Source organism: Hemiscyllium ocellatum, chromosome 13 (assembly GCF_020745735.1).
Source record: "Hemiscyllium ocellatum isolate sHemOce1 chromosome 13, sHemOce1.pat.X.cur, whole genome shotgun sequence".
NCBI lineage: Eukaryota > Metazoa > Chordata > Chondrichthyes > Orectolobiformes > Hemiscylliidae > Hemiscyllium > Hemiscyllium ocellatum.
This window is the reverse complement of record NC_083413.1, coordinates 80,526,612-80,632,879: the sequence shown is the minus strand read 5'-3', so window position 1 is coordinate 80,632,879 and position 106,268 is coordinate 80,526,612. Positions and strand designations below refer to the sequence as shown.

Here is a 106,268-nt window from a genome sequence, read left to right as displayed (position 1 = left end):
AAGAAAAATCTCTACCCTGTGGATGGAGACATCTCCATACATCTACCAATCCTAATTCTTTATTCAGGTCCGCCAGTTGTCTAGATCTGGGAGATACTCCAGCGGCACTCTTGGGAATCCTGTCTATTTCCGGATCCATAATACAATTAAAGTCTCCCCCTATAATTGTATGACGGGCACCAAAGGCCATCAGTTTTGAAAAAGCTTCCGTTATGAATTTAAAGGGGTGTGCCGGGGGGCAGTATACATTTAAGATCCCATATTCCTCTCCATTTATGAGGGCTTTAATCAAAATATATCGTCCAGATTCGTCTTTTATCTGATTTAGAATTTTCAAAGGGAAGTTCTTCCGGACAAGGATAATGACTCCCCTGCTTTTTGAATTAAAAGAGGAAAAAAAGGCCTGATCAAATCCGCCCTGTCGTAATTTTAAGTGTTCTTTATCCGACAGGTGTGTCTCCTGTAGGAGAGCTATATCAACTCTCTCCTTCTTAAGATTTGATAATATTTTCTTCCTTTTAACTGGCGAATTACTCCCCCTGACATTCCAGGTGCACCACTTAACCGACTGTTCAGCCATAATCATCTGGACAGATCCGAGACCCCTCGGGAGGGGAAACCCTATCTAGAACATCCCGAGCATGGAGCATACAAGATTTACAAAAGTAAAGACTCTCTGATACACTCAAAACAATATAACAAAAAACTCTTTCTAAGTATAAAAAATATAAAACATTCCGAATTGGAGATTTTCTCCCTTGTTCCCAGGGAACGTCACTTCCTCTCCCACAGTCCATCTTACCCTCTTCCAACCAGTGCCCCACCCTTGACCCAGGTGTTCCTCAATAAAATGAGGAGAATTCAAATATAATATAAAGCTAGAGTTAACAGTGAACACCCCACCCCCACCCACACCCACATCTAAATATATTTGGGAATATTAATACCATATATAACTATAAGATTACAATCTCAACATGTAATACTTAAATATAATACCACAAAATAACAGGGGAAAGAAAAACAACCCCGCTCCTAAAAACAGAAGTAAAATTGAATAAGGTAACCACCTCTCCCCATCAACATTAACCAAACGCCCCAACATATATATATACATACACACATAGGGGGAAAGATAAGAAAAGATGAAGGGATGTAAACCAAAATAATGGGAAAGGCAGACCAGCGTCCACAATCTCTTACAGTTTATTTAAGAGAGTCCAAGAATTCCTTAGCCTTCTCCGGTGATCCGAAGTTATATATGGATCCTTCGTGGCTAAGGCGTAGCGTCGCTGGATATCGTAAGGAGTACTGGATATTTAAGTCCCTTAAACGCTTCTTCGCCTCATCGAATGCCTTCCTCTTTCGGACCAAAGCTGGGGAGAAGTCCTGGAACAGCATGATCCTGGATCCTTTGTGGGTCATAGCTTGGGGATCTTTTCCCAGATTTCTTGAGGCTTCCAGGAGCATCTGCCTCTCCCTATAGCTCTGCAGCTGGAACAGGACCGGACGTGGGCGCTGGGTTGAGCCGGGCCCACGTACTGTGACCCGGTAGGCCCATTCTATCCTTACCTGGCCTGATCCATTATGCAGATTTAAAAGTTGTGGCAGCCAATGCTCTAAGAATGCTGTCAGCTGACCTCCCTCTTCCTGCTCGGGCAGGCCCACCAACCGAATATTTTTTCTACGACATCGATTTTCGAGGTCATCAATGTGGTTTTCTAGGTTCTGGACTCGATTCTCGAGAAAACGGATGTGGTCAGCTGTTGATTTTATCGCAGTCTCTGAGGCTGCGGCCTTCGACTCCACCTCTCTGACTCGGCACTCCAACTCCTGAATGTCTCTGCCCTGCTTCTGCAGCTCGGCTGATAGTGCTTCTCTGCTCTGCCGAGACTCATCGATAAAAGCATCAATCTTCGCCTCCCACCTGGCAAACATCTCCTCAAAGCTCATCTTCATTGGTAAATCTCCTGAAGTAGCTGAAGACACCTTTGTTGCAGCTGAAGAGGGAGAGGGTGGGGGAGGGGTCCCTGCTTTCTTAGAGCCGCCTGTTCCCTTCCCTTTACTCATTTTCCAGCTAGTATTAGACTATTTAAATGTACTAATAGGTAACTATTTAAGGTTAACAACTATTATAAATGGTTTAGTGAGTGTGGTGGGGGTGGATAGCCCACTTTTCCCAAGTTTTGGGTAGAGCACTGTGGACTCAGTCTTGCTGAGTCGCCGCCATCTTGGATCCCCCCAGAGGGCATATTTTTAAGGTGAGAGGAGTAAGATTTAAAAGGGACGTGAGGGGCAACCTTTTCACACAGTGTGGTTTGTGTATTGAATTGAATTAGCTTTATTGTCACACACTCAAATGAGTACAGTAAAAAATTTTGCTAAGATACCAAGGTACAGATATTCAGGATCAAATTCTTAAGAAACAAAAAAAAATTTGAAAAATGAAGAAATAAATAGTCTAGCATTATAGGCCACAGGAATAGGTTAGAAAAATAAAGAAGTTAAAAAGTTCAGAGTATCAGTCTTTCTGACCCAGTCCATGCCTGCACCTAGCCTCAAGGGAGACCTCCACTGTCTCGCTGCTGCCTGTGCTGGACCCACCAATGCAGGAGTCGCCCCACTTTAGGCACCATGTCTTCACCACTGGGCCCACTTTGCTGACACCGCTGACTGCACACTCGCCCGACTGCCAGGCCAGGCCACTGCCAGGCCACGAGTCCCACCTCAGCTGCAGATGTTGCCCTGCCAGTGCTGCCATCTTGAAGAGTCCGCTGGTGCTGGTGCTGCCATCACCGATTGCTGGAGGAGCTTTGCTGGCACCGGCCCCGAACGCCGGGAGAACGACCCTGCTGCCACAGGCTCCAAATGGCGGGAGAATGCACTTGTTGCTGATGCCACCGGACCTGAATACCAGGAGGATGACCTGGCAGCCACTGGCCCTGGTATATGGAATGAACTGCACGAGAAAGTGGTAGACGCAGGTACAGTTTCAACATTTAAAAGACATTTGGACAGGTACAGGAATTGGATAAGTTTAAGATAGGGGCGGCACGGTGGCACAGTGGTTAGCACTGCTGCCTCACAGCACCAGAGACCTGGGTTCAATTCCCACCTCGGGCGACTGACTGTGTGGAGTTTGCACATTCTCCCCGTGTCTGCGTGGGTTTCCTCCGGGTGCTCCAGTTTCCTCCCACAGTCCAAAGATGTGCGGGTCAGGTGAATTGGCCATGATAAATTGTCCGTAGTGTTAGGTAAGGGGTATGTGTAGGGGTATGGGTGGGTTGCGCTTTGGCGGGTCGGTGTGGACTTGTTGGGCCGAAGGGCCTGTTTCCACACTGTAAATAATCTAATCTAATCTAATCTAAAGGAACATCAGCCAAATGCAGGCAAATGGGAGACTAATTCAGTTTGGGAAATTTGGTCGGCATGGATAAGTTGAACAAAGGGTCTGTTTCTGTGCTGTTCTGACTTTGAGACTCTGTGGTCACATTACTTGAATGGTTTTCACGGTGTATTGTTCCTTTGGCGTAGATGATTGTTTCTTCAATGATTTCCTGAAGATGTTGATCAGAGACACCTTTTCTGCTCCCTCAGAGGAAGCCAGTGATACTTCTAACTTAGTTTCTCTTCTCTGAACTTCCAATAGCTGATAATGGGAGGTTCAGCAGTCAGCTTTCAAACCTTCATGCTGTAGCATCAGTAGCCAAAGCCCTTGTCCCAATAAATCCAATTCAAAACTCTGGCCTTTCCCTGTTAGACTGACCATCTGCCCCATGACATTATCATTCAACCTCTACCAATTGTTTCTCTGTAGGTCTCTCCCAGACTTGCTAGAACCAATTCCCAGGTACTGACCTTGTTGATGCCAAATACCTGCTATCTGGTTAAACATACTGGTCTCTCTGGTGTTGAAAAGTCGATGGAATTCCTCTGATCAAGAATCAACCTGTGATTAACTTGCTGCTGTTTGGAGTCCAAAGGTCATCCTCATCCCACAGTTCTCAGTTGACAGCTTTGAACCAAAATTGATAAAAATTCATAAAATAAAATATGAAAAATCAACAAGGATTCTAATACAAGTGAAAATAAGATGAGAACAAAGATTCAGAGGTCAAGTCACTGGCCACAGATTGAAGCGTGGTGAGAGGAGGCAGAAGAATCTAAGAGAAGTAGAGTCAGTTTAAAGACTCAGCATACCTATTTGTAGATAAAGATAAAATCTTGTTTTTTATATAATACTCAACCCATGTCTCAAAATACGTTCAGACACTAAAATGCTTATGAAGTTTAGTTATTGCTGTAATGTTGTAAAGACAACAACCAATTTGCACGCAGGAATTGCCTCTACAAACAATATGATCATGACCAGGTAATCTGATGTGGATTGAGAGTTGCACATTGGCTAAGGTGCTGGGATAACTCCTCTGCTGTAATTTGAAGGAGTGTCATCAGATCTGTTGCAGCCACCTGAACAAAAAAAGTTAAAAAACACACAACGCCAGGTTAGTGTCTAACAGGTTTATTTGGAAGCACTAGCTTTCAGAGCGCTGCTCCTTGATCCTTAATGAAGGAACAGCGCTCTGAAAGCTAGTGCTTCCAAATAAACCTGTTGGACACTAACCTGGTGGTGTGTGATTTTTAACTTTGTACACCCCAGTCCAATACCGGCTCCCCCAAATCAAAAAGATGGGTTCTTAGCATCATCTGAAAAGGGCACTTCTGACACTCTCGTACTCCCTCAGTATTGTGTTGGAATGTCATTCTTGATTTTTTGCGTTCAAATACCAGAGACGCGTTATTTTTCTGATCAGTGTTTTTGAGGAATATTTTGATTACATTTGTTTTTCATTCCCAAGTGCCATGAAGCTGACTCCTCCCCTGCTCCATAGACACAGACAGACACAAACATATTTTTTGTATTTCTCAGAAGTGTTATAATCCACTGAGGGTAACTCGAGTGGCACTGTAAGTTGTGACATGCTATGTTAGAGAAACATGAATCGTCTGATTATCGAAGGATCACTTATTTCAATGTGCTGGGTCAAGCAATTCACTTTTATCAGCTGCCTAGTTTCTCTGGAAATGAAGGTATGATATTTTTCAAATGGAATTGTGTTATTAATTCTAAATCCTTTGTCAAGGCAGTACATCATGTGAAATTTCCAGCACTATTAAAATAGGTTAAGAGTTTGGTTAGTTTTTAAAGGTGAATTTTAGGACAGATCTAGATTATCTAAGGAAATGAATCAGTAGGGGGTCGGTAGAGAGGTTATATTTCTGTTCCTCAAAGTGAGTATTTAACCTTTATCCTTTTTCCTCTTGTCTCACTCATAATGACCTGCCCTGAGGAAATCTCAAGTGCGTTCCATTTTGTGTTGCTTCCTTCATGTCTATCCTTTATAATCCCTTTTCTTTACAATTTCAATTCTGGACCTTTTATCTCAAGACTCGTGTATTCCATTCTGGGCACCACACATCAGGAAGGACACATCTGCGTTGAGAGTGAGTGCAGATTCACCAGAATGATATTGTGGCTAAAACGGTAAAATTATGATGATAGGATGCATTGACTTGGCTTGAGTTCCCTTGTAGATGATTGTGGGTGTTCTGGTTGAAGTGTTTAAGGTTAAAGGAACTGATCAGTTTAATTTGTAGGATTTGCTTGGCATGGGGGCATGGGCAGACAGCTAGTAGGCAGTTTAGAATAACATTGAGAGTACAGTTGTCTCATTGTGAAATCACTGATGAAGGGCTTATGATCAAAATGTTACCTTTCCTGCTCCTCGGATGCTGCCTGACCTGCTATGCTTTTCCAGCACCACACTTTTTGACATTGACAGTGCAGTTGTCTCATTGTAAAATCACACCCTAAGCTGACCTTTGAATAGTTGAGCATGCTACCTCAAGAAGAAGGTTAGAAAGATAGAAGCTGTTAGCTCTGGTGGATGAATATAGACCACAAGGACATAACCCTAAAACTGGAGCTAAGCCATTCATGTTACAATCCACTTCCTTATGCAAAGGATAATGGAAATTTGCATCTCTTTGCATTCCCTCAAAAATAGTGTTGAGGTTGAAGGTCAATTGAAAATATCAACATTGGGGTTTACGTTTTGCTTGCAAAGAGTGTTAAGGGATGGAAACAAGGTGTTGGAAACAGAAACTTCGAATATTTTAAAAGTAGTGATAGAATCTTGGTAGGAAAAGGGGTGAAGGATTATCAGGGATAGCAGGAATGTAGATTTGAGCTTACAGTTAGATCAGCCATGATCTTATTAAATGCTGGAGGAGAGCTGTGGAAAACAATTGGGGGTGAGAGAATCCACCCATCATTTTTAATGATCGGTTGACAGTGCCCAATTCTGTGAAAATCCAGTCCTACAATTCAAAGCGACTTTGCTGGCTGTCATTATTTGGGATGTCCACCCATGACAGCCACTGCAAGTCTTTACTTTCTCTCATAGGTGAATTCAAATGTATTTTGAACATGTTTGAAATATAAACTTTGGGAACAGTGAAGTGCTGTCAAACAAACTTGGGGTTAGCTCCCAAATTGATGCTTTGTTCAGAGGGTTTCTCTCATACCCACACTACTACTGCTCTGACAGTCCTGCTTTCTATTTATCCTCTCTGAAAGCACAACCTTTAAAACAAGTTTCTTCCAACCTGTGAAACCCACATAATCTAGAGGGCACATCAAAGATATCAGAGATATGAGTTGAGCTAAGATGAGGTTGGGGTTTCAGGATACAGGAACTATGAGGGACCCACAAGCTATGGTTTCTGTGAATAAACTAGCTGTGTAAGGCATTGCTGAGTCACAGAGATACATAATTATAGAAGTCTGACTTGCAGCTGGGGTCAGAGTGGGATAGAAAGTGTGGAAGAATCAATGGTGGGGACATGAGTGGAGCTTGAGGAAGAAAGTCTTGTTTGTTAATTCCACCCGAGTCAGAAGCGTTTAAACAGAGAATCTTTCTGTCAGGTGGACTCGGTTGTGAAACCATCCATGGATGAACAGCTTGCCTGCAACACCATCTGGGCTCATGCTCAAAGAATGGCTCTTCTCCCAGTATACAATACATTCCAGAGGAATTCATCATGCAACAAAATGAAGATATTCTCTCAAAGAAATGGCATGACAGATAAATATTAATTTGGATGAATTTGGTAAATGGATGGTCACCTCTGTGGAGTGGGGAAAGAAGCACTCTCGGTGAGGGAGCTGTCAGAAAACATCAGTTGCAAAGATGCCTGATATGAAAAGTTTATGAAAAAAGTTGCATACCCATTAAAATTTATTATGAACCAAAATGAATCCCAGAGAGTCGAAGGTTCAAATGTTTTGACGAAATCAAGAGCTGAGATGATTCTTAGGCTTATTCTAATAGTCTAATAATTTTCTGGTTTTAAGTTACTCCTGTGATGTAGAAACTGTGAACTTTCCACCCTTCAAGGATATGGGATAGCCACTGCCAGTACATAACACATAATAAAAGCATTGCATAGAAGATACAACTAAATCATTTCAAGGCTGTAATCTAATCTGATGTCTCTGCTGGTTCTTCACATCAGTGATTGATGATAGTCTCAAAATACCATTAAATTACTGGATTGGAATCACTCCAAGGTATGCATTATGCTGTAATAATAAATTTTATTTTGTTTAATTTATTATATAAGATGGCTTGACATGTTTGGTGATTCTGCTGTGATGTAGCTGGTTGCTTTAATCTTGTACACTTGTGAAAAAGAATGCAGCCAGAGGCAACACTGTTGACAGTATATGTCCCCAAAACTGATGGTTGCTGCAAAGTCTGACCTATGGCATTTCCATTTCGCTAATGCACGCCCCAAGATCTGTGGCATTTGATGTGCAACTCTGCAATTGGACCATGGTCATAATTCTAAGGAACATGAGAAAGAGAGAGAGATTGCACGTGTTCCATATGAGGATTTAACGTGTGTGTTTGAATTTGAAACTGCAGGTACAAAATTAACAATGGAGTCCTGACAGTGTCTAATGGAAGTGTTATTATTAATAATTGGAAGTATTGTGAACTGTGAGGAAACTATTGTTACATTTCAAAAGAACATGGACAGGCTGTTGGAATGGGTAGACATGGTAGTTAAATGCACAATTAACACAAAGGAATTGTAAAGGGATAGAAAGGAAGACAATTATTATGTGGATGTTGAGTGGCCAAGAAGTGAGCTTGCATTATAGCTGGACTGTTATTGATAAACTCCTACTTTTTCCTATTTTTAACTAGCAAAGTGAAAATTTAAATAAAGATTTACCTCTTTTGGTAGCCATGAGACCTCTTCACAATAAGCATTTAACTACGTTAATACAGACCTTTACTGGACATTTTGGTAAATATTTATGAGAAAGGTTCTTGAGATAGGTTCCATTGGAGGGTTTAGTGTGAGTGTGTTTGAATTTGAAACTGCAGGCACGAAATGAACAATGGGCTTGAGTCCTCACAGTGTCTACTTGCCCAAGAATAAATTAATGAAGCAGAGGTGAAGGTTGAGAGGAGATTTGACAGTTATTCAAAATCATGAGGGGCCCCAACAGAATATAAAAAAGGATAAATTGTTCTCAATGGCAGAGTGTCAAAAATCAGGGGACACCAATTCAAAGAAATGGCAAAAGAAGCAGTGGTGACATGAGGGAAAATGCTTTTATGTTGTGGTTTGATAGCATATGAAATACACTGCCTGAGAATGAGGTGAAGGCAGATTAAATTACTCTCAAATGGGAACAGGATAATTGTCTGAAGAGAAAAAACATACAGGGCTACAGAGAAAAAGAGTGGGACTAGCTGAGTAATTCTTACAGAGGGCTGACATATACAGAACATTCAGACTCTCTACCAGTGATGCTCAGTAGCAGGAGTGTGTATCATCCACAAGATTCTGTGCAGCAATACATAAAGGCTCCTTCCACAGCTTCTAAACTCATGACCCATCACCTAGTACAAAGGCAGCAGATACAAGGGAACAACACCAGCTTACATTCCCCTCCAAGACACAAATCACCCTGACTTGGAAATATTTTGTATCATTGTAAAAAAGGGATTCTAATTCTAAAAAAAACAAGAATTGCTGGATAGATCGACAGAAGCTATTTCCTCTGGCAGGGGAATCTACAACAAGGGGAAACCATCTTAAGATTTGAGCCAGATCATTCAGGAATGAAATCAGTTTGCTGTTTTTTTTACTCAAAGGAAATCTTAACATTTCTCCATAAAAGTATGATGGTCCTGGGGATCAAATAAACGTTCCAAGATTATAAGATCAATAGGTTCTGTTAGGCAAGAACATGAAGTAATTTGGAGCAAAGTATGATTAATCGTAAGCCAAACGAATGGTGAAGCAGGTCAGAGGGCCTAATTAATCCACCTCTGTTCCAATTACATCTTATCTTCGATGTCGAACAACTGTTAAGTGATTTCTCTTGATTTATTTTGTGACTAAGGAAACTTGCTTCTTTCAGGTTGTCTTTGTACTGTTGAGAGTTCCCTGAGGCAAGACATGATTGGTTGTCTGCCTGCCCTGTTTTTAGCTGCATGTTTCCACCCAGGACCATGTGTATATTAGGCCAAGGTTAATAAGTTGACCTTGACAAATATGGACTCGTGCCACCTGGCCTACACCTAAGTGAGCTGGAGAAATTAGTATGGTCTGTCTCCTGCACAATTCTGTTCCTATTATGTAAACTGTGTTTTAAAATATTTTCTAACCAACATGTCAGAGATTATATTACACACCTCTGGAGCAGGTCTCAAATAGAAGGACACTACTTCTGCACCATAAGAATGCTTCCATTGTAATTTTACTCACCTGAGATGGGGAGTTAAGTGGCTGAAATGAGTAAAATAATTTCACTTGCGAAGAGCAGCAACATCATAGTCCTTCCAGAAAATCCATTTAAATATCTATTCTTGACAACTCAATGCTTTTGTCCATCGTCAAAGCTACACATTCTCTGCCGACAGTTTGACGGGGAAACCACACAGACAGCTTTAGCATTAAGGCTTTGTCTCATGGTTTGGAAATGTTGAAACTAAGGAAAGGGAGAGATAAATAACTTTTTTTTATCAATTCCGGTCAATTAAGTACTATTTTGAGATGCAGTCACTGTTGTAATGTGGGCAACACGACAGCAAATTTGTACATGGCAAGTTCCCACTAATAGCAAACTCTTAAATGCACATGATGTGTGGGTAGATTTTGATACATTTGATGGTTATTCCATAAAACATACAATAGAATTTAATAGGCCATATTCAAGATTGAAAAATATCTATTGGGAAATCCCAAACTCAACATTTACCTTTAAATTGGTGAACAATGCTAAATTGTTGAATGTGGACAGACATGTTAACTAGAGGTAGATTTCCAGAAAGAAGTACAAATATCTGAAGCCTTCAAAATAAATTCTGGGACAACATTCATCCCTGGTGGACTTCCTTGCTTAAATGTCACAAAAAATGGAAGGTTTGCTTGTGGCAGCAATGCTACAGCACTCAGGTACAGGCTGAGAGTATTGAAATGAGAGTCTTAACTAAAACAGTGAGGTCATGATACATTTAAATGCCCATGCAGCTTGAAGCATCTATACAGACTTGGTCATCGAAGCAACAACTACCACCTCCACCACCACCACAATCAACATCTCCACCTTCTGTGACACTGAAGAATAAGGCTGTACTGTGTAAACCCTTGACTCAGAATAAGGGCATTTCCTGTAAACCTGAAATGAAGTCCAAAGGATGTTAAATAGGTAAATGATCAGGATGAAGGGAAATTGTTGTTATTCATGATTATAAAGCCAATTGAATTAATTTGCTGTATATTTGTTGAATTATTTTAAAAGCATTTCAAAGAAACATTACCTTCTAATTGGCCAGTGCTGGCATGTGGGACCACATTGGGCTGAGATATCTGGTAAGCATGGATGAGTTGGACCAAAGGGTCTGTTTCCGTGCTGTACATCTCTATGACTCTATGACACGATCTAGGGAACTATCACTGAAGACTCAGTTAGGGTTTTATATGGTACTCAAAATACCGTTCTGCAATGAAAGGTCCTAATGGAACAATACAGGTTTTCAAGTAATGTACAATGGAAGGTTGGAAAGGAGAGGATGAAGGTACTGATTGAGCAGAGGGAATGCATTGCAAGAGGCTTCAGTCTGGGAATGAATGTTCCAGTCACAAATTCATTCAATTCAATCCACATTCGTAATGTGTGGAGTGGATTGGTTAAAATGTTACCTAGATCTATCAATACTAAAGTTAAGGAATTTGAATGTTCTACTTTCTTCAGATCTGGGATGACTATGCACTGAAGTTATTTGAAAAGGTGTTGATTCCCTGTAACACAGCTGGGCTAAACTACTTTATCAGCACAGATATAGAGTGAAAGACCCTTACTAGAGAGCAGGCTGAGCAAGAAAAAGGCTCAAATGAACATTTAAATGGAATATAACAAGGAAACTGTTTTGGAAAGTCAGTAGTTTTGCGACTTATACAATCCAGATATTATTTTAATTCTTTTAAAAAAAACTAATTTTCCTAATCAAAATACTAAGCAGATATTGTTGATAGTAGGAGATAGCAGTTTAAAGGTTAAAAAAAAGGCTAATTGTTTTAAAATGATATCAGCAGTTAGCCCATCCATCCTTTCACAAGGCTGCAGGAGTAATGGACAATGAGCATACTAAATCTGCAGAAAAGATCAATGATAAATATAATATCCGTATAAGAAAATGGAAGGGCATGACCAATAGCAACATACCTTGACAAAGTTGTGGCAATGGGCTTGAAAGTATTGGATAGAAAAAATAGTCAAATTTATGTGAATAGAGGTCATAGTTTGACAAGGACAAAGATTATGGAACAGATAGAAAATATAACAAGGAGTAAAAACTCTTACTATTGAGAATTTTTATTATCTACCAACAAATCAAAAGGAAACTTAATAAAAAATCCAAAAAGCAGTTAGATACGTAAAAAGAATTTGCTGCATATATGGAGGTACTAGATAGAAAACAGGCAAACTGATAACACAGATGGATGTATACAGAAAAAAAGTTCTTTCTAATGCGATAGATATGGCTAAAGCCAAGCTAATAGCTTACTGTTTTGAAGAGAAACTGGATGACCAAGATATTAGAGTAGACTCCCCAAGCTCTTTTTCTACAGGGAGGGTGTAGGAGTTCTCAGTTAGATCCATCTTGCTGAAAATAGGTTGCATTCAGCTGAAAGCAGACTTAACAATGTTCTACTGATACCACAAAGGCAAATTTTAAGGCATCTTTATGACGTTTTGTAGAAAGAGTCTATGGATTTTGATTTGATATATGATAAGTAAAACAAGGACAATTTAAGATTGGAAGTCATGCTTCAGAAGCCTTTAACTATATATAGAGTTAGACATCAAGCAGAATAAGTCAGGAGTGACTTTGGATCAACAGTCTTACACAGAAAGTGTCAATTGTAACCTGATAAATTAGGCAACATCCTCACAGCAAGATGATTTTGAATCTAGAGAAGAAACAGATCATTTATAAAGCTTGAATGCTGTACACTCAGTCCAGACCTGATGCCAGCTATGAGATATTGGAACTGAAAAACAATGACGAAACAGGCAACAGTTGAGGATATCTTGACGACAAATAAAACATTAAAGAAATTAAATTCAGAAAATGCATACTCAGATTTTTAACCTTACTTAATCCAGAGGAGATGAAGCTCGTCCTTTTTAGCAATGCTAATCTTCTAGACAGAAATTTGAATTTGGCAGAATTTAAAATATTCTTTGTGTGAAAGAATAATAAATGCTGTTCGTTGGGATGGGAACCATGAAAATAGAAGGGGTAGAAGTTACCTTAACTACTGAAACACCGGTGCTCACAGAAGCTAAAGATACGAGGTTGTATTTAGTCAATATTTGAAAGGAAATTTTATGCAAGGGGCAGCCTAAAAGGCCATTGTGCATTATGAGGGTACCTGCTCTTTCTGGGACAATGTACATTTGATACAGATTGAGAATTGACCTGGCTAGCATAACAGAAATGCTCAAAATTAATTTATATCATAAATTAATTAGATGGAAGTCACCAGTTGTCAGATTGTTACACAAAAAAATGGTGTTTGCTCCCTCGAACAGGGATGCCTGATGGTATGAGAAGTTACAAGAATATAAAAAAAAATGTTTTTGGTTTCTGACTTTGGTTCAAGAAAGAAAGGAGAATATGGAAAGTTTTGTTATGAGATGTACAACATGAAACAAATCATTTTTGTTTATTTTTCATTAATTTCTGTTCTATAAGAGTTTTTCTTTTAAAGAGGAGAATCTGCCAGTATAATAAGAGTTATTCTGTTAATTAGGGTTCATTGATTAAGGGACTGTGCAAATATCAAGGGGGATCAAGGTAAGAGTCCAATGGCACATTGGTAGTGTCCCTATCTCAGAACCAGGAGGTCTGGACTCCAGTTCTACCTACTCCAGAGATGTGAATAATATCTCTGAACAGATTGATTAGAAAATATCTGACAGTACTGGGTGACAAAATATTCAATAAGCTCTATGACAGAAAGGTGTGTTGAGATTTATTTCACTAGCAACCTTAGATCCAAGTGAACATTCAAGGCGTTTATTCCCATTCTCTGATCCATTGTTTCCTACGAGCTACAGTTTGTCACACTTTAATCCTCAGCTCATCCTGTCTCAAAGATGCCCATATTATAGATCGTGTGACCGTCTGTCCACCAACCTCACCTTCAATCTTCCTGCATGCACCAAAAAAAGGGTTTGAAGCTGATATTCGATTAAAAGAGTGGATATAACACTGTAATAGCAATTACATAAGGTTGAACTTTTAATCTGGGGTCAGATTCAGGCACGTTGCCTGGATCATTTCTAGGTCCAGACCCCCCCCCCCACCACAGTATCTTTGTCACTGGAGCAATGCTAATTTAATATGCAAAGACCCAATTAGGCAAGAGAAGAGTTTAGTACCTGTCATAGACAATGGGAGCAGGGATGAATTTAAATTATAATTACTTGACCCTCTTAAATTTGAGACAGTGAAAGCATGATTTTCACTTTTACTTCATTCCCTTACTGAGATAGGCAGAATGGTGTTCCTCATGTTCTTGTGTTTAGATTCCATTTTTAAAAATAACCTTACAGTAAAATGCTTTAAGTTGACATCAAAGATAGGATTTATTGACAAAGCATTTAAAACTTGGGGGAATTGCTTTGCTATTCCATTCAAACACACATGCCCTCAGGAAATTAAGGAAGACAGGAGAGGAGATAGGCCATAAATTACAGGTTTTGGTAAATCCAGAGGTATTAAAGAACAGTTCACAATTTCCTGGTGGTCTGTCCAGTAAAAGTTGCATTGTTGAGTTGTTCCAGTGGTTTTTCATTTTTGCAGGCAAAGCGTAATCTTCTTTCCAACTTGTAGACAGTGATGGAGGATCTGAGGCAGACTGCCAACTCACCCTACAGTCCTGCTTTCTCTGTGGAGGTCAGATAGTTATTAACTTAGAATCCCAGAATCATCAATTTAAGACATTCAACAAGCTCCAATTTCATGTGACAATGACAGGCATTTCAGGTGCTGAGTACCCATCTCAGTGGGCTAATTGGAAGGTATTTAACCTAGCCGTGAAGCTTTACCTCACCTGTCAGTGTTTCCATTGCGAGGTGTTAAGGTAACTGTAAAAGCATTAGCTCCCATGTTAAAATCACAGATCTTGTGTTTTCCTTTGTCCTGAACTGGTTGAAAGGAGTCGACTTGTCTCCAAACCATTTGTATTCACTTTACGTAAATGTCTATACAAAGGTGGGAGTTCTGAAGTTTCTGGAAAGGTTATCCATTTTAGAAACAGAATTTAAACACACAAAAAGGAGAATACTTTTCTTTCTTTTCATGTACTCTGGCCAGGACATACCGAACTTGTGTTAAAACATGTGCTGGAAAAGCACAGCCAGTCAGGCAGCATCTGTGGAGCAGAGGAATCAATATTTCGGGCATAAGCTCTTCATCAGGTTGGGGGGGGGTGCTGTTTGAAGGTGCAGGAAAATCTCTGCCGAATGCGGAAGAATCATTTGGGGCCTTGGAGTGGAGGTGGGGGTTGTGTTATGGCCACAAGTTTTACACCTCTTGCGGTGGAGGGTGTCGGTGGGGGAGCGTGGATCTAATGAGGAAGTTGGGAGGGAATGGTCTCTGCAGAATCCTGAAAAAGGTGAGGAGGAAAATATATTTCTGGTGGTGGGGTCTGACTCCAGGTGGCAGAAATGGTAGAGGATGATGTGTTGTATCCGGAGGTTGGGGTGGAAGGTGAGGACCGGGAGTGTTCTGTCCTTATTGCATTTGGAAGGGTGGGGCCCAAGGGCGAAGGCGTGGGAAGTCAAAGAGGTGTGCTGGAGGGCATGGTTGACCATGTGGGAGGGGTAATTGTGGTCCTTGAATGCCATCTGGGATGTCCTGGAGTGGAATTGGTCCTCTTGGGAGCAGGTATGGCAGAGGTGGACAAATTGAGAGTAAGGGATTGCGTTTTTACAGGAGTAGGGATGGGATGAGATGTCGTCCAGGTATTGTGGGAGTCAGTGGGTTTGAAGTAGATGTCCATGTTGAGTTGATGTTGGAGATGGAGATGCAGAGGTCCAGGAAGGGAAGGGAGGTGTCCGAGATGGTCCAGGTGAACTTGAGGTCAAGGTGGAAGGAGTTGATGAATCTCCTCCATAACTTTTGGTTCCTGGCTCCGAATGCCTCATCTTCACCATTGACATCCAGTCCCTGCACATGTCCATCCATTATGACAAAGGTTTTCCAAGCCTTCTGTTTCTTCCTCTCCCAACTATCCAACCAGTACCCTTCCACCAACATGCTCATTTAATTGGCTGAACTGGTCCTCACCCTCAACAATTTCTCCTTCAAATCCTCCTATTTCTTCCAGACCAAAGGGGTAGCCATGGGTACCCACATGCTATGCCTGTCTCTTTATCGGGTACCTGGAACAGTCCATATTCCGCAGTTACACCGGCACCATTTCCCATCTTTTCCTCTACTATATTGACGACTGTATCGACCACCAAAGTCAGACTTCCCTGCCAGAGATATACTTCCCCCCCACCATCCCTTTCAGCATTCTGCAGATACCATTCCCTCTGCAATTCCCTCATTAGATTCCCACCCCCCACCAACTGACCCCCCCCACTCCGGCACCTTCCCTTGCCACTGCAAGAAGTATAAAACCTGCACCCACACCTCCTCGCTCACCCCAAAGGATTCTTCTACATTCAGCAGAGATTTTTCTGCACCTTCAAACACCTCATCTACTGTGTCCGTTACTCTCGACGTGGCCTCCTCTACATTGGGGAGACAGGACATCAACTTGCAGAATGTTTCACAGATACTTCTGGGACACACGCACTAAACAACCCCACTGCCCGGAGTCTGACCACTTCAACTCCCTGCTACTCTGCCAAGGACGTGCAAGTCCTCCTGGACCTAGCCACCCGACAACTGGAGAAAGAACACCTCATCTTCCACCTTGGGATCCTCCAATCACAAGGGATCAATGTCATTTTCACCAGTTTCCTCATCACTCCTCTCCCCCACCCTATCCCAGATCCAACCTTCCAACTCAGCACCGCCCTCTTGAATCGTTCTACCTGTCCATCTTCCTTCCCATCTTCCGTTCTGACCTATGACTTGCAATGACCTGCAGCATTCGCAGCCCCACTCCTCTCCCATTTATCTCTCAGCACCGTTGGCTCCCTCATCTCACATTCCTGACAAAGAGCTAATGCTCGAAATGTCGACTCTCCTACTCCTCGAATGCTGCCTGACTGGCTGTGCTTTTCCAGCGCCACACTTTTTGACACTGATTTCCAGCATCTGCAGTCCTCACTTCCTCAATGCCAAATTTGTGGCAATGCCCAAAGGCAGTTGGTAGCAATGGCCAGGCTGGCAGAATACAGCAACAGAGAACACAGAGTCAGCAGCTTTTCCTTTACTGTTCAAGTAACATGATGTCACTGGAAAAGCCAACACTTGTTAAAAGTTAACCATATTGCTTTGGGTCTGGAATGATATTCAGGCCACACTGGGTAAAGACACCAGATTTCTTACCTTGAAGGAGATTTATGATTCAAATAGGTTTTTGCAACACTCAATGACAGTTATGCTGCTACTATCACCGAGACCTGCTTTCAATTCCAGATTATTTTACTAGAATTTTAAATTGTAGTGGGATTTGAATCTATGTATTAGCCTTGATCACTGGTCCAATTACATTGCTACCACACCACCATCTCCTGTAAAACAGAACTATCCGCAAGGTATTTGACTCACTCTGCTAAAGTGATCCCAATTTTGTGTCATGCTTTGAGCACCACAGTTTCAATAACCTTTTCCCTCGCCAATACTTAATTCAGCAACAACAATACATGATGGCAGCAATGTGCCTCAGAGGGTTCACACTTTCACATGGCTGCTTTACAAATCTCCATCTGGCCCTCTCCAAGCCATTCATTAGCTTTTTGTCAAGGTTGTTTGCGGACTCTTCTGCCCTCTCACTTTGAACCTTGCAGCATGTTCCGAACGCAGCAGAAGACTGACCCTCTGTCTGGGAATCACTGTTTCCAAAGCTCACCCACTTTTGACCTCCATCCCATGGGCAATCACAAAGAAAAAGGGAAAGAGCTGAATAGAATAATACAGAACGAGAATAAAACAAAGGACTGTGGAATCTGAAACAAAAACAGAAATTGCTGCAAAAACATAGTAAATCTGGCATATTCTGTGCTGTTATAAAATGCAGGACCTTTACCACAAAAGCAAGCTAGTGGGACAGATGTATTCAAATAATCAAATTTCTTGCAACCAAATGCACTTCCTATGTCAAATTTCCTTCCTTCTGGTACCAGTAATTTTTGGGAATATTGGGTATTTCAATCACAGGACTAGTATCTCATTCATGACTGGCGCACACTCTAGTTTTAAGTATGGCCAAGGCTTATCAGCGTTCCACAGTGTCCTCAGCTCTGCATTAGGATGAAATGATGGAAGACGTAGATTGTACTAATTAGAGGATAACAGCTCTCCTGAAGATGTATTCTTCTGGCCAGTCACCTCAGAAAAGATTTGTACCTTATAAAATATGATCCCATAGTTAGCAATGAAACCTAGTTGCAAAAAGACTGCTGCTGACAATAGAAGCCACTGGTCTAACACTGCATCCAACCCTTGAGAAAAGGAAGGAACCTGAAGAAATGATTTTGTCACTGACTGTCACACTGTGAATACTAGCTAGAGCTCAAAGTTACAGGGTATCGGATTATCCCCAGTTAACATACCAAATATGCTATCCTGTCCACTGCTCTGACAACTGGATGTCCTACAGAGAATCACTCTGTAATTCTGCCTCTCAGCTGTAAGGCTGTATGAAGGGATAGACAGATTCAGTTGACTCTTTCATTTAACAAATACATTTTTTTGCTGATTTTGATTTTTAAAACCTTATACCGCATTGCCAACTTTATACATCTTCTTTTAATTTATCAACTTCACACATTTAATTTGATTTCTTCTGTGTAAGTCTATTTTTTCTTGGAGCTTTACCAAGTTTATTTTAATTTTTCAAGGATTCTTTCCATCTTGAATTTTAAATATTTATACCATTATTTCCCCAACTTTCTGCCAATCTGACAACTTGATTCAATTGATTAATTTCCTGTCCATCTTTATTTAATTCATATTTCCAACTGCTGACTTTAATTCTTTTCTCTGGTCATTTCTCATACTGTCCCTAAGGCTGTTTTTCATTTGTAAAACCTTAATTTCCTTAATTTTATTGAAAATAGATAACTTTGTTAGGTAAATGTATTTTCTGCTGTTCCTGAACAAATTGTTTTCAATTCTACAAATATATCTCCCATCTGAGCAGACACTTCTTGTTTCAAAATAAATTAAATTAATTCCTGTATTACTGTTATCTTCCTTGTCTCTGGAAACCTCCATATCTGCACATTGAACCTTCTGTCACGCATTTGCTATCTTTCCACTGCCCTCTGCTTCATCACTCATTATGAGATTAACTGGTGACTGCAAACTTCACTATATCCCTTTTGTTGAATGACTATTCCCTGATAATACATGGGGTTCTTTTACATACATTTTTAAGCCTCTGCAAATATCACTGTTTCTTCCTGCCAAACCCTTTCCTGTACACCATTGGTAACACCCTAATATAAAACAGATTCCCTGTGTGCTGCACTTGGAAGACCAGGGAGTATGTAAGGAATACCACAAGTAATTAGTTTTGTAACAACCTTCATGGGGTAAGATACTGGGGAGTGCTAACATGGAATGCAAGTTCATAGTTCCTTGAAAATAGAGTTGCAGGTAGACAGGATATTGAAGAAGGTATTTGGTACACTTGCCTTTATTGGTCAGTGCATTGAGTATAGGAGGTTGGGTGGTCATGTTGTGGCTGTACAGGATATTGGTTCGACCGCTTTTGGAATACTGCATTCAATTCTGGTCTCCTTGCTCTAGGAAAGATGTTGTTAAACTTGAAAAACTTCAGAAAAAATTTACAAGGATATTTCCAGGGTTGAGAATTTCAGTAATAGGGAGAGGCTGAATGTGCTGGGGATATTCTCCCTGGAGCAGCAGAGTCTAAGGGGTGACCTTATAGAGATTTATAATATCATGGGGGATGAATAGGGTGAATACTCAAGGTCCTTTCCCCAGCGTAAGGGAGTCCAAAACTAGAGGGCATAGGTTTAAGGTGAGATGGGAAAGATGTAAAAGGGATCTAAGGTGCAACATTTTCACGCAGATGGTGGCGCATGTATGGAATGAGCTGCCAGAGAAAGTGGTGGAGGCTAGTACAATTACAACATTTCAAATCATCTGGATGGATATTTGAATAGGAAGGGTTTGGAGGATATGAGCTAAAAGCTGGCAAATGGGACTAAATTAATTTAGGATATCTGGTCACATGGATGAGTTGGACTGAAGGGCCTGTTTCTGTCTGGACAACTCAATGACTATGTCATGTAGTTGATGGAATAAGTTAAATCCCAGTTGTGCTAGATTAAATTGTGGAATTTTAGGTTGTTTTTGGTATTAAACTCTGTGATTTTGTCCATTATTGAAAACTGCAGATGAGACACCTTTATTTTCTATGTAGACATTTACTTTGTGTAGCTAAGCCATATTGCCTGTCAGTTAAGCTACGACTAAGGAGGAACATCAAGGATGTTCAATAGTATTTGGAAGAGGGTGATTCTGCATTTACTGTTGATCGTGAGAAATTTGTCACAAGTTTTGGTTTCACTGGGAGAGATTTTTCTTTGGTTTTAGTCATATTGAAGTGATGATCCTGGGATATGGTAGCACTTTGGGAGGAAGCTGGTGGTTAGTAGCATAAATTTCAAAGTAAGGAAGGATTCCTGAGGTTTATCCAGGATAGGGAAGAGGTAGGAGGCAATATCTGACTTTGGTAACAGTTGTTTAAGTCACTGAGAATTATCTGCAAACACTGAGTCCAGTGATTTCTGAATAGTTCCTGGATGAGTGAATTTCCCTATAGTCTTTATAAGCTTGTAATGTTATGGAGACCAGAACCGTGCACAGTGATCTACATGTAGACTGACCGTGGTCCAGTACAAGTACTGTACTACTTTTGCATTTTATAGCCTCGGGTAAAAAAAACAGAAATATTCAATGGTGAAAGAATTGATGGCATAAAGTAAAAGGAGGTGATGAGACAAATAAAGAATCAAATGATAAATCCAAAGGAGGTAGAAACTTTTCCAGAATGTTTGAGGGGAATGTAAGCAGTGACGAAGATCAAAACTGGTTAAACGAGATGTTGAGTCTGGAAGGATGTGAAGTGCTCAGCAGAAAGATGAAGTGCTTCACTGAACATTGTAGGAGGCTGGAGACAGATAGGTCAGACTGGGACAGAAAATTAAAATGACAAGCAATCAGAAAATATGAGCCACACTTGTAATCTTAGTGGAGGTGCTCTACAAAGCAATTACCCAATGCAGAGGAGACCATATTCAGAGCACCAAATATAATCTGCCAAACAGAATGATGCTGTTTCACCTGGAAGAAATATTTGGGATCTGAACAGTGACCAAGTGGGTGGGTGAGAGTTCCAATACTCCCTAGTTGGCAATTTCTTGACAAATGTCCACATTTTTGCTTCCCTCTTTTGTTCTTCTTTGCTTTAGTTTTATTTTGAAGTAATCAGGATGATTGACAGCCACTTATGCTGGTTAAAAGGTGATTATAACAAAGAACAATCACAGGAAGCGAAGGTTACATAGCAGGAATATAAGGATTACAATACTCCAACGTCACACACATTTCCTGTCATACCTTTTGCACCAAAATATTCATTGTGCCAGTTTACACTGTTAGACTTATCATTAGGTGTACCTAGTCAGTTTACTTGCTTCTGATGTGTCCTTTAAATTGATTGGCAAAGTATGTTGCATTTTTTTTAGAATCCCTACAGTGTGGAAACAGGTACTTCGGCCCAACAAGTTCACACTGACCCTCTGAAGAGTATCTCACCCAGATCCATTCCCCTATTACTCTATGTTTACTCCTTATTACTAAGCTTTGGGAGCTTCCAACTGTATCCCACAATGGATGTGCTTGTATGCAGTTCTCTGGCCTGATGTTCACTGCACTCACAGTCCAATAAAATTGATGCTGCCAAACCTCTCTGGCTGCAACCAGCCAGAGACCTCCAAACCAGTATGACCCAAGTTTCCAACCACATCCTTATTAGCACTCTTCTCATTCAATGTCCTCCTCCACCCCATCAACACCATAGGCAAATGCAATCCTTCTCCTGAGCTAGACCCTCTCTGGCAGATCAAGTCCTGAGCCTGACGTTGGCTCTGAGGCCCACTCTCAACATGAAAGCTGTTCTTGTTCCGAGCATTCCTAGGAAATCTCTTTGAAGTTGCTGAAGTGCACTTTTAGTGTAAATGGGAAAGATCTCCTAAACTTAACTTTATAAAGTATTGTAGCAGTCTTTCTGTTACTTTGGGGCCCACGATCCATACTTACTTGCATATTTTTATGCTGTGAGAAATGTAGGAGCAGGAGTAGATCTGATCACCCCATTCAAAGCTTTTTCCACAGTACCCCATATCTTTTTACATCATTAATATTCAAAACGTTAATTTCTATTTTAAACATACTCAATAACTGAGCTTCTGTAGCCCTCTGTGCTAGGGAACTTCAACTTCTAAGTAAAAAAACACTCCTCATTTTGGTTCTAAGTAGCTTTGATTTATTTTAAATATTCACTCAACTTTGCAACTATTTTTATGTATTTACTTAAGAGGAATGCTAAGGCATTTGTCATAGAACGATCTTCCATTTAACACAGCACCTCTCTTGCCTGGAAAGTTCCATAACACAATTCAAAAGAGCAGGTCAATTCTTCTTGATTTCCTGGCAATATCTGTCTCTCAACTAATAACCATAAAACAGTTTATATGGTTATTTCACAGTGCTGTGTGGGAGCATGCAGTGCACAAATGTAGCTGTTACTTTCAACATCTTTTACAGTGACTACACTTTAGAAGTAATTCATTGGCTGCAAAGTGCTTTGAGATATCATAGTGTTGTAAAAGGTGCTGCACAAATATAAGTCCTTCCTTACTTTCTTCAGCACGTTCTAAAGCACTTTGCCTCACCAATGAAGATGAGTTCAAATATAGCGCTTTGATACGGACATGTCTGTAGCACCACACACCATACACAGTGAAGTGTCACACTTCATTTCCAGTTAAAGGAAAATTCAAATTAAACAGTCACTTACAACTCAGAACAGCTATAATAAGGTACCAGGAAATTAACAGCTCCTTGTGGGGTCATCGTACAGAGAGAAGCCAAGGTAGTAACTAAATATCAGCACCTCATCCTCATACTGCTAGTAGGGCTACAGGAGCTCCTCGACATGCAGGTGCAGCGGCAATTAAAAACACTTATAGCATGTTAGCCTTCAGTGTAACAGGATTTGAATACAGGAGTAGTGAAGTCTTGCTTGAATTGTATAGGAGTTTGGTCAGAAGAAAGTGAGGGCTGGAGATCTGAGTCAAAACATGTGGCGCTGGAAAAGCACAGCAGATCAGGCAACATCCAAGGAGCAGGAAAGGCAATGTTTCAGGCATAAGCCCTTCATCAGCCCCAAGGGGCCTGAGAGATAAATAGGAGGGGGTGGGTCTGGGAGGGAGGGTAGCTGGGAATGTGATAGGTCGATGGTGACAGGTCAGAGTGGAGGGTGGAGTGGATAAGTGGGGAGGAAGATGGATAGGGAGGACAATTCAAGAGGGCGGTGCCGAGTTGGAGGGTAGGATCTGAGATTAGGTGGGGGGGGGGAAGGGGAGATGAGGAAACTGTTGAAATTGACATTGATGCCGTGTGGTTAGAGGGTCCCGAGGTGGAAGATGAGATAATCTTTCTTCAGGTATTGGGTGGCTTGAATTTGGCCATGGAGGAGGCCTAGGACTTGCATGTCCTTGGCAGAGTGGGAGGGGAAGTTGATGTGGTCAGCTACAGGGCGATGAGGTTGTTGGGTGAATGTGTGTCCTGTAGGTGTTCTCTGAACTGTTCTGCAAGTTGGCATCTGGTCTCCCTAATGTAGAGGGGATCACATCGAGAACAATGGACACAGGCCAAAGATGTGCAGGTTAGGTGAATTGGCCATGCTAAATTGCCCATAGTGCTAGGTACATTAATCAGAGGGAAGTGAGTCTAGGTGGGTTATTCTTCGGCGGGTCGGTGTGGACTGGTTGGGCCAAAGGGCCTGTTTACGCACTGTAGGGAATCTAATCTAATCTTAGTATAATTTTATTTTGAATGCTTATTTATATATTTATTTACCTTTTTTTGTTGTTAGTTATGTACCATACTGTGGTATTTTTTATATATGGAGTCTTCTTTCTTATAAATTATTTTGTGTTTTGGTAGTTTGTAGAGTAGATTAGTAGTTAGTTTTTAAAATTTTATATTGATGTTGTTATTGTACTGTGAAGTGTTTACATTATTTTGTATTAATTTTGTCATCTCGTAAAAAACTCAAAAACCTTTTTCTTTACAATAAAAATATTTACAAAAAAAATGTCAAGTATCAATCAAGCTGTCTCTTGGTCTTCTAAATTCCAGCCTTTCCAAAACTTCCTTCTAAGCCAACCTGACCATTCCATTTGGTCTAGTAAACTTCTGAACTGCTTATTGCATTTCTCAGGTAAAAAGAATGACTGCAGATGCTGGAAACCAGAGTCTAGATTAGAATGGTGCTGGAAAAGCACAGCGGCTCAGGCAGCATCCGAGGAGAAGTAAAATCAGAGTGAGAATGATAGCAAGCATTTCTTAATCTCTTAACCCTAAACCTTTTTTACCCCCTCAGAATCATAAGCCTCTTCATGAAAAGGTGGTGGAAGCAGAGTCCTTTAATATCTTCAAGGAAAATGTGGATAGACTCTTGGTAAGCAGGGAGAGAAAAGTTTATTAAGGATAGGCAGGACTGTGTCATGAGCAACCATGATCTTTTTATCATGGGTCTAAGTGGCCTGCTGCTGCTTCTTGTTCATATGCTGAAAATGCACAGAGGAAAATCCAAGACAGGACAATCAAGGAGCTGTTGAAATGATCAGAGATCACGTCAGAATATCCAGCTGATGTAGATGCCAGCTTGATGGCAAGGTCTCAATTGGTTTTAGGTGTCTTCTGCAACATTATTGACTTAGGACCTGAGATGGTGAAAAATTAAACTAAAGTATGAGTGAGATACCCTGCCTAATTTACTTGGGAAACAACTGATATATTTTCGCTATCTCTCTGGAGTTTGCTCCCTTTATTTTCTCCTGGCCGAAATGTGCTAACTCAGAATGCAGTATCACTCCTTGTTGGCATGGCCACTCTTTGGTTCTGGCTCTGAACAATAAGCCATCCTGTCATGGCCTTGTCTGGTTCACACCAACACTCACAATATGCACGTCTGGAAGCCACTGAACCGTGAATAGTGAATATTATTGCTGATTTTAGACCTGTATGGGGCATAGCTGTTGTAGCTTATATCAACCTGGATTATTGTCTTAGCTACAATCCAGGTTAGAGTTAAACCAACTATAACTCGAATTACAGTGCTTTCATATCTGAATGAGAAAGATGTGTTTTAAGTCCTACACTAGGATTTGAGTAAACTAGCACTCCATACAGTACTGTTGGGAGTGCTGCTATCTTTTGATTGAAACTGCCCTCTTAAGTGGACATAAATGACCTCATGGCACAAATTGGAAGAAGAGCAGGTCAGATTTTTCCAGTGCTTTGGCCAGTACGTATCCTTCATTTAACATCATAAAAATAAATTATTGGGGGTAATCAACTTGAGCTGTATGCAAATTGGCTACTGTGCCTTCTGAACCATAGTGGTGGCACTCAAAAATACTTGCTTGGCTATAAAATGGTTTGGTTGTGAAAGGTAATACATAAATGTGAACCTTTCTATATTTTGGTTTGAGTTTTTTTTCTGTAGTTGTGGGAGAAATTTTGCATTTACACAGAAAATGACCGAAGTCCCACAATCCAAAGATGTGCAGATCAGGTGAATTGGCCATGCTCAGGTTAGGTGCATTAGTCAGAGGGAAATGGCTCTTGGGTGGGTTACTCTTCGGAGGGTCGGTGTGGACTTGTTGGGCCAAAGGGCCTGTATCCACACTGTAGGGAATCTAATCTAATCTAAAAGTGTTGAAAGTGTTGACTGTTATTTTGCAGGCAGGCACTGCAGCAGCACAACAAATGAACTGATAAGAGTCATAGATCAGGAAGAGGCCGTTCACCCTCAACAATGACCATGCCAGCCCTCTGCAATGTCAGTATAGCGAGCCCCATTACGTCTTGAGGAAAACAATTCGTGGACAATCAGACGTGGGGTTGGGGGTTGGGGTGTGTGGGGGTCCTCTACGGCCAGCAAATGAATGGGAACTCGACGGTGAGGAGGTGCTGCTGAACCTGAGAGACAGGGCAGCTGTGGGAAAAATACTGCAGCGGCTCGTAAAACCTGAGCCAGTTGGTCGGAGTGCCACTTCCCGCCAGCCTTCCCCTCGGATGCTGCCTGAACTGCTGTGCTCTCCCAGCACCACTCTGATCCAGAATCTGGTTTCCAGCATCTGCAGTCATTGTTTTTATCTCTATATCAGTACAACTATTTTCTCCTCAGTGATTTATCCAGGCCACATTTAAGTCTGCCTCCCCTCACCCACAGGTAGCATGATTCCTGGTGCTAACCTCTCTCTCTGTGAAAGCCACACGTCGACATTGCTTCTCTTGTCAATCACCTTGAAGCTGGGCCTCCTCTGGACCTCCACCAATGGGGGGGGACATCTTCTCCCTGCCTACACAGTCGAGATCCCTCGTGATTTTGAACACTTCTGCCCAATCTCAGTTACTGTACACGAAAAAGTTGACAGGCGACCACTTCCAACGCCATCAGCGACGCGTTACCATGGCGCCGACGCTCGAGGAATCCTGGGATTACGGAGGTCCTCCCCCGGGTCCTCCGAGCTCTGATTGCGGCTGAGCGCTGTCCCAGTGATCGCTGGGATACCGGAGGGCCTTCCCTCGGATCCTCCGAGCGCTGATTCGACGCCAACGTGTCTGGAGGCGGTGCGCGCAGGCCACCCCTTTTCCATGCGCCGCGTTGCGGTGGCCGCCGGGATAGTGGAGGGCAGTCTCGGTCCTCCGGCTTCTTCAGTCTTTCCGCTGGCTTAACTGGCCGCGTTTTCTCTCGGCCGCGGTCTTTCTCTCTCCGTGTCCCCCCCTCCTCTCAAACACACTCCGCCCGCTCACGGTTGCGCTGTCGGGGGTTTCTGGTGAAGTCTGTGCTGCGTGATATGGCTCGATGATCGAGGAGGGAATGTGTGCCAGGAAAGAGGCCGGCCTCCTGCTCCTGCCCTTGTTTGAGACTGAGGGACCGTCCCAGGCTGCACTCTCCACTGTACCAGGTTTGACATTCACTCCTCACAGGCTCGCCCACCTGCCTTTGGGCTGTGTGTGTGTGTGTGTGTGTGTCCCGGCCTGACCTCACATCACCCCCCCCGCCACCCCCCTCATACACCTCCTCTCCACCCCCAGGATGGCATTCTGTGGAGCCCTGCCCTGCCCTGCCCATCCTCTGTGAGGGAGAGCAGTGATTTCACACCCCCCCCCCCCCCCCCCTCCCCGGGCGTTTCACCCTGGCAACAATCCCAGAGAACATTTCCCCTCCCCCAACCCGGTCGTCACTGTTCTCCCCCACTAATACCACCCCATCACTGCATTCACACCACCCCCCCCCCCCCCCACCATCCCATCTGCCACTGCCCCCCTCTTCTGTCCCTGCCCATTCCCTCTGTCAGTGCCCTCCCTGGCCCACTCTGTTGGTCAGTGCCTCCCCCTGCCTGCCCCCTTCGGTCAGTGCCCCCCTTGCCCCCCCCCACTCCCTCTGTAAGTGGCACCCCACTCCCTCCTTCAGTGTCCCCTGCCCACCCCTTGGTCAGTGCCCCTCCGCCTGCCCTCTCTGTCAGTGCCCCCCCACCCCCTCTGTCAGTGCCTGCCTGTCCCCCCTGTCATTGTCCTCTTCCCTCCTGCCCCTGCCCCTTTTTAGTCCCAGTTCCTGCCCCCTCCTGTCCCCATTCCTTTCCCCCCGCCCCTTGTTTCCTGATGCAATCTGTTTCTTGATGCGGGCTTGTGTGGAAATTCAAATTAAACACCACTGGCTCAATCCTGGGGAAAGACTGTGCCATTAAGCTGTTTGCAGAAGGGCTTTTAAAGAAAAACTTTCCTTGTTTGGAAATCCAGTTGTTTCCTCCAAACCACACCCCTTGATATTGGCAACAGCCTTGTGCAGGGAGCTTCAGGCTGTGGTGTGATGGCAGCAGGTATTGGGCTCCAAATGTTTACTTTGTTTCTCTCCCCAACTTCAAAAAAAAATCTATGAAAGGGGGTGGATTTAGCATCAAGAAGCAGGGCTCACTGCTGCTGCTGCTGCTGCCTGCAGCCCACATGGAGCAGTGAGGCACCTGGTTCCTCTGAGTCAGCCAGCAAGCAGTGGGAGATCCGGCCTTGTATGTGATTCTGTGATTTACTGAAGATGGTACTGCATTTGCTGTTTTACCTCATGTTATAGTCATGTTAAGCATCACCTGTTATTGTGGGAAGGACCAAATGATATGAAGAGATGGATGTAGGAGACAGGAAGTAGGAATTATATACTGAAAATGTGTTGCTGAAAAAGCGCAGCAGGTCAGGCAGCATCCAAGGAACAGGAGTTTCGACGTTTCAGGCATAAGCCCTTCAGGAAGGGCTTATGCCTGAAACGTCGAAACTCCTGTTCCTTGGATGCTGCCTGATCTGCTGTGCTTTTCCAGCAACACATTTTCAGCTCTGATCTCCAGCATCTGCAGACCTCACTTTCTCCTCGTAGGAATTATATACCCAAGTTTATAAGAGAGGGGAGAAAGAGAACTTTGTTAAGGAAGAGGAGAGGTGGAGACGGGCAGAATGCTTGCAAGAATTGCAGATGGTTTCATTTTGTTTAGTTTCATATTTCTCTTTTGGGAAGTGGCTGTCTCTGGCAAGGCTGTCCCTAATTACCCTTGAAGTGAATGGTTTGATGAGTAACTTCGGAAAGCAGTTCTAAGGCAGTTGTGTTGCTGTGGATCTAGGTTCTCACTTAGGCCAGATTGGATGAGGGCATCAGGTTCCCTTCCCTAAAGGAGGTGAGTGAATCAGCTGGGTTTCTACAACAATTGATCACTTTTGATCACTGCCATCGAGGCATGTATTTTTCCAGATATATGAATTGAATTTAAATGCCGTCAGCTGTTGCAGTGGGATTTGAATTCCAGTTCCCAAAGCATGAGCCATGCATTACTGGTCCTAATGACATGACTGCTGCATCACCATCTCCCCTCGATAACAGTAGATAATACCAACAATATAGAGACAAAGGAAATGAACTACAAAATAATATGCATGCAGAATATATGGATATACTGGAAAGTCGATTTTACAGAGTTTGTGTGAACAAAAGACAATGTATTGCACGTCAATTATGCAAGACAGATGAGAATGAAGAAGCACAAATGGTACTGTGAGTGAAGTGGAAATGTTTGGTTTAAAATTACCATTCATGTACCAGTTGTGTGCAGGAGGGTGATCTGGCAGCCTTCTTTGCTGCAATGTGTTGGAGGTGAATGTCCCTGTGATTTCTCTTCCCTCCCACGTGCAAATGTTTGGTGCTTGCTGCCAGTGAGATTGGTATCTAACCAGCTCATGCATCTATTCTGCCACTTCAGCTGATGCATTATATTTATAGCAAACAGACAGGGCATTGAGCCGAACAGTCAATTCTGTTTTTTTGTGCTGCACACAAGTTCCCTTTAATCCTTCATCTAACCCCATCAACATATCCTTCCAATCACCTCTCCACACTGTGTCACATCTGTGATGTTTGCCATTGCTGTTTCTTCTGGTAGTGAGTTCCACATTTTCTCTTACCCTCTGGGTAAAGAAGTTTCTCTTAAATTTTCTTTTGGATCAGTAGCCCTTTTATTGCGGCTGTACCTTGTTCTGATTTGTCTTGCAAGTTAAAAAGCACACAACACCAGGTTATAGTCTAGCAGGTTTCTTTGGAAGCACTAGCTTTTGGAGCACCGCCCCTTCATCAGGTGGTGAAGGAGTAGTGCTTCCACATAAACCTGTTGGACTATAACCTGGTGTTGTGTGCTTTTTAACTTTGTCCATTCCAGTCCAACACCAGCATCTCCAAGTTATATCTTGGCAGTGGAAGACATTTCTGTACCCACCCTCTCAAATGCTTTTTGCAAGATTCAAGATCTTTGTCAAATCACCTCTTTGGCTTCTCTGAGGAGAAATAAATCCAGCCAGCTCAATCTACCTTCTGCTTAAAACCTGTCTGTTCTGGTACTAGTCCAGTGAATCTTTTTGCCACCTTGTGAGGGTGTCACTATGTCCTATTTTACGTGGAGACAAGAACTATCCCAAGTCCAGAATCATTTTTTTGGGAGTTCCTACTTACCATGGATAATAATCCCACAAAATGAATACTGTTGACTACATGGAATGATTGAAAGAAAAATGAATGGAAAGACACTTTTAATGCACCTGTAGTGTGCACATGTAATCAATTTTAAATGCATTAAAATGTATTTTTGGTTTCACTGCTGTTTAGACCAGTTCTGCTTTGTGCTTTTGACATTGTCTAGACATTGTCTAGTTTCTTGATGAGTGATGTTGCTGGTTGACTTTACTGTACATGTGTCTAAGGGAGTGCATATGGATTGGCTAGTCTGGCTAAATAGATTGTCAGCTCAAGGGCGCTTCCCATCTGAGTCTAGTGGAGAGCTGCAGACAAGACACACAGCTGAGCAGAGGTATGATTTAACTCTCGGACTTCCTGTGGCTTACTGGGCAGTGCTTGGGTCCACAAATGCCAAATACAATGGAGAAAATCGAAGAGAAACCCCTTTAAGCGGGATCAGAAGAAACAAAATTGAAACCTTAGGGTAATTTGATGCAGATGGTTTGAAATCGATGAAGGCAGAATTCAGGAAAACGTGGAGGTGTCCTTATTCATCAGCAATCCCCTGATTTCTACTATGGAAACGAGAAAGAATTCCAGGGAGAGGTTGTTACTTAGGTGGTAAGACAAGAATGTGCATGGATAATGAGAGAGATCTGTGGGTTCTCAACAGACAATATATTGAAGCTATCACAACCATGCTCAGTGGCAAGGAGTAAAGCAAATCAAATCGTGGGTTGTATTGAAAGGTCAACGGTGAGGTCATCTTGCACTTTAAATACAGACACACTAATGATTTAATTAGAATACTGTGCACCGTCATGGTCACCACAGATTTAGACAGGAAATTGCAGTTAATGAAAGAATACAGAATAAAGCAACCAGAATGATTGAGGGATTAGATTATGAGGAGTGATTATGTAAATTGGTCATGTCCTCATTGAAAAAGAGAAGGTTACAAGATGATGTGCTTGCTGTTTTCTGGATGATAGAGAGTATGGAAAATGTAAACTATAATGAGCCCTTGCAACTTCTCCAGAACAACAGAAACAGAGGGCATAGTGTGTTCTGATGAAAGGTCATTGGCCAGATATGTTAAATCTATTCCTGTCTCCACTGATTCTGCCTGGCCTGTTGAGTATTTCCAGCATTTACTGTTTTGTTTTCAGATTTCTAACATCTGCAGTTTTCTACTTTTCAACATGGCCTGTGCTTGAAAAGGCTGCAGATTCAAAATGAATCTGGGCAAATGTTCTTTCATTGAGTTAGTCATCAATCCACAGAGAAGGCTCCCAGGGAGACAGGAGCATCAAATGGCATTTAGGTATATATTTGATCATTTTCAGGAAAAATAACATTTAGGGATCCTGTGTGTGAGTAAATTCAAATGTGACATAAGCATAGAATGATTGGGAGGAACAGGTGACTGGATCATAATTCTCAGAGCTCTCCACTGGCGAGGCTTCCTTGTTTTGTGTCTGGGTTATTTGATGTCAATTGCGAGAGATTGATTGTAATGATTTATCAATTACTCCATTAGAATTCTGTTATGCAACTTTAAGAACAGGACAAGATGAAACTGGATGGACTGTAGTCGCTTACCCTGGAGCATTTCTTATCTGCAATTTATTGTTTTTTTTTGATCCTTGACATGTCTTGTGCTCCTGCAGACACAAAGCCATGCAGAAGCTCTCAGAATCCCAGGTCCTTTTGTTTGGTGAATTATAAAAGAATTGCTCTTGAAAATGGATGCAATTTCAAATGATGACCAGAACAGTCACAAGAAAGAGAGAGCATTTAGGGAGCAAGTTCTGCAGTGTGTCTGGTGTGAGTGAAGACCATTGGGACCCATATATGTTCTCTCCATATTTTTGTTCACTTTCAGACCAATGTAATTGTCCATCCCCCAACGCCTCAAAGCAGGGAAACACTCTTTGGAAATGCCACAACTACTTTGTAGGCTAATGTACAGCAATTTACAATTTTAGGCTTTTTCTTTAGCCTCTCCACTGGTTGCATTTCAAAAAGCAATCCTGCCTTTGTGTGGCCTTTTGGAATACGAGGCAATTTGATAGAGGCGTTTAAAATAGTCACAAATAAAAAGATAACTATCTTCTCTGGTGATGGAATTCTGAACTGGGATGTAATCAAATTAGGGAAAAACTTGCTCAAGAGGGAAATCAGATAATGTGCACAAGTTAATAAATTCTGGAGTTCTCTCTTCCCCCAAAAAACGTCATTTAGCAATGGTTTGCACAAAGATGGTTAGATGGACCTGAAGGTGCAGACCAGCCACGATCAAATGAAATGACACGGCAGGCTCAAGAGGGCTGAGTGGGCACCTCCTGCTCCGACTGTTTAACTAATGTTTGTTGTAGTGCCATTGTCACAACCTTACCTGACATTTTGTAACTCCCTACATGGATTGGTGGTTCAACCTAGGGTCCTGTTGCTCTGTCCAGATGAGTTTAATTTTGAGTTGTCCCTTTGTTATTCTGTATTCGGAATCCTCGCCTTCCCTTTTGTGTTTTCCTGGCACTTGCCACCTATGCATATCGTTGGCCTCCCTATACTTGTCTGCTCTGCTTCCTGACCTATGTCAGCCAGTCTTCAGTTTCGGTGCCCCTGTGATTTCCCATTATTAGATCCTGCATAATACCATCCCCAATCTCTGTCTTCAGCTATCCAGAGAATGCAGAGTGTTACATGCCAACTTAGTTGGAGGAAGCAGTCACTGAGACTCTGCTTGGTAGCCTGTGCAGATGGTATCCACAGTTGTTACAGCAGTGATGGTAAATGCTTAGTGTGTGGTAAGCAGGAGTGGATTTAATTGAAGTTTTGCATTTGGAGATAATGTAAATATGTTTGGAAATTAATACTGCGTGAGCATCTGAAGAAAGGAACGTGGCTGTACATTTTGTACTTTTGTGGTAATTGAGGATCTGCACAGGAGCAGGATGCTGCTCCGGTCTATCAGTGTCGCTGGGCCTATGTGGAGCACTCTCTGAAACCACATTGCTTTCATGTTGTGAGACATCCAACGTTCCCAATTACTTTTGCAGCTGCTATCACCAGTGACAGACTTGTTCCCAGCAGTACTTTACCCCGTGTTAAATGGATTCAAATGCACTCTTCAGACATAGTTTAGAAGGACAAGGGTTTTAAGTAACTGTACCAGTTCACAGTTTGAGTGAATATGGTATGAAGCTTTCACATGCCCACGATTTATTCTTCACCATGATGTTAGTGCCAACATTTCATATCTTCAGGATTAGTAGCAGTTCAGAGCAATCTGGTGGCTGTCATGTTTTGGATTTAATTTCTGAAGTAGGTGTTGCTCTTTTGCTTTATGACAGGTTGTTTGTATCCCTGTCTTTCAGGCTTCACAAGTTGGGAGAGATTGATCCCAGCCAGGAATGGAAGTAGAGCTGACTGAATTTTCCCTGGGATTTCAATAACACAATCAACTGTGTGTAAATTATTTGGTTCCCAACTTCCAGAGCAGGTACACATCAGTAATTTAAAGGTGGCTGCATGTGTATCGAGTGCTGTATGGCTTACTGTAGTGATTGATAACTCTTTAGCATCTACTTTCTGTTATATCTCTTCCTTCCTTGACTGACTGACTGATAATAGTTAATTTGAAGCCAGACAGTTATTGGTGGCAGGTAATTGAGATCAGACTGGTAAGAAGTCATGCCCTTGATCGACCTCACTGCATGCCCAGCTCTAGCATTCCAGTTGTTTATCCAGCAGAGAATGCAGTTTGAATTCCAGAGCTTTTGTGCAGTGTTGTTTCAGTGACCTAGGTTAGTGAATGGGAGCTCGGGGAGCTGGCTGCAATAATAATTTAAACAGTGTCCCACAATGAAACAAGCACCCGTTACTAGAAACCTCCCCTTTCATTTATAAGCAACAGGTGTAAGCTGCTCTAAATCTTAATGTTGAGGATTGCTATTTTCACTGCCAATAAAGCCAAGGCTCCATGTTTCTATTCAAGTGGACACTTCAGATTCTAGGGCACTTCTTGAAAAAACAGTGAGTTCTCATTGTCACGGAGTGTTCCTGCTTCACCCAGCATGGAGGGTAGATTAAATAGTCATTCATCTCATTCCCCGTTTCTTGGATCTTTCTATACTTAAATTGGATGCTGATTTATCCTGCAGAACTGGCATGACTACATGTGAAAAGTACAATTTTAAAAAATTTCAGAACCGGATTGGACATTGCTCTCAAATGATTTTTGAGAGTCAAAGCATTTCTGGCAGCTCTGTTTGATTTCACAGTCAGTGCTGAGTTAGCTTAGCTTATTTAGCCAGGGTGGTAACAGAGGCCTACAATGGAGATCAGAATAATCACTGTGGGTTCCATCTTCGTGGCCAGTCATCCTTGCAAGTTTAGATATTAGCTGATGAGAAGATTGGGCTGAGCTGTAATGCTGTCAATAGCTGATGCCTTCAAGGTATGTAACTGAAGATTGGCATCTTTTATGATATACTGGCGGGAGCTGGACCGTCCACCCAAGGTCACCTGCCTGGAATAGGACATTGGCCTTTGAGGAATAGAGCAAACATTGAGTGTGTTGCTCCTTTGCATTTGCCTGTGTCTCACACAAGCTGATGCTGCCAAAGCTGAGAGCCTTTCTGGATCCTGCCACCTGCCATCCGTGGCTGCAAACATCAATCTTAGGCGTGCTACTATTCCAAAAACAGCCTGGAATTTCCTGCCAGCTGCTCCTGCAGTTGTAACTTAACCAGAAGTGCAGTCTAATCAGCGTACCTGTGAAATGCACTGTAGAAGAGTGTAGATAGACAAGAGCACACTCCTGTTAACAGCCTGTTCCCCAATTGTTAACAGAAATTGCCACCTTGGGTGGAGCCACTCTGTACACTGAGCAAGATCTACTCCTCATTATGTACTCCTCATTTTTCTCTTTCAAAATAGTCTTGTCTATTAAGCAGATTATCAGGATTTCTTCATGACACCATTATTGCCTTTTCTTACCCAGCCCAAAACTTCTAAAAAATTATCAATTTGACTTGCACAATGTTGTAATAGAAAAGTTGAGTGCTTTGAGTTGAACTGTTGAGTTCCACCTCTGAGTGTAAAGTTTCTAACCCTGCGAGGTTATTTAGGTATGTCTCACGCTGGAGTGGCAGCATCATTCTGGCTTCCTGGTACCTTCTGTTTAGATGCCAAGAAGCTGATTGGAGTCATAGAAACATGAAAAACAGGGGTAGGAGTCGACCATTTGGCCCCTCGAACCTACTTCGCCATTCAACATCATCAAGTAACAGTAGGAGTGATTGACAGTGTGTCAGTTTCAGGGAGCCAGTTTGTTCTTGGGAACGATTTAGCAGAGATTGCTACAGGGAAAGGTTGAATAGGCTAATTTTTTTTTAGGGAATTTTTTTCCCTGGAGTGTCGAAGGCTGAGGGGTGACCTTATAGAGGTTTACAAAATAATGACGGGCATGGATAGGATAAATTGACAAAGTATTTTCCGAGTGGGGGAGTCCAGAACTAGAGTGCATAGCTTTAAGGTGAGAGGGGAAAGAAATGAGGCCTAAAGAGCAACATTTTCCTGCAGAGGGTGGTACGTGTATGGAATGAGCTGCCAGAGGAAGTGGTGGAGGCTGGTACAATTGCAACATTTAAGAGGCGTTTGGATGGGTATATGAATAGGAAGGGTTTGGAGGGATATGGGCCGGGTGCTGGCAGGTGGGACTAGATTGGATTGGGATATCTGGTTGCCATGGACAAGGTGGACCGAAGGGTTTGTTTCTATGCTGTACATCTCTATGACTCTAATTCTGTACCCTCTTTCTGCTTTCTCCCCATACCTTTTGATCCCTTTAGCACTAAGAACTACATCTAACTTCTTTTTGAAAATGCTTAATGGCTTACCGTCAACCAGTTCCTTTGGGGGAGAGTCATGTCAAATAAATTATAAGTTTCTGTACTTTTCATGTACTACTTGTAATTTTTTATACTTGAGGTTGGTGTGCCAGCAAGTCTGTCAATGGTTACACAAACTAGGCAACAAGCAACCCCCCAGAATGACTCCTGACAATCACTTCATCACGTGTCACATGTGGGACAGAACTTACCTTTTAATGATTGGTCATTCAGCCATCGCATTAAGGTATCCCTACCCCCTCGGGATTTGGTTTGAGGCATATCCATCATCTTACCCAGCTGGAGGGATGCCAGTTTCCCAAATTGGAATACAAGACTCCTGTGCACTGGAGCTCGGAATACTGATCAGGCACCAATCACATTTCCCCCCTTCTACTCTGACCTGTGCCTGACTCTAATTTCACTGGCACCAGATGAAAATACCAACGTGGACTGACCCACTGTGAATTAGGGATGGCAGTCTGTGGAGAGAGAGAAACAGAATTCACGTTTCATGTCCAGTATGACAACTTCAGATGCAACCTTAAACTCAATCTGACCTACTCTGCATTGGGGGTGGACAAAACCCAAGGTCAGGAGAAACTCCAATGTGTGCCTGTATGATAAACACTGACCTCTTAGTGCTTTATTTTAATATGCCAGGAAGTGGTTGCAATCCCCTGATTTACAGTCCTGTCAAACAAGTCATAAACATTTGTAACTGTTTGCACTATTCCTTGTGCTTCTTTGTACTTAAGTGTTTTCTGAGTGGGGGAGTCCAGAACTAGAGGGCATAGCTTAAGGCAGGGACCTTGTGCTTTGGGGATATTTCTGATAATGCAGAGGAATTCTACCATCCGTGAAGGTTAGCTGCATTAAGTTATATTAAGTCTGCAGCAGAAAAACCGGTCATTTTGCTCAACTGGCCGCTGCTAATGTTTAGGCTCCCGTTCCATTTTATCTAATCTAAACAGAAATCTCCTATTCCTCTCTGCCTTGAATTTACTTTGCTATTTTAAAAAAAAAATGCGTTTATGTAATTTCTCTCCATAAATTATTGTGGCTGCATTCTATTGTGTGACCATTCTGGGTAATGAGGCTTTTCCTTAAATCTCTTGGATTTTTATTCGTGGTCTCTCATTTTCAGAAACTGGATAGGGAGAACATTTTCTCTATATCTACTCTGTCAAAATCTTTTGTTGTTGAAAGATTGCTCCGAGAGTCTGTCAGCACCTTCCAGATCTATGACCTCTGCCATCTAGAAGGGTGAGGGCAGCGGATACATAGGAATACCAGCGCTTGCAAGTTCTTCTCCAAGGCTGACTTTGAATGGTATTGTAATTCCTTCACAGTCATTGGGTCATAATCTCGGAACTCACTCCTGAGTGACACACTGGGTGCACGAACATCATGCGGACTGAAGTATGCCAAGAAGGCAGCTCATAACAGTGGTGTCCCTTGTGCTTTGGGACCCTGCCAGTAACAGTGGTGGACTCTCCCTATTTATGGGCATTTAAACGGGCATTGGATAGGCATATGGAGGATAGTGGGCTAGTGTAGGTTAGGCGGGCTTGGATTGGTGCAACATCGAGGGCCGAAGGGCCTGTACTGCGCTGTATTTTTCTATGTTCTCTGTTCTATAACCACCACTTCAAAGCCAATGAGGAATGGGCAATAAATGCTCGCATAGCCAGTGATGGCCACGTTGTGTAATCACTTAGAAAGTATCTTCCATCTTTCCTTTTTGTGAAAGACTAGAACCCAAGTCTGATCTTTCCACATACTTTTAACCCTTTAGTTCTGGTGTTCGCCTTTGTAAATGTTTTTGCTTCTTCACTAATGGCTGTTTATCACCTTAACAATATGAATAGAATCGTATAAGGTAAGCCAAATGATGTAACCATGGTTGTACACAAGTTTTGACACAGCTTGCTTGCTATTCTGTTCTCGAGAGATGAACCCCAGTTCTTGAATTACTTCATTCTTGTATGGCGGTCTTAATCTGCATTGCTCCAAACGATATGTGTCCGTACACAGAGAGCTCTCTACTCCTTGACCCTGAGCTCTAGATTTTTTAAAAATTCGGAAAATGTTATTGTTTGTTGTAGGATCTATGTCTATTTAAATTTAAAGGTGGTACTCTTGGTGAGGCAATGCTTGTATCATTGTGGTGACTAGAAATGCAGCTTGAGGTGATAACGTGGTTATCTGTGGCCAGCCTGCCACAGTAGTGTCTTGTCCGTTAATATAAAACATTTGTGCAATTGAAGTCTGGTCCTGGGAAATGGGAGGTGAAAAAGGTGCAAAGTAAAGCTGTAGAGAGAATGTAGAGCAGACTTAATCTTGTTGAAGGCATTTTGCTGTCTCGTGTGTGCAACTGAAAGCTTTACCAGGGTACGCAAAGTACAATGACTAATGAGCTTCCAAGGCCCTGCAACTGATCTGAATTTTAATTTTAATTTTAATTCAAAACAGAAAATTCACCTAGTATTCCTGCCATACATAGAACATTTGAGCAAAGAATGTAATCTGCAAGCAGCATAAGGAAAGTAGGCTGTGTCTAGTCCAGAGGGAGTGGTGTTGAAATTTGCAGATGATTGATTCCTTAGACTAAAGGAATGAGATAAGATGGGGGTAATAGGCTAAACACTGCAGATAATTCAATGGCATTATGTGTGGGATGATGGTGATGACTTTTTTAAAAAGCAGAGTTGTAGCAAATGGAGGAAGGCTCGCTCTGGTAGAGGAGCTAAAGGATTTTGGGTTATAAGTCCAGGATATTGAAGGCAATTCCCCAGGATAATGAGGCTGTCTTTTTGAATAAGCTAATAGGGTGGGAAGATTCAGGTAAAGTGTAGAATTTAAACGTCAAGACATAGTGATGAGCACTTATAGAACTTGAGACCTATGAGGGCAATTTCCTTTATTGGTCAGAGTATTGAGTACAGGAGTTGGGAGGTTATGATGCGGCTGTACAGGACATTGGTTAGGCCACTATTGGAATATTGCATGCAATTCGGGTCTCCTTCCTATTGGAAAGACTTGAAAGGGTTCAGGGATGTTGCCAGGGTTGGAAGTTTTGAGGTGTAGGGAGAGGTTAAACAGGCGGGGGCTGTTTTCCCTGGAGCGTTGGAGGCTGAGGGGTGACCTTATAGAGGTTTACAAAATTGAGGGGCATGGATAGGATAAATAGACAAAGCCTTTTCCCTGTGGTCGGGGAGTCCAGAAGTAGAGGGCATAGGTTTAGGGTGAGAGGGGAAAGATATAAAAGAGACCTAAAGAGCAACTTTTTCACGCAGAGGGTGGTACATGTATGGAATGAGCTGCTAGAGGATGTGGTGGAGGCTGGTACAATTGCAACATTTAAAAGGCATTTGGATGGGTTAATGAATAGGAAGCGTTTGGAGGGATATGGGCCGGGTGCTGGCAGGTGGGACGAGATTGGGTTGGGATATCTGGTCGGCATGGACGGGTTGGACCGAGGTGTCTGTTTCCATGCTGTACATCTCTATCACTCTCTGACTCTAATGCATTGTACTCCAGCAGAGGAAGGACATTCAGACTTTAGGGAAGGTACAATCAACCATACAAGCAACCACAAAATGCTGCGCAAACATACTCAAATTTCAGGCAAACCAACCTTGAAAAATAAATAGAGCAAAATTTGCTAATTCTGGGCATGTCATGTGATTGGATATCATGCTTTCTAACCTCCAGGGACAGCTACAGCCACTGCTGTCAACCTGATATATTCCTGCACTGCTGTCAGGAAAAGGAGGAGGATTTATTGCAATTGGAAGCATATTACTGGAATGCCTTTGGTATTGTAGCTTTTCCAAACATCAGACACAATTACAACAATCAAAAAGAGGCCTGCCCAAGTCTCACTGCGGCAGTTTAAGAGTTTTTGTTCAATTAAAAATAAAAGCTGCAGTTGTCCAACGCCAACTAATTCACAAATATCGAAGAGGAGATTTGCGCTGGCCTAAATGTGACTCCAGTCCCTTTTAAATGTGTGAGACTCTTAACTGCCCTGTGACGCAGCATTGCAAGCTATTCATTTGTATCAACCACTGTAGTTATCTCAGGGAATTTAGGGATAGATACCAAATTTCAGTGGTGCCCAGATCTTGAGATGGGATGAATAACTATTCTGCTCAAGGTGCTGTGTAATGCTGACATTGTTTGTAGTTTATTAACTCTGAAGATGAGAGATGCTCTGTGAGAAACCTCCCTACTGAGTCATTTGGTATTGCAGTCTGTGTTGATAGGATACAAATTGACAAATCCAAAAGAGTCCTATGAGACCTCGCATGAAGAAACGATATGCTCACTTTCTGAGCTGATAAGTTGCAAACTGGGAAGCTTCAGGCCTTAGGCTGTGCTGAAAGACCTTTTAATTGACCAGCTGTTGCAGTAACAGACTGTCCTCCTAATTTAAGGCCATTTCCTGACCATCACGGTGTGAAAGAACAGGCTGCTCTTTGAGAATCCTCAAGAAACTGAATGGAGAGTGTGTTTCTAAACATCACAATGTTTGTGCTTTAACCTCTCCCTGGAAGCCCAAGGCATCAGATTCTTGATTTGGAAACTTTGGGATAAGGGTACATACTTCTACAAAACACAATAAAGCACCCTGAGATGTTTGTAAGAAATGTGGTTAGTGAATCGCTTTGTATTACGTGATTATTACTTATCCAATGTCGCAGTCACTGCACCCTCAGCACGATTATGACATTTTATGGTTTTGGTGATTCAAAACAAAAGAACAGCTGAAGCTGTAAATTGGAAGCAAAAAGAGAAATTGCTGGAAAAGCTCAATAGGCCTGGCAGCGTCTATGGAGAGAAATCAGAGTTAACGTTGCAGGTCCCGTGATCCTTCCGGAGAACTTGCTCAAGTCTGCAGAAAGGTCACTGGATATGAAACATTAACTCTGATTTCTCTCCATAGATGCTGCCAGATCTGCTGAGTTTTTCCAGCAAATCGTGGTTTTAGTAATGTTGGTTAAGACAATGATGAGAATAATTAAACTGAATTAAGCTGTTAACTGGCAAATCTCCAGAAAAGCAATGGGTGATATTCAGAAAAGTACTTAATTATCTGAAAACTCAACTAACTCGATATTGCAGTTTAATTAAGAAGTTGTTCCAATTCCCATAACATCCCATAAACACACCTTAAGAAAGTTAAAATCAAACTGGTTCTGACAGGCAGGAGAGATTTCAGAGAGAAAAGTCAGGCAGGGATCATCTGCTGAAGCACGGCACATTTTTCCACTGCAGCGGCTTCTGACAAACTGCTGGTCGCAGATATTCTACTAAAACTAAAACCAAACCAGAAAAACCTGAACTGGGAGAACCGGCCATTTGCCTGCCATTGTTAAACTAGGCCCTTTCCGAGACATTTTGGCACCTCTGCCTTTACACTCTCTCTTTTGGTTAAAAAAAACTCAAGGATGAAATATAACTTCCTTAAAGTGACAACATCGTCACACTGAAGTAAAGGACCAGACAAAGTGTTTCAGTTTAACACATCGTTTATAACCTCAGTTACAAACTGAGAGACAGATGTCAGAGGCAGGTTCTTTATTCAGAGAGTGGTAAGGGTGTGGAATGCCCTGCCTGCCAATGTAGTTAACTCAGCCACATTAGGGAGATTTAAACAATCCTTGGATAAGCACATGGATGATGATGATGATGGGATGAGCTTAGATTAATTCACAGGTCGGCACTACATCGAGGGCCGAAAGGCTTGTTCTGTGCTGTTTTGTTCTAGGACAGGCAGCGTTCCTTCAGTATTGTACATGAGGTTTGGGCCACAAACTTCTGGTGTAAAATTAAGTGTGCTGCCAAGTTGTTACTCAAAGCTTCTAACCTTTAAAATTTGTAATAAAAGGTGAACTGTCAATGTGACTTCTCATTGTGAGGACCCTCGATTTCTTTCTAGTGTTATTGGGACTAATGTGGAAACTCAAATTCGTGACAGAATTTGTGGCTGTGTGTCTCATTAAGAAAACTAGATGCAGTAGTAGGGGTGGTCATCCGAGTCTTAGTGAATCCTCAATCACTGTAATCTTTCCAATCCTGGACTGAATGATTTGTGGATTTCAGAATTCCCAGCTTTACAAGGTGACGTTGGAGTGCTAACATATTAGTACTGTACTTGATACCCGCATTGCTTGTTCCAAAACTGAAGTATAATTGAATGTTTATTATCTTCACTAAACCCTTTCCATCTAGATTGTTGCAGTGTGCAAGCAGTTGAGTCTAAGAGTTGTTTAGATATGCTCAGAAAATTCCTTGGTAATAGATTTCCAGACTGGAAAGATTACAATGTATTGCAGTTTGTGTTTTAGAACCCTATCCCGACGTTTTTATTTGGAAAATTATTGACATCGTAATAAAAACTGTTGAGCCCTTCAGGAACATGTTCTAAGTGCTGACAACCATCTTGCTTTGCATGTGTTGACACAGGGCAGATTTAATGATATATGTAAATTCCTCAATCTCTCTCTCAGGGCTTAACTTGAGGTCTTGTTATGGGAAGTTCCAAACTTGAGAACATATAGCGGAGCTCACTCGATCCTTTGCTATAGTACTTATTGTTTTGTATTCAGTGACGACCACTTACATTTTTAAGTGCCTTTAATGTAGTTTTTAAAAAAAACCAATTTGCTTCATTGCATTATGCAACAAGGATATTGACTGACTTGGTGCCTGATTTTCTAAGATCTCCACTTCACATTTCACCCAAGATTTGGACCTAAGTGTACATTCCCAAATAGCCCACTATCAAAGACCTGTTGTAATCATGGGCATTAGATCTACTTGTGGAAGCTCCAGGTTATTAGACTGTATCCCATCTCATTGAAAAAGAATGCTAGATATTGGAATGTAGTGTTCAAAATGTGATGCAATCTCATTTAGAACCCTCAGTGTTGACTGAGACTAAACGATGAATTCACTATATGCAAAGTTAGATTGTGTAAAGGTGTTCTACATATTTGATAAGAAATGTGTGGCTTAGTTCTGATTTTGAAATTGAGTGTGTTGATTTCTGTCTGATTTGTAAGGTGAGTGCATTGAACTGAGTGCTTTGGATTTATTAAAGATGTTGTAGCGATGGAAGTTGATATGATTTTACATGCCTCAGCTTTGGACTGGCTGTGATATAACTAAAATAAAGCTTACTATGTGTTGAATGATTTTCTAGATGGGTAAACTGGAATCATCGAGGTAAAAACAATGACTGCAGATGCTGGAAACCAGATTCTGGATTAGTGGTGCTAGAAGAGCACAGCAGTTCAGGCAGGATCCAAAGTGCAGCGAAATCAACGTTTCGGGCAAAATGGGCTTTTGCCCGAAACGTGATTTCGCTGCACTTTGGATCCTGCCTGAACTGCTGTGCTCTTCCAGCACCACTAATCCAGAAACTGGAACCATCCCTTGGTATAGATTAAGAATGTGACTTTGAAGTTGTAATTTCAACTTAATGCAGGGAAGGGGGTTGAATCACCAGGCAAAGTTGCAAGCTGCATTTTTGGGATCCTGACTGCTGTAGCAGCAATGGCCATCATGGAGTTCCAACTGCATTATCGGAATTGTGTTCCCTCTTTACTCCACTCTCACATTTTTCACTAGCGGATGGCAAGAATTAAAATTTTGATATGGGGTTGTGGTGGCCAACAATTGAGAAGCACTGACCTAATGCTTGAAATTCTGGGCATTATATGCTTTTAAACCTTTCAGTGTCATAGGCTCCAATGGAATATGTGGGGTGTTCCTGTAGATGATGGAAGAACTCTGGTGAACTCTATGTGGCAAATTAATAGCTAGGTTTTGGAGCTCCATCTCTGGAAACATAATAGATGCTGGGGCTCTTTGCTACTGTTCTGATTAGCTGACTGGAACTTTGCTAATTTTCCTTTAAAATAATCAAGAGGCATACTCTTGAAACTGTTTGTCTTTCATACATTAGGATAAAATTGCAAGAGTACCAAACCTCAAAGAGGAGATCAATTTTTATACTGCACGAGAAGATGATGCAGTTTGCTAAGTGGACTCTGGTGGATGTATTGCTATGGAGAATATGCTAGGGAATAGTTGGCTGCCAATCTTGAGCAACTGACTTGACCAGTCAGTCTACTTAACTGGTCTGAGTTTGAATTGACTTAGCTTCATTGTCACAGAGTCAAAGTGTGGCGCTGGAAAAGCACAGTGGGTCAGGCAGCATCCCAGGAGCAGGAGAGTCGACGTTTCGGGCATAAGCCCTTCATCAGGAATGTGTGTGTGGGGTGGGAGGTTGCTGAGTGCTAAGTACAAGTGTGGGGTGGGGGGGGAAAGTGGCTGGGAAGGTGATAGATAGATAGATAGATAGATAGATAGATGCAAGAGGGCGTTGATAGTGATAGAGGGGAGAATGGAGCAAATAGGTGGGAAGGAAGATGGACAGGTGGGACAGTTCAAGAGGGCTCAGTCTCTCCGCTACACCCTCACCTCTGCCTTATCACTATCATTCCCCTATTGCGTCTACCTATTGCCTTCCCCTCACCCTAGTATTTATCTCTCAGCGTTCCCCCCCCAATTGCTGATGAAAGGCTTATGCCCAAAACATCGATTCTCATGCTCCTCGGATGCTGTCTGACCTGCTGTGCTTTTCCAGCACCACACTTTTCAACTTTGATACTCCAGCATCTGTAGCCCTCACTTTCTGTCTTTATTGTCGCACACAATGGCTTACAATTGCCATACAGTTTAACCAAAAGCTTGACAGTTCACTGTTTTCTGGTGCACTCACCATGGCAATTCCTCAACCAGGGTCCACTTGCCAACCAAAGGATACCCTATCTATATAGTATAAGTTGTTGTTCCCTGTTGAGATTTAATATTCTTGTGTTTTTGTTCTGATACCTACATGACAGCATTTCTTTTCCAGGAAAAACTCATTCTGTACTGTGAAGTAGCAGTTTAAAATAGTCAGTTCAGACTGCTTCTACCGTTAAAACTTTTTTTGACTTGATTTATATGTATCATTTTTGTGGAAGAGCACTTTCAGCTTGCACAGGATTTTCCTGTTTCAATGTCGCATTCATGGGTTGTGTCTAGTTGTCATAAACTCTTTTCAGAAGGGAACACAACAAATTGGAAAAAGAATTGAAAGTTTAAATTTGACCTACCACTGAGTGAAGTTGAAATGACTGGCAAAATGATCTGCTACCCGGCTGCCAAAATGTCAGAAACCCTGATCAGTCCCATTAGCAATGACTGTAGCTTGTGATTAACCCCATCGGAGCCCAGTGCAAACTGTTTGGATTATCCCCGTGAGAATATAGTGTCTGGCTGGTGATTATCCCCCAAGAAATATAGTGCATATCCTGTGATTATTCCCCCATCAGAATATAGTATATAGCATGTGATTATCCCCCCCATTTGAATACAGTATCCAGCCTGTGATTATCTTCTCCCACCCCTATCAGAATATACTATAGAGCCTACAATCACCCCCATTTGAATGTAGCCTGTAATTATCCTCCGTCACAATAAAGTGTATAACCTCTTATTCTCCATTGGAAGATAGTGGATAGCCTGTGTTTAACCCCACTGGAATCCAGCAGAGAGCATATCGTTAACACTATTGGAATCCACTGCGTACATAGCCCAAGATTAACCCCCTCATGATCCTGTACATATGTCATCTGGTTAATCCTATCAGCCTTCAGTGCCTACATAGTCTGTGACTAACCCCATGAGAATCCCATGCTCAGCCTGTTATGCTGCCCCCTGCGCCATTTAAATTGTTCCTCAAATCCTTTAGCCTAATAATCCTTCACGTGACAGAACGTCAGTTTTTGTTTGATAACACTCCTATGAAGAAGCTCTGTATGTACTGCATGATGCATAAAGCCCGTAATTAGCTTCAGCATAATCCAATGCACAACAGTATCATAGAATTGTTACAGCACAGGAGATGCTGGGTATTTGGGTCTGTTGTCAGTGTCAGATCTGTGCAAGAGCAGCTCAAGTTGTCTTGTTCTGTTGCTTTTTCCCTGTAGCCCAGCAAATTATTCCTCAGCTGCTTATCCAAATCATTTTTGTCAACCCTGATTTGAATCTGCCTCCACCAACCTTTCAGGTAATGTATTAAATAGAAATAATAATGTTTTACCTCATCCTGCCCATGGTTCTTTTGCCAATCACTAATCTTATGCATCCAAATGTAGGTCATTAATATATTTTTAAAAAAGACCTTGATCCTCAAATCAATCTGTGGAGGTACCACTGTGTAACTTCCTCTAATTGTCACCTTGTTTGGTGTCATTTAGCCAATTTGTATCTACGCTGCCACAAGTTCCCTTCATTCCGCAAGCTTCAACTTTATAATTTTGTGCCACTTCATCCATTCCAGTCTGGGAATCCATGTACACTACCTCAACTGCATTACTCTCATCAACAGGATGCATTGATTAGGAAAAATACATTGGTAGCTCATAGAATATACATCCTTGTGTAATGGTACCACTACTGTTTCTTTATGTCCTTGCCACCTCCAAGGCACTTTGTATCACTGATGCTATAATGTTCTCCTCCTCGTCCTTTATTTCATTTCTTTTCCACGGCATCTTGTATTTGGAAATATTCAGTGCCCGTTCCTGCTCTTTATAGAGTCACGTCTGCATGGTGTTGCAGACATCACATTCCCGTGTGGCGAACTATACCTGCAGTTTGCAGTGATTCTGTGTGCATTTCCACACATGCATTGTAAAGCTAAATTGGATTTCATTGCATTGCTACTCATTCTGAGCCCACGCATTACCTTCCTTTCTTATTCTGGTGCTATCTGTGTTTCCCAAACCTTGTGTATGTCATCTCTGCTTTCTTTTATACTGCGTCTCGGCTCCTATCCTCTGCTAAGTTAGTTTAAACCCTTTCCACAGCATTAGCAAACTGTCCCACCATCCCATTCTGCTGAATTCTTCTGTCCTGTACAGACCTTCGTCACCCCAGACCCAGTCCCAATGTCCCAGAAACCCATCTTTGCACCACATTCACCCCCACCCCATGTATTCATACAATGTATCCTTGTATTTCTGGACTCATGTTTGGTGGCACAGAGTGTAAATCTGGATGTTATTGCTTTTGAGACACCACCAGTGTCTCGCTAAAGATTGACTGGAGGGCTGCACCCATTTTTCCACCCAAGTTGTTACCGATATGAGCTGCGATGTTGACTGCTCACGAGCCCAAAGTGCTCTGCAGCCAAGCCACCTGGCTTCAGGAATGCAACATGTCTTCCTGTGACCACGTTTGCAGGTGCAGAAAAGCCAGACTCCTCCACAAAGTATTGAATACCCAATTATTTTCTTTCTCGAGCTTCTTCTTGGTCCCTTGTACAGTTGAGCTTGTTGTGAACGTGGTGCTGGGTGCACTCGCCAGAGGAACTTTCAATCCCATAAGTACCCAGAGTTGAGTACTGGATGGAGAGTTAGGAGATTTGTGCATGATTTACCTATTCCTCCTCCCCTGCTTGTAACAGCCTAACTCCCCTCTACCTGGACATTCACAAGAAGCAGAGTGGTCACATCTGTAGCAATATTCTATCCTTGTGTATCTCAGCCTCATGGATGCAATGCAATGAATTCAACTTCTGAAACTTAGAACGTCTCATCCTTAAACTGGCGATATTTCCTGCACACTTGGTTGTTCAGGCATTGAGAAACCTCCTGGAGTTCCAACATGGCACAAGATATGCATTTCACAAGACTGAAATGTCCTGCCATTTCTCCTCATTAGACAAAAAATAAATTTAATAGAAGTGAACTGTAGATATAACCTGATAATACACCTTCGTATTGTCTGCTATATATTATGTAATTAAATCTCAATATCTTTGTGTACACCTACAATTGTATTGCAGTATAATCTGGTATACTGTCTTATTTATATCTGTGGATAACTTGATACACAGTCTAATTATACATCTGCATAATGCAGTACATAGCCAGCAATTATGTTGCAGTATAATTTGGTACACAACCTCTGCTGACCCCTCCACATAATCTGACACACTGCTTGTAATGATCGCTTTGTATAAATCAGTACACGATCTGGGCGTTTTATCCAGTGCACTGCCTGCAGTGAACCTTCTGTATAATCCAGTGCACAGCTCGCAGTGAACCTTGCGTGTAGTCCAGTACACTGCAGTGTAATTTATTATATTGCCTGTAGTTACACCTCTGAAAAACCTGGTGCACGTCTTTGTAATTACAGCTCCACATAATCCACTATTGATTTTATAATTTCACTGCAGTATAATCTGACATTCAGCCTTTAATTACGCTGCAGTATAATCCTGCAATTACATTACATTATTATCTGGTATGGAGCCTGTAATTATGGCATGATGGGTCCGGAATGCTTCGTGTAACATTATAAACTGATTAGGTTGAATGACACTGTGGGAGTTTCAGTTCGTATGTCATATAGGTTATAATGTCAGGTCTGATTCCTGTTTTGACTTAATTCACATGGTGTACTTGTATTGATTTAATTTCTAGTATTTGGGAAGTGACTGGTGGCTCTAAGTAAATAAAACTGTCTACTGTATATTTCTATATAATCTAGTATTGAAGCCAAGGATTTAACTTTTTTTATTGAAATCTAATTAAGGTCAGGTCTTGCTTGACATTGCTTTAGGTCTGACCATTTGTCTTCCAGATACTCTGTCTTTGTTCTGGTAATGCAGGAATTGATTCCAAATCAAACCGTTTAATTAAGAAGCATCTCCTTTTATATTCTGTTATGTCAACATGGATGTTGAAAATATAAACATACAAAGCCAGATTGTTTTAATTTGTTCGTACATTGAAATCCCTTGTTAGGCCAGTATCTATAGCCTGTTCCTCCTTGCCCAAAGGGCAGTTAAGAATCAGCCATGCTGCTGGGTCTGGGCTTGCATACAGGCCTGACCAGGTAAGGATAGCAGATTTCCTTTCCTAAAGGAAGTTAGTCAAATTGATTGACAATTCTAATTTTCAAAACAGTAATTACATCGTGCCTCTGAATTTACAGTTTTAGTTCAGTTTTTTTTTCCACAACTGAATTCAGATTTCACGATATGCCACGGTTGGATTTGAACCCGTGTCCCCAGAATTTTCAGATGGATTTCTTCTGTTGTTGAGGCCACACTTTCTTGATTTGTTTTCTGATTTCACTATGCTGCTATTGGGCTTAGGTTTTGTCATGGTGTAGTGCTCAGATTATTGAAGAAAGCTGCCAGGCTTGGGGAGAATTTGATTGTTTTTTTTTACCTTTTTTCTTTGTTAAAACGGTTCATCATTTCACCTGAAACGTTTAGCCTGTTTGCCATTATAAGTACAATACCAAGAGGTTTTAATTATTGAGATGCTGTTGGCATGAAATTGGGGAGAAATGCTGTTAATTATGGTTGACATGATGTCTATTAGAAATGTTTCCAAAAGGGGATGACAGTGACGTAGCTTGGAAATAACCTGATGAGGTCAGCTGAATGATGCTGGACCCAGTGCTGGTGTTTGATACAGTGTGGCCCTGCTGCATCTAGATAGTGTAGTGTACAGTGCTTTTACCTGATGTTGGGTGGTATGATTCTGACTTGTGTGAATAGTGCTGTGACTGAGTAGCACTGTTGGTGTGATGTTATGTAGCGGTGCTATAGCTGTTATAAATGGGTTGATGCTGATTGGGTGAATTGCTGTTTGGAGTCACATAATAAAGATTCTCATTGCATTTCTTCATTCAGCACTACATTACAGTTCAATACAGCACTACATTACAGTGCACTTGAGATATTTAGGCCATTGTACATGCTTGCGATGCCCTGACACTCTTGTTGATTGGCAATGTTTGAGCAGACGGAAGTGATTTGGTTGTGTTTCGCATGATGGGAGTGGCACGTCAATCAGTCATAGAAATGTACAGCATGGAAACAGACCCTTCAATCCAACTTGTCCATGCTGATTAGATATCCCAACACAATCTAGTCCCACGCGATGGCACCTGGCCCATATCCCTCCAAACCCTTCCTATTCATGTACCTATCCAGATGCATTTTAAATGTAATTGTACCAGCCTCCACCACTTCGTCTGGCAGCTCATTACACACACACACACACACACACACACACACACACACACACACACACACACACACACACTCTCACACTGAAGGGCTTATGCTCGAAACGTCGAATTCTCTATTCCTGAGATGCTGCCTGACCTGCTGTGCTTTGACCAGCAACACATTTGCAGCTGTGATCTCCAGCATCTGCAGACCTCATTTTTTACACACACACACCACCCTCTGTGTAAAACAAAAAGTTGCCCCTTAGGCCCCGTTTAAATCTTTTCCCCCTCACCTTAAAACTATGCCCTCTACTTTTGGACTCCCTACTCTTGGGAAAATATTCTTGACTATTCATCCAATCCATGCCCCTTATGTTTTTGTAAACTTCGAAATGGTCACCCCTCCATCTTTTTCACATTGATCACCTTCTGATCTATTGTTGGTCTGGCATGGGCTTATACATTAACGGAGTGTTGGGTGGCACGCCATGCCAATGAGATTTCACTTGACACCACCAGACTGTCAACATTATGCTATAGAATTTGGAGCGCTAACCTATTACCATAAATTCAGAGGGTTGTCCAAGGTTGAGACTAATGGCTTTGGGCTGACTGGGATTCAGCAAAGAGCTGTTCTGGAAGTCTTTACTTTTCTCTTGGAATCCAGTCTACTGGTAGGATCACTTGTTTTCCTGGGGCACCTGGATATTGATGGAATTGGAGGAGGTGTGTAAACACTGATCCATTGACCCCCCCCCCCCCCCCCCCAATTTAGGACATTGGCACTAGAACGACTTATAAAACTGACCAACTGAATTCACTTAAAGTACCTATGATTACTGTTCTCTGTTCATTGATCCAAACTGTTTCTACCAGCACTGAAGATGAATTGTAACTTCTGCATAGCCTATAGAAATATTTTCTCGAACCAACCTAAGATCAGAAGGATAGAATCTGACTGCATTCCTGGGCAATTTGTCATAGTTGATCTGCTTTGGTATGAAGTGTTTGCATTTTAGTGGTGGTGGGGGTGAGGGAAATTCTTAGTTTTACCCTGTGATTACTTCTGAATAATGTGTTGTGCATTTGTTTAATGCTCATTCTGTAAGAATGAACAATTAGTGTGTTATCTCAGTTTGTGTCATGTTTCTAATTGTTGGACCTTCTCTTGTCAGGCTGCCGTGCTGACACTGTGTTACAGAGGAGGATGGGAAAGAGGCGGTGCCTTCAAGTGGAGCCAACGCTCGAGCAGAAGATAGCAGCGGGCTGCTGTGGAGTGAAGAAGCCCAAGTTATCGGGCAGCAATGTTCACAATCAGCTGAACCACCCCGGCACGGGCCTAGGCTGTGGCTCGGTGCCTGGCCTGCAGTCTGGAACAGCCCTGGGGAATCATCACAACCACAGCCAGAACCACAACTACAGCCAGAACCATTGCGAGAGGAACAACCGGGAGAGCAATGGGAACCTGAACTCCTTGAACTCTGCACTCAGCCCTGTGACTGGGCTGACCACAGTGGGAAACCGTCCGAACGGAACTGGGCTCAGTGGAACCAGTGGAGTGAATGTGAGGAACTTGGTGGTGACCGCAGAGATGTGCTGCTACTGCTTTGATGTGTTGTACTGTCATCTGTACGGATTCCCACTGCCCCGATCACCCAGGTTCACCAATGACCCATAGTGAGTACTGCAGGATAAGGATAGTCGCTATACTACTCAATGTAGAGAGGAGCAAACACTTCCCCATTGATGCTTCCCACTTAGGGACATTAGTGAAGCATGAGGGTAAGTCCCCTCGTCAAATGAACAAGATTCTTCTTCTCTGGGTGATTAGCGTGTGTTGGGGTAGATTAACGCTACATTCCTCCTGGTGTATTAGTGAGCTGTGTTTCTCTGATTTCCCATAGAAGGAGTGCTGATCTCAGCCATAATGCTGTGGGAATGGTTGGGAGAAGTGGCTGCGAGTTAGTCCCCTGCTTACCTGGCAGCCGGTTCGATTGCAGTACTGTATTGTCAGTAACCTGAGAGCAAAATATCTAGCCACTCCTTTCAGCTAAGGGATGCTTGCTGATTTGTTTAGACTCTGTCCAGCAAGCTGTGCCAGAGCCATTTGGCTGCAAGTGTAGTCACCATTGCTGAAGTCATTTGGATGCAGTTCAGTAATCAGCACTGCTATTGCATAAGTGCTCTTCAGATCGGCACAGAGGCTGTTTCAAAGCTGGGCGGTGACCTGTGCCAAGGCTTTTTAGATGCAATGTGCTACTTGTACCATTTAGACACTGTGCAGGATTTCACTCCTATGCTTCTATGAGCTCCTGGGCTGCATCCTACCACCAAGCATTCGCAGGTTAGGGAGCTTGGGCTGCTTTCTTGTTTCCTAGCAGGTGGCCTAATAACTGTTTGTTGGAAGCATGGAGCATGGTTTCCTTTAGCAGTTGGAATAGGAAGCACATTTGGTTTAAAGCAAAAAAGATGCTGCTGCCATATTTCTGAGACTTGGCTTGAATTTCAGTCCAGACTGACCAGACACGAGTCTCCTCTTTGTCCTTGATAACGATGCTAAGGTGGGTTTGTCACTGGCCTTTCATAATTCAACGTGGCTAACTGTAAAATGGTGTTTATTGAAACAAGGTCACGTGACACAAACTCTGTAGATTGCACATGAGCTGTTGAAGTGGGAGAAAGACTAAAGACAGTGTCAATGATCTGCCAAACACTTTCAGCCCAATGCTGCTATGGTCTAAATCAGATAGATGAAATGTTGGTCGATTAAACTCAGGGCAGGGAATTTAATAGGAATGTGAAGAACTTGAAAAGATGAGCTCCTAACATTTGAAAAATGGTTTGGCATGAGAATTGCCAGACACATCGCTTGCATTTACACAGTACTTTTCACAATTCGAGTATTTCATGACACTTTAGCTGTATAATCACTGTTGTACAAATGCAGTTCCACAAATAATGATTGGATCAACAATCAATGAATGGACGGGATTGTTCAGGTCCATCTGAGTGAGCTGTTTCAATGGTTCCCCTGAGATCATGACAATGTAGCACTCTCTCTCGGTGCACTGAGTAAGCAGAGTTAATTGCCGATTCAAATCTTGTGGGGCTTGAACCCACAACCTCTGAGCGAGACAGGAATGCTATCATTGAGTCGCACAAATAGTTTGGACTTGTGCCTGAGTTGTATTTTGGGTTGACTGTGATGCAGAAGGCGAAAGTTTAGACTCCCCATGTGGCATTCCTGAGCCGGTGTATATTTGGGTGATCTCACTACAGCTGTTCTGGAGTGGGGTCTATAACACTCAGTATTGATGCCTTAGCATTTTGAGACCCTGGGAAAATTTTACTGGTTTATATAAAAAAAAAGGTTTTCCACATTGATCCAGCCAACACCAAGCCAATTCTGTGGGAGATTGGGCCCAGCCTTCACTGGCCTTTGAGAGTTGATTCCATTTTTATTATCTGTTTCAATTCACAATTTTCAAATTGTGATGGAGTAGGGCATAGGTGAGGAACATTTAAATGATTTAAGTCTTCCAGGTCAATGTAAAGCTCAGTCAATCACGCATTCTTCCCCTCGCAGTGTTTAAAGTGGGAGTTGATTGCAATGACTGAATTCAGAGCCTAGAGATCTGTAAGCTACAAATGCAAGGAGATGCTGCAGTGTCAACAAATGTGAGCTTTTACATTCCCAGCCACCTACCTGCTCATTGTGTCAGTGAATAGGTTCAAACAAAATGAGGTTATTTAACGTATCTGCTTGCTGTCTGCTCCAGACACTTTGAGCAGTTCTGGCAATGTATACCTGTAATTTACTGCTACTGTTCTTGTACCGCATCTAAAAATGGCAGGGTGAAATTGTAAAAAGATGATTGAGAAGCTGATGCCAGTCCTGTTTCTCCTCTGTCATAGAATCATAGAATCCCAACAGTGTGGAAGCAGGCTGTTTGGCCCATCGGGTTCACACCGACACGCTGATGAACATCCCACACAGACCCATCTTCCCTACCCCTGTAACCCTGCGTTGCCATGGCTAATCCACCGAGCATGCACATCCCTGGAGACTATGGGCAATCCAATCCACCGAATTTGCACATCTTTGGACTGTGGGAGGAAACTGGAACACCTGGAGGAAACCCACACAGACACGGGGAGAACGTGCAAACCCCACTTACAGTTGCTCAAGGGTGGTATTGGACCTGGGTTCCTGGTGCTGTGAGGCAGCAGTGCTAACCACTGAGCCACCATGCCGCCTTGTCTGACAATGCAAGCGTGAAGTAGTGGAAATCTGATCAAAAGGAGGACGTTGGTTGTTGTTTTGAAATTTATCTGGGTCTCTCAGGCTCAGAGGAGGCGTTGCTCGCTCTCGTGTCTGGAGGTGGCACTCACTGAGCCATGACGTATTGCCTATACCTAGTTGCCTTTGAGAAGATGGTGGTGAGCTGCTGCCTTGAACTGCTGCACTCTGCTTACTGTAGGTAGATCCATGGTGCTGTCAGTGTGTGCATGCATGCGTCTGTGTTGCACTGGCTCTGCAAATGCATGTATGTCCAGAATATTACATGCTGCCTGGTGGGTTGGTTCGTTTCCATCATTGAGCTCTGCTGGGCCTTCAGCCGTCTGAGATTTTCCTGCTGCGAAACTGACGTAATTGAGCTGAGAGGTGGAGTGCCGCCTCCTATTTATCTTGTGCCCATTTGTGGCCCTGCCAAAAAAAAATCTATTTCCATCCCCTGTAGCTGCGTATGTGTCTGGGTCTCATCACTGGCTGAGGTATCTCACCATCTCCCTCTGCTGCAGCCCACCATTCTGTCATTCTCCGGCTCCTGACCTCACTGGGACCTGCGAGCCTTCCTGTAATGAGTCCAGGCTCTCTGGGGTTAGGTTTTCAACTGAAACTAAGGAAGCATTTCATGGGCTGCCAGCCTTTCCACTTTGGGACTGCAAGGCTTGCCCGAAGATGGTTGAATGCCCAATGGGATTTGAATGGCTATGAGGAGTGTTGGCGAAGAGCAAGGGGGAGACTGGCCCTCACTTTTACATTGGGGTTGGGAAGGTGTCATCTGGGAACCTTGCTCCCAGTGTGTGTGTGTGTGTGTGTGTGTGTGTGTGTGTGTGATTCCCTTTCCATTCTCATCCTTTCTTCCCTGAAGCTCCTATAATCTTATGACAGCTCCATAACTGCTTGCTTCCTTCTGTGCCGAGGTTGGTTTCCCTTGTGCAAGCCTGGGCAGTTGAGTGTAGGTAAGCTGCAAACTGGAAGTCTTTTGTCTGAGGTGTATTTTTTAGTGGTAGCTAGTGATCAGGATTGTGACTGTGAAAGAGGTCCTGACAACTATTTTGCATGAGTTTGGGTAATTGTGCAGACTATAGGTCTGATGTGAGCCCCTCCTGCTCCTTATCTTGACAATGCATTTACCAACTGAACCTTTTGGAAGAGGTTCAGAATTAGATTTTGAAAATAATTAACTGTTGATTCTCTCCTATCTCTTGTAACAGGTTTGTTAGAAGTTTCACATTGTGATAAAAACAGAAAATGTGGAGATGATGTTTCAGGGCAATTCTACACCACTATACTGATGAACAGTCACTGACCTGAAATATTGTTCATTTTCTCCATATATGCTGCCAAACCTGAGTACTTGCAGCATTTTAAATTTTAATTTTGGATTTCCAGTGTTCGCTTTTTTTGCTTTTGTTTCGCTCTTGTAGATTGGCTTTAAGCAATTGAATTGTAGCTTTGAATCCTGGTTTCAGGCTAATGTGCTTCAGTCTTCTTTGCTCTACCTCCAAATCTATGTAGAGTCCTGAAAAGGCCTTCAGTTTCCCCTCATGGAAACTTAAAATAGTTGCTGCTCAGAAGGAGGACACTCGGCCCCATTATGTTTATTCTGGCTCTCTGAAGGAGCAACTCACCTCATGGCACTTGCCCACTTTCTCCCTGAAACCTTGCCCATTCTACTTTTTCAGATCATCCTGTTTCCTCTAGAAAGTCTCCATTGTCCCCACCTTTACCCCACACTTCAGAAGCACATCCCAGATCCTATCAGCTTATTGTATAAAAACGTTCCTCCTCATATCTCCTTAACTTCTAAATACCATTTATCTTAAACCTGTCACCCTTCATTTTAAGGAAAAAAGTTGTCCACGACTTTGTATACCCCTTCCACTAGGGTCAATATTGTATAATTTAAGCATCTTGAGTTGCTATGTATGCTTTTTGAAATTCCTTCATAGAATGTGAGCATTGCTGGCATAGCCAAAGTTTGTTGCCATCCTTAACTGCTGTTGAGAAGGTCGTGGTGGCCTTCTTCCTTGAATGTCTTGCAGTCTGTGTGGTATATATGTTCCCACAATGCCATTAGGAGAAACAGTTCACCATTTGGTACGGGCAGGGTGGGGGAATTAGGGGGCAGTTAGAATCCAATGACAGTAATGCCATTGAATGTCTTGGGGAGTTGGTTAGATTCTCTCTGAAGGAGTGATGTTGCCTATCAGGTGTGGTGTCTACTATTTGCTATAGAATTTATGTTACGGAGTTGGAGCTTGTTTTAGTCCTTTCGATGTTATTCTGGCATTGTCCACCCTGTTCTGGAATCTTCTAAGTCCTGCAAAGATACGCTACGGGGAAGTTATTTAGGTAAGTCCACGGCTGTGGGTATTGTTCCACAATTGGAATCTTCAGTAGATATTATCTCAGGTACAGTGATGCTGGTCATTCCCATCAGTGTCCTGCGTCTCTCTTATGCCAGTCAGCTTGTTGTCTCAGCAAGAAACAGTGAACGTCACTGTCTTAAAAGACTTTACAGCCAATGAAGTCTTTGGAAGTATAGTGATTGTTGTCACTCAGGATAAATGAATGTTAGTTTGCCCCAATCTGCCAAATGAACATGGCTGCCCTGGTGAGTTTGTTTGAGGAATAACAATTGGCCAGTACATCAGGAAGAACTTCCCTATTGTTTTTAATCACTCTGAAGCAACTGTCAGGGCAGAATAGATATCGGTTTAACTTGTCATTTTGTTTGAACTGAAGTGCAGTGTCAACTTGTGGCGCTCGAGTAGAAATTAAACCATTTGGAAGTGACAGTGCTGCTATTGAGCTAACGCTGGGAAGGTGTCTCATTGTCTGAACAGTGGGGTAAATTGGGAGGAGCCTATGATGGGTCATTGGGGTCACTGAAAGGTAGCAGCGTAGGAACAGTGTTCCAAATGACACCTTGGCAACAATTAGGTAAGAATGTACTTTGGCAAATGCAGTTCCAAGTGGAAGTTCAGTGACCCCAGTCCAGTGGTCAGGATTAGCGAATGCTTCTTCAAATGTCATGTCGAATTAACTGCTTCAACTGCTGTTTAATTGCCTCATCCTGGTCATCCATCTATCCGCTAGCTATATCAATCACGACTTTATCATGCTTTGCCTCACCCATGTGCACACTGCACTGTTGGGAGCCTCAAGCTGTCATCTGTCAGGTTTCACATATTGCTAGCTATCCACCCATATCAGCCAAACATTACTGCATGGCGCTCTGCTCCCCCTTGAGAAGGTGGCACACCTGCAAAGGTAGCAGTAGCTGTCTGGGTGAGGACCAACTGCCATGGAGGTGTCTATAATGGCCATTCTCTGAGCACATCCCCATTTTTGGCGATGTGCTCAGTGGTGGGTCTGACGTAATTGCATACAGATTCTGTCCTTAATGGTCCTCATCCCATGACTCCTTCACGATCCCAGATACAAACACTCTGCATGTCTAGATTAGCGGTGGGATCAGCATATGGTGAGGCGCTGGGCATATACACCCTGCAACTTGGGCAAGGTTAGTAGTGGTTCCAGCTCACTGGACTTCTGCTGTAGTGGACCAGGGTGAAGCCTTTGGATCAAGCTGCAGCAGACTGTTGATGCACATGCACAAAGAGATGTTTGGTGCATTGGGGAGCCTACTATGAAACTCTATTAAATGTTTGGCTGCTTGGAGAAGCCAGCAGCAACTCGGCTCAGGGCTTTGTACAGACCTTAGAGGGTATCCCTTCCAGCAAGGAATTGCCAGATCTATCTGCATATTTGTACCACCATGATCCAGTGTATGATGCTGCCTCACCAACCTAGACTGCTGCTATTCATGCCTGATGAAGGGCTTTTGCCTGAAATGTCGATTCCCCTGCTCCTCGGAAGCTGCCTGACCTGCTGATTTTTTTTTTCCCTGCATCACACTCTCGACTGCTGTTATTCATGCAGCCAATCCAGTACCCAAAGTGACTGGCAGACAGCCCAGCGATCTGTCCTCGAACAGATTACATGGTGCCTGAGGCATCACCCTAGTGCGGTGGCTCCTTTCAGTGTGAGCGTCTAGTCCCCTTTCAGCACAACAGCATCAATCTTCCTTCTGCCCACTCTGCCAGTGACCCTGTTGGTCTGGGTCTCGTCAACCAACCAATAATGTAAGCCTAGAACTCCTCAAGCTTGTTTGGCAAAGCTATTGCAATATTCTCCACTGAAAGCCACTAGCCATTCTGCAGTCACTGGCCTAGCACTGGTTGGGAGCACTGTAATCAACACTAAGAGTATGTACAACGGTGATTAGTTCTAAATTTGGGACAGAATTAATAATCGCCTGGGCAAATACCGATTAATTAAGGAAAGCCAGAAATGATTTGTTGAGGGCAAATCGCGTCTAAGAAATTTGCTTGAGATGTCTAAAAGTTGATAAGAGTAATCCAAATGATGTGGCATACATTGATAAAGTGCAGCACAACAGAATTGTGAGCAAATTCAGTGCTTGTGGAATAACCGGAACAGTGGTAATGTGAATCAGAAATTGAGTGAATGACAGGAATGAAAATCGTAGTGAGTGGTTGTCTTTCAGACCAGAGAGTGTTTTATCTTGGAGCTCCCAAGGGGAGTGGTGTTACTACTAACCTTGCCCTTCTCTTCCTGATATATTTAATGACTGAGACCTTGTATAGTGTACAATTTCAAAATTTGCTGATGATACAATAGTTAGAAGCCTTGTAAACCATGAGATGAATTGTACAGAATTTCTGAAGGAGATAGACGGGTGGATATAATGCAGGGAATTGTGAACTGGTTTATTTTGGGGTGAAGAGTGCAGAGAGAAACAGTGGATCTTGTGAATTAGCTCATGTACGGTTCCTATGAAAAGGCGCTCTCTTGGTAACATGGACTGTTGCATTCCTCCTTCCCCTCTCCTCCTTGTCCTGCCTGAACCTTATCCCTGTCCACAACTTCACACTGGATAACTTCAGCCGTAGAGTAATCCAAACGGTGACTACTGGGAAACTAGGACTAACCACTGATTCTAGTTTGTACCCCACTCTCACTCCTGCACTCAGTGACTACTGTATGCAAAGTGTGATGGAGACAATTATATGATTCAAAGATATCTGGTGCTAAGGGCTGTCATTTCATAAGAGCAATGTTAACCCTAGGGTCCCCTTAGTCTCCCAACAGCCACATTTGGTTTGCTGTGCTGGCTGAAACACAGCTGGCGCTGTTGGATGTCACAGAATGGGTGTATAACAATGACTCTCACTGCCTACAGCTACACACCAGCTGTATGTTGAGGGAGTTGTATCTCTTTCCGTTCCAGTGCGTGGCAACATTTTGCTTGTAAGCCCATGTACATGTGGTCAGTGGCACCCTCCCCAGGGTTGAGCCTACAATCTGAGCAAATGCGGTGGTGTTCAGTCTGCTGGGAGCCCTACTTGCCTCCCCGTCCCTTCCTCTTTTACTAGCTGATCCTGCTCTTTGTGGCATTTGCTCGTTCTTCTGGTCATGCCACCTTCCAAGAGGAAGGGTTATTATTCCCCTCGTGAATTGGGGAACAGTTGGGTCTGTGAAGAAGCCTCGAAGTCAGCAGCAAAACCTTTCAGCCCATACCACACAATTCTCTGTAGACTTTTCAAATGGCTCTGGATAGCACCAGCACTTTGTGAAAATAACCAAGCAACTAACCTGCTGTTGGATTCTCTTGCCCCTTCAGTGGACGTGTTCATTACCTAATTTGGTGTCATCTCGTACACAATGTTAAACCAAGTTTTGATTTGCACATCCCATTGCAAATGTGCATTGAAATCGCTGTTAGAGCTGTAGGGATCCTATAGGGATCTAGCTCTGTTCATATTTGTCAAGATTGCTTGGTAACTATTCGTTTTGAATCAGTTTAGGGTTTGTGTTTTCACGATAAGAAAAAAAAATGGAGAAAGTCAACAATCAGACAGCACTTGTGAAGAGAAACAGAATTGATGCTGCCATTTAGTGGAGTCAAGTAAATGGGCTCTCAGATTGACTTTCAGAATGTTTTGTGTCTAGGTTTGGGAATAATTGAATGATCGATAATTCCTTTAGATCATGATAGCAGGATGTGTCCTACGTGTGAATATCTGTGCGAGCTGGAGAAAGGGCATTGCCTGGAGTGTTCAGCTGCAAGATTGGCTGCACGGGTGTCAAATTATTGTTCCACACTGACTTCATGATTGGCCTCTTCTATAGGTCTTGTCTTATCAACCTGTTCAGAGATGCTATTACACACCTGCCTAGAGCAGGTGGGACTTGAACCCAGGCCTCCTGGCTTAGTATTAGAGCCACTACCATTACACTACAGGAGCTTTCCACTTGCTCTGTAGATTACTGGTGGATGTCTGCTGTCTGCACACTAAAGCCTGTTCCAAAATGGCCTCTGTTAGGCTGCATGCACCATTGATACTATTTTTGAGCTCAAAAGACTTGCAGTGCCATTCTTGTCCCTTTCCTTTTGCCATAGTGTTTTTGTGCCTATCTCCAGGCATGATAACCATTTGTGAAACAAGGCAGGCTGCCTTATTTCTCTCACAGCGTGAGGGTTGCCTTGTGGTGTAATGGTAGGGCCCTGATCTCTGAACTAGGAGGCCTGGGTTCAAGCCCCGTTTGTTCCAGAGGTGTGTTGTAACATCTCTGAGCAGATTGATTGAAAAAATTGTCCACTATCTCAGCATGAGGGGGTGCCTGTTTGCAAGGATCATGTCCCTACCTCTGGGCCAGACGAGCTTTGCTTAAACCTGGATGTGATAACACCGAGTCTAGAGTTCATGTTAGTGCCTCGGTTAATAATCCTGAGAATGAGTTTCCTCCCCAACATGGTTGTTGGAGAATTTGAGTTTGCAAAATCTGGTGATGGGAAAAGTGTTCCAGAGCTGTTGGTTTGTCGTTAAAGCCCAATTACCTCATTCTTGATCTTTAATGGAAGGAATCATGCTGTTGGTACCAATTGGCTCTGTGTGGGAATCTGATGCCACGTCATCGTGGTCGACTCTTAACTGCCCCTTTTGATGTGATCCGGTCTGGTTGGATCAAATCTGTGGAGCTTGGGATCCACAATAAATTTGTCCTTGTCTGGAGAATGCATTAAATTCCAAGTGAGTCCAGAGCAGCGGTCAAAGTAGATTTCATTTAATTCAATCTCTCGTCATTCTCAAAATGGGGGAAATGTTTTTGGTATTACCCTTCTCACAGGCTGATTCCAACTTCAAAATCTGACCACCTTCATTTCGAGCTCCCAGCAGTGGGCTGAAGATCATGCTTCACGTTATTTTACAATCTCGGGTATACATCTGTCCCTTCATTTTCCTGTTGATTATTGCCTAGGCTTGCCACCTGACCTCTGCAGTCAGTTTAAGAGAAAAGAGTTCTACCGAATGACACTGTAGGCAAAACAATACTTAGCTTCTGAACAATAACCATGTGGTACATTGCCTAGTACTGCACCTATTGTTATTTATATTGCAGTATTAGCACAGCCACTCAATGTGAGTATGACTGACCCTGTATCTCAATACCATGTTCCTGCTTTCCCTCCATACCCCAGATGCCTTTACCTTTTTTTAAAAAAAGGCAATTTTATTTTAGATATACTCAATGACCTGGCCTATATAGCCTTCTGTGGTAGTGAATTCACAGGTTGACCTCTCTCAGAGAGGCCCTGAATGGTCTCCTCCATATGCTGAGAGTTTCACCCCTAGTTCTAGACTCCCCAAGCAAGGAGAATATCCTCCTTGCATCTAATCTATCTAGCTCTGTTTGAGTTTCAAATGGTTCAATCAGATCCTCTCTCATCCTGCTAAATGACAGTGAATCAATTGAATCAATCTCTCCTCAAATGGCACTACTGTCATCATGGTATCGATTGATTGAAGGTTTGCTGTACTCCCAATAAGTCAAGTATATCTCTCTTTGGTAAGGAGACTACAACTGCACTTAATACTCCAGGAGGAGTCTTACCCACGTGCTGTTTAACTGTAGTAAGACCTCCCAACGTCTGAGCTTGCATCCTCTTGTAATGAAGGCCAACATACCATTTGCCGCCTTTATGGTTTGCTATACACCTGTCTGGTAAACATTTCAGTCTTTCCACACTCTGTTACTCGAGAGTGAAAAGACAACATTCCTGAACCTATTGGGATAAAGAGGTAAAGTCATAGTAGTCCCAGAGGACCAATGGGCTGCTTTCTTATTTGATTGAGATGACAAGTGATGAGTTTAATCTGAGGGTTACCCTCCTCAGAGGAGGGGCCTTCGTGGTAACCTCAGTCAATGCAGGAATTGAACCAGTGCTGTTTGCATTACTCTGCATCACAAGCCAGCCAACTTGTCAACTGAGCTAGCTAACAAATTGCTGAATATTTGGTATATAGTTGATTACAGATTATCTGGTCCTTGATCAAATCTAGAATTTTTTAATGATCAATCTAGGACTGGAATATCTTAATATGGAACTTCTATCTGCTCAGTGACTGATTTCAGCAATGCTTCCTTCTCAACAAAGGAGACCTGGGGATATGATTGATTTGGATTTCCAGAAGGCCTTGATGAGGAACTGCACAGGAGTCTACCAAATAGGATGAGAGCCCAAGGTGTTAGGGGCAAGGTATTGGCATGGATAGACGATAGGCTGACTGGCAGAAGGAAGAGAGACAGCGGTCTTTTTCAGGATGGCAGCCAGTAACGAGTGGAGTTCCGCAGGGGTCCAGGTTGGGTTCACGATTATTCACGTTATGCCTCCACGATCTGGACAAAGGAACTGAGGGCATTGTTGCTAAGTTTGCAGATGACTTAAAGGTAATTGGAGGGACAGGTAGTGTTGAGGAAGCGGGAGGCTGCAGATGGGCCTGGCGAGGTTAGGACTGTGGACTAAGAAATGGCAGATGGAATGCACTGTGGGGAAGTGTGAGGTTGTGCACTTTGGTAAGAAGAATAGAGACAGAGGCTGTTTTCTAAATGGTGAAAGGCTTCAGAATTCTGAAACACAAGGGGGTTTAGTGTCATAGAATCATAGAATCCCTACAGTGTGGAAGCTGGCCATTCAGCGCATCGAGTCCACGCTGAACCCAGACTCAACCCCATGTCTGTAATCCTGTATTTCCAGGGCTGATCCACCTATCCTGCACATCCCTGGATACTACAGGCAATTTCCCATGGCCAATCCACCTAATCTGCACATCTTTGGACTGAGGGGGGAAACCAGAGCACTCGGAGGAAACCCACGCAGACACCAGGAGAATGTGCAAACTCCACACAGACAGTTGCCCACAGGTGGAACTGAGTCCGGGTCCCTGACACTGTGAGGCAGCAGTGCTGACCACTGAGCCACCATGCTGCCCCAAGCTTGAGGGTGTCCCTAGTTCAGGATTCTCTTAAAGTTAACATGCAGGTTAATTCCAGAATACCTGACATACTAGGCAGTCTTGGAATCTACAAATGTACACATCAGGAGCAGGAGGAAGTCACTTGGAGCTTCCCTCAGCTGTTCAGCCTTTCAACAAGATCAAGACTGATCTGATCAGTCTGCATCCCTGTTTATTCCCGAAAGCTTTTCACCATCATCACCATTCACCCTCTTGCCTGTCAAGGATTAATCCAATTCTGCCTTAAAAACCATTCAAGACCCTGCTTCAATTGCCTTTTTGAGATGACAGTTTCAAAAATGCTCAACCTGTTTATCTCTGGTTTAAATGGACCAACCTCTCACTTTTAGTCAGCGATCCCAAATTCTAGTTTCTTCCACAAGAGGAAGCATTCTTTCCACATGCGCTCTGTCAAAACTCTGTAGGAACATGTGTACTTCAATCCAATCTCCTCTCAGTCTTATAACTTCCAGTGGATGCAATCCTAGTCTATCCAATGATTCTTCGTATGACAACCCACCCATTCATTGTGTTAGCAAAGCGTCTCTGAAATTCCTCCAATTCGATATCCTTCTTTAAAGGTCAGTACTGTACACGTGGTCTGAGCAGTGCCTCTATAACTGAAGTTAAAAATCACTCAACACCAGGTTATAGCCCAACCGGTTTATTTGGAAGCACTAGCTTTCAGAGCACTACTGCTTCATCAGGTGGTTGTGGAGAATTCGTACACCCCAGTCCAACACTAGCGTCTCCAAATCTATAATTGAAGTAAACCTCCTTATCTTTTTAATCAGTTCCTTTTAATAAGTACTAACGTGTTATTAGTTTTCCTGATTACTTCTGTACCTGCATGCTAATCTTTTGTGATCCTTACATTAGGATACCCAGGTACCTCCTAGATAAAATACTTTTTCTCTTCCCTGCTAAAATGTGCAACTTAATGTTTTCTGGTATTTTACTTCATTTGCCAAATCTTTACCTATTTAACCTATCTACAATGAATTGAATTGAATTTATTGTCATGCTTTGCCTTGCGAGCAATACAGGCAGATCACAGAGTAAAGTAGCATAGATAAGTAAATAATAGGTAAACAGCAGCAAAAACAAAAACACAGGTACAGGCCAATGTTAAGAGTTGAGTCCATTCAGTATTTGAACCTCAGGGTGGAAACTGTTTTGAAACCAGCTGGTGCGTGTGTTCAGGCTTCTGTACCTTCTCCCCGATGATAGAGGTTGTAGAAAAACATTGCCGGGGTGGGATGGATCTTTGAGAATGCTGGCGGCCTTTCCTTGACAGCGGGCCTGGTAGATGGATTCTATAGATGGGAGGTTCGGGCCGGGTTCGCCACTCTCTGTAACCGTCTCCGATCTTGAATGGTGTAGTTGCCATACCAGGTAGTGATACACCCAGACAGAATGCTCTCGGTGGCACACCTATAAAAGTTGGCAAGGGTATTCACCGTCATGCCAAATTTCCTCAGCTGCCTGAGGAAGAAGAGACTTTGTTGGGCCTTTGTAAGCAGTGCGTCCACATGAAGAGTCCAAGAAAGCTTTTTGTGGATGACCACTCCCAGGAGCTTGACACTCTCCACTCGTTCCCCCTCTGTGCTGTTAATGTGTAGGGGGGCATGAGTAACATCCTGCTGAAAGTCAGTAATGAGTTGCTTGGTTTTGCCAGCATTGAGCGCTAGGTTGTTCTCAGTGCACCATTTTTCCAGGTCTTCCACCTTCTGTCTGTAGTCTGTTTCGTCGCCATCTGAGATTTGACCGACAATGATGGTGTCATCAGTGAATTGTAAATGGCATTAGTCTGATATTTGGCAACAGTGAGTACAGTAGTGGGCTGAGTACACACCCCTGGGGGGCTCCAGTGTTGAGTAATAGTGAAGATGAAATATTGTCCCCAATCTTCACTTCCCTTCACAGCTTACTTCCTTACCTATATTTGTATTAGCAGCAAATTTACCAATCTATCCATGTATATAAATTGTAAAAATAACAAGTTGATGCCCCAGTAATGATTTCTTTGGCATAAATTCTAGAACATGGGGCATTTCACAGAAAATTTGGAATAATTCCTAATTCCATAACATTTGATGTAATACTCATCCCAGAATATGCCAGGTAACAGAATAGTCTTCAAATGTCAGAATAATTCCAGAGTTTCTAGAGATTGGGCTAAAATCAGACAATCTGGAAGACTGAACCAGGAACCCAGATATATTGGGTACATAACTAGAGATCCTTTAATAGCTATCATACTCCAGAATGCACTCCTACTGAGCTCTAAGCCCATTGTATCAGCATATCTATAGCATCACATTATATACTGAATATCTGTAGAGCCAAAATATTTGTAGAGCCAAAGTAGTTACAGGTGATTCTCTTGTAAATACGTAACAGATAAGAGTTTAATAATCACCAATATTCTGCCCAAGGTACTGCACCAGAATCTCTGCAGTTATCGATTGTATTCTGAATATTTGACGTCCCAGGATATGTTCTGTACTGAATTATACCAGCGTATTCATGTGTGAAAATATATATTGAAACGTGTTTTTTGTGAAGTTTTATAGTACCGGAATGTAGCCTGATTTGCATATTTCCAGATTAGATTTTAAATGTCAACAGTAGCAGAATATAGATACTACCACTTTGTTTATATGATTGTTGCAAGGTTCTTGAAGAATATTCTGAGTTGCCTGGCTAATCCCAGATTTCTGATGTGCTGGCATAATCCCTGTATTTGAGTACTGTAGGTTATTACCAACAAATTAGAAGTTCTTTTGAGCTCTTGGTCCTATGCCTCAAATCTCCCGCTAAGGTCAGAATAATACATTTATTGAGCTAAACCCAAAACTCCCAAGGGACCACAGTTATCGTCCAGTATTCGAGGCATTGGGCTTCCTGTCTGCATTTTAGATTGATCTGTCCAGCAGAGTCTCGTGTCAGGTGTTTGTGTTCTGTGCAATCCTTGCGACCTGATTCTATTGTGTAGGAATGAATGGCTTTGTGTTTTGTAGCCCATTGTTTGTAACGTGGAAGATGGGCCGAGATAAACGTTTGCGAGGCTGCATTGGGACCTTCTCTGCCATGAACCTCCATTCAGGACTCAGGGAATACACACTTACCAGGTAAGAACTTTTAAGCTCTCTAAGTAATAATTTTTTAAAAAAATTCAAGATGGGGGCATAAAGTATGTCCTAGTAGTGTGAAATTATACAGCTTTGTTTTGTATTAGTATAATCTGCGTGATGTATAAACATTGGCATATACTAGTACTAAATATCTGTGCTGTGTAGTTTTGTAAGAATAGCTTGGATAATAGTTAATTTCATGCATTGTGAAGTAAATGGAACTTTTGGATGTCCGTGTATCTGTTGACATGTATACGTTACAGAGTCTGCATTTCACTCCTCGAGTAGTTGGCAAGGTAGCAGATGGGGAGCATAAGATGACCTGTACAGTGGTTGATACAGAGGGTAACCCAAGCACTTCTGACTGGAGTAGGTAGCCAGACGTTCTGCAGTTCTTGATTTAATGAGCTGTGCTGCAGCCAATGTTTAGGGAGATGTAGCCTGTTTAGCTCCTGACTGAAAGTAATTTACTCTAGGTCTCAAGGGTGGAGAAGAGAGAAACTACTGCATCCCTTGCTTTGGTGAGGTGGTGGGGGTTAAGCTGAGAATGATTGCAGTTTGTTCTTTTGTACTAGAAGAAACAAATTCCTAGTATTTAATGGATGTTTGAGTCAATAATCATCACCCTGTTAGTGTGGAATAATTTCCAAAAGGCAAATTGAAGGACCATTTACCTGAACGGACACAAAAGGCAGATGATTTAAAACCACAAATAGAGATAAATGGGTGTGATCTAATTGCCATTATGGAAACATAGCTGCAGGATGACCAAGACTGGGAACTGAATATTCAAGGATATTCAATATTTAGGAAGGGAAGACAGAAAGGTACATGGCACTGATAATAAAGGGACAGGATTAGAATGTTAGTGAAGTCAGATCAGAAGAATAACACATGGAATCTGCTTGTGTGAGCTAATAAACGACCAGTGGCAGCAAGCATTGGTTGGAGTTGCTTATAGGAGAAAGTGAGGACTGTAGATGCTTGAGATCAGAAAAAGTGTGGCGCTGAAAAAGCGCAGCAGGTCAGGCAGCATCCGAGGAACTGGAGAGTTGACTTATCAAGCATAACCCCTTCACCAGGAGTTGTTTATAGGCCACCAAGCAGTAGTGTTGGCATGCTATTAACCAGGAGATTAGAGAAGCATGAGGCATGAGCAATACAATAATCAGGAATGGCTTCAATCTACATTTAGACTGGGTAAACATAGTGAGCACAAAAGCTATAGAGGATGAATTTCTGGTGTGTCTTAGTAACAGGTTTTCTGGAATACTATGTTGGAGACCTGACAAGAGAATAAGCTATTTTATGTCTAATATTCTGTAATGCGAGAGGGTTTATTAATAATCTAGCTGTAAAGGAGCCTTTTTAAGGCCATAACATGATAGAATTTTGTATTATGTTTGAAAGTGAGGTTGTCCAATCTGAAGTTAAATTGGAACAAAAGAACAGACAAATTTGAGGGTATGAGGAGCTAATGGGCAGGGGGTATTTAAAAAAATGCATAAACGGATCTTATCCAAAAGCATTGGATAGTCTTTAAGGAATTATTATATAGTTTACAGCAACTTGTACATTCCTTCAAGATGCAAAAAAACACCCAAGAAGTTAATGAGTTACAAAGGACATTATGGATTATACAAGATTAAAAGAAGACATTTCTAAAGTTGCCAGCAAGAATGTTAAACTTGAAGATTGGGAAGATTTTAGAATATAGCAAAGAAAGACCAAGAAACTCAGAGTAGAATATGAATGTGAACTATCAAAAAAATCATAAAAATGGTCTGCAAAAGCTTCTGTAGATATGTAAGAAGAAAATATTTGGCTAAGACAACTGTGGGCACATTGCAGGCAAAGTCAGAAGACCTTATCATGGAGGCAAGAGAAATGGCAGAGAACCTAATTCATTACTTGGCGTTTGTTTTCACTGAGAAAGGCACAAGGAATCTCCCAGTATTAGAGATCCAAGGGAATTGAAGGAAATTATTATAGTAAGGAGGTAGTATTGGAGCAATTAATAGAACTGAAGGTCACTAAGTCCTCAGGGATTGATAGTTTACATCCCAGAGTGTTGAAAGAGGTAGCTGTGCAGATATTGAATGGATCTTTCAAAATTCTATCGATTTGTGATTGGCTGCTGCATATTGGAACGAAGCAAATGTCACACCACGATCTAAGAATGTGGGAGGAACTACAAAGCTGTTTGCCTTGCATCAGTAGCAAAGTTCCCGCAAAGCTGTGCATTTGCACAGCCACTGGAGAGCCCCTGTCCATGGCGATCAAGGTTTGAAAGACTTCTGCTCCTCAAAGTTGCTGCTGTGCAAGGACCTAGAAATTCCACAGCCAAGGAAGAAAAATCAGTGGGAATGTTGATCATTAGAAGGAAAAGATTGTGATTAATGGACACTTGGATATTAATGATCTGATTGGGCATAGTTATCACAAATTTGTGAATGGGAAAGCATATTTAGAGTCATAGAGATGTACAGCATGGAAACAGACCCTTCGGTCCAACCCGTCCATGCCGACTAGATATCCCAACCCAATCTAGTCCCACCTGCCAACACATGGCCCATATCCTTCCAAACCCTTCCTATTCATATACCCATCCAGATGCCTCTTAAATGTTGTAATTGTACCAGCCTCCAACATTTCCTCTGGCAGCTCATTCCATACACATACCACCCTCTGTGATAAAGTTGCCCTTTAGGTCTCTTTTATATCTTTTCCATCTCACTGTAAACCTATGCACTCTAGTTCTGGATTCCCCCCAACCCAGGGAAAGGGCTTTGTCTATTTATCCTATCCATGTCCCTCATAATTTTGTAAACCTCTATGAGGTCACCCCTCAGTTTCCGACACTCCAGGGAAAACAGTCCCAGCCTGTTCAGCCTCTCCTTATAGGTCAAATCCTCTGCCCCTGGCAACATCCTTGTAAATTGTTTCTGAACCCTTTCAAGTTTCACAACACCTTTCTGATAGGAGGGTGACCAGAATTGCATGCAATGTTCCAACAGTGGCCTAACCAATGTCCTGCACAGCTACAACATGCCCTCCCAACTCCTGTACTCAATACTCTGACCAATAAAGGAAAGCATACCAAATGCCGCCTTCACTATCCTATCTACCTGTGACTCCACTTTCAAAGAGCTATGAACCTGCACTCCAAGGTCTCTTTGTTCATCAACCTTTGAGTGTTTTGAGGATTCTGCTAACAGAATTATGCAGAGGGTACTAACAGAATTATGAAGGGAAATCTGTATATGTATTTTACTAGGAGTTTCAGAATGTTTTTGATAAAATCACCTACATGAGATTGGTCATCAAAATTCAAGCCCTTGAGATAGAAGGCATCATGTACTGCTCTGGGTTAACTAAGAGACAGAAGACAAAGAATAAGCAGATCATTCTTGTGTTGGCAGGCTGTGGCTATCACAGAGATCAAGTATTTGGTCTCCGGTTGTTCATTATACATATCAATGATTTGAATCTGGAGACCAAGTGCAACATTTCCAAGTTTGTGCATGCCAGACAGTTGTGAGGGAATGAGTGCTCTGAGAAACGTGCAAAGAAACTTCAAGAGGGTTTAAATTGACTTAGTGAGTGACCAAGAATGTGGCAGATGGAATACATTGTGGCATAATGTGAGTTTATTCACCTTGATAAACGGAACAGATGTTCAGAATATTTGTTAAATGGGAAGGGATTATGTAATATTGGTGTACAAAGGGACCTGGGTGTTTTTGTCTGTAAGTGATTGAAGGTTAACATGCAGATACCGCAAACAATTAGGAAGGTTAATAGTATGTTAGCCCTTATTCCAAGGGGACTTGAGTGCAGGAGTAATGAAGTCTTGCTTCAATTGTACAGGACCTTGATTAGACCGCGCCTGAAATACTGTGTATAGTTTTGGTCTCTTTACCTCAGGAAGGATATTATTGCCATAGGAGTGCAACAAAAGCTCGTTCTCGCAATGGTGGAACTGTCCTATGAAGAGAGATTAAGTAAACTGGGCTTGTATTGTGAGGAGTTTTAAAGAATGATGGATACTGTTTAATCCTGAGACATAATATCTTTTTACTCATGGTTGTAAATCTTTGTAGCTCTTTATCCCAGAGGATCTCAGTCTTTGAATATGTTTAAAGAAGTGGTTGAGTGATGGATTTCTGATGGCCAGTGGTTTAAAGGGATGTCGGAGTAGTGTAGATGGAAGAAAACAAGCATGGGCAAGGATGATCAGCTGTGCTTCCATTTAATTGCAGAACAGACTTGGTAGGCTGAATGGTCTACTCCTGCTGCTATGCTTCTCTGTTGGTCATGATTCACTTGAATTACTGTCATAGATTCTGACTGAAACAGTGGTGGTTGAGCTTGGGGATTTATGCTTTTATTGTGCTACTCTGTGAATATATGTATAAAGATTCGATTCTGTATTTCACCATTTGTCTTTCTGGATTATAACAGATCCCACATGTTACCATGACCAGTTTCTTGGCTTTCCTGTTATGTAGAAAATGGGTCATATTCTATCAGTAGTCCTTAATTTCCAGCCTGATCTTGTTGATACCTTTCTCTCCTCGCAGTGCTCTTAAGGACAGCCGCTTCCCCCCGCTGACTCGTGAGGAACTTCCCAAACTCTTCTGCTCTGTTTCGCTGCTCACTAATTTCGAAGATGCCAGTGATTACCTGGACTGGGAGGTAATGGAATTCCAGTTCAAACTTACTGTCACCTCTGAAGGCTGAGGCAGGCGGGTGGGGAATTAAATGGGAAGTGTTTGTCCATTCCTTGTAAGTGCTGAGTTGTTCTAGAATAGATTTGGCTTAGGGTGCCGGAATCTTTCTGGTATATGAAGCATTTAAGCCAGGGCAGTGACTTTTGTCCTTCTCCTGATACCTGTCGTGCACGTTCCAGAAGGGCTGTCTCATTATGGCTATTGCTGTGTGAAAGCCCATTTCCATCTTTGAAATCAAACTAATTGGAAATCTGTACAACCTTGTTTTTTAGATTCCTGTTGTCTCCCTTATAGTGTGCAATCATGCTGATAGGGATGTCTCCTAGTTCTGACTCGGAGCATACTGCTCATGTTTAATCAGTTGGACTCTGCCTTGCCTCAGTTGGACACTGGATTAGTGGTGCTGGAAGAGCACAGCAGTTCAGGCAGCATCCAACGAGCAGCGAAATCAACGTTCTGGGCAAAAGCCCTTCATCAGGAATAAAGGCAGAGAGCCTGAAGCGTGGAGAGATAAGCTAGAGGGTGGGGATGGGGAGAAAGTAGCATAGAGTACAATAGGTGAGTGGGGGAGGGGATGAAGGTGATAGGTCAGGGAGGAGAGGGTGGAGTGGACAGGTGGAAAAGGAGATAGGCAGGTAGGACAAGTTCAGACAAGTGATGGGGACAGTGCTGAACTGGAAGCTTGGAACTAGGGTGAGGTGGGGGAAGGGGAAATGAGGAAGCTGTTGAAGTCCACATTGGTGCCCTGGGGTTGAAGTGTTCCGAGGCGGAAGATGAGGCGTTCTTCCTCCAGACGTCGGGTGGTGAGGGAGTGGCGGTGAAGGAGGCCCAGGACCTGCATGTCCTCGGCAGAGTGGGAGGGAAATGTTGGGTTACGGGGCGGTGTGGTTGATTGGTGCGGGTGTCCCGGAGATGTTCCCTAAAGCACTCTGCTAGGAGGATCCCAGTCTCCCCAATATAGAGGAGACCACATCGGGAGCAACGGATGTAATAAATGATATTAGTGGATGCCGTATCTGCAGCCAATTCATTCATTCATGGGTTGTGTGTATTGCTACTTGAGCCAGCATTTATTACCCATCTTTACTTGCTTTCAGCTACTACCATCCATTTGGTGTAGGTAGACCCACAATGCTGTTAGAGAGGGAGTTCTAGTGACACTGACCCAGTGACATTGCAGGAATGGCAATGTATTTCCAAGTTAGGAGTTTGAGTGGCTTGGAGGGAAACTTGCAGGTGGTGGTGTTCTCGATGGTATTGGTTATGGCTTTGCAAAGGTACTGTCTAAGGAGCCTTGATGAATTTCTGTAGTGCAGGTTGCTGTCATTGTATGTCAGTGATGGAGAGAGTGTGAATGTTTATGGATGTGCTCCCATTCAAGCAGGCTACTGTGTCCTGGATTGTGCCAAGTTTCATGAGTGTTATTGGAACTGTTCAGGCAGGTGAGACACCCACTCCTGACTTGAATCTTGTATACAGTGCACTCTAGGAGTCAGGAGGTAAGTTATTGGCTGAAGGTTTCTCAGCTTCCAACCTGCTATTGTAACCACTTGTGTAATTTCTGGTCAATGGTTACCTTCAGGTTAGGGTATTCACTGATGTTAATGCCTCTGAATGTCTAAGTGAAGTGGTTAGATCCATCCTTAGTGGAGATGGTAATTGCCTGCCACCTGCTTAACAAATGTTCCTTGCCATATATCAACCCAAACCTAGGTGCTGTCCAGGTTCTTGCTGTATTTTGACATGGGCTCCCTCATTATGGGAGTTGTGAATAGTGCAGAATGTTGTCATCATCAGCAAACTTCCCCACGTCAGAACTTGTGATGGAAGAAGGTTAAGATGAAACAGCTGAAGATATTTGGGCCCAGGACACACTCTGGAAGGACTCCTGCAGGGATGCGCCATCAACAACAAAAATCTTCCTTTTGTCAGATTTGACTCTGATTTATCACTGACCCTAGCTTTGCGTTGACACCTTGATGCTAGACTCAAATGTGGTCTTGCTGTCAAGGGGAGTTATGTCATATAACCTCTGGAGCTCAATATAGCAGAAGACTTTGAACAACCATGACAAGTTTACCCTTGGAGACCCCAACAGTGACTGAAAGTGGATCTTGTCACTTTTCTACAAAGCAAAGAGATGACTATGTGCCTCAGAAATTGATGTTTGACTTGGCAAAATAATGGTCGGATGTTGGGGAATAAAAGTATGATTCTCTGAGGCAGGCTGAGAATATTTACTAATAGGGCAAAGAGGGTCTCCCATTTGCTGATAAATGCCAGTATTTGACTGGAATAAAGTTATATCCTCACAGGGACCCAAACTGAATCATTGACCTCAGATGCACACCTCCAGGATGAGGTGGTAGAGCAGATACAAACTCTGGAGGAAGTACTGCTGAGTGCCTCAGGATATTTGAACAGACTAGGGGAATGGGACCCCTAGTCTGACCACTGTCTAATTAATGTCCATTGCATGGAGACCTCATGGGATGTAGGATAGAAAGGTCACAACATCAGAGCTCAAGTTTCATGGAACCAAACAGCCCGGCTGATTTGTCTTACCTAATTCTTTCCAACCAATCCAGCTCATGTGTTCTGGATGAGAATGCTAGTAATGATAGATCCTAATGTAATAGCAAAGTGTTTAGCCACGATTCTCTAATCTGGTGTTCACAACATTCTCCACCATGGAGACCATTAATGCATCTGCATCTACTACCATCTCCCCTCAATTCACATGTATCTACTGGCTCCTGACCAACCTTTCTGAGCCGAGGCACTCCGGTCCTGGATTAATCTGCAGGTTCTCCCTCATTTTCCACTTGCCTTCTCTTTGCTTCTCATCCTTCCACCCTCCCTATCTTGAACTTCAGGCAACTAGCCCTCCTGGCTCCCATTTCAGCTAATATTGTTAATGATGAGGGCCCTTTGTGTTGTGGTGGGAGTATCCTTACCTTTGAACCACAAGGCCTGGGTTCGCGATCCACCTGCTCCATAGGTGTTTCATAACATCTCCCAATAGTTTGATTAGAAAATATCTTAATGATGCTCCTCTTTCAAGTGTCAACCCCTCTTTTACCATCCATAGGTTACCAAAGGTGAGGGAATCTTACTTGATATCATCCTCTCCCATAGATATTCCACAGGTCAGGTGCCTGATCTCCTTCACTTTGCAAGATTCCATTGAGAATTGCTAATCCAGGCAGCAAAGTGAAGGGGGCAGCATGGAATTTGGGTGCCCTGCAGATCTCCATTGATACTACGACCTCGCTCGTCCATTGTTGACAGCACACTGGCTAATGCAAAGTTTTGCAAGAAGGCTTGGTCTCAGCATGGTTGTCAGCTACCATTTCCACTGATAGAATACGAGACAAGCACAGTGATACATGAAGACCTTTCTGGCCATGTAGCTGTCTCTCTTTCATTGTAGTTAAATTGTTTTAACGGAAGTCTTATTTGACCGAATAGCTCATTAATTTTAAACCATTACCTTACTTGGTGAGCTCCTGAAAGGCAGAGGTCTCCACAGGTGATTGAGCACTGGGGAGAAATAAGGTTACCATTCTAGTTTTAAACATCCGTAGAACTGGCCAAACTCAGTGACAATATAAAGATGCACCCATAGAACTGGTAACCTGCCAATGCTTATACTGTAAATCGTAGTATCTGTACAGTGTGCAAACAAGCCCTTCAGCCCAACAAGTCCACACTGACTCTTCGAAGAGTAACCCACCCAGACCCATTCCCCTATCCTATATTTACCCCTGACTAATGCACCTAACACTATGGGAAATTTAGCATAGCCAATTCACCTAACCTGCACATCATTGGATTGTGGGAGGAAACCGGAGCACCCAGAGGAAACCCATGCAGACACATGGAGAATGTGCAAACTCCATACAGGCAGTTGCCTGAGGCAGACATTGAACCCGGGTCCCTGGCACTGAGGCAGCGATGCTAACCACTGAGCCACCGTGCCACCGTAAATGAGATGTAGGATGCGGGTAGGTTGCTGTCCAAAATTGGTGCTCAGTCTACAGAATGAAACAATGGTAGTTTGTCATTTCACCTAACAGGGAGATCCGATTTCAATGTTTCCCATCCCCTTTTCCCAAAGTCAGCAAGGGCCTGACTCCACTTTCAGGAGCGAGTGTTAAAAGGGACCAACCAATTGCAATGCTGTAATACAACCACTAGGTGACTCAGTTGTATTCCCTGACTGTGAACAATAATTATCTTTTCTCTCTAAACAAACCAAGTCTGGATTTTGCTGACGTGCCCTCTCATTGCCTCCTGGTTTCCATGTACATCTTGGAAGTATTAATTTTCTTCATTTTCAAGCATTTTTACTGAATGATGGTCAATGGAGTCCCAGGACTGAAACATTAACTCTGTTTCTCTCTCCACAGATGCTGCTAGACCCACTGAGTTTCTCCAACAATTTGTGGTCTTGTGTGTTTTAGATTTTCATCAATTATTTATTTTATTTTACTAAAACAGTCAGTCAAGCCACACTCTCCAGTTCTGGTGGTGTGACTGGTGACTTGATTGTTTTAAACAACAGCACCAAGAGTGCACAATGTTGTGAGGGTTTGAGATATGTGGGTGGGAGGGCGTGTAGCTCCAACGATAGGTATCTGAGATTGGACATGAGTTTCTTACCAGAGTGACCTGCAAGTTCACTGTTGGGACAATATTTACCTCAAAATGAGAATTCAGATGCTTAATTGTCACACCTAACCAACAACGAGGCTCATTAATGATCAGAATCTTGGGTTTATATCTAAGATTGCACAAAGTTACGCAACAAGTTTTGTGGAAGACGTTAGAAAAACAGTGACAGATCATGTGTGGGCTAAACTGCGGCTGATACACTCACTGTGGGGAAATGGGAGGTCATCTGTTTTGAATCTGAGAAAGATAAGTTAGAATATGTTCACAGTGCAGCCACACTGCATATGGTAGAGGAGCGAAAGGATTTAATTAGGAATCTGTGTACACAAAGTACCAAAAGCTAGTGCGTAGATATCAACTAAGGAAGAAAGGCAACTGGAAAGTTTCCCTTCATCTCCAAGACAGTTGTAACATCAGAAAGAGGAAATGCTGCTTCAGTTCTCCAGAGCCACCTCAGCCTGACCCCCACCTGGTTAACAGTATTATGTTCAGGTATTTTTCAGGTCCTGAGCCATGGGAAGAATGTTGGCTTTAGAGCAGGTATACCGAAAACAAAATTCATAGGGAGGACACCAGGGTTTAAAGGGTCAAATTTAATTTGATTTGAGTTGCTTGTGTTTTGAAAAATTGAGGTGAGCATCTGAGGATGATGATTTTGCAGTTTCCAATGCCTTAGCTGAGCAAATATGGGATTCACCTGGGACTTTCCTGGTCCCTGCATGGCCCCCGTTCTGCACAGGACATCCCAAAGGCTGTTTTGTTTTAAATAAAGTTAGTCACTTGACCCTTTTGCAAAGCAGATTAGTGTAGGTCTGCTGCTGTATGTAAGATGGCATTGCTTTTGCAGCAATTGCTGGTAATATGTCTTTTGTTTTCTCATAGTAATAAAGTTGAATCTGTGTTTAGGTGGGAGTACATGGGATTCGGATAGAGTTTGTGAATGAAAAGGGAGCAAAACGCACAGCAACATACTTACCAGAAGTGGCCAAGGAACAGGGTACGTGTGAATGCCAACCTGGTGAATTTATTAACCCCCTTTTTCTGCGTGTGTTTATTGAGGGCCAGGAAAGAATGAAGAGCAGTACATCACAGGAACAGGCCCTTCGGCCCATCAAGAAAACACCGACATGTGATGCCTTGCTGGACTAAAAACATTTTGCTTGTACATTATGCATCCCTGTATTCCCTTCTATTCACGTACCTGTCAAGATGCATTTTAAATGTTGCTATTGTATCTGCTTCCACCACTACTTGTGGCAGCACATTCCAGGCACTTACCACCCTCTGTGTGTAAAAAGAGATGACCCTGTCTCTCGCATCTCCTGTAAACTTATTCTTTTCTATCTTAAACCTATGGCCACTAGTAATTGACATTTCTACCCTGGGAAAAAGACTCTGACTGTCCATTTTACCCAAGCCCCTCATAATTTTGTAAACTTCTGTCAGGTCGCCCGTTGTCCTTTTGATGTTTAAATGAAAACAGCCAAGTTTGTCCAATCTCTCCTCATAACTGATACCCTGCAAACCAGGCAACATTGGTGGTAAACCACTTCTGTACCTCCTTCAAAGCCTTTGTATCCTTCTGGTAGTGTGGCAACTAGAATTGTACACAGTATTCCAAATGTTGCCTAACTAAAGTTCTGTACAGCTTCAACGTGACTTGCCAATATTTATACAACGTGTCCTGACTGATGAAAGAATCATGCGTTCTTGACTGCCTTATCCAGCAGGGAACTATGGACCTGTACTCCTAGGTCCCTCCCCACATCGATGCTATTAAGGTTCTGCCATTTACTGCATGCTCCCCTCCTGCATTAGACCTTCCAAAATGCATTACCTTGCATTTGTCCAGATTAAACTCCATCTGCCATTTCTCCACCTACGTCTCTTAGCCTATCAATACCCTACTGTGTCCTCTGGCAATCCACCTCACGATCAACAGCTCCTCCAGTCTTTGTGTCATCCTCAAGTACTAACCAGGCCACCTACATTCTCCCCCAAATCATTAATATATATTACAAACAACAGAGGTCCCAGCACTGATCCCAGTGCATCTAAAAAATAACCTTCCATGGTCACTGTATCTTCTATGAATAAGCCAGTTCTGTGTCTAGCTTATCAGTTCACCATGGGTCCTTTGTGACCTTATCTTTTGTATAAGCCTGCTAAGAGGGGCTTTGCTGAAGTCCATGCAGAAAACATCTACTGCCCTGACTTCATCAGTCATCTTTGTTGCTTCCTTAAAACTTTTGAGAAACATGACTTTCCCCACTCAGAGCCATACTGCCTGTCGCTAATAACTGTCCAAATGTGAGCAAATCCTATCCCTAAGAATCTTCTCCAGTAATTTCCCTACCACTGATGTAAGGCTCACTGACCTGTGAGTTCCTGGATTATCCCTGTTGCCCCTATTAAACAAAGAAACCATGTTGGCTATTCTCCAGCCCTCTGGGACCTCTTCTGTGACTAATGAGGATTTTGTTCTGGGCACCAGCAGTTTATTCATCTGCCTCCCTCAGCATTCTGGGATAGATCCCATCAGGTCCTGGAGATTTTTCTACTTTGCTTTTCAAAACATCCAAACCTCCACCTTTTTCATATTGACGCACCCTAACATTACCATCCTGACACACTCAAAGGACATAATGGATACTGACGCAAAGTATTTGTTAAGGACCTCGCCCACTTCCTCTGGCTCCACACACAAATTCCTTCCATTGTCATTGAGTGGACCTACCCTTTCCCTAGCCACCTTGCTTCTTATTTGTATAAAATGCCTTGGGATTGCCCTTAACAGGTGATTGCTAACCACTGGTGCATTGTTGAAGGCCAGTGGTTTGGTAATAGAGAAGCAACATTAACATTTCGAGTGGATTGGTGGTAAATTGCTCAATGTAACTCCCTGGTTTGCCTCATGAAACTGAGGAAAACCCAACGTGCACACGTGCTGTACTTACTCTGGAAGTTTGGAGTTCCAGTTGCTGGTTTTACCCTGCCTGGTTCCTCAGGACAGTGCTGTATGAGGGTAGTTTCCAGACCTGGGACTGTTTGCTCCCCTATCGACCCTGGATTACACAGGGATTTGCATTGAGCTTTTTCTAACAGATGTCAGGAGGAGTTTTCTAAATGAATCAGCTGATGTGCAGCTCCCTCCTGTCACTGTTCACCTCACCCATTCCTTCTCCTCCTGACACCAGTGACCACCCATCCACTTCTGACAGCATTCAACCCTCTTTCCCCCCCCCCCCCCCCCCCTCCGTGACAACATGCACACTCCACTCTGAATGGTGAATGCTACTACCACCCTGGCAGTGTTCAAAACTTCCCCTCCCATCAGTTCACTCCCTTCCTGTGGGTGACATTTAGTTTGTTACTTTGGATAGATGAACTTGTGTGTAGGAACCTCATTACAGGCTTTTGCTGATATCATGGTGCCATTCTTTGTCCCTGGCACTACCTGTGTGTGTGTGTGTGCTTGTCTTGCAGACTGGGACCAGATTCAGACCATAGACTCTCTTCTGAGAAAAGGTGGTTATAAAGCTCCAATCACAAACGAGTTTAGGAAAGCAATCAAGCTGACCAGGTGAGTAACACAGTAAAACGGTTTATTCTAAACGGTGTGTCAGGCTTGGAGGCCAATAAGATATGTGCATCTGAATAAAGACCAGAGATGGATTATGTGAAAGTACAGAACTTGGTTGCATATTGGCCATGGCTCCTAATGAAGTAGGTAAGGTATCAGTAATTTGAGAGGGATGAAGTCCTTTTTATTGTTCAGGTTTGGTCAGGGTCTGTTGCAGGTATGCAAAGCGCCCTTTATTGGTTTTGCATTTCAATCACATCCTTGTCCCTAGTTGATTGTGGAGCATCTGCAGTTGGCCAAGTGACCACCTTTCTCGCTCGAGTTTTATTGCCAGAAGTGAAGTCAGTTGCTCCTTTGGATCTTGGGTACTGGGGCTGTTTATTGGGCCACCAAAGAGTTTTAGGAGTAACAGATAGGTTCTAGGGTGGGAATATGTTCATTGTTTCAGTGGGGGAGTTCACAAGGGAATTGAAATCTGTTTCAGGTATGCATGCCCCTGACTCAACTGTTTAGAGGCAGCTATAATGTTATGGTCATGCTTTGGGACTATTTGCCACAGAGCAGTTGTAGCAATGTCCTCATTGATGATGTAACACCTTTGTGCTCCCTGAATATAATTCTGGGGCCCAGAAAACTAACTGCTTTGCAGTTGTGTTGTGTACTGGAGCTGCTGTAGAATTTCCTCTTCACTCTGAAAACATCACAGTTGACAGACACTCTGTCGTACAGGTTATGGTTACTAAACAATACATTTCTTTTTAAGTTGAGGTAGAAAAGTAGATCAGCCAAACTATAAGATGACCTACCTAAAATGAAATCGTCCCTTTCAAGCTTATTTCTTTGTTGCAATGTGTGTGGAACCCTCTATTTTCAGAGATGCCTATAGATTGCTAAGTGGTTGTTTTTCAGTTGGGATTACTGAGCTCTGAGGTTTTGATGTTGCTGGTTGTTTAGAGTGTCCTGGGTGATGGTGCTCAGGAGTGCTGCTTTCAAATACTGTGAGGCCTCATTCAAGGCCGTCTCAGGGAGGGTTCAGTGAGAGCAGATATACTCTCGGCTAGGTAAAGGATGTAGCTTCTTCTACAAACCTTTTTAATATTAACAAAAGAGCACCTCAAAGCATACCAGAGCTAACAGAGTACTGTTGAAATGTAGTCGCTGTTATAATATAGGAAAACGTATCAGGTACAGTAAAATGTCTCAAACAACTGAAAATCCATGACTAAATTGGTGATAATGGCCAAGGGATAAAGACACAGGAGGAACTCTGCTGTGTGAGTAAGTGTGGAATAACTTGCGTCTATTTCAATGGACAAGGAGGTATCTCATTGAAAGCTGTTATTTCTAACCGTATTGCACTCCCTTAGTACAGCAGAGGAGCATCACTCTTGACTTTGACCAGTTGTCTGGAGTGGAATTCAACTCTTAAACCTCTGGCTTGGAGGGGTATGACGGGATTCTCCTACTAAGCTACAGTACTAAGTTAGGAAGCACAGCTGGGTGAATTGTAAAACAGTTTGGATGCAGGATAAACCTCCCTTAACCTTGTTCTATGAACAGGTAATGATGTGGTCAATCTCCTATTCTAGCTATTGAGCATCTCCCACTCAAGGAAGCATTGAAACCTTGGAACATTGTCTTCTACATTCCAGTTGCCATAGACCATGCCATAGATAGGCACAATGAGCCAAATAGGTGAAAGTGAGGACTGCAGATGCTGGAGATCAGAATCGAGATTAGAGTGGTGCTGGAAAAGCACAGCAGGTCAGGCAGCATCTGGGGAGCATGAAAATCGATGTTTTGGACGAAAGCCCTTCATCAGGAATGAGGCAGGGAGCCTTCGGGGTGGAGAGATAAATGGGAGGGGGGTGGGCTGGAGGGAAGGTAGCTGAGAGTGTGATAAGTGGATGGGGGTGGGGGTAATGGTGATAGGTCAGTGAGGAGGGGGGAGCGGATAGGTGGGAAGGGAGATTGGCAGGTAGGGGAGGTCATGGGGACAGTGCTGAGCTAGAAGTTAGGAACTGGGGTAAGGTGTGGGGTGGGGGTGGGGAATGAGGAAACTGATGAAATCCACATTGATGCCCTGGGGTTGAAGTGTTCTGAGGCGGAAGATGAGGCGTTCTTCCTCAAGGCATCAGGTGGTGAGGGAGTGCCAATGGAAGAGGCCCAGGACCTGCATGTCCTCGGCAGAGTGGGAGGGGGAGTTGAAATGTTGGGCCACGGGGCGGTGTGGTTGATTGGTGCGGGTGTCCCAGAGATGTTTGCTAAAGCGCTCTGCGAGAAGGCATCCGGTCTCCCCAATGTAGAGGAGACCGCATCGGGAGCAACGGATGCAATATGGTATTGGTGGATGTGCAGGAGAAACTCTGATGGATGTGGAAGGCTCCTTTAGGGCCTTGGATGGAGGTGAGGGAGGAGGTGTGGGCGCAGGTTTTGCAATTCCTGCGGTGGCAGGGGAAAGTGCCAGGATGGGAGGGTGGGCTGTAGGGGGACATGGACCTGACCAGGTAGTCATGTAGTCTCCTCTACATTGGGGAAACTGGGCGCCTCCTAGCAGAGCGCTTTAGGGAACATCTCCAGGACACCCGCACCAATCAACCACACCGCCCCGTGGCCCAACATTTCAACTCGCCCCTCCCACTCTGCCAAGAACATGCAGGTCCTGGGCCTCTTCCATCGCCGTTCCCTCACCACCAGATGCCTGGAGGAAGAACGCCCCATCTTCCGCCTCGGAACACTTCAACCCCAGGGCATCAATGTGGACTTCACCAGTTTCCTCATTTCCCCTCCCCCTTCCTTATCCCAGTTCCAACCTTCCAGCTTAGCACCACCCACATGATCTGTCCTACCTGCCAATCTCCCTTCCCACCTATCCACTCCACCCTCCTCTCTGCCCCATCACCTTCATCTCCACCTCCATCACCTATTGTACTCTTGGCTACCTTCTCCCCAGTCCCACCCCTACCCATTTATCTCTCCACCCCGGTGGTTCCTTGCCTTATTCCTGATGAAGGTCTTCTGCCTGAAACATCCTCCTCCTTGGATGCTGCCTGACCTGCTGTGCTTTTCCAGCACCACTCTAAATGGACGTCTCCCCGCGCTGTAGCGGTTCTGTGAAGTTGGATCCATAGGGTGTCTTGGTCACTTGAACGCAGCTCGCTGAAGGATAGAATTAACTCTCCTTCCCTCCTGTGCTAGAGAATTAGACAGGAAAAGCAAACAATACGAAAGGAACAAATAATGAAAACAGAAATGGAAATAACATTCAAATGCCCAAAATGGTAAGCAGGAAAGATGGGATGATCACCCTGCAAACAGGTTTGACAGCATTGTGAAAAGAGAAAAGGCAGGTCAATCTTTCAGATCTGGCTGCACAGTGGTCACTGATCATCCAGGGTTTTTGGTGCTGACCTAATGGGGGAAAGATTGAAATGGTGAAGCAATGGAAAAGGTTTCTTGACGGCAGATGAAAATTCTAACTTAACAACGTGGGCCTTGAATCTTGTTGCCTCTCTGAAAGTGATCACCTCTTGAATCTTCACATGCCACTCCATTGGAAAGAGTGGAAGGGTTTTATGTTAATAGTCTGACATACTGTAAGATGAAAGCTGCTTTCATCGTCAAAACCCCTTCTTTAGACCAGCCAAGATTAGGCGTCTGTCCTATAAGGTGGGAGAACACCCACAACCAACAACCCACACGGTGAGAAATCACTGGCATCCTGCTGGTCATCGGACTAGAATTCCGAGCCAAGGCCCTATCTGTACTTTCCTGGAGCTGAACTTGAGCCCCATAACTCCATGAGAACCTGAGTTGAAGTTTCTTTCAAGCAGCCAATTGATTTAGGTCATATGTTGGACAATGCCATCCAATGTGATCTCTCTCTCGTGACATTATCTAACCTCCATGAGAGCAGCAGTTGGCAATTACCCTCCTGGTCACAACAATAGAGAGAGTAATCATTGCTAATATCCTCTGGATGGCAGTTTAATTGTGGATCCTTGCTTCCCTAAAGGTTTGGGGTCACATTGAATCTCATTATGATTTCTATAGCCTGTTCACATTCACTCCCCAAGGCTCCCTGAAAGAAAAGAGTTACTTCTGGGAACAGAATGTGGGCTAGCCTTGCATCTGTGCTACTACCTGAACATTACTCAGTGTTTTCAGGAAGCAGGGGTTGACGATGGAGGGGACACGTTCTAGAAGGGACGTTAACTGTGCCATTCTCCTGTTTTGAGTCTCACCAGCTGCAGCCACATTAACGTACAGCAAAGTTTTTATTAACTGGCACCTTTGGGTCCCAAGGGTGCGCTGGGTATTCTGGATGATCAAGAGGTATGGATAAACTGCAGTCGACCCTGATCAGCTGAAGTTTCAAGACATCAACGTGCCTCAGAAAGTCTGTGTTAAAATGTCAAAGCACTTCCTAAAATCCAGTGTCGAAACACAGTCATAGAAACGTGATGCAGGCAGTAAACACATCACTGTTACAGGAGAAAGTGAGGACTGCAGATGTTGGAGATCAGAGTGGAGAGTGTGGTGCTGGAAAAGCACAGCAGATCAGGCAGTATCTGAGGAGCAGGAGAATCGACATTTCGGGCATAAGCCCTTCATCAGGACAGGCTGTGCTTTTCCAGCACCACACATCACTGTTACACTTTATTCACAGCATTAATACTCGGGGACATCGCGGTCCCTGACGTGTATAATGTTTGCCGGTTTATCAAGGGGTTTGGTTAAAAAAGTTTTGCTGTAGTTCTGTTTCTTTCTGCCCAGGTACCGCAGTGAGAAAGTAACAATCAGCTACACTGAGTACATGGCATCTCGACAGCACTATTTCCAGAATGGCACTCTCCATGCCCCACCTCTCTACAATCATTACTCCTGACAACAGGCTGCAGGACCAATCACGGGACTCCACCTACGACCTGATCGGGGCTGATGCCTCCACTTCCTGGTCTAGTTACTTTTACTACTGCACTATTTTATGATGCTAGCTTCCGTTGCCAAGCAAGCCTTCGGTCAGCGCTACCTCAGACAGACTTGGCAACGGAACGCTGCAGCAAAACAGTAGAATATCGTTGGGGAACGGGGAGGGATTTCTAACAAATCTTGTTTCTGTTTCTACACTTGTTTACCTATGTTTGCCTTACTTTGGTAACTTGCAGGTCTCCAGTTATGAACTGCAGGTTTTAGTACTGAAACCATTGATGTGTGTAGGGTGCTCAGGCTCTTTGATAATGGACAACGTTTCCACTAAGTTACTATTTTCAGTCGTGTCTCCCTGTGTCACATGGCTTGCAGTTTTCATGTGGGCCAAGACTCCTCAAAACGCAGGTGAAGGTTGAGGAAAAGTCCTGTGTAACAAAAACTTCACTTTGACATAGCAGTGGTCTGCCAATGTGGTGCAACTGAAAATAGAGTCAGGACCGAAACGTTTTCCCTTGTTATTTACCAAGTCTTGTCCCCTCCCCCGGCCCCGGCCCCCGTTACACAAGTATTACCTTGAAGCAAGTAACAGTTGTGCAAGGTTGCCAAGTGCCCAACTGGCCGAAGCGGTTACTTGTCATGTGTCTGCCAGTCATGTAGATACCAAGTGTAGTTGCTGGATTTCTCTGCACATTATCCAAGAGTACAGCACAGTCCCAAAACCAGCGGTCACTCTGGCAATCATCTGGTTAGCTTTTAATCAACAGTATTGGAGGGGCACTAAAATCTAGTAAGATTTTGTTTTCCTTTGGCCTCATTTGCTACTTGTATATCTATAGCCCAAACGTATACATTTTGTGAATGAAAACCCTTTGATAAAGTGAATTGTATTTACTCTGTGTCTCTTGGTCTGTGTATGACATTACATGCCTGTTCTGCATAGCCTTGCTGTCTTTCTGGAATGACCCGGCTGAGTGCAGAGATCTTCTGGTAGACGACGCTGGTGTGTGAGTTTAGCGCTGTGTATTTTGGGGCTGTCCACACTCAGAGTCCAGATTAAATGGACAGTGAAGGCTCTCCCTTTTGACGGCTTGAGTAAAAGCAGTGTCAGAAACAGTGACGAGAGGATCCCAGGCTCGACTGAATGATCTGATCGCCATTCAGCGTCCTCCTTTTGACGAGAGTAGCTCTGAGACTAGGGGAGGAAAGAATCAGTCTGTTCTAACCATTGCTAATGTCTCGTTGGCCCTTGCTGGAAAATGCACGTGTGGTTATGAACAGATTAGGACATGACCGAGCGTACATTGATCAAATAGCTTCCTGATGTCTTCGAGATCAAGGAGTGAGCAATGAGCTGGACACAATATTGGAAACAGTGCCAAGGTTAACTTACCTAAGCTCAAATAATTTAAGCAGTTGCTAACTATTAAGGGTATTATTTCAAAGCTGTTATTTTCATTTTTTTAATGAAGACTGCAATGAGTCAACCTAGTTTTACGTAAAAATTAGTCAACTCTACCTTAATTGATACAGTTAGAAGCAAAATATTGCTTTTAATCTTAGAACTTAATGTCCATAAAGAAAAGCATGACTATTCTTCCCGATTACTCCCCACTGACCCGCTGCTGTAGAATGTCCAACTGGTCAGTCATTGTACCCTTCTATTTATTTATGGGTGAAAGTTGCTGAACTGTTCAAACCCCAACTCCCAAATGGGATGGAGTCGCCTCACTAACAGCATGGTCAGAGACGGATGTCTGAGAAAGTGGCCCGAGATCAGGCCGAGTTTGACTGCTGACAGAGTTTGTGTGTCATCAAGACGAATCGTTCCTCACTAGAACGCAAGGCAGAATACACTTTATCATCAGCCTGGCAACTTTATTGACAGACATGTGCTCCTGTCCACTGGATTCCATATATCACCAGTCTAGCAATGGGAGGAGACCATTTGGCAACTTGATTGCTCACTTAGACCCTGAGTGCTCTGTACTTGAATTCTGTTTACATGCCTGGTTCCCTGTTTCTTAGTTACCTTCTTCAAACAAAAGAGAAAGAAAAATGGCCAGTGTTAGTTTTGAAACTTTCAGCTGACCACCAGCCTCCACAGAACTTGTGTTTTTTTTGGGGGGGCTGCTGGATGTTAGTGGAGGGTGTGGAAATGGTGCGCGAGTAGGAGAAAAGGTTCCAGATTTCCACGAATCCTTGAGTGAAGATTCCCGATATCAAATAGTCAAGCTGCAGTATGGTAAGGATCTCCCATGTTCAGGATATAGATTTTCTTACGCCTTATTAAATCCTTTACTCATCGTAAACACCGCAATTAGATCCCCCTTTACTTTTCCATTTTCATGGGGATATAAACAGTCCTTGTATAACCCTTTCAATCCTTGTAGAATTCTGGAGAATCTACAATGCATCTCCTCTCAGGCCATCATGAGGCAAACTGAATACAGCAGGGGTTTACCCAGAGCTCTCCAACTGTAGCATCATGTGCACATATCTTTGTCATAGCGTCCCTGAGATAAAGGCCAACATTCTGTTAGCCTTTTCATAATGATTTTCATTCTCCTGCCCTGGCTTTGTGTGATCAGGTTACTTGGCCCCTTAAGTCATAATAACAAAAGCAAGATATGGCAAATGCTAGAGATCTGAAAGTGAATGACAACTGCTGGAGAAACTTGGTCAAGTCAGGCAGCAGCTGTGAAGCGAAAAATACTTAGTGTTTCAAGACTAATAGGACTCCTTCCATTTCAGAGATCCACAGAAGTTCTATCAGAATCAAAAAGTTAATAGTCTTTCTCCCTGTGTCTCCCTGCTCTTTCACTATTTTGAGCATCTCAATTCGAAAAATTGTTCAGTCTACTTAATATTGGCTCCAAAGTTTTCCCCTCCTAAATATTCAGAGTTTTACAACCTCCCTTAATCTTTTGCTATGACATTGCAACCGCGATGTTGAGCCCTGATTTCTGTGTATTGACCACCTTAAGTAAACACGGTTGTTACAGAGTGCCTGCCTTGCCATTGCTCTAGTTTGGGCTGCTACTGTACTCTACTGCACTTTAATGCAGGGCCCTGTTTTATTTTTTTGGCTGAAGATCAAATACCAAATGTGCAAACGGCCAAAAATACGTCGTGCAGTGTGAATGAAGCCAGGAAGGATGTGATGTAAAAGTCTGGCCAGAAAAGGTAAGAGCCTCCATCTTGTCAGCTCTCTTCACCAGCAATCGGACCCTGGGGGCTGGGGGCTGCATGGGAAATATGCAGGCCGCTGCCCTGGACTCTGCATCCATGTAGGCAGGCAGGAAAAATGGCTTTGGATCGAAAGCTCCCGTTCTGCAAATGCAAAGCACAGAAAGGTTTGCATTCATTCTTTTTGTGTTCTGTGTTCCTGATGTTTCTTTTTGGTTTATTCTCTCGTATCTTATTTCTCCTGCCCAGTGACCCCTCGCTCCCATGATGTTATCACCTCCTTCACAATCTTGTTGTACTCCATGACTATTCACTGCTGTTGTTTGTCTGTCTGTCTCACCCACCTCTCTCTTTCTCTTTCCCTCTCGTGCGTGCTCTCCCCCCCCCCCCCCCCTTCATTATTGCCCCCAGTTTTCCTGTCTGTATGCTGTACTTGATCCTTTATTGGATCCCCTCTCATTACCTGCCATCACCTTTGTGTTCCCTTGTGGCTCAGAGTTGCTGCTGCCTCCATTCCATCACACTAGCTCATCCGTGTCATTTAGTTAGAGTTCTAGTCATACAGCACGGACACAGACCCTTGAGTCCAGCTAATCCATGCCAACCAGGTTTCCCAAGTGAAACTAGTCCCACTTGATCTTCTCCCATGCTGTTCCTCTCCCTCCTCTGGGCGTAGGCTTCCTTCCTGTCCCTCAGTGGTGCTTTAGCTCGTGGACATTTGCTCCGCTTGACTGTGTTTCCACATCTTTGTCTTTGATTCCAAAACCTGTTGTGACAGCTCTGAGAGCTTGGTGTTGTTCCCTTTCTCTGTCACCCATGAGGTGTGAATGCTCATCCCACCTCTCCCCTCCCCCACCAACCCTTCATCTCTCAATCACCAAGGTTCTTCCATCACCATCGGTCCCTTACTCACCCCCATACCTCACTATTGTTGCTTCCTGACCCACATCGCTGATTCCCTCCCCGCCCCACCCCCCAGCTGATTCTCATCCCATGCCTGCCCTCACCCAACTTATTGCCCTCCCTCCTTGCTGATTACCCCCCCTCCTTATTTGCTGATCACCATGGCCCCTCTGCAGCCCAGTATGACCACGGCCCTTGCTACCATAGCCCCCTCTCAGTGCACCACCACCAATGGCAGCTTTCCCCACCCACCACCAGCTCCTGCCCCAGCCTTGGTTTGCCACATTTCCATTTTCCCACTCACTTCATCCCTAGCTACCTCCGTCCCTGTTCCGTTCGACAGTGTACCCTACCCTTGCTTATCCCCTCTCTCCTGTGTACTGCATGATCCATCTCCACTGCCCCTACAGTCTTGTCCTCGCACCCTGCTGCACTGCAGTGTGTCTGTGTATGCCTCTGTACCTCACTGGCTGCTCCCCCCTCACCCTTGCTCCTGTCCAGCTCCCTCCCTCCCATGCCAGCTTCTTTCCCTCTGGTGCCCCTGACCAACCCTCTGCAATCTGCCTTACTGTCTCCCAGTGTAACTGTCCCTCCCACATTCACTTAGTCCCCTATCCCCCCGCACCTCTCTGGCTCTCTTTCTCTGTCACCCTTCCTCCATCCAAACCCCTCTCTCTCTCTCTCTCTCTCTCTCTCTCTCACACGCTCCCCCCTCTCTTCCCGCTCCCCCCCCGCCTCTCCCCCACCCCCTCGTGCTCTCTCCACTCCTTCCTGCTCTCTTTCCCCCCCCTCGCACTCTTCCCCCCCCCTTGCTCTCTCCCCTCCACGCACTCTACCACCCCACGAACTCTACCCCCCTCCTCCCGCTCTCCCCCCCCCCGCTCTCATCCCCCTCTTCCCGCTCTCATCCCTCGCCACCTCATCCCTCGCTCTCCCCCCTCTCCCTCGCTCTCCCCATCTCTCGCCCTCGCTCTCCCCATCTCTCGCCCTCGCTCTCTCCCCTGCTCTCTCGCCCGAACTCCTCCCCCTCCGCCTTGCGTGCCCTCTTTCCCACCCCGTCACGCGCCCTCACTCCCCCCCCGTCACGCGCGTGCTCTCCCCCCCCTCCCCTTCGCGCGGTCTCTCACCCCCCTCCCCCTGTCGCATGCTCTGTTTTCCCCCCCCCGTCGCGCACTCTCGCTCTTACTCTCGCTCCCCCCTGTCGCGCCCCTCCCGTCACGCGCTCGCTCTTGCGTCCCCGTTGCGCGCTCGCTCTTGCGCCCCCCCGTTGCGCGCTCGCTCTTGCGCCCCCCCGTTGCGCGCTCGCTCTTGCGCCCCCCCGTTGCGCGCTCGCTCTTGCGCCCCCGTCGCGCGCTCGCTCTTGCGCCCCCCCGTCGCGCGCTCGCTCTTGCGCCCCCCCGTCGCGCGCTCGCTCTTGCGCCCCCGTCGCGCGCTCGCTCTTGCGCCCCCGTCGCGCGCTCGCTCTTGCGCCCCCGTCGCGCGCTCGCTCTTGCGCCCCCGTCGCGCGCTCGCTCTTGCGCCCCCGTCGCGCGCTCGCTCTTGCGCCCCCGTCGCGCGCTCGCTCTTGCGCCCCCGTCGCGCGCTCGCTCTCGCGCACCACGTCGCGCGCTCGCTCTCATGCCCCCCCCCCGGCGCACGTTCGCTCTCAGGCGCCACCCCGTCGCGCGCTCGCTCTCAGGCGCCACCCTGTCGCGCGCTCGCTCTCATGCACTACCCTGTCGCACGCTCGCTCTCATGCGCCCCCTCCGTCGCGCGCTCGCTCTCATGCGCCCCTCCGTCGCGCGCTCGCTCTCATGCGTCCCTCCCTGGCGCGCTCGCTCTCACGCGCCCCTCCCTGGCGCGCGCTCGCTCTCACGCGCCACCCCGTCGCGCGCTCGCTCTCACGCGCCACCCCGTCGCGCGCTCGCTCTCACGCGCCACCCCGTCGCGCGCTCGCTCTCACGCGCCACCCCGTCGCGCGCTCGCTCTCACGCGCCACCCCGTCGCGCGCTCGCTCTCACGCGCCACCCCGTCGCGCGCTCGCTCTCACGCGCCACCCCCCGTCGCGCGCTCGCTCTCACGCGCCACCCCGTCGCGCGCTCGCTCTCACGCGCCACCCCGTCGCGCGCTCGCTCTCACGCGCCACCCCGTCGCGCGCTCGCTCTCAATCCCCCCCCCCCGTCGCGCGCTCGCTCTCGCGCCCCCCCCCCCGTCGCGCGCTCGCTCTCGCGCCCCCCCTCCATCGCGCGCTCGCTCTCGCGCCCCTCCGTCGCGCGCTCGCTCTCGCGCCCCTCCGTCGCGCGCTCGCTCTCTCGCCCCCCGGTCGCGCGCTCGCTCTCGCGCCCCCCCGGTCGCGCGCTCGCTCTCGCGCCCCCCGGTCGCGCGCTCGCTCTCGCGCCCCCCGGTCGCGCGCTCGCTCTCGCGCCCCCCCGGTCGCGCGCTCGCTCTCGCGCCCCCCGGTCGCGCGCTCGCTCTCGCGCGCCCCCCCCGGTCGCGTGCTCGCTCTCATGCCCCCCCCCCCCCCCCGTCGCGCGCTCGCTCTCATGCCCCCCCCCCCCCCGTCGCGCGCTCGCTCTCATGCCCCCCCCCCCCCCGTCGCGCGCTCGCTCTCATGCCCCCCCCCCCCCCCCCCCCCGTCGCGCGCGCTCGCTCTCATGGCCCCCCCCGTCGCGCGCTCGCTCTCATGCCCCCCCCCCGTCGTGCGCTCGCTCTCACGCGCCACCCCGTCGCGCGCTCGCTCTCATGCCCCCCCCCCCCCGTCGCGCGCTCGCTCGCTCTCATGGCCCCCCCGTCGCGCGCTCGCTCTCATGCCCCCCCCCCGTCGCGCGCTCGCTCTCATGCCCACCCCCGTCGCGCGCTCGCTCTCACGCGCCACCCCCCGTCGCGCGCTCGCTCTCACGCGCCACCCCGTCGCGCGCTCGCTCTCACGCGCCACCCCGTCGCGCGCTCGCTCTCACGCGCCACCCCGTCGCGCGCTCGCTCTCACGCGCCACCCCGTCGCGCGCTCGCTCTCACGCGCCACCCCGTCGCGCGCTCGCTCTCACGCGCCACCCCCCGTCGCGCGCTCGCTCTCACACGCCACCCCGTCGCGCGCTCGCTCTCACGCGCCACCCCGTCGCGCGCTCGCTCTCACGCGCCCCTCCTGTCGCGCGCTCGCTATCACGCGCCCCTCCGTCGCGCGCTCGCTCTCACGAGCCCCTCCGTCGCGCGCTAGCTCTCACGAGCCCCTCCGTCGCGCGCTAGCTCTCACGAGCCCCTCCGTCGCGCGCTAGCTCTCACGAGCCCCTCCGTCGCGCGCTCGCTCTCACGAGCCCCTCCGTCGCGCGCTCGCTCTCACGAGCCCCTCCGTCGCGCGCTCGCTCTCACGAGCCCCTCCGTCGCGCGCTCGCTCTCACGAGCCCCTCCGTCGCGCGCTCGCTCTCACGAGCCCCTCCGTCGCGCGCTCGCTCTCACGAGCCCCTCCGTCGCGCGCTCGCTCTCACGAGCCCCTCCGTCGCGCGCTCGCTCTCACGAGCCCCTCCGTCGCGCGCTCGCTCTCACGAGCCCCTCCGTCGCGCGCTCGCTCGCGTGCTCCTCCGTCGCGCGCCCCCTCCGTCGCGCGCCCGCTCTCGCGCGCCCGCTCTCGCGCGCCCGCTCTCGCGCGCCCGCTCACGCGCGCCCCCTCCCCGTCGCCCGCTCGCGCGCCCCCTCCCCGTCGCCCGCTCGCGCGCCCCCTCCCCGTCGCCCGCCCGCGCTCGCGCGCCCCCCTCCCCGTCGCCCGCCCGCGCTCGCGCGCCCCCTCCCCGTCGCCCGCCCGCGCTCGCGCGCCCCCTCCCCGTCGCCCGCCCGCGCGCGCGCGCCCCCTCCCCGTCGCCCGCCCGCGCGCGCGCGCCCCCTCCCCGTCGCCCGCCCGCGCGCGCCCCCCCCCCCCGTCGCCCGCCCGCGCGCGCCCCCGCCCCGCCCGCGCTCGCGTGCCCCCTCCCCGTTGCGCGCCCGCGCTCGCGCGCCCCCTCCCCGTTGCGCGCCCGCGCTCGCGCGCCCCCTCCCCGTTGCGCGCCCGCGCTCGCGCGCCCCCTCCCCGTTGCGCGCCCGCGCTCGCGCGCCCCCTCCCCGTTGCGCGCCCGCGCGCCCCCCCTCCTCCACCCCCCCACCCGTCGTGCGCTCGCTTGTGCTCCCCTCTCTCGGTCGCTCGCTCTCTCTTCCCCATCCCCTCGATCTCTCTCGCCCTCCTCGCGCGCTCGCTCTCCCCCCCCCCCGCTCGCTCTCCTCCCCGCGTGCACTCTCCCCTCTCGTGCGCTCGCTCTCTTCCCCCCCCCCGTGTGCTCTCTCCCGCCTCGCTTTCCCCCCCCCTCGCTCGCGCTCTGTCACTCCTCGCCCTCTCTCGCCCGAACTCTCTTCTCCCCCCCCCCCCCCCCCCCCCCCCCCCACCACCTCGCGTGCCCTCTCTTTCCCACCACATCAGGTGCTCTCCCTCCCTGTTGTGCGGTCTCTCTCTCTCCTCTTTCCCCCCCCCCCCCCACGCTCTTCCCACCCCCGCGGTCTCTCCCCCCCTCTCCCCCCCCCGCACGCTCTCCCCCCCTCTCCCCCCCCGCACGCTCTCCCCCCTTCCCCCACGCGCTCTCCACCCCTTATCTGTCTCTCCCCGTCCCCCCTTATCTGTCTCTTCTCTCCCCCCCCCCCCGCCATCAGTCTCTTCTCCCCCCCCGTATCTGTCTCCCCCCCCCCCTTATCTGTCTCACCCCCTCCCACTTCTCCCTGTCTGTCTTCCCCCTTATCGGTCCCCACCCACTTCTCCCTGTCTGTCTGTCCCTCTTATTTCTACCCCCTTATGTCTCTCCCCCCTTATCTGTCTCCCCCCCTTATCTGTCTCTCTCCCACTTCTCCCTGTCTGTTTTCCCCCCCCTTATGTCTCCCCCTTATCTGTCTCTTCCCCCCCATATCTGTCTCCCCCCTATCTGTCTCCCCCCCTTATCTGTCTCCCCCCCACTTCTCCCTGTCTGTCTTCCCCCCCTTATTTCTACCCCCTTATCTATCTCTCCCCCCCATGTCTCTCCCCCCCATGTCTCTCCCCCCCTTATCTGTCTCCCCCCCCAATCTGTCTCTCCCCCTCCCACTTCTCCCTGTCTGTCTTCCCCCCCTTATGTCTCCCCCCTTATCTGTCTCCTCCCCCCTTATCTGTCTCCTTCCCCCCCTTGTCTGTCTGCTCCCCCCCTTATCTGTCTCCCCTCTCCCCCCCCTTGTCTGTCTCTCCCCCCCCTTGTCTGTCTCTCTCCCCCCCTTGTCTGTCTCTCTCCCCCCCCTTGTCTGTCTCTCTCCCCCCCCTTGTCTGTCTCTCTCCCCCCCCTTGTCTGTCTCTCTCCCCCCCCCTTGTCTGTCTCTCTCCCCCCCCTTGTCTGTCTCTCTCCCCCCCCTTGTCTGTCTCTCTCCCCCCCCCTTGTCTGTCTCTCTCCCCCCCCCCTTGTCTGTCTCTCTCTCCCCCCCTTGTCTGTCTCTCCCCCCCCTTGTCTGTCTCCCCTCCCATCTGTCTCCCCCCACTTCTCCTTGTCTGTCTTCCCCCACCCACTTCTCCCTGTCTGTATCCCCCCCCCTTATGTCTGGCACATTATGTCTCCCCTCCTTATGTCTCCCCCCCATTTGTCTCTCCCTCCCCCTTATCTGTCTCCCCCCCACTTCTCTCTGTCTTCCCCCCACTTCTCCCTGTCTGTCTCCACCCCCCAACTTCTCCCTGTCTGTCTGTCCCCCCCTTCTCTCCTTGTCCCCCCCCAGTTCTCTCCGTCTGTACCCCCCACTTCTCTCTGTTTGCCCCCCCCACTTCTCCCTGTCTGAACCCCCCACTTCTCCCTGTCTGTCTGCCCGCCCCCCCCACTTCTCTGTCTGTGTTCCCCCCTTTCTCTCTCTCTGTTTCCCCCTTTCTCTTTCACCCCCCCAATTGTCTCTCTGCCTGTCTCCTTCCTTTTTCTCTCTCTCTCTCTCTCCGCCTTTTCCTCTCTCTGTCTCCCCTTATCTCTCTCTCTGTCTGATCCCCCCACTTCTCTCTCTCTCTCTCTTCCCCCTTTCTTTTTGTTTCCCTCAACTTCTCTGTCTGTCTCCTCTCTGTCTGTCTCTCTCCCCATTCTCTCTCTGCGTCTGTCTCCTTCCCCCCGTCTGTTTCCCCCCCGTCTGTTCCCCCCCGTCTGTTTCCCCCCGTCTGTTTCCCCCCCGTCTGTTTCCCCCCCGTCTGTTTCCCCCCCGTCTGTTTCCCCCCCGTCTGTTTCCCCCCCGTCTGTTTCCCCCCCGTCTGTTTCCCCCCCGTCTGTTTCCCCCCCCGTCTGTTTCCCCCCCGTCTGTTTCCCCCCCGTCTGTTTCCCCCCCGTCTGTTTCCCCCCCGTCTGTTTCCCCCCGTCTGTTTTCCCCCCCGTCTGTTTTCCCCCCCGTCTGTTTTCCCCCCCGTCTGTTTTCCCCCCCCGTCTGTTTTCCCCCCCGTCTGTTTTCCCCCCCGTCTGTTTTCCCCCCCCGTCTGTTTCCCCCCCGTCTGTTTCCCCCCCGTCTGTTTCCCCCCGTCTGTTTCCCCCCCGTCTGTTTCCCCCCGTCTGTTCCCCCCCGTCTGTTCCCCCCCCGTCAGTTCCCCCCGTCTGTCTCTCCCCCCCCGTCTGTCTCTCCCCCCCCGTCTGTCTCTCCCCCCCCGTCTGTCTCTCCCCCCCCGTCTGTCTCTCCCCCCCCGTCTGTCTCTCCCCCCCCGTCTGTCTCTCCCCCCCCGTCTGTGTCTCCCCCCCCGTCTCTCACCCCCCCCCCATCACCCCATCTCTCTCTCCCCCCCCATCACCCCATCTCTCTCTTCCCCCCCCCCCCACCCCGTCTCTCCCCCCCCCCCCCCCCCCCCGGTCTTTCTGTACCCCCTTTTCTCTCTCTCTCCCCCCTTCTCTCTGTTCCCCCCCCTTTTCTCTCTCCCTGTCTCTCCCTTTTCTCTGTTCCCCCCCTCTTCTCTCTCTCTCTGTCTCCCCCTTTTTTCTCTTTCTCTCTGTATCTCCCCTTGTTCTCTCTCTCAATCTCTGTCTCTCCCCATTCTCTTTCTCTTTGTTCCTCCATTCTCTCTCTTTGTCTGTCTATCTCCTACCGTCATTCCCCTTCTCTCTCTCTCTGTTTGTCTTGCCCCCCATTCTCTTTCTGTCTGTCTTCCCCCCAATTCTCTCTCTCTCTCTCTATCCCCATTTTCTCTCTCTGTCCAATCCTCATTCTTTCTGTCTGTCTCCACCCCCCCCGTCTTCTCTCGCCCCCGCCCCCTCAACCATCCTTTCTCCCCTGTCTCTGTCCTATGAATTTGATGCCAATCTACATCACATTAGTTTCTAGTTCAGAATAAGTCACTGTGTGCATGGGAGAGGAGGAGTGTTTTCAGTCTGTTTAAATTTGCGGTGCTACATGGGGGTAACATTCACAAAGCCTGGGGTCACTGATAATGGTAAAAGCTGTGTTCTAATCTCTGACTGAAAGAGTAACTGGTGACATGTCCTGAAATATGACCACAGGTTATCTTCAATATTATCACAATTATGGGTTGGTTGGAATAACTGAAGAGAGAAACCTGAATACGTTAATAGTTGTAACGGCAGTGTGTGGTAGCCATTATAAAAGGTGTGGATTTCCTCTGCCCTGTATCTTAAGGAAGGCATTCTCGAGTTTGAGTGAAGATCTTTAGAAATTCCTTTGAGTGTCTCATTGCTTGTGTGGCACAATCACACGTGTTTTAAAAAAGTGTCCCCAAACTCTAGATTCCAGGTATTTCAATCCTTTATTATTGTACCTTCAGTGACACTGATTACTCTAACCTTGTCGCTCATTCCCTTCCAATTCTGACCCGGTATCATTTCTCCATGGTTCCTGTGGCCAGAATTGAAGAGTTGCAATTGTAAAGTTCTACTGTCGAGCCTCTGTACACTTCTGCTCTGCTAATTATGTATTCTGATATTCCGATTTGTTTCAAATTGCAAGTTGTCTAGATGTGGAAAGGGATTGTCTCTCGTATTATTTCTGCATCCCTTTCTTAGCCTGTGCTACTTCAGTTCCAGTACTGTATATTTGTGATGCACTTTTTTTAAGCTAATGTGGAATACAGTTACCAATGAATTTCATTTGCCTTTGTCTGTTTAGTTGTGTGACCAATCTGAATTTTTCTGCATTCCTCTTTTGCCTCCTCACTGTCTTGATGGCTCCCCTCATGTTACTGTCATTAACTGATTTAACTGGAAAATTAGCAATCACTGCTCTAAATAGTTCACATGTGAAGATTTGCTTGCTTGCTCCTGTGATGAGTCTCCTGTACGATCTAAAATTGAGTCAGACAGCACACGAAACAGGCCCTTCAGCCCATCATGTCTACACTAAGACTCCCCCCCCCCCCCCCCCCCCCCATGTCTGTCCCACAGTGCATTTGCTTTTAGTGCAGTTCGTGTGTGCACGAGTGAGAGATTGTTGAACCGTGTTTTGAAGGCATTCCGTGAGACAATGTTATGTTTTAATTCTTTTGAAGCACACGGTAAATATCCCATTTGACAGTGTAGACGGCGAATCACAAAGATCTTCCCCCCTAGACTGGGGAAGTCCAAGACTAGAGGAGGGATAGGTTGAAGCTGAGAGGGGACAGATTTAAGAGAGACCTGAGCAGGATTGCTTTCGTTTGTGGAACGTGCTGCCAGGGGAAGTGGTGGAGGCCAATTTCAGATGCAAGATTTAAAAGGCATTTGTGATGTGATAAGGAAAGGCTTAGACTCGGGCCTGGACACAATAGGACTGGTTTAGTTTGGGACACCCGGTCGGCATGGACCGAAGGGCCTGTTTCCACGCTGGGTGACTGATGGTTATAAAGCCAGACTAAAATTAAAAGAGAACTTTACACAAAATGGCATGGCATTCCATGAGGAGTTGTGGCAGCCTCTCGATGTTGAGCTGTTGTGGAGGGCCCTGAGCTGGCACCGACCACCCCATTGTCCCAAGGTCACAGACGTAACCATGGAGACAAGATGCTAAGGCCAGTGACCCCTGAACCCTCTAGACCTGGGCGTTGCCACATTTGGCAGTCCCAGTGGGGAGCCCAACTGGTCCTCAGTGCTAAGCCAGCTATGCCCATTATTCACGGGAATTCGGCAGAAAACGACTTTGAGGTTTGCAGCGATTTTGTTGTAAATCTGTAATTTCTTGCAAACGTCAGTTTTCCACCTTTCTCTGTCCAGAAGCTGCCATTTCACTGGGGAAGCACTTGCTTCTTTTGCTGATGAGACAACCTATTCAGAAATATTGTTGGTCAGCTCTGCAGCTGACCCGACTTGGACCTGGACCTCCGGACTCAGAAGTAGGGCACTACCACAGCATTAGGACCCAACAAACTCTTGTGCGTAAATTCAGTCAGATTCCAAACAAACAACTGGATTTTTTTCCCTATCATTAAATATATTAAACACTGCTCGTAAATCACCGTGTTGAATAATTTAGATGCTAAGCCCATTGAGGGCTAATATCTCAGTTTTTAGATCTTTATTTTAAACAATCTATTTGGATGATACAGCTGTAGAGCAAGGTAGGATTTGAACCAAGGTCTCCTGGTTCGGAGGTGAGGGCACTACCAGTGCACTGCAAGACCCATAACTCAGTTTTTAAAATGTAGAGTCCAATGGGCATCATTTGTCCTTTACCTGTGACTGTAATGGTTGAGCCTTAAAGGGGCTTGCATTTTTAAATGTGATGTGGAGAAGCTGATGTTAGGTGGGGTGGACAAAGTTAAAACTCTCACAACACCAGATTATAGTTTATTTGGAAGGACTAGCTTTCAGAGTGCTGCTCCTTCATCAGGTAGCTCGTGGGGCAGGATCATATGAAAAAGGATTTGTAGTAAAAGATCATAGTGTCATACAACTGATGCGATGTATTGAACAAACATAGACTGCTGTTAAGTTTTTAATCACTTCGAATGGGGGATGCAGGTTTCGATTGATTAATATGTAAACCACAGAACTTCTTTCAAGTCACAATCTGGAGATAACTTAATGTTTTATATTTAAAAAGGTGACATCTCAGCTCAGATAATGCATTAAGGGTGTGAGGTTAGAGTCTGTCAGTATCCCAGCCTGGAGTCAGACTGGTTCTGTTTCCAAAGTAGGAATTTATAAAATGTCACATGGACTGACTTCCTACAGATTGTGTGCTTTTTGAATAAAATAAAATGTATCTGCAAATACAAACCTGCAAATGAAAATTCACCCCATAGACTGAAATTGTGTGCATTCATTGGGTCGGGTATGTTTTAACATTGCCCTTTGGGTGCCGATCATTGCTACATTTATCAAACACATATAGATAACCATCGTGTGAAAATTTTGGTTTGTCTCTCTTGTTTAGAATGTTTTCACCCGTTTCTGGTATGGGCTTTACAAGAAAATAGAAAGAAAATTGTATTACAGCTTTCCAAAGTGAAGACAGAAGGGCTTAACTATCATCAAGGCTGTAGATGACTGTTAACGATTGTTAAATGAGAAAATGATTACAAAATGAGCAGGTCGTTAGTCATTCTCTCTCCTTTAACCAAACAAGACTTTTTTTAAAATTCTGAATTGGTGTCAAAATAGCTCAGCGCCAAAATAATGAGCACCAAAACGGTTTAGAGCCAAAGTGGCAGGGCCAAATGATCGGTGCCAAATAGTCCCATTCCGGCATTCATGTGTGTGCGTGAGGGAATGAGTGAGTGTGCATGCTTGATAGTGTGCGCGTGAGTGTAGTGGAGTATATGCCTTTGAGAGAGTGTGTGTGTTTGAGAGAGACAGAGTGTGTGTATAGTGTAATGAGGTCAGCTGTAGTGTGACATGAACCCAAGATCCTGGTTGAGGCCATTCCCATGGGTATCGAACTTGGGTATCAGCCTCTGTTCTGTGACTCTCCGTTGTTGAGTATCCTGAATTCTGCGTTGGAGGATGGTCACCCGAAGATCCGAGGCAGAATGTCCGAGTCCGCTGAAGTGTTGCCGGACTGGCGATTGTGTGGTGTCCATTCATCCGTTGTCATAGTGTCTGCTTGGTCTCGCCAATGTACCGTGCCTCGGGGCATCCTTGCCTGCAGCATATGAGAGACAACGTTGACCAAGTAACATGAGTACCTGCCGCGTACAAGGTGGGTGGTGTCTCCACGTGTAATGGTGGTATCCATGTCGACACTCTGACACGTCTTAAAATGGTTGTCATGACAGGGTTGTACGGTGTCATGGTTGATGCTATCCTGAAGGCTGGGCGGTTTGATGCGAACAATAATCTGTTTAAGTTTGGCGGTTGTTTAAAGATAGGTAGTGGAGGTATGGGGAAAGTCTTGGAGAGGTGCTTATCCTCATTGATGATGTGTTGCAGTTCACGAAGAACATGGCATAGTTTCTTCGCTCCTGGGAAATACTGAACAACAAAGGCTATCCTGTTGGTCATATCCAGTATCTGTCTCTTGAGTTCATTCCTGTTTCTCAGTGTGGCACATTGGAACTGGCAACCAATCACCAACACACCCACAAATATGGGGTGAACAATCTGTAGGCAGTCACTCAATTGACAATTTATAAATTCCTACTTTGGAAATAGAACCAGTCTGACTCCAGGTTGGAATTTAGATTCCAACCCCCCATCTTTTGAGGCATTATCTGAGCTGAGATGACACCTTATTTAAATAAAACCTTATGTTATCTTGGGACTGTGACTTGAAAAAAAGTTCTGGGATTTACATATTAATGAGTCGAAACCTGCATCCCATTCTAAGACTTAACAGCAATCTAGGTTGGTTCAATACGTCACATCAGTTGTATGACACTGTGGTCTTTTGCTACGAATTGTGTCCTATGTTCCTGCCCCACCAGTTACCTGACAAAGGAGCAGTGCTCTGAAAGCTAATGCTTCCAAATAAACCTGTTGGACTATAACCCGGTGTTGCGAGGTGTTTAATTTTTAAATGTGACACACCACATCAGTGCCTAAAGATCAAATCAGCTCAATTATCTTCAGACTGTGGCTGAATGTGTGGCTTTTCCTATTCAGATTAACTGATAAAATGAGAGATTGTATTACTAGCAGGTCCCCTTCACAAACCTCACAAGTTGTTCTTACTACCGTGGGAGTCTACTATTAATGAGGAACAGCAGTTGTTGTCATGGTAACTTAACTCTGAAAGTTCATCTGTTAAACTTGCTTTGCCTTCAGCTGTTCCAGTCTGACCTTTTCTCCCTGCTGCTTAGTCAAGTCTGGAGCATCAGTTCTGCTGTCAACGGGCCAGTTCAAATCCATGCCCAAGTCTTGACTACCAGGAAGCGGTTTCAGTTAATCTAGTGAAAATGGGTTGTGTGGACAGTTGAAATGCGCCAGGTTACAGGGGAACTCGGTGGTTAGCATTGGTGCCTCACAGCGCCAGGGACCCGGGTTCGATTCCAGCCTCTGGCGACTGCATGGAGTTTGCACATTCTCCGTGTCTGTGTGAGTTTCCTCCAGGTGCTCTGGTTTCCTCCCACAGTCCAAGGATGTGCAGATTAGGTGGATTGGCCGGGCAAAATTAACCCATAAGTGTCCAGGAATATGCAAGGTAGGTGGACTGGTCATGGGAAATGCAGGGTTACAGGGATAGGATGGGGGTGGGGGTCTGCATCTAGGTGGGATGGTCTTCAGAGGGTCAGTGTGGATTCGATGGGCCAGATGGCCTCCTTCCACCCAGTGGGGATTCTTGGTTGCACATTAACCCTGGAGCTGCCTAGATGTTGACATCTGCCATTTGACTCAGAAGACTGGCTAGGTAGCAAACCCACCTACTCAATAACCCAAAATGATTGGAAATAGCAACAGGAGTAGGCCATTCAGACCTTTGAGCCTACATTGCCATTCAGTATGATCGTGGCTGATCATCCAACTCAGCCCCTGTTTTCTTCCCTTAGATACAGTTCTTAGGGGTGAAGGAATCAAACTCCTGAAAACCTTCAGTTGGTTTCGCTTCAAACACTTTCTATGGCAGTGATTTGCATAGACTCCCCACTCTCTGGGTGAAGATGTTTCTCCTCCTCCCCATTCCTAAATGGCCTACCCTGTATCCTTAGACTGTGGGTCCTGGTTCTGATTATTTGGGTATTTTCCCACCAGCCTGAGTCTGGACAGACCATTTTGGGTAGGTTGGAGGCCCCATGGCCTCAAGAAGGCCTTTGAAACCTGTCACCTTTGTCACCCTCACTGTAAAACATGGTAATGACGTCTGCTCTAACAACAAGCTCTATAACTGCAGGAACAAAGGATCATCAGTTGTTAAGTAGAAATGCCTGCACAGAGTGGAATACTCCTGAATGGATTGTTATGAAAGACAAGCCCTCCCTCGTTCTTCAGCTCCAGCCCCACCCCTATGTAAGTCCTACGGTCAAAGTGACCATTACATTATCTTCTTGGAGTTGGCCAACTTGCCACACCCCCTTGTGGAAACTCCTTTCCCATTCCTAATTCTGGCTCGAAGTATCCTTGGAGTTTTGAATCACATGCACTCCCAATTTCAACCAATTGTTTCCTGTTGTCTGTTATTCCCATAACCACAAATAAAAAAAAAATTCAGAGAAAAACGTGATGTGTTTTTGTTTTCCAATTTCCCTTTGCTCTATCTCCTGGTTTTCTGACAGTAGACACCTCGAAGCTCTGGAACATTCCTGGAAAGTCAGCCATCTTGGGCCTAACAGAAGATCCTCGTCGTTTTGAGCCGAACTAGTAGGAGGCTTAGTCGGCCCCTATTTACAGGAGCTGATGACTCTCTCCGGCTTGGGCCCTGACCTCAATTGTACGGCACCAAATAAAAACACTTCATTGTCACTGACACTTCATTTAAAATCAGGGCCAAAATAAGAAATAAAATGTTTATTCATTCGTGAGTATGGGATTTCATGGCGTTCTCTTGTGTATCTGCGTTCGTGTGACTGTGTAAATTCAAATGCTTATTGGTATTTCTCAAAGGCCAGTCATTGCCTGAAATGGGCTCCAGCTTACAAATACCCCTACCTTGGTTAAAGTCTAAGGGTTTTAATGAACAATGAGACGATGCAGAATGCACAGAAATTTGAGTTGTGGCCATGATCAGAAACCCATTCTAGGAGCCAAATTGCACGTTTAGTTTGGGAAAGGAGAATAGCCTGCACCTTGAACCGAAATGGCAGCTAATTTTCTGTGATGCGACGAGGGGCGCTGGAGCAGACACTGCAAGATTGCTGTATTTTCTGGAACACATATAACAGAAGTGGCTGATGAAGACACACACTGACTGTTGAGCAGCAGATCAACTGTGACAGGAAGAGATAGCGAATGCCAGTCTAATTATGCATTGCTTTTCATAGCGGCCATTTGCTTCGGCAATAGCTTTGTGGTGAGCAAGTGCAGATTATTATTGTTGGGTCTGTTTAGGAAATGGGATAGCATGTAAAATCAGCACCCACCATTCTTAATGCCATCTTATTGCCACCTTCCAGGATCTATGGAGATGGGATTCCATGAATGTAATACATTGGAGGTGCTTAGCTGCGATCAGATTGTATTGTTCCTTTAGTTTTTGTCAGTTTTGATCGGCTGCAGCTTGTCTTTGTCCATTCTGGTTGTGGGGAAAGCAGAAACGCAGTGTGCAGGAGGAGGCCACTAACCCGTCTGTGCTGCTGACATGGAGCAAGCGAGGGGAATCCTGCTTCTCAGCCTGCTCTGTCGTCCCGCGAGTCGCAGTCCCTCAAGCGCCCGTGCAACGGGGAGTTCTCATTCTTGGGCAGAGAATTTCAGATCCTCGTTCTGAAAGGAAAAGCATTCTCTCAACATCCCCACTCCTCCCAGCAATTCTTCTGCTCATCCCGACAAACTGCGCCTCCTGGGAATGGGACCCGCTGATTTGCTGTGGCCGGCTCCCTGCTCTGATGAAATCGCTGTGATCTTCCAATGATAACAATCCCAGCCTATCTTTATTTTTTTCCGTCCGACCTTTTCATTTGCTGATATGCCGGAGTGCAAGTCACAAACTGTTTGCTGGGCCCTCATTTTCCAGGGATCAGCAAGGCTCACTGATTGCAGTTGTGACAGACCCTGCCTCAACACATGTTAGAGTCTGAGGTTCAGGCTCTAACTGCTTTCCCATGTGTTGGCATAGAGCTGTCAGGCCTCTGCAGGATCCAGATCAGTGTGTGTGCACGTGTGTGCCAGCTCTGGTATCTGTCCCTGATTGAGTCATAGAGATGTATAGCACGGAAACAAACCCTTCGGTCCAGCTTGTCCATACCGACCTGATATCCCAACCCAATCTAGTCCCATTTCCCAGCACTTGGTCCATATCCCTCTAATCCCTTACTATTCATATGCCCATCCAGATCCCTTTTAAATGTTGCAATTGTACCAGCCTCCACCATTTCCTCTGGCAGTTCATTCCATACACGCACCACCCTCTGTGTGCAAAGGTTGTCACTTCGGTACCTTTTAAATCTTCCCCCTCTAACACTAAACCTACGCCCTCTAGTTCTAGACTCCCCCACCCTGGGGAAATGACCTGGTCTATTTACCCTAGCCACACCCCACATGATTTTGTAAATCTCAGGCCACCTCCTCAGCCTCTGACGCTCCAGGGAAAACAGCTTCAGAAAGCTCACTTTGAGGCTCCTGGTGTAAGCAGTCCTGAAGTAACTGGCCTAGTTACTGGGCCCAGGTGTGGGGTATGGGGCCTTGGGGGCCAATGTTGTGTATTACTCCATTACATAAAGAAACATCTTGTTGCTGAACAATCCATTAGGAAGCAGGGGCAATTATCACTGAGGGTCAAGCCCACACAGCCAACACAAACCTCCTTTAAATCTGCCGTCCTCAAAAACGAACATGACCCCACTGTGTTTACAAATTACTATTCCATTTCCAACTTCCCTTTCCTCGCCGATGTTCTTGAACACACTACTGCTTCCCAAATACATGTCCCATCTTTCCTAGAACTCTGATAGTCAGGTTTTCATCTCTGCCACAACTCGGGAATGGTGCTCACCAAAGTCACTGACTTCCTGGATAGAAGCCAATTTGGTTTCCAGGTGATTGCAATGAACATGTAAAATGCTGACGGTGAGTGTGAGAGCACACGTGTGGGTGTGGGAGAGCACGCGTGTGAGAGCATGTGTGTGGGTCTAAGTGTGAGTGTCAGAGCATGTATGGGGGTGTGAGGACATGTGAGTGTCAAAGCACGTGTGTGAGAACATATATGTGTCAGAGAATGTGTGTGAGAGCGTGTGTGTGGGTGTATGTGTGAGTGTGAGAGCACGTGTGTGGGTGTGAGAGCATGTCTGGGTGTGAGAGCATGTGTGTGTGAGCACGTGTGTGTGCGTGTATGAGCGTGTGTGTGTGAGCACGTGTGTGTGCGTGTATGAGCATGTGTGCGTGTGCATGAGTGTGAGCGTGTGTGTGAGCACGTGTATGTGTGAGCGCACGTGTGTGAGCGCACGTGTGTGAGGGCACGTGTGTGAGAGAGCACGTGTGTGTGTCTGAGAACACGAGCCTGTGTGTGTGTGAGAGCGGGTGTGAGAGCACGGGAGCGTGTGTGTGGGAGCTTGTGTGAGCACGTGTGTGAGCATGTGTGTGAGCACGCGTGTGTGAGCACGCGTGTGTAAGCATACGTGTGAGCACGCGTGTGTAAGCATACGTGTGAGCACACGTGTGTAAGCATACGTGTGAGCACACGTGTGTAAGCATACGTGTGAGCACACGTGTGTAAGCATACGTGTGAGCACACGTGTGTAAGCATACGTGTGAGCGCACGTGTGTAAGCATACGTGTGAGCGCACGTGTGTAAGCATACGTGTGAGCGCACGTGTGTGAGCGCACGTGTGTGAGCGTACGTGTGAGCGCACGTGTGTGAGCGTACGTGTGAGCGCACGTGTGTGAGCACACGTGTGTAAGCATACGTGTGAGCGCACGTGTGTAAGCATACGTGTGAGCGCACGTGTGTGAGCTCACGCGTGTGCGCACTCGTGTGTGAGCAGGTGTGTGTGAGTGTACGTGTGTGAGCAGGTGTGTGTTGAGTGTACGTGTGTGAGCAGGTGTGTGTGTATATGCGTGTGAGCACATGCGTGGGTGCACGTGTTGGTGCACGCGTGTGCGTGTGAGCATGTGTTTGTGTGAGCATGTGTGTGTGAGAGCACGTGTGTGTGTAAGCACGTGTGTATGTGTGTTTGAGCACATGTGTATGAGCACGTGTGAGAGAGCACGTGTGTATGTGTATGCGTATGAGCACGTGTGTGTATGAGCATGTGTATGTGTGTGAGAGCACGTGTATGTGTGTGAGCACATATGTGTGTGTGAGA

General features: G+C 45.2%; 1 protein-coding gene across 2 annotated transcripts; it reads left to right on the top strand.

Moving 5' to 3' along the window:
• Positions 1–26,741: 26,741 nt before the first annotated feature.
• On the top strand, positions 26,742–85,789 carry LOC132821963 (AMMECR1-like protein). Of its 2 annotated transcripts, XM_060834989.1 has the most exons (8): positions 27,000–27,082; positions 33,543–33,667; positions 51,335–51,836; positions 66,860–66,970; positions 71,557–71,671; positions 77,290–77,380; positions 79,870–79,966; positions 84,743–85,789. In XM_060834989.1, exons 3-8 carry the CDS (start codon positions 51,367–51,369, stop codon positions 84,852–84,854), a joined length of 996 nt encoding a protein of 331 aa, XP_060690972.1. In that variant the 5' UTR covers positions 27,000–27,082; positions 33,543–33,667; positions 51,335–51,366; the 3' UTR covers positions 84,855–85,789. The 2 variants fall into 2 exon arrangements, with proteins under 2 accessions (XP_060690971.1, XP_060690972.1); XM_060834988.1 differs by lacking the exon at positions 33,543–33,667 and having other exon boundaries at positions 26,742–27,082.
• The last annotated feature ends 20,479 nt before the right edge of the window (positions 85,790–106,268 follow it).

Bases quoted from the DNA above. Each gene is read 5' to 3' on its own strand.
- LOC132821963 (XM_060834988.1), top strand. From the start codon at position 26,980: ATGATCGAGGAGGGAATGTGTGCCAGGAAAGAGGCCGGCCTCCTGCTC. The intron at 27,083-51,334 runs GTTTGACATTCA...TTCTCTTGTCAG, and splicing joins TGCACTCTCCACTGTACCAG to GCTGCCGTGCTGACACTGTG. The intron at 77,381-79,869 runs GTACGTGTGAAT...CTTGTCTTGCAG, and splicing joins AGAAGTGGCCAAGGAACAGG to ACTGGGACCAGATTCAGACC.